A 144179-nucleotide genomic window follows, 5' to 3' on the forward strand; every position below is an offset into this window, starting at 1 on the left:
GTTTCGCATTAAACATGCTTCCACGAGTCCAGATCTGGACCCGTGGAAGCGTGTTTACTGCGAAACGGCCGCAGTCCTGTTTCTTGTCTGCATGCCAGATCTGGACCCATGGAATCGTGTTTAACGCGAAACGGCCATAGTCCTGTTTCTTGCCTGCATGCATGCACTTATCCTGCCCTCACAAACCTTGTCCATGTATGCTTTTCTGAAATAAAGGACTTAGGTTTTTTCATGATACAGTAAATGGAGTGTGGTGCTTTTTTCCCTTATTTTTTTGGATTATTAAAAAGTAGCCCAAGCTCTGAAAATCTCATGGAGCACTGTCCAATCCATCATCTAAAAATGGAAGAAGTATCGAACAACTTCAAACCTATCAAGACATAGCTGGCCACCTAAAGAAACATCCCGTGGAGAGAGAGCACTAATTAGAGAAGTAGCCAAAAGGCCCATGGTCACTCTGGAGGAGCAGCAGAGATCAAGAGGTCAGGTAGGAGAATCTGTCTACAGGACAATTATTAATTGTATACTCCACAAACCTGGCCTTTATGGGAGAGTGGCAAGAAAAAGTCATTTTTGTAAGCAAGCCAACAATAATTTAATAATAATTTTATTTATATAGCACCAACATATTCTGCAGCACTTTACAATGAAGCAGGGACATTTACAGATGTGAGGGAGCGCCAAGGCCGTAGTCGAGGCTGAGAATATTGGGTCTTGCGCGCCCTGGTTTCCCATCACATACAAAGAAGGTCCTTTTGTCAGTGTACTTGCCTCTCTGCACCTTCTGGGTCTCCTCTGGGTTGCTGATGGCCCTCTCTATACGATTGTGCACAGAGACACAGTCCAGTTGTAACTTAAAAGATAGAACCTTACTTCTTTCTCTTCGCAGTACATCCTTATTAGATACAGCATCAGCATAGGGTTCCATACAGTCCACACTCTCCACTTTCCCTGCACTTCTTTCTATGTCCTTCAGTACATGCCCGGGTTGTACCATCACATCTGGTACCGCAGCATCCTCCCTGTTCAGGCTCACTACACTCAGGAGTTCCCTCATCCGTTTCACCCCAGACATGAGGGCATCTGCCCTCGCAGTAAGCTGCCACATTTTAGAGTGACCTGCGCCCCCGAACTGTTGTGACCTCTGCTGTAGCTTCTGTTCCACCACCGCTGTCACCACTGTTGCCTCGACTGCACTTCTGGCCCGCTGGGTCCTGAATAGCTGGGTTCCTTGCTTGAAACATTGCGGAGCTGTCTGCCCTATATGGGCTCCACGGCCCTACTCACTAGGTTTAGTAAAACCCTCTATCTTAACCTTGGTTGGTTCCTTCTAGATAAAACTATCTACAGGGCTACTGCTAATGAACTAGAGTGTGCCCCCTCTAGTGGCTTAACTAAGGCACTGCGCTTTCCCTATGTTAACATTTTTATATTCCTATACACATAGCAGAAATAGATAAATATAATAGATATATACACAACTTTACACACAATATCTACATCAAGGAAGAGAGTGGAGTATCACATGGTCCCAGTACACCCCTTACACAGACAATAAAACAAACTTGTAGCTGGCCATCTGGCTTGTAGCCCAATGTTGTGCAAACACCTTCCATTGGTTAGTGTAGACACCTACCAAGCTTTAAGAGTTGTTAAGAGGAGATGCTATCATAAGCACACATACCACTCTCTTCCAAAAAGCAGTTCTGACGTGAGACGGATTAAATCTTTTCACTGAGCACAAGGGAAGGGTTTCTCCAGCTACAGTTTCACTAAAACTTGTAGTTTATTAATTGAAATCTGTTTGTATTTATGAGTCCAGTGAGTAGTCTAACTTTAGGGAGTCATCCCGCTTTGTCCATGCAGAGATAGCTGTCAGTCACTGAGTGGAACTGCTCACTGGACTCCTATACATACAAACACCAGGGATTTCAATGACGGCCGTGAAGGTAGAACCTCCCGTGAGTGCAGGCCGACGTGACGGTTTACCTGCATACAGGTCGGCTGCAAGTAGTCGACGGACAGCCTGTTCCCCGCTATCCTCCGTGTCGGGAGGTGACTCACAGACAAGACCAGAGATTGTAACGCTCTCGCTCCACTCTAAGCCACAGGTGACAAGGCCAGAGCCCTTCAGCCAAGTTCCCAATACACCGCGGAGTGAAGCCTCACTCCGGTGGTTAATTGTACTGGAATAGCACAGTGTTTGGAGTTCCTGGGTACGGGAGCTTTCCGCTCCCCTCAGAGACTCTTCTTCTGCTCCATGGATTGGAACCTGATCCTCTACAGACACATCCAAGACGTCACGTGCAGCTGTTGCCGGAGCCACCGTTGGATAACCGAGACGCTGCAATCAAGAAGACTGCAGACTGATAAGATTTTTCCCTTTTCCTTCTGAACTATCATTCGTCCCTATCCAACCCCATTCAAACGCCCTGTCCCGTCCTTTGTCCTATCATACCCCTCTGTATCCTGCCACTCCCTGCGTGGAGTGTATTTGTTGTTAATAAAACCCTGTTAACTGTTGATCTGTCTCCTGTCCGTGACGACATCTCAAGTTCCTGCAGTTTCTAAATTATTATGAATATTTTCCAACAAACCTAAAATTTATTCTGCTCAGCTTCTCCTTCTTTATCCCATGCTGTCCACAGATCTGAGTGCATGTCCAACATGACAGGTTCCCTTTAATCCCCATCTGCACTCAGAAAGCAACTAAAACTATTGTAAATTTATTGCAACAGTCTTTGGAAAAAAAAAGATTCTGAAATTCATGGCTGAACCTGTTTTTATGTTCTGTCTAATTAATGCTGCCCAGATCCACATAATTTAGAGGAAAGGAGTGAGTGATTACCTCTGATAGGAAACCAGATGCAAGTGTCCTGGCTAATGCAAGGAATAATTATGTCATTAGGATTCAATTCAGACTGTAGATATATTTGTATATAGATATTTCTTTTTTACCTGATTAGAGTAGGCGAAGCACTCATAATACTTTCTCACAAATGTGACTACTCTACTCTAATTTCTCTTTTGTGCTAAAAGAAAAAGTAATAAGTAAAAATAATGTACTTTGAATATATCACATGAATATTTTTCTGCATGAATTTTCATTTTTTTCCCCAAAAATCTGACAGCAAACTGACATGTTTTCCATTTTATTATTTTCAGTGCTTAGAAAGGTTGTCTCATGTTCTTATCTTTGCAGCCAACAGCAGATAACAGGAAGAAAAACCACAGGACTCCAGTGGATATAAAAAATTCTTCTTTATTCCATCAAATAAAGATTAGTCACGGTTTTGACTATGAGTTTTATCAAGCTTGATAAAAGAACCGACGATTGCTTCATGGCTTAGGGTACCGTTACACCTAGCGATGCACCAGCGATCCCGACTAGCGATATGACGCGGTCAGGATCGCTGGTGCATCGCTAGGTGGTCGCTAGTGAGCTGCCACACAGGCAGATCTCACCAGCGACATCGCAGGGGACGGGGATCACTAATTACCTGTCAGACGCGGCGATACAGCGTCCTCCCGCCCGGCTCCACGCGTCGCTCGTCGTCACAGCAGGAAGCGCCGCAGGAAGTGACCGACGAGGAATGGTCCAGCAGCTTCTCGCGCGATCAGCGATAACCAGCGGGGGAGCCGGTCGGAGGTAAGTATCACATGCAGCGATATCGCTAGCAATATCGCTGCTACGTCACAAAATCGGTGACTTTACAGCGATATTGCTAGCGATATCGCAGTGTGTAACGGGGGCTTTACACAGATGAAAGAGATTTTTCTGATGAAGATCAGACACCTGTATTGTCCTGCGATTTTTTTAAAGCTCATGAAAGAGACTTCCAAAGAGACAATATATCGCTGGTTTTTGTTCAATGGCACAAAGAATTGTGTTTTATACATCCACTGCAGTTCTGTGTTTTTTCTTGGATCGATTGTTGACTACCCGCAGGGCCGAACTGGCCCTCTGGGAATTCTAGCAAAAGCCAGTTTGGCCTGGCTGGTGGTGGGCCACCTTGTCTGCAAAGCTGTTAACAGAATCGGTGTTCTCAAGACACCCATACTGTTAAGAGTTGTGATGGAGGTATCTTTAAAAATATTGGTCTTGTAGTAAGTCTTCCTTTCCTCTACGCAGGGTAACATTAGTAATATATCCCATCTGGTGCTTGGGGACGAGGACAGCATCGGCCTGTGTGATTTCAAATGTCAGGGCTCAATTTCATCCCCTGTCCGTACCTGACTACCTGCGTACCTCTTAGAAGTGATCTGCAGAGCTGCTGACTTTTCAATTTGTTTATATGCCAGTCTTAAAGAGCACTCTGCTCCTCTGCCTCCTGGCTTCTTGCTTGCAAGAGGGTGGTGCCCTCCTGAAGTCTGACAGTTCAGGCCGACGGCATTACCCTCTGTGCACCATGCTGTGTGCTCTTCCATGCTGTGCACTCTCCTATGTATATCATACAGTTTTATATCATAGAGTATTTTTGAGGAGGACAAGAATGACGAGTTTTCTAATCAAAACCACAACAGGAAAAATGTCCTTTTTTTTGTATGAGCACACGGCATCTTTTAGATGCTGGCGAAGCTGCCAGGTTGTTGAAGCCACTTCATGAAAATCCCAACGGTTATTTTTCTGAAGCAGCTTCGCCGGCAACTTTGACTCCACAATTTCAACTAGAGAGAATGAGGGCCTTCGGTAGGAAGTCGCTTGAAGACTGAAAATGTTACTTTTTTTAACCACTTCCAGATTTCCGAACCATGAGGCACCTAAAAGAGATAATATAAGAGGGAACACGTCCACAACAATGTCATTTTGATCATTAGGTTCATTTTATCGGGCACGTTTGTGATGCTCTTTCAGGCAAATTCTGGGTGAAATCCATTTAAAAATGTAATTATCTGCAAATACCCTTGAAATTTTTGGATGTTTTTTGTTTCCTGAAGTACGTTGGAAGAGTTTTATTTCCTGAATAATTTTTTTGCAGCTCCCTGGACCGTGTAGAGGTTGGAGCAGATTCCATCAAGAGATGCTTCACAGAAGTGAGAGTAACTTTTTTTCCAACCAGATGTTTTCCAAAACTTGATGTGGAAAAAAACACACAAAAGTTATGTGCATAATGAGTTTTTCAAGGAGTTTTTGGAGCCGAAATTGAGCAGAAACTCTCGAAATCTTCCTCAAAATCTCAAAACATCTCAGCAAAATGGTTTTACAATAGAAATTAATTTGAAAAGTCTTTCAGTCATCTTTTTGAGCAACTTACCATGCTTTTTTTCTAGGTTGTTGCGAACTTGCTCAAGTAACCTCTCTGTGTGCGCATACTTTATGCTGATCAGACTATGATAGTATACGGACATTCCTATAAGAGTATATTTATCATTGGCTTATATTCTCTAATGCCTTCCCTATTTTCTTTTGCATGCAGTGTGCCGGGCCCGTCCTGCCTGTAGTCAGGTTTACAGTTTTTTCCATTCCGCTGATCCATCTGCCTCAAGATTGGAACCTTTGCTGGAGAAAACCTTCCACATACTTCCACCATTCAATGTTCCCAGATATCAGAAAGATCCTCTGGGAGATGGAAAGTCCTACTTATTAGGTAAGCCATATTGATATGGTAATGTGTATGAATTACCGTATATTTACGGTATTATCGAGAAATCCACCTACCTATGTTTTCTGGCAGCCCATTTGTTTTATGTCCATTGCTACCAGCATTTCTTGTATTGATGGCCATGCGCTGAAAAAAGCACACAAACCTCTTTGACTATAATGTTCTATTATTGAAACACCTACACACATTATGTGCTATATGTAAGGGGCCAAAATACACAATAATACATATATGCAATGCTCAACATTAACAGAAAATGTAATTATTTTATTACACAATGATTAAAAAAGCAATAAGGTGAACATACACAGTCAGACATATACAGTGGGTACAGAAAGTATTCAGACCCCTTTAAATTTTTCACTCTTTGTTTCATTGCAGTCATTTGGTAAATTCAAAAAAGTTCATTTTTTTTCAATAATGTACACTCTGCACCCTATCTTAACTGAAAACACAAGAAACAAAGACATTTTTGCAAATTTATTACAAAAGAAAAATCGAAATATCACATGGTCATAAGTATTCAGACCCTTTGCTCAGACACTCATATTTAAATGACAAAAAAAACTTACTGAAACACCAAGAACTAGTCTGAACAGGTGCGTACCAAAAAACAACTAACATATCAAAATAGGAAAATGGTTGAACTCAATCGTGTTAAAGCATGTCAATGTGAAATACGTGAAATGTGAATAGCAAAATGGCTTTTGAAATTTAGGAAAAATACACGAGACGTTCTCACAAAATTTGGACAAATAATGTGAGCCCTTCCACCATCGTCAAGGTAATCTCATGAATTGGATGGGTCCCTGACCTCCCTGTCCAGCGTCAACACTTATCTAAGGCTAGTTTCACACTAGCGTTAGGAGGCGCAGCGGACGCTTGCCGTGAAGCTCCTCCCCCTGCCGCGCCTCCTCCGGTCAGCTCCGCCTATGGGCGCGTGACGCTGCATGCGACCTGCGTACCCTATCTTTAGCATTGGGTACGCAGGCCGTTCGCAGGTATACTTTTGCCGCCGCATGCGTCCTTTTGACGGTGCGGCGATCGCACCAAAATGCAACACGTGGTGTTTGGCGCAAGTCGTCGCACCGTCAAAAGGACGCATGTGGCGGCAAAAGCATACCTGCGCACGGCATGCATACCCAATGCTAAAGATAGGGTACGCAGGTCGCATGCAGCGTCATGCGCTCATAGGCGGAGCTGACCGGTGGAGGCGTGGCAGGGGGCGGAGCTTCACGGCGAGCATCCGCTGCGCCTCCAAATGCTAGTGTGAAACTAGTCTAAGGGCAGAGACACGCTGGCGTATTTCTCCTGCGATAATCGCATCGCACTGAACGGACTGGCCGGCACCTCTCCTGACCTGAGCATGACAGCATGATGGATTACTATGCAGCTGTCAAGCTCAGGTCAGGAGAGCAGACATCCAGTGCGAGTTTTACAATGCGATTCTCGGATGAAAAATACGGCAGTGTGTCTCTGCCCTTAGGCTAATATCTGCATGTATGGGTGAATGTGAACTCCTCTCTCAGTAAGGCCTACATATATGGGTTGGTCGGACCTAGATGTGAAGAGATTTAATTAAAATCACCACATGGTGAAGGGCGGAGTGCTACGTTAGAAAGCTTAGCCATTTTGCTATTCACATTTCACTTGGATTGGGGTTCCGATCCTCCTGCTTCTATTTTGGCCGCCGCAGTGGCATCAGAAGTGCAGTGGTAAGTCCAAAACCACCATTCCTGCATTTCCTATCACACAGGACAGGAAAAGCAAGGGAGATGTGGTCACCTTAAAACAGGAAGAATGGACCGCCAATCTGAGAGGAAAGAGGAGGAGGATGGCAAACGGAGGGAATCAGGGGCAATGACTCCATATGAGAGATGTATAGTCACTTTTAAATCCCAGGGTGGAGGGCCGCTCTAAGGCCTCTTTTTGACAAACATTTTGTGATATGCCTGCACCTATAAAATTGACCAATAATATGGATGCATATTTAAACAGTATTCTATCATTTTTGGATCAGTACAACAGCAGCGCACAGTTCCTTCTGGAATATGCACACAAGGCAGAGTATGGATTTAATAGAAAACATATGTTTAGTAGTAGTGATGAGCGAATGTGCTCAGATAAGGAGTTTTCAGAGCATGCTCAGGTGCTAACCGAGTGACTTTGGCATGGTTGAATAATATCTTTGAGTCCCCACGCCTGCATGTCTTGTGGCTGTTCAACAACCGCAACACATGCACAGATTGCCTAACAAACAGGCATTCCCTGCATGTGTTGCAGATGTTGAACAGCCATGACACATGCAGCTCCGGGGACTCGAACATATTTTTCAAGCACACTGAAGTCACTCGGTTAGCATCCGAGCATGCTCAGATAACACCTTATCCCAGCACGCTCGCTCATCATTATTTAGTAGCCAATGATTTCTATTCAATCCGTACATTACCTTATGTGCGTGATCAGGAAGGAGATGTGGGTTCCTTTCGCCTAAGCAACGTATCTCTAGGGGAGGCTTTTTGAGCAACCTGCTTGCAATAAATAGGGCATTCGATCATACAAAAAATAAGGTGATAACGGTTTAGTTATTTTTTAAAAAATTAATGAAAGTGTCTTCCTATTAAATCTATAGTAAAAACGGTCTGTTGCTCATAAATTCAGCCTATTGAGCAATTTCTTCTGCCTCAAGCTATAAAAACGCCTAGTGGAAAAAGAAATTTCATGTCACTTCTTTGAAGAAACTCCTGGTGGAATTTGTTCCAAACTAGGTACTGTCAGATCAAAGGGCTGCAAAAACACTTTAAGAATAAAACTCTTGCAAAAGGCTAAAAAATACTCTTGAAAACTGCTTCAGGAAACAAAATCTCCTCCAAAATAATTCTCCAGGGTATGTGCACATGACGTCTTTAAGTGCCCTCCTGAGATTTTCCTAGTCAGTCATTTCAGGAAAAAGGCTGGTGGTCTTTTTTCTGAAGCAGCTTCGTTGGCGGATTGTCTAAATCTATGCAGTGGCTCTGCTGCTGGCGTCTTTTTTCTGTAATTGAAACTATTACTAGGGAGAGGCTTCCTGCTTTTTTTTTTTAACTGCTTCACGGTTTCCAGACCTTGACGAGGTTAAAAGAAGTGACAAAAGGCTGAACATGTGCACAACAATGTCATTTTTGGAGTGTGATGAGTGATATAAATTTTTTTTGTCAGCAATTCTGCAATGCTTTTTCAGGTGGATCTAGGCGGAATGCGCCTGAAAAAGACATTGTGTGCACATACACCAAAGTTTCCTACAGTGATTTTCATTTGAAAAATTCTTTGTTTTCTACCACCTTAAAAACCTTCTTTTGTATGTAGCCTTAATAGTCTTTAATTGTTACTAAATCGACCTTTACCTGCATAAAACCTCTATGGCTGCAGGTAATACCTTTTGGATGACATGTTCCTTTTAAAGCACCACTCTAGCGGTTTGGTGTTTCAGTGCTGGAGTGGTGCTTGTAATCTAAGGTCCCTGACCATAGTATAATATTTATCCACTGCTGTATTCACCTATTTTCGGGGCTGCCCCAGTTTTGCGGTGCCATCTTGTGGTCATAAAGCCTGACTGGCCGGAAGTCAGAAGTAACACTTACTGGCTCTCAATGCAAGTATATGAGAGCAAGAACAAGGCTTGCATAGACTTGCTTTGAAAAATGACATCTGGCTCGCTCCAGCAAACACTTAAGCGATCTGGCAGGTCACCATCTACTGGAGACTGATGGGAGAGGTGGCGATAAAAGGGGAAGACAGTGAAGGCGGCGGCCGGTAAGTATAAGACCTTAGATTAGAAGCACCACTCCAGTATTGCAATAAAATAAAAATGCTGGAGCAGTACTATAATGATTGGGATCAAACAGCGGAACACATAATTGATATACACAAAGCAGAAGATAGGATTATAGCAATGTTCAGATTATGGTTGTAATAAAAGCTGAACATACAGTAATCCTGCTGGAGATCATGTTCACAATTAAATGTCAAATGACAATACAAGATAATTTCTTTTGTGTTGTTGTTTTCATTTAAACAAGTATAGAGAGACGTGGTGTGTAAGTGTCTTATGTTATGTAATCACTGTCTATTGTCATTGCTGTAAATTATGTAAAGTTTAGAGTATTTTTTTGTTGTTTTGCTATCGGCCCACATGCAAATAAGGATAAATAAACAGTAAGGTGCTCCTATATCTGAAAAAGGGCTTCTAAAATTCACAAAGTATTACAGTATTGTGAACACTGACAGATGGAGAGAAGATTTATTACCTTATGATAACGGCACCTGTTAAAGGGACTCTGTCAGCACAGAATAACTGTTCAAACCAAGTATGGGCGCCCGGTGCTTTGCGGCGGGGCCAGTCATTTATATACACCTTCCCACCTGCTTGGTTCCTATCTATTACTACCATTCTCTGCACTATGAAGTCAGAGCTGTCAATCAAGGAAGAGGGGGAGGGTGGTGGAGATAAAGGGACAACAAGCAGGTGGGAAGGAGAACTTAAAGGGACTCTGTCACCAGAGAATGACTGTTCAAACCAAGTACAGCTGCTCGGTCCCCCCTCGGAATAGTGTAACATTAAAATACACCTTCCCACCTTCTTTGATCAACATCTATGGTTTCATAGAGCTATAGGAGGGTGGAGATGTAAGGGGGTACAAAAGCGGTACTATTCCCCCCACTCATCCCGGTATGTCTTATTGTAAATATAAGGTTTTACTGTTGGATTGTATATTTTATGGTGTATTTATCTATTGCTCCTGTACAATGTATGTTTTACTATAGGGAAAGTGTAGTGCCCATTTCTGGCCACTAGATGGGGCATTAAAGTGTGCATTAAAGTGTACGTAGTACTAGATAGGAATTCAGTTTAGTAAATAGTTAACCATAGGAGGAATTAGCTGGGGAGTAAGACAGGAACAGTTTCCTGGTTAGTTCAGAAAAGGCAGGGCGCCCAAACAGCTTGGGTGGGCTTAGGGCCCGGGCAGCTTAGTAACCCTGCAACGTTAGAAGCAAAGGACCAAGCCATCTAGGGCCCAGTGAACAGCAGCATAGACAGTAGTAGTAGGAACCAGAGTTGCAGGAGAAGTCACGGCAGTACAGATGGGTAGGTCACTCACCATATGGCAGATCATTGCATGGGCTGATGCCCTCAGATATGGGGCAAAACAGCTGAGGGAACCCCCAAGCACAGAAAGTCAGGACAGGGCGGACGCTGAGGACACGTATGATACGGTGTGACTCGGGCACATGCTGTGTGACAAGGAGAGGAGTACAGGGAAAGAGGAAGAAATGTGCAGTGTGGAATCTGTTGTTGATGTTGTATCAAATATGGATATGCTGCGAAAACAAGAGAGTAAAGCTTTGCATTTGAAACGGACTGTGTCTTTGTGTGCAACGGTAGCAGTGGATAATCAGCCAGCCCAATGGGACCCAGATGGTGCAGAAGGTGAAGCGGAAGGTATGCTGAAAAGGGGACACTATTTTCATGTGATGGGATACCAGGGCGTGTTACTCAGCCATGACTGTGGCTCTGTCTCTCCCTCACAGAGATAGAAACCAAGGAGGCGGGAAGTTGGATTTGTTTGGCCACGCTGAGGAGGCACCGAGTGCCTGTACTTGATCCGAACAGTCTTTCTGTGCTGACAGAGTCCCTTTATGTGAAGGATAACGTAGACAGTAAATGCATGTGAACATCAAAGGTTAGCCTGTCTTGTCTGATACCTAGAAGATCTACTGTAGCAGAAATCACTGGAAGCTTTAGTATCGTCTATAACGGGATGTAAGATATGAGCGTTACAATGGAATCTTGAAGTAATAGAAGGTGATCTGGTCTGATATATCACAAGGACATTCCTTGCTTCTGGAGGAGATGGAAGCAGAAAGCACTATGGGAAGAAGGATGCCATATCTGGTGAATGAGATTTTGTAATGGCTTCATTTGGACAGCAAGGATCATTTACGTTTGGAGAAGATGGCACCAGGATGCACTATGGGAAGAAGGCGAGCCGGCAGAGGCAGTGTAATGATCTGGGCAACGTTCTGCTATCAAACCTTGGGTCCTGGCATTTCTGCGGATGTTACCTTAACACACTACAGGCTTAAACATTATACAGACCATGTACAAACCTTCATAGCAACAATAATTCCTAATGGAAGTGGCCTTTTGTAGCAGGAATACGTGAAATGTGACCTGCCACGATGCAAAATTGTTCAAGGTGTTCATTTGACATCAACATTTTTGAGATTTTTGATGGAGTATTGTTGGGTTATCATCTAAAAATAAATTTGATCTATGGAGTAAATTTTAGATTTTGGGGTTTAAGAAAATAAAAACACTGGATCCCTTTGATTGTCAGCAGATCGATCATTTAATTGGTCAACGTTCATTTTCCACCAATCTTGGTAATGTTGTAGGGCAGATTTATCAATTTATGGTTTTCTGGCATAAACTCACTGAAAAATGTGAAAACGAGGCCAAACACCATATTTATAAAACTTCACTTAAATGAGGTAAGGCTATAAGAAGAATGCTCAGTCATCCCATTCTGTATGAATAATATATCTGGTTGCAAAAAAATGCAACAACACTCTATTGAGGAACATACTGAATGTCAGGGGTGGGGTACCCCCTCCACTATGGCATAGTGGTTGTCAGATTGGCAGTCATTTCTAGATTTGACCCCTGTCCACTCTTCTCTATCAACTTCCTCTCACTTCCAAACATGAACAGCTTTCTGCAAATTCAGCACAATGACTGCTGTTTAGCTTCTATGTTGTTGAATTGTAGAGGTCTGAAAAAAAATACTCACCTCAGCGCTCATCTGTTCCGTCACCGCAGTTCTCAGTCAGGTCCTCTACGGCTCTTTTACCATGCCTATTCAGTGCTGGCAGCCAGGGTATGATTGACGATGATGGAAGAGCTGAAGAGGGAGGGCGGAGGACCGGATGGGGTGCTACAGTCATAGGACAGGTGAGCTTTGAGGTTTCTTTTTTTAAGCAAGTTTATTCTGGGGTTTAGAGAGAACACATAGCTTAATAATAAACATTAAATTTGAATCAAATAATTTTCATGCAAATCCATTTTTTCTCTAGGCAACTTCGAGCAAACTGAAGAATTAAAACTTTTGGCTTATTTGCTCATCACTACCTACAATATATTCAGCAACTCAAAACAGACTAATATTAGTTGTACAAATAAATTTAAAGGTGTAACATTACTATTTTTCATCATTGAATTTTGATTTACAGTCCCAAGCTCATGTGCTCCATAGGTAAAGCAGCGCCATTCAAGGGGTTTTCTGGCTTTAGGTCACTCTTTGTGACTGCAGATTTGTGAATCCTCACATTGTATGCACTGCGCACTGTGTGGATTCTCCGATGCTGGCTCAGTGAGCGGGCGGTCGTGTATCTACATACTTCAGGCCACATTCCGACTAGACATGTCTGGTCACACTCAGTACATTTGAAAACCACAGACTTGTGGTCACGACCCCGCCATCAGAGAATCCTCACAGTGAGCGTGATGTGATGATTCACAAGACTTATAGCCTAAGGGTACCGTCACACTTGGTGATGCACCAGCGATCCCGACAACGATGCGACCTGGTAGGGATTGCTGGTGCGTTGCTACGAGGTTGTTGGTGAGATGTCAAACAGTCAGATCTCAACAGCGATGCAGCAACAATACTGAACGATACGACGGTCGTTGGGACCCTGTCTCTCAGACCTGTAGTATTGAGGTTGTTCGTCGTTGTCCCTGTCAAACACAGCGATGCATGCTGGCCAGCGGGACACCAGTGATCAAAAAATGGCCCAGGACATTCAAGCACGATCTGCGACATCGCAGCAGGGGCCCGATCACCGCTATGTGCCACACGTAGCGAGATCGCTGTTGCGTCACAAAATCGGTGATGCAACAGCGATCTCGCTATGTGAGACGGGGGCTTAAGGCCAGACAACCCCTTTAAGAAACATCCCCTATAGGCCTAAAGTGTTAAAAACAGTCAAAAGAATGGGAGCATTGCCAATGGCATGTGAAAAGTGGAAAGCTGAGCGCTGATTGGTTGTAGCAGCAGACTCTTCTAGTTTTTCCTCCTCTAGTTTTATACATGAGGTTATTTATGGATAGCATTCATATAAAGAATAAATTCACGGGAAGAGTAAATTGGCTGCGCCGGTACAGATGTGTCAATGTTGTAAAGTGAATAATTGATAGTATTACTGCTCGTGTATCATGGCTCCCAAGAGAGGAGCAGTAAGATCCAGTGTGTAAAAAGCTGTTCCAATTGTACGTCTGCCCTCCTACCTCTGAAGAAGAGCACAAAATAGCTCCAGGCTTAGGAAGGTGCATAGGAAGGCAAAGATATGAAGAAGAAGCGCCTCGTGATGAAAAGAACTTTCATTTTTTTCCATTCTGGGCATTTTGAAAGGGGATATGAATAATCGAATATAAATTGGAATTCCTTTGTGTGCGTATGGAAACATTACATAAAGTGTCTGGTTATCCGTGACCCTCGCTCATGTATCATAATGAATTTACTATAGTTGACTCTAGTAATAGAAAATGTCAGCACATTCTGCTCTGGTTTTCTTTATCACACCATCACATATCTGATGCTTTGATAGTATGTTCATTGGTTCTGTTCCATTTTTTTTAAAGAGTAAATTATGATTTATTCCTCCTATGCATCATGCTACAAGCAGTTTTGCAGAGAGTAAAAGGGTTACATTAGTTTGCATCTACTTCATTATTTCCTATTGCAGACAGGAAAGGGGGGAGGCTCCTGCTGCAGTCTACCACTGGCTCACTGTATATCTTCTAAGCTCTATCATTTTATTGACTCAGAAAATCCTTTACACTTTATTTGAAGCACAACATTTTTGTTTGCAGATTTGCACAAGAAATGTAATAATGTTCTGTATATTTTTCTCCAGTGGATGCTATTCAGGCTTGTAGCGCAGCATTTGTGGAGACGACTACCAACAACAACTCTTCAACAGAGGCTCCAGCATGCTCCAACTTATCAACCCCTACACAGGGTAAAGCCAGGCGGTCTAGCCTTGTAAGCATGAGTAGTGAGATGTCAAGTTCTTCAGAAAGCCTACCGTCTGCAAAAATGGCTAACAGTAAGTCAGCCCTACCTTGCCGTTATCTAAAGAAGCCCTTCCATCTATATTTTTTCTGCTTAAATTTGTGTATATGTGCATGTAATGTAGTGTGAGTGTAGTAAAATACTCACCTATCTTCGCTATCTCCGGTGTCGAGCTTCTTTCTTCTCCTCTTCTCAGTGACATCACCCCTCTGCTCCTCTTCTCAGTGATGTCACCGCAATTGCGACTATCTGACTCACTCTATCCATGAGCCAAAATTGGCATTTACAATGAGTCTATGGAGCGGCAGAACAAGGCTCCATGGGCTTTCACTGTAAAAGAGACTTCCTTCTCACACATGGTTAGTCGCAATTGCAGGGACATCACTGAGAAGAGGGGTGATGACACTGAGAAGAGAAGTAGAATGGTGCTGGACACTGGAGAGAGCAGCAGTGAGAATATTAATACATTCACAGTATATTAAATGCAAAAGGAAAAATATAGTTGGGAGTGATTCTTTAACTTAAATACAGTTTTGTTGAATGTTGAATAAAAACATTTTCTAAGATCGTAACATTAATCGGGCTGTTTAATCTTTTACAATTAATGACTTATTCCTAGGATAGTCCACTAATGTTACTGTAGATTGATGGGGTTACGGCACACTCTCCAATCAGAAGTTTGAAGAGGCTGTGGCGCTCATGTCTTTTTGATTTTATTTGGCTAAAATGTACTTTTCCTAGCTGCCGTGTAAATATTGATTGCATTATATTGTTCCATTGACGTGAGTAGGACAGCAGTGCAATACCTCGTGGAACTGCAGTAAAAAGAACAGAGCAGGCAAATATGAACCAGCCCGCATGATGCTTTCAATATTGATGATCATACGCACCGCAGCCTGTTTAATGACCTGGTAGTGTGTGGGGTGTAAGGCAATAGTCAAATGATCTAATATTAATGGCCTTTCCTTAGAGTAAGCCATCAATTTTAAAGGACTGGATAGACCACTTTAACTTGGGAATTGCAAAGGTATCATTATAGGTAAAAAAAAACGATATTGTTCAGTGGATTACATGTCTTATAAAGAAAAAATCAAATATGTGAGAATTGATTTAGGGTGTATGCTTTCAAAGTATGGTCAATAAACCCTCAATTATATATACGTGTTTTACCCAACCAAGATTTCCTATAATTTGATTAGGGATCAAACATGAGCCGTTCCCCTTAAAGAAGGAAGAAAGTCACAGGTCAAAGACTCAATGGTTACACTGTATGGAAATCAAGTGAGGCTGTAGTGGCACACAATACATTTTGGTCACTGTCACTAGTTACGACAAGTTCAACATGGGATTATTCTTTAATGTTGCAAAATAAAAAGGACCATACAAATAAAATAGCTTCTACTTATTAATTTCACAGACACCAATTGCTTCTTCACAGTCTTAGGCCTCTTTCACACTTCAGTTTTTTACAATCAGTCACAATCCGCCAGGTTTTGAAAAAAACGGATCCTCAATTTTCTTTTGAGGATCTGTTTTTTTCCCCCATTGACTTCCATTAATGGCGGATTGTGACGGATTGCCGTCCGTTGCATCTGTTTTTTTTGAGGATCCGCCAAAAGTTGCTGTCCGTCACCATCCTCAAAGATTTCAAAACGGAGCTTGCAACGTTTTTTTTCTCTGGCGGATCCTCCAGACACTCATTTAACCCGAAATTCTTTCCGGGTGCCGGACAAAAAAAAAATTCATTCTCTCTCTCTCTCTCGCCAGCGGTTCCTTTAAATTTCCTCATTTTCAGGATCCGTCTGAAAACGGATCCTGTGCCATCCGTTCACATCAGTTGAGAACGGATCCGCTTGTCTGACTTTTTGGCGGATTTGAACTGATGCAAAAAACTGAAGTGTGAAAGAGGCCTTAGAGCTTACTCTCTGTTACTTACTACAGTCCTTCCACTTATCTTTTCCTGTCTCTGTATCCAATGGGTTCAGTCTAAAATGTTTTTGTCTAAGCATCCTTTCGGTCTCATGGTCTCCATCTCCACATCATTGTTCCCAGTCCATTGTCTATCAATCTGTAATTTCAAGGGTTAAGTTTCCAAAGTCTATTATACACTCTCAGACCACCACTCTTCAGGTCCTCTCATCACCCACTAGCACTGATAATTAAGCAGCCTACAATCAGTCCATGACTCTCCCAAGAGGTCTAACTAGACCATCTCCTTAACGTCCTCTCCCTCCTGTCCAAATGCAATCAAGTACTATCCCTTAAGGCCATGTTTCAAGCCCATAGGACAACCAACCCTTTACTGTAGTTCAACTACATACACCCAAATATATTTATCCAAATATTCTGAGCTCAGCACGCTGGCTTTCTTCCCACAACCCCCATTAAAGCTGAAGAATTTACCACTGAAGATGTCATTACATTTTGGGCATTAACCATAAAGTGGCAATCCACCAAAACTTGTAGACTAACCCACTTATTGAGTATAAATCCATCATCCTCATACAACCGGTCAATACCACATTGTCCACCTCATAATTCAGCCACCAGGCAAGACAGCCAAAGCATCTTCCAGTCCAAGGTCAGTACTCGCTTCATCAGGCGACTTTTTGCTGCAGCTCTTGACATTCTTTTTTATAACATCACAAACTATGGGTCACCTATCACTCCCAAGTTCTCATTAAGACAATGGTCTAGCACCTCATGCGTTTTACTGTTCATTCCCTCAGATGGAGAGTAGAGCTATAGACCACAAATCTGACCCTTTTACAAAGAATACCTTATGCATGTTCAACCTTAAAATGATCTTATGCTGACTTGAACTCCTGAGTAGTGACCTGATATGGACATTTAGATGTTTGGAGCACTACACCACAGACACTACATATGCTGTGTTAGATCCTGGTGAAAGTAAGAAAATGTATTTCTTTACAACTCCTATGGTGAGTCTTGATGATAAAAAGCCTATACTGCATATTTCATACATGAGATGACAGTGTACCACCAGCCACAGAGAATTCTCCAGGCATCGCCACTAAATTATTTATACTTTGAAAAAGGTTTATTGCATTCAGGCATGTCTTTGGAAATGTAACACATTTTTTTCTCTAAATCTGATGAAACTAGAAACCTCAGATTACATTTTAACAAGACTTTTGATAGAACAAAATATTAAATGTGTTGAGTGAGAAAAATTGGTTTGAAGAATTCGAGAGGATCACACTAGTGATTATTTCCATTAATGCACAATGCTAAGAAACGCTCAACGTTTTTTTCTCTCCAAAATGACTAAAGAAGGGTATAACAGGTAAACTTGGACAAAAATCATTGTATGTTGCTGCTATATTGCAGTATCATGGAAGTATTGTGACTCTGACAAGCAAGTCACAAAAAGTAGGAACCAGTTGAGTTTTTTGCAACTTGATTGTTCTAGTTGTGGTACCTTAAAGGGAATCTGTCAGCAAGTGTTTGATACTTCATCTGAGAGCAGTATAACTTAGAGAAAAAGACCCTGATTCCAGCAATGTATCACTTAGTTTACTGGGTACAGAAGTTGTGACACAATCAATTTTTAGAATAACATATAGCAGAGCTGAGAAAGCTAATCCCGCCCACACTCCTGATTAGCAGCTTTCTGTGTACACTGTATGTTGACAGTAAGCTGGTAATCATTGGTGGGGGCGGGGTTGGACCACCAGGCATGGGAGCTGTAATCCTTTAGGTAATGTTAATCTGCTGCTGATAAACTACTCATTGCATTTAACCAACAGCACACAGCCTAGTAAGTGACACATCGCTGAAATCTGAGTCTCAACCCCTACCTCATGCTGCCCTCAGATTATATAGCAAATATCTGCTGCTAGATTCCCTTTAAAAGGTGAAATGTGACTCCATTCACTTGCATTACGCTGAAATTTAGCAGTGGCATATTTCCATCGTTGTCCATCTGACCTGTATTGCAGCCAAAGTCGCCATATATCTCTACCGTAGTCTTAGGCTGCATTCACACATCCGTGTGAAGTGTCGATGTGCTGATTGATTTTTTATTGCAGAGCACACAGACCCATTGACTATGTCCTATTCTGAATACATCAATTTAACGCAATGGGTCCATGTGGTGTCCAATAAAACAATCGTCCAGCACTCAGACATTTCACACGTACAGTGGAGAAAATAAGCATTTGATACACTGCTGATTTTGCAAGTTTTCTCACCTACAAAGAATGGAGAGGTCTGTAATTTTTATTGTAGGTACACCTCAACTGTCAGAGACAGAATCTAAAAAAAATCCATAAAGTCACATTGTATTATTTTACATATTTGATCATATACCAACCAGCAAGAATTCTGGAGGCTCTCGCATACCTGTTAGTTTTTCTTTAAGAAGCCCTCCTACTCTGCACTCATTACCTGTATAAAAGACACCTGTCCACACACTCAATCAATTACACTCTAACCTATCCAAAATGGCCAAGACCAAAGACTTGTCTAAGGACACCAGGGACAAATTATAGACCTGCACAAGGCTGGGATGGGCTACAGGACATTAGGCAGGCAACTTGGTGAGAAGGCAACAACTGTTGGTGCAATTATTAGTAAATGGAAGAAACAAAAGGTGACTGTCAATCCTTCTCAGTCTGGGGCTCCATGCAAGATCTCGCCTCGTGGGGTATCGATGATTCTGAGAAAGATCATGAATCAGCCCAGAACTACATGGGAGAATCTCGTCAATGACCTGCAGAGAGCTGGACCACAGTGTCAAACATCACCATTAGTAACACACTACACCGTCATGAATTAAAATCCTGTGGGCATGCAAGGTCCCCTTGCCCACGCCAGCAAGTGTCCAGGCCCGTTTGAAGTTTGCCAATGGCCATCTGGATGATCCAGAGGAGGCATGGAAGATCACGTGGTCAGATAAGACCACAATAGTCCTTTTTGGCATCAACTCCACTTGCTGTTTTTGGAGGAAGAAGGATGAGTACAACCCCAAGAACACCATCCCAACCGTGAAGCTTGGTGGGGGAAACAAAATAATTTGGGGGTGCTTTTTTGGAAAGGGGACAGGACAACTGCACTGTATTGAAGGGAGGATGGAAAGGGTTATGTATTGCAAGATTTTGGCCAACAACCTCCTTCCCTCAGTAAGAGGATTGAAGATGGATTGTGGCTAGGACTTCCAGCATGATAATGACTCAAATCACACAGCCAGTGCAACTAAGGAGTGGCTCTGTAAGAAGCATTTCATGGTGCTGGAATGGCCTAGCCAGTCTCCAGACCTGAACCCAATAGAAAATCTTTGGAGGGAGCTGGAACTCAATGTTGCCTAGCGACAGCCCAGAAATCTGAAAGATCTGGAGATCTGTATGGAGAAGTGGGCCAAAATCCCTGCTGCAGTGTGTGCAAACTTGGTCAAGAACTACAGGAAACATCTGACCTCTGTAATTGCAAACAAAGGTTTCTGTACCAAATATTAAGTTCTGTTTTTCAATTGTATGAAATACAGTGCCTTGCGAAAGTATTTGGCCCCCTGGAATTTCCAACCTTTCCAACATATCATGCTTCAAACATAAAGATACCAAATGTTAATTTTTGGTGAAGAATCAACAAAAAGTGGAACATAATTGTGAAGTTGAACGAAATTTATTGGTTATTTTTTAATTTTTGTGGAAATTCAAAAACTGAAAAGTGGAGCAGGAAATATTATTCGTCCCCTTTAACTTAATACTTTGCTGCGCCACCTTTTGCTGCGATTACAGCTGCAAGTCGCTTGGGGTATGTCTCTACCAGTTTTGTACATCGAGACTGAAATTCTTGCCCATTCTTCCTTGGCAAACAGCTCGAGCTCAGTGTGGTTGGATGGAGATCGTTTGTGAACAGCAGTTTTCAGCTCTTTCCACAGATTCCTGATTGGATTAAGGTCTGGACTTTGACTTGGCCATTCTAACACCTGGATATGTTTATTTGTGAACCATTCCATTGTAGATTTTGCTTTATGTTTGGGATCATAGTCTTGTTGGAAGACAAATCTCAGTCCCAGTCTCAGGTCTTTTGCAGACTCCAACAGGTTTTCTTCAAGAATGGTCCTGTACTTGCCTCCATCCATCTTCCCATCAATTTTAGCCATCTTCCCTGTCCCTACTGAAGAAAAGCAGGCCCAAAAATGATGCTGCCACCACCATGTTTGACAGTGGGGATGGTGTGTTCAGGGTGATGAGCTGTGTTGCCTTTACGCCAAACTTATCGCTTGGCATTGTTGCCAAAAAGTTCAATTTTGGTTTCATCTGACCAGAGCACCGTCTTCCACATGTTTGGAGTGTTTCCCAGGTGGCTTGTTGCAAACTGCAAATGACACTTTTTATGGATCACTTTGAGAAATGGCTTTCTTCTTGCCACTCTTCCATAAAGGCCAGATTTGTGCAGTGTACAACTGATTGTTTGTCCTATGGACAGACTGTCCTATCTCGGTGTAGATCTCTGCAGTTCATCCAGAGTGATCATGGGCCTCTTGGTTGCATACAAAAAGATAGCTGACAGCACTTCCAGGATCGAGGAGATGCATGCTCAAAGTCCAAAGACCCAATTGGACATCAAAAATCCAAAGAAAATGAAGAGGAGCAGCATCCAATCCGTGTGAAAAAATGTGCAGAAGCTTATTTCGCCATGAAAATATACAACGTTTCGACCATCACATGGTCTTCTTCAAGTATAATACATAGCAAATATGGCGGTCTTAAATAGGCCAAAGTAGCCAATCAACATCAAGAATCCGCCCATTACTAGATAAATAGCAGTAGTATACAAAGAAAATATATATAAAAATACACAACATATGAGTAACAATATAGTGTTAACATAATCTTAAAACATATTGGTTGCATCTCCTTGTTTGAGATGAAAGTTTAGAGGGACGACCGGGTCTTGGTAGATTTGCAGTGGTAGAATACTCCTTCCATTTCAATATGATCGCTTGCACAGTGCTCCTTGGGATGTTTAAAGTTTTGGAAATCATTTTGTATCCAAATCCAGCTTTAAACTTCTCCACAACAGTATCACAGACTTGCCTGCTGTGTTACTTGGTCTTCATGATGCTTTCTGTGCTTCAAACAGAACCCAGAGACTATCACAGAGCAGGTGCATTTATACGGAGACTTGATTACACACAGGTGGATTATATTTATCATCATTAGTCATTTAGGACAACATTGGATCATTCAGAGATCCACAAGGAACTTCTGGAGTGAGTTTGCTGCACTGAAAGTAAAAGGGACGAATAATATTGCACGCCCCACATTTCAGTTTTTGAATTTCCACAAAAATTTAAAATAACCAATAAATTTCATTCAACTTCATAATTGTGTTCCACTTATTGTTGATTCTTCACCAAAAATTTACATTTGGAATCTTTATGTTTGAAGCATGATATGTGGGAAAAGGTTGAAAAGTTTCAGGGACCCGAATACTTTCGCAAGGCATACTTATTTCATTCAATAAAATGCAAATTAATTATGTAAAAATTATACAATGTGATTTTCTGGATATTTTTTCAGATTCTGTCTCTCACAGTTGACATGTATGTGCAATAAAAATTACAGACATCCCTATTCTTTGCTGGTGGGAAAACTTGTAAAATTGGCAGTGAATCAAATACTTATTTTCCCCACTGTATGTGTGAATACAGGATTATACTCATGCCCATTAGCTGTGTCTGGTGCTACAAGTGAATGGAGTTGCACTGTAATGCCAGACACATGCTACGGACAGGAGTTGCAGTGTTTTGGGAAAAAAAAAATCCTTTTTGGGAACAATTCTTTGATGTCTTGGAATGTTTAACAAATTATATAGTCATACAGTCTGAATTGGTATTTTGCTTATGCAGTTACAGCTAATTGGTGGGGAACAAAGCGTATTGATTATGCCTTATACTGCCCAGATGTACTCACAGCCTTTCCAACTGTAGCCCTACCACATCTTTTCCATGCCAGTTACTGGGAATCCACAGATGTGGTGGCCTTCATTCTGAGACAGGTAAGATTTAATGTTACTTCTTAGTTCAAATATAAAACTTGAGATAATATTTATGTCAGGAACCTCTATCCCTGATCCACTATCCTCGCTCCTTGTCCCATTTACATCATGGTTGTGCTTTACATTAAATTGTGTATGTCAGAGTTGGTGCAAATCAAGTTGTTGGAACCAGTCTATCTACAATGTCGGTAATCTGTGGCCAATGGATAGCAGCCTAAGAAGCACCTCCTACCTCCCAGCTCTTCTTTTGATTAACGGGCCTGATACATCATCACATGTACATCATGCCACAAAGATGACATAACACCAGGCTGACTAATCAAAAGAGACAAAAGGTTGTTCTCAGGACTCCCATCCAGTGACCACAGATTATTGACATGGCCAGTGGACCGGATCCTGCACATCGATTCACACCAACTCTAGCTAACGGGGTAAAATGAGCCTGATAAAAGTAAAAAGATTGTCCTTTCCATTTTGTCTGACTGGGTTATTGGCATCCAAAGCTTTTTTTAGCATATCCTATGGATAAGTTAGAAACGGTTCATACATACACTGGGGTCTCCACCTTTTGAGACCACCCGTGTACTGATTCATGGGTGCCACATTCTCCATAGGGTCCAATAGAGGTGGATATGATACCATTTCATAGGGAGAAAATAACTTATGGGCCTTTGAATGATCCCATTATTTCTTTGGTTTTTCGTTTTATTGATTGCTGAAAAGGTTTGTTGGTACCATACAGAGTCATCTAATTTTTGTTCCCTTTTTCCTTATAGATTGTAAGCTTGCGAGCAGGGCCCTCATTGCTCTCGGTATCTGTTTTGATCTATGTGATTATTGGTATGCTGTAATGTCTATCGTCTGTAGAAGTCCCCTCTATAATGTAAAGTGCTGCGGAATATGTTGGCGCTATAGAAATAAAATTATTATTTATTGTTATTATGAAGGCGACCCTGTAAGAACGACTCTTTGTTAGCATCTTAGACTCAAAGTGAAGGCCTACTCTGTGACGTCCATGTTCCCCAATAATTTTACTTAAGTGTTGGCTAGGATCTCCTACAAGAATAATGTGTACAGTTGACTCTCACAAAATTAAAATATCACCAAAAAGTTAATTTATTTCATTTCTTCAATACAAAATGTGAAACTCATTATATAGAATCATTACAAACGGAGTGATCTAATTCAAGTGTTTATTTCTGTTAATGTTGATGTTTATGGCTTACAGCCAATGAAATTCCAAAAGTCATTATCTCAGTAAATTAGAATAATTAACAAACACCGGCAAAGGATGCCTAAGCGTTTAAAAAGGTCCCTTAGTCTGCTTCAGTAGGCTCCACAATCATGGGGAAGACTGCTGACTTGACAGATGTCCAGAAGGCAGTCATTGACACACTCCACAAGGAGGGTAAGCCACAAAAGGTCATTGCTAAAGGAGCTGGCTGTTCACAGAGTGCTGTATCCAAACATATTACTGGAAAGCTGAGTTTAAGGGAAAAGTGTGGTGGAAAAAGGTGCTCAAGCAACCTGGATAACTACAGCCTTGAAAGGATTAGGTCAGCACGGTGGCTCAATGGTTAGCACTGCAGCCTTGCAAGCTCTGGAGCACTGGGCTCAAATCCCACCAAGGACAACATCTGCAAGGAGTTTGTATGTTCTCCCCGTGTTTGTGTGGGTTTCCTCCCTCATTCCAAAGACATACTGATAGGGAAGCTAGATTGTGAGCCCCATCTGGGACAGCGATGATAATGTGTGCAGACTATAAAATGCTGTGGAATATGTTGGTGCTATATAAAAATAAAGATTATTATTATTAAGGATTGTTAAGAAAAGGCGATTCACAAGTAATGGACTGCTGCTGGAGTGATTGCTTCAAGAGCCTCCACACACAGACGTATCCAGGACATGGGCTACAAGTGTCGCATTCCTTGTGTCAAGCCAATCATGGGCAATAGAAAACGCCAGAAGCATCTTACCTGGGCCAAGGAGAAAAAAAAACTGGACTGTTGCTCAGTGGTCCAAGGTGTTTTCAGATGAAAGTAAATTTTGCATTTCATTTGGAAATCAAGGTCCCAGAGTCTGGAGGAAGAGTGGAGAGGCCACAATCTAATCTGCTTGAGGTCTAGTGTGAAGTTTCCACAATCAGTGATGGTTTGGGGAGCCATGTCATCTGCTTTTGTAGGTTCACTGTGTTTTATCAGGACAAAAGTCAGCGCAGCCGTCTACCAGGAAATTTTAGAGCTCTTCATTAGTGATGAGCAAGTGTGCTCGTTACTCGAGTTTTCAGAGCATGCTTGGGTGTTCTCCGAGTATCTTGATCATGCTCGTAAATTATGTCTGAGTCCACATAGCTGCATGATTTGCGGCTGCTAGACAGCCTGAATACATGGGGAATTGCCTAACAAACAGGCAATCCCTGCATGTATTCAGGCTGTCTAGCAGCAACAAATCATGCAGCTGCGGGGACTCAGACATAATTTACGAGCACACCCAATCGGAAAACAGCCGAGCATGCTCGGAAAACTCGAGTAATGAGGACACGCGCTCATCGCTACTCTTCATGTTTCCCTCTGCCAACAAGCCTGGAAATTTCATTCTCCAACAGGAATTGGCACCTGTCCACACTGCCAAAAGGAATACCTGGTTTAAAAACAATGGTATCACTGTGCTTGACTGGCCAGCAAACTCGCCTGACCTTAACCCCATAATCTATGGGGCAATGTCAAGAGGAAGATGAGACACACCAGACCCAGACAAGCTGAAGGCTGCTATCAAAGCAACCTGGATCCATAAGGGTGTGTGCACACACTGCGGATTTTGCTGCGGATCCGCAGCGGATTTGGCCCTGCGGGTTCACAGCAGAATCTGCTGCATTGTACAGTACCATTATATCCTATGGAAAATGGAAACCGCAGTGCACTTGATGCGGAATTTTCCGCGCGGATTTGCTGCGGTTTCTAATCCACAGAAATGACATGTCATTCTTTTCTGCGGATTCCGCTGCAGTTTGCCATCTCCTCCATTGTAGAGGTGATAAACCGCAGGGCAAAATCGCAGCCTAATCCGCAGATAAACCGCAGGTCTTTTGAACTGCGGATTTACCTTCGGATTTTGCAAAATCTGCGCTGAAAAATCCGCAGACCAATCCGCAGCGTGTGCACATAGCCTAACACCTCAGCAGTGCCACAGGCTGATCATCTCCATGCCACGCCGCATTGATGCAGTAATTAATGCAAATGGAGCTCGACCAAGTACTGAGTGCACTTACTTAACATACAATTCAGTAGGCCAACATTTCGGATTTTAATATCATTTTTCAAGCTGGTGTTATAAAGTATTCTAATTTACTGAGATGACTTTTGGGTTTTCATTGGCTGTAAGCCATAATCATCAACATTAACAGAAATAAACACGTGAAATAGATCACTATGTAATGATTCTATATAATATGAGTTTCAATTTTTGTATTGAAGAACTGAAATAAATTAACTCTTTGATATTCTAATTTTGTGAGAGGTGCCTGTATATCTTTCATGTATACAAATAAACTTGCTGGAATCCATACTGTGCTTTCTAAACATATTGCCAATTTCTCACATCACTGAGCTCGATATACAGCTTGCCATTTATCAATTTCTTATGGAAATTAGCATTATACAGCACAATTTTGCAGTTATGTATTCAAACTTTAACATCTTCCTATATGTCTGCCTTTACCATTTAATTATTTATCGTCTTTGATCTAAGACTCGTTAAGGAACAGCTCAGACATTTTGTACTGTGACTCCGTCACTCCCTTTAATCAGGACTCATTGTCTTTCAGCTTATGAGGTACGAGAGCGTGCAGATAAAGCAAAAGGAAGGAATCGACACTATGAACATGAGCCCCTCGAGTCGCCAGGAGAAATGGCTGCGAAAGAGGAATCACGTCAAACTGCGCGTATGTCATAAAGTCAAACTAAGAAGCACTCTGCATAATATAGGATAGGCCATACACTGTACATAGAACTTTACACTCAGCTCTTGGGACTGATAGCCATGTTTCCGTCTCAGATGGTGTTGCCTATCTCTAGTGTTGTATATCCTCCGGCCATCAACCTTTCTCCTGCACATTGAGTGACACTACTGTATCTCACCTAATGACGTCTTTCCCTAAGCAACAGCCTTAAAATATTAGGGCTTGGGCTTTGCAAACAGCAAATGTGATCTGTAAAATAGTCTATATCCTGTCTACGGGCAAATGACATTGAATTTTATTTTATAAAACCTTTCCTTTTCTGGGTGTAGACTGTTGTTTACACCGTCAGCAAATTGGACAATAAAGTTTGTTAATGGAGTTGTCCGGGACTAAATCAGTTTGTACTATGAGCCAACAAATTATCAAGTAGTTGCTAGTTCTATGTGCTGGCTCAGAGCGGTCACTGGCCTCTCCTGCCTGTGATTCTGATGCTGTATGTCAACAGAGCTGCTCTTCTTCTGGGCTGCTCTGTTGACGAGGCGTGACTGCCGGCATCATGCTGATCGACATCTGGCTCCCCACAGTTAGGCAGCAGGGACCAAACTGTCAATCAGCATGAAATCGGCAGTCACACCCCATCAACAGCAGAAAGGAAGAGAAGCTGATGCTCTATCGACACGACGTCAGCAGAAGACGGTGAGTAGAATGATCTGTGCTGGTAGAGATTGCCGCTGGGCAGAACAGGCAGCTAGTTAGCAACTTCCTACCTGTTAATTCTTAGGCCCATAGTAAAAAATATAATATACAGTAGTCCTGGATAACCCATTTAAGCAGTTTCTTGTACAGTAATGGGGTACCAATTTGCAATAGTTACTGTATAATGTAAATTATTGGGAACAAAATATTTAAGAATAAATATAAAGAAAATGATGTTGTCACCCAGCCCTGACAAAAAGTTGGGTAGTTTATAAACGTATTGTCCACCCTGTTTGAAGTAGTGCCATTTATGTAACTTTATTACTTTGGTTGAAAAATGAAAAAGGTCCATCAAATTCAACATTTCTCCACCAGTTTATGTGTTGTGCACTATATGAACATTAAAGTTCAGTGCAAACGTAGTATTAAATGGGGTTGTCCACCCTTTGGAACATTTTATACTTCTTACTTATATGCATGTACTTTAGGCTAAAATATTTTTGCAATTGGTAATCATTAAAACTTTTGCACCGTTTGCCTTCTGTAACCTCTGTGTTGTTCTAGCTATTGCTGGCTACAGAATGCGTTAACTGTGATTTCGTCAATCAGCACACATTAGGCCGGGTTCACGCTTGCGTTTGGGTAGTGCAAAGGGCCGCATACTTCCTCCCATAAGCTTTGCCTACTTACGCACTTCTTCCCTTAAGATCTGCCTACTTACGCATGCATCCTGCGTACCTATCTTTAACATTGGGTGCGTAGGGACATGCGCTGTGCCCGCTGAACACATGTTGCATTTCTGTGCAGTTGGTGGGCATGTTAAAACGACGCATGCTGATGCATCCGCATACAACACATGTCCCTGTGTACCCAATGTTAACGATAGGTACACAGAATGCATGCGGAAGTAGGCGGAGCTTAAGGGAAGAAGTGTGTAAGTCGACGGTGCTTAAGGGAGGAAGTACGCAGCCCTACGCACTATACCCAAATGCAAATGTGAATTTAGCCTTATCTTTTTTCTGAGCTCCTTTCATATGACTTCACAGACCACTTAATAGTTGAATGTGTAGGGACAAAAAAAGCCAGTAAGTGCAAAATTGTGAAAAAACTTTAATGAAACTCACAAGTCATTTTTTTCTCCCACAAATACCGTACATGAATTTAAGTAAAAAAAAAAGGCCCCTAAAGTTTCATTCAAACCATATTTAAGTGTATAAACCAGTTGTTTGGTAGCAATATATATATATTTGAATCAATCACCTATAACATTGATGCACTTGCTTTGTTCAATTTTCTTGGCTCTTTAAAGCAAATTATTACCTTTATAAAGTGATGTAATGGAACTGTAAAAAAAAAAAAAGTAAGTTGTGTGAAAGAGTAAAGTTTCCTATATCGGATCTTTACCTGGGTGTAACGATTGGGAGTATTTTGGGAATGTCACTTGAATGTTAGATGACCAAAAGCCACTGTGCCTTAGATAGGGCATATAGATACAGGACCGAAGCACCAAACTGAGTCTATGCTCCTGCCTAGCTGCCATTCTGAGTCTCTATCACATCTACTTAGCAGTTACAGTGTGAAAATTGGTAATAAAACCTCTGGGTATTGATGTTTTTTCTACATTTAAATAATATATTCTCTTTTTCCTTTTATTCCAGAATGTTACAGCCAATCACCGAGTCAATGATGTGATTGCAGTGGAAGGAGGATCTCAAATCTTAGTTGGTCGATTCATGTATGGTCCTCTAGACATGGTAGCTCTGACGGGTGAAAAGGTATTAGAGACCAAATATTCTAAGGCATAATAATCTTATAGTAATGACTGTAATCAATATCACAATTACATTCATTACTATACTTACGTACACTCGATTGCATTTATTGCGTTCTAGAAACCAACTTTCTAAGTTATAAACTCATATTCCAGGTAGACATCCTCATCATGATAGAGCCCTCCAGTGGCAGATGGGTCTACTTTGACACTGAGATATCCAATAGCAGTGGACGAGTGTCCTATACTGTACCAGAGGATAAAAGATTGGGAGTTGGAGTATACCCCATCAAGATAGTTGTAAGGTAAGCTTGTACTCAAGAGTAACTATTCCACATAGCAATTATGTAGGTTTCATTCATATATACTTAGGGAGCTTTGGGACAATGACCATCGATGCTTGAATATACACAAAATGTAATAAAGATTTTAACTTTTTTTTTACAAACAGCATTTGTCCCTGGATGTACAATAAAACTATTACAATAGCTATTTATTTGCTAAAAATGACATTCCTTTTTTTTGTGCAGCAGAGTATCAGGCTAGAATGGTTTCTGCCAAAACCTAATAAGGAGAAGTTGACTTCTTCCTCCCTCTCTGATGTCACTGTAAGGTCATGTGCACACAATGTCTTTTCCAGGTCGACAAGATTTTCAACGGGAAACGGCTTGAGAAAATGCCAGCACTTTTTTTTCTTTCCTGAAGTGACCTTTCTTGCATTTTATTAGGTTGATTCCTGAGAACATTTTCAATATTTTTTTGTCCCCCACCTTTGTTTTTTTTAGCATTATTCAAGTGTTATTAGAGCATCTTTTTTTTGTTTTTTTACTGTCGTTTGCCATACATTTTCTATTTACCTCCAGTGAAGAAACCGCTAGTGGTTTTCCAAGCAGGAACGCTGACACAATGCTCAAAAAGGCGCCCTGGCGTCCTTTGAGGCTTCAAATTGACTTGTATATTAAAGTATATAGTGTCCTTAAAGCAGAAAATGTCTGAAGATTGGTCAGCTCACTACTTTTAAAATATTGATCCTTTTGGAGACTTGATAAAACATATTCAAAATCCTGAACAAATGAATAGCAAGTAATTTCTACATAGAAATCCATAGTGTGTCCATTCTGTTGAGCATTTAGGTAGCGCTTTTTTTCAAGAGGGTTTCGGGGCAGACCCACCTGAAATAAACATTGAGTGCTCATACCCTAAAGATGTTTTCTCCTTATAACTAATTCTTCATGGCAGTGTTAAAAATAATGGAATGGAACGTGTTTCCATTATTGTAATTATTCAGAGGCTACACAATCAACAGCACTGCAGCCAGTCACTTGGCTTGGTGCCTCTGCAAGAGCCTCTGGGTTCAGTGATTAGCTGCAGTGCTGTAGTTGTGAAATCACTATCACATCCTATACACCATGGGTTCCCAATCTGCGGCTCAGGAGCTACAGGTGGCTCGTGGGCTTAAAAATAAATAAATCTTTATTTTTATATAGCGCTGTCATATTCTGCAGCTCTTTAGTTTGCACTCATTATCATCACTGTCCCCACCGATGGGGCTCACAATCTAAATTCCCTATCAGTATGTCTTTGGAATGTGGGAGGAAACCCGAGTACCCAGAGGAAACCCACGCAAACACAGGGAGAACATACAAACTGCTTGCAGATGTTGTCCATGGTGGGATTCGAACCCAAGACTCCAGCGCTGCAAGGCTGCAGTTCTAGACACTGAGCCATCCGTGCTATGATGTTTGGCTCGAGACTGTCAGCCAGCTGGGTGCATTAGCACCAGGTCTAGTAGTCAGGTGACTTTTGTGAGTACTCCTGCACAGAAGAGAAGATCTGGATATGCATATATTGGCTATGAATGGAAGATGAATATGGCAACCTGAAGATGGGATGATACTGTCAGGTAGAGGGAACTTGTAGCTGTAAGCAGTAGCATTGTGTGAGCCCTGGATACAAGAATTATCGATCGGGGTAAAGTGCGATACAAGAATACTTTTTATAAGAGAGTGTGGCACAAGGTCTCGGTTTGCCCTCTGTGCAGTAAGCTTTGCTGTTATACCGATAATAGGGGACTCTGGGTGTCGCCCCTCTGGATGGGGGATGGGTGACGTTGGATATTGCTCACGACCATCTCTCAGAGATTAATGTGACTCTCAAGGTAAGAAATGTGGGGGACCACTGCTGCACACAATCATCAGAGGATCAACGTATACACAGCACAGGTCCTGGGGAGGGTGAGTACTAGATGATTTCATTATTATTTTTAACACTGCCATAAAGAATTAAAGAAGTTGAAACTTTTAATGAAGAAAGCACAACAAATGTATTAAAAGCATTGCCTGCTCAACCCATTTCTCACATATTTGCCTCTCTGTGTGCCACAAATGGAAATCTATGCTGGATATGAGCTTTTTGGTGTATATTATAGTTAATTTTTTAGGCTGTGATAGGCAAACCCTCTCCACCTCCAGTGCAGTACACGAAGAAAGTCACAAAATTCACAAAACACGCGTCAAAATTTTTAACTTTTTTTCAGACAGAAATCTAATACAAGATGCCTAATAAATCACGTTCAAGTAGGTTTCGGTCTTTACTCTGATTTGCTCCCAAAGTCTTATCTACAGGGTAGTCCTAGAAGTAGTATCTAAGAGGCAACACTTTGTGTTTAGGATTGTAGAATTTGTTGGCCAAAGGTTGCCATATAAATGAACGACCTTTAGACCTTCATGTTTGTTTCATGGATTGTTTTCTTATTGGTCTACAGAGGAGATCAGAGCAGCGCGCAGAGTTACTTGACTGTTCTTCCTCGAGGGATGGAGTGTGTTGTTTTCAGCATAGACGGCTCTTTTGCAGCAAGTGTGTCCATTATGGGCAGCGACCCTAAAGTCAGGGCTGGAGCAGTGGATGTTGTTAGGTAAAGTATCTTTCACCTACATATATGACCTACAATCCTGATTTGGCTTTTATTCTGTCATATTGCAAGACTCGTTAAAGGGTCGATTGTGACTTGTAGGATCTCTGCTTCCAACAGGTGGCGCTATAGAGTTCAAGTCCTCTTCTTCTCTGAAGAGGCAATTTGCATACGGGATATTATAGAAACTCAGATCATTTTAGATGCAGATTTCCAATCCAAATTCTAATGCCATCATTCTTATTTTATGTTGGCTTTGTGATTGATGTTATTTTCTCTGTGTCATTCAATTACAGGCACTGGCAAGATCTCGGGTATCTAATAATTTACATCACAGGACGTCCAGACATGCAGAAGCAAAGAGTAGTCTCCTGGTTGTCACAGCATAATTTTCCTCAAGGGATGATCTTTTTTTCTGACGGACTTGTACACGACCCCCTGCGTCAGAAGACGATATTCCTCCGGAACCTCATGCAAGAGGTGGGAAATTCTGATTGTCAATAATGCATCTGTAATAAGGTCATTGATGGCCCAAATGAACATTCATGATCAATTCACAGTGTAAAGAGGTTATCTACCTGAAAATCAATTATGATTTGCTATAATGTATATCACGTTACTGGGCTATTCTCTCCTAAATATTTGTTTCTGGAGAGAACATGTATGGCACCTGGTGAGAATCATATAGTCAAATAGAATCAAATAGTCACACCATATCCACAATTCCTTACCATGAAATATACTGAAAACCTGTTGGACATCATCATTAGGACACATCAGTACAGGTTGAGATCTAAAGATGGAACTATCATGTCTCCAAATTGAGTTGTAGCCATGATAATGTGAACAGAGGCTGATCTGTGGGTATACTTATTCTACAACACTCACTATTTCCCAAATTGTAACAATCAAGGCACCGATTTCTATTTTCCCCACCAGTCCTTATGAAGAGGTGGCCATTGAGGTGAGCCTCTAAATGAATTTGGATTATCTTTCATCTGGTGTGCGCCATAGCAAGAAATGTACGCAAGTCGACGACTGAATAATATTTTGGTGATGAATTTGTTGAGTCTGCTCGACAAATCTATTTATTTTTAAAAATTTGCCAAAGCTTGTAGGCACTGGGTAAACAAACTCGAAAAGTTGCCAAACTTTTGCACAACAAGTTTTTCAATCAGCTTTATGCCAGAAATCTGGTGAAAATATTTAATCAGTACCCGAGTCTTTATCAACATAGTAAGAAATATTCATTCACAATGTGAACCTAGGTATCCACTGTGATGATTGTATCCTTCAGCTCATCCAGCGATCTCAGGAAAGTGAAACTGAAAATAAGGTCCTAACAAAAGGGTTGTCCGGCCTTGGGGTACAAGTCTATAATCACTCTTTGACTGCAGACTTGTGAATATTTACAGCGGTGCCGGGAGTGGGGGTCATGTGGCCGCAAGAATGTGATTTGCATAACTTCTGGCCACACTGCAACTAGACATGTCTGGCTTTGCTCAGTACATTTGCATTGAGCGAGGCCACGCACGTCTAGTTGGCATGGAACTGCATGTATGTAAATCATATACTTAGCTATACGCCCGCTGCCGGCTCCGGAGAATACACATAATATGACTGAAGACTTGTACCTCAAGGCCGGACAACCCCTTGAATTATTGGAAATTCACTTGAACGGAATTGTCTGAGACTTAACTTTCTGTATGCATTATTAAGAGTGGACATCTAGATTATGAGCTCCACTGGGGTCAAATAGATATTATAGATGGTGTTTTTTTCAAATTAGTTATTTCTCCAGAGTGGTTCTAGAAATTCAAATAACTTGTATAATAAAACATTTGGGAAGAGGGGATAGGTCACTTCTCATACAGTAGTTCTGAAATCTAAGGAAACATATGAAATATATCTAATATATGCATTTATGTCTATTGTATCTTCTGTCTTATCTAGTGTCACATTAAAATCAGTTCAGCTTATGGTTCCATGAAAGATATTTCTGTGTACAATGTTCTTGGGTTATCGTCCTCTCAAATCTATATAGTCGGACGTCCAGCTAAGAAGTATCAGAATCAATGCCAGGTAACTATTATATCCATTTTTCATCCTTAATCAAGACTTTCGAAATGAAGGGCAGTAAAGATTTGGTGCTTCTAATACCAATCCAATAAGTGTTTTCTTATTACTTTTATTTATGCTAAAAAAGAATGCCTGCTCCCCCAACCCCACATTTTGAAGGTGTCCCAATAGTTTGATGGTCCCCATGTCATTCCTATGTGCAGGATTCTCAAGGATTGGTATACCTTGTTCCATTTTCTCTGTGTCCATATGAAATACCGATTATTTTACACTAGCACAAAGACTGCCCATGTAAGATATTGCAATGCAAACTTATGGTATCACTCGGAAGTATAGAAAGCTTCATAAAATGATATGAAAACCATATTAAAGCACCACAACATTTTTATTTTCCTGCTGGAGTGGTGCTACTAATCTGTTTCCTACCCCTAGTATTATACTTACCAGCTGCCGTCTTCATCTGTTCTCGTCGCTGCTGCGGTCGTCTTCTGCAATGTGACCTACCGGATCGCTCCAGTGTTTTATGGGCGAGTTGTTAGTCATTTCTCAATGTACGTCCACGAGAGCCAGAATGAAGCACATGCAGACTTACAGTGAGAGGCTGTAGGCGTTAGCTGTGACCTCTGATCAGTAAGACGTTAAATAAAAAAAACCACCGAGGTGGTGCTTTATGAATTCATAAAATATGAAAATTGTACAGATCTGCAGTAAAGCAGTTTTTTGTGAGGTCAAACATGTGGCCTTATTTTACTTTATTTTGACACTTATTGAGGTAGGATGACATTGTATCCATATGACAGTAAGGATCCGGAGTATACTAATTACCCAGTAATGTGCACGGTTGTGTTCTGTACTTTTATACTAACATTTCTAAAATTGGAAAATTGTAACGCCATTGAATAACGTGTATAATATCTCTGGTATGATCATAATCACATTTATGTTCTGTTGTAGTTTATTAGTGATGGGTATGCTGCTCACTTGGCTACTCTGGAATTTAGTCACCATTCCCGTCCCAAAAAGAACAACTCCCGGATGATCCTGAGGAAGGGCAGCTTTGGTTTACACACACAACCCGAATTTCTAAGAAAGAGGAACCACCTACGAAGGACTATGTCTGTTCAACAGCCTGAACCACCCTCTGCAAACCCCAAACCAGAGAGAGCACAGAGCCAACCAGAGTCTGACAAAGATCACGATCGACATTTAAACCCTCTCTCTTGGGTGAGGAATGCGAGTCACAAATTTGAGCCTTCACCATAACAAAGGTTTTGTGGTGTTCTTGGGTTAAAGTGCACATGGGCCCTGGAGAATTTCAAAGAAGCTGTGCAGAGTGAAACAGCAATATGATGGATCTGTGGTGGCTTCCAAAAAGATCCTTCTCTTCACTTAACCACTTGAGTGTGGGCCAAAATTTTTTGGGACAATTTCTAGAAATATATTGGAGTCATGGAACTCAGTTCTTCATCACCTTCTAACACTTATCAGAAATTATTTTTAGGACAGCAACGAATATAACAAGCAGCACATTTTGGATCACAAAAATTGTATTACTCTCTCACGAATACAGAATTGGGAAAATTTGCATAACAGAATTTGCTCAGTAGCACTAACATTACTTTACTTTGTTTTTCACTGCTCACGAACCAAAAACAAGTCACGTGTATGCACAGAACACCAACACACATACATCCCACGAAAAAAAGTCAGCAGAAGACTGAAGAATGCCAATGACATGAGCTCTTCTAAAGAAGGTATTTTTCTGTCTTTGGGTGTACTTAAATACATGTATTTTGAGTTAAAAGCCATTTTTGCTATTGGGTTCTAGCAGTCTGACAAAAGAGTTTGGGACTAATCTCTCTTTTTCTGCGTTCCTTTCAGCTGATTTATTACCACACACCGTCGAAATTGAATGTATAGGGAAAAAAAGAGCCTGTAAAAGCCAAAGGATGTAAGATTTTTATTAAAGCCCAATTGTAAAAGTAACTTTTAGCCCGGAATACATGTATTTAAGTAAAAAAAAAAAATTAAATAAAAATAAATATATATATATATATATATATATATCAAAAGGTGGCAATCCAACCTTTAAGTACTTCATATGGTAATAAACAGCAACATCCATGCAAAACAAAAAATAGCGATGACTTGTTACAGTCAGGCCTCTGTTACTCAAGATTTTTTGCACAAAAACCTTTAATGTGAATTCTTGTAGTTGGGGAAATAGAAGAAATTACTATAAGGCTAGGGATATACGGCAACGTTGGCTGCAACATTTGTTGTGCAACCAAGGGGTCACCTTGCGACCGAGGGTACTGCAACTGCAAAAAATCCAACTAAGTTGTACTTACTTCTCAAAGTCAATGTACCCTCAGGGTGGCAATGTGACCCTATTCACTTATATTGGTCGCGAATCAGGTGCCATAGCCAAAGTTGCCTTGTAGCCCCAGCCTAAAAACTCAAGGTTTTCCATATGGAGAGTAATATTTTCCATTTTCTGCATAGTATTTCATATAAAAAGGGAAGAAGCTACTTGTAAACTGGTTTTCGTTAACAATTGGTTAGTCTGTGCCTAGATAGTACAGGTATTTTATGTTGCAAATTGGTTTGCGTTAACAATTGGTTAGTCTGTGCCTAGAAAGTACAGATAATTTATGTTTAAGATGTCTATATATTCATTATTTCTTACAGGATGTTATTTTTACTTGTGGACCAAACTTTGTTTATAGTCATTTTATGACTATACTTTACCATCTCCAGCTCAAAAATGCCTACATTTATCTTCATGGAGTCATTCCATTAATGGAAGTCAAAATGTCTACAAACATCAGGGTTCCTCAGTTTTGGTCATATTATGCCGTAAATCAGCCAGTCTGAAATGTTCCGTTTTAAGGGGGAATTTCAGCATTGACCTTTCCTATTCATATTTTTGGCTGAATTGTATTATACAGAGCATATTTGTGGACTAAAATCCTTAGAAGAAAACCGAAGTCTAGTCGGGACAGGTGGTAAAGTTTATTACGATTTTCTATTTGATTGAATAGGAGAATATACTGTATTGTTGATTGGGGTCGAAAAACTTGATGTCCAGCAAAACAGGTGAATGGAGTGAAAACATTGCCTAAACAAACAAAGTTCAAACAAGCGTATAGAAAAAGTGACGGATTTTCATCCAGGAAAAAATACAAAAACAGATGTTTTTTCATCTGTAATTTCATACGTATGGCATTTGTTTTTATATATCTGCAGTGAATAAAAACTAATATTATAACATAGTTTTCTATGTAAATAATGGCAAAAATCGGATTGTATATGGATGATCTGTGTGGAATTCAGTTTTTTTTACGCGCCCATAGATTTGAATAGGGAGACACATCCGTAATACATAAGAGATTTGGGCATGCTGAGATATTTTCTCATGCGCATGTGCACATTTAGGTCATCTGAACAGCCCTATTGAATAACAGTTGTGTTGTCAGTTTTTTTTTCCTTGGACAGCACTCAGCCCGAAAATGCATTGGTGTGAACGCAGCCTTAGACAAATGCACCCGTGTTCCAAAATTTGTGCTTCATGAAAATGAGTCTATTACAACATGCTGCATCATAAATGTCTAAGTGTAAGGGGAGCAACATTGTCAGGTGTGTCTACAGAACCAGGTTCATATATCCATCCTGTAACATGGAAATGGGGGTGAACAAATTGAGTTTTACCTCGTGAATTCATTTGTATTTCAATCGGCACTTAATTTCAATAGGCAAATTATTTGGCTATGTTTGAGGATTGTAGTTGCTGAATTTTTGAGACAAAGGCAAATCTTTTTATACCTTTTATATAAATATAATACAAAAAAAAATACTTAAAAAAATATCTGCTGTCAAATCCCAACCCACAAGAGGAAGAAAAAATGTAAAAAGCACATTGGGGACAATTTACTAATACGGTCTAATTTTACACAGTAAGGGCTTATTCATATTTTTGCGATTTTTATGCATTTTTCCGTGCAGAAAAAAACCCGCAGTTTTACAGTAATGGTGAATGAATTAGAGTTATAAAATTCACATGAATCTTGGTTCATTAAAAAAAAAAAAAAAATGCAGCAGGTCTATCCATTCAAAGTTTAAGTGCGTAGTCAGACAGCTGTATAAATTGGCACAAGATCGGAAAGCAGTGCACGGTCAGGCTGGCGGCTCTCCCTACCCATAGAAATACATAAAGCTGTCACGCTAGGGAGAGCAGCCAGCCACTCCTTGCGCTGTGTTCCGATCTTGCTCCAAGTTATACACCTGTCTGACTGCACCCTTACTGCATGTAATTTCCATTGTGGTTTACTGACCATAGTCTGCATTTTTCATGTAGAAAAAAATGCTAGGATAAAAAAAAAGCTATGTGTGAACATACTCAAACAAAAATGAGGCAAATATATCAGTGGCTCATATTCCTAATGACGTTTGTAGATCTGTGGTCTAGTTTAGCCTATTTACTCCACTTATTGGTTGACTTACAAATTTGTTGAAATCCAACAAAGAACAGAAGGATCGCACTCATCGGGCTGGTAAAGAATGCTACTGCTTTATTGGCACATTTGATTCATGTTGGCCGGGGGAGTGAGAGCAGGAGTGAACAGAAAGCTGACAACGGCCGTTTCGCGCTGAACCAGCGCTTCAACGGGACCCTTTGTTGGATTTGGATATTGCTGTGACTTTCCAGGACGAGCACCCGTGGCTGCAAGCTAGCCAGCATTCCGACTACTGCATACAACTTGGTCCTATAACGGTAAGGCTGAGTTCACACGTGGCGGTTTTTTCGCGTTTCTGCGGCAGTTTTAACCACGCGATTTTGCCGTGAAAACGCGAAAAATAAGCATCCCATGCATTCCTATGGAATTACGCAATGCTGGGCTAATGCTGCGGCCTTTACCGCGGCGGAATCGCTTCACGGTAAAAAACGCAGCATGCTCATTAATTTTGCGGAATCGCGGCGATCCCGCACCCATAGGAATGCATTGTTCTGTTTACTTTCCGCATGTGGCTGTGCACACCATGCGAAAAGTAAGCAGAACATTTGCGGATGGTACCCACTGTCCGGAGGAGAGGAGACTGTCCTCCGGGCTTTCGGTACCATATCCCTGTAAAAAATAGAATTTTTAAAATAAAAAATATTGTTATTCTCACCTTCCGACGTCCCGCGCAGCCTTCCCGCCTCTCTCCACACTGCCGGTCCCAGTAAGCCTTTGCGAGCGATGACGTCCGTTCTCGCGGGATCGCGAAGTCTCGCGGTCATTCGCGTGACGTCGCGATCCCGCGAGAATGGACGTCATCGCGGTAATTGTCGCAAAGGATTACTGGGACCGGGAGCGTGGAGAGAGGCGGGAAGGCTGCGCGGGACGTCGGAAGGTGAGAATAATATATATTTTTTTATTATTATTTTTTACATTCTATCTTTTATTATTGAGGCCGCATAGGCAGCCTCAATAGTAAAAAGTTATTAATAAGTCATTATGCACTGCTGCGATAATAACAGGTTTGTTTCATGTTCTTTTAAGTGCAATTTCAAATCATTCCTCTGCTGTCCAGGTCATTGTATAACTATAATCACCAGGAACTTTAAATCATTAAAGGTGTTTTCCAATCTAAAACTACAAGTCTGCAGTCACTCTACTTGGTTGCAGACTTGCATATCCATACATTGCGGCCGGAAATATGCATACTGTGGTGTGCACAATCAGACTAGACTGTGTCCTGCTCGCTCAATACACTTGCATTGAGTGAAGCCGCACCCATCTAGTTGGAATATGGCTGGGAGTATGCAAATTGCATACTTACGGTCACATGACTGCCGTTCCTGCCACCAGAGAATCCTCACAATGCGCAATGTAAGGATATACAAGTCTGTAGTCAGAGTAACTGCATACTTGTAGTGTTAGACCGGACAACGCTTTATTATTTTGCTACTCAATGTCATAGTCAACCACTCATTGGGGCTGAGGTTCTTAAATTTGCACTGTAGATAAATTAAAGGGTGGCTCACTGTGCACTTTACACTTCATAGTAAATAGTGCCACCATCTGGTAAAAGAAAGTTTCTCACTCCATATCACAACTTAAATAAAAATCTTGGTAGTATAGCAGTCTTATGCCCTATAAAATCATACCTGTAGTGCAGTTCTCACTGTCTTTGCACTTCAGAAAATGATCTTTATTCTATATGGACATTAGAGTGCCCAGTGCACCTTTGGCATGGCACTCAGCGCCTCATTCCTCCCTTCAAATAGCATAGAATTTGATTGACAGCACTCACTTGACCAGAGTAAGCGCTGTCAAAAAGAAACCTGTGGCGTGAGCACATTGAATGTGACTGAAATAAGCAAGCGCATGCACACAGCCCTCTCTTTACTCTGCAGTGGCCGCTCACTACAATGATGGATGCATCAGTGTAGCAAGCGGCCACAGGAGAGAGGAAAGGGCTGGATACAAGTCCCCTTGCTCCTGCAGTCACACTGTATGTGCTCACGTCAAAGATTTGTTTTTAGGCAAGGCTTACTCTGGCCAAGTGAGAGCTATGTAACAAGTTGCAGGTAGGCAGCAAAGCAAGTTCAATGAGGGGGAGGAATGGCGCACTAAGCGCCTGGCAACATTGGGCCGAGCACCCTAATAGAGATTATTTTCGAAGTATTAAGATAGTGAGAACTAAGTCCCCTATATGACTAGGTACTTAGCTTACGTTGTGCTTTAGGGGTGACCGAATTCCTTGGATAACAACCACAGTAGTAAACAATCTGCTATAGAGGTAGCAGATGGACAAAAGCCCAAAAGTCCCACTACCTCATAAGAAGCTGCTATTATTATACATAGTAAATGGTAGGTTTGGAGAGGTTGCAGATTTTTCATTGGGGACCTGATGAATTAGTAATTAAGGGCACCTCAACCTGTTGAAGTTTTAAAAAAGTTCTGAACAATTTTTCCTTATCCTCTGGTGATAAGGTTTTAAATATTATTATTAATGTTGCATTACAAGAGCTTATCCCCATATCCTTTAGTAAGACTTTAATGGGGGTCTTCTTGAAGAAAGCGTATAGTGTCCTGCTTTGCCTTGTTATATATAGCCAATACTGAGTCATTTTATTAAAGTGCACTGGAATCTGTCAGGTTTCCCTTTGTACACTATGAAAACAGTATTTAATGTCATGATTCACATCAGTGGTGTAGTACTAATGGTAGGTTAGCCGTAGATATCACTCTAAATACCCAGCGTTACCTCTTCTGAGAATTGGTGTGGATCATTCATTAACCACTAAACCTACTAGTGCCTCTTGTACGGAGTGAGAAAGTGCAGGGCAGCAATTACTCAAAGACTAAAGGTTAATGCCTACTGATGCTTGGTAGACAAAACTGACCTTCCCCCGATAGAAGGTCATTACTCTAAAGGGACCAGGAAACCTTTTTTTTGTAATGTTGGGAATCTGCAGTGGGCAAACAAGCGATCCCACTCGACAGAGGCAGCGTGTATATAATTACCAGCTTCGTTAACACTTCCGTGATATTTTTAGTCAAAGTTATGACAACAGTTGGTAGTCTGTATATGCTTTCTCTTTACTAGTTGTTTGGTTGGCTATGTCCTGTTAGATATGTTCTCTATATAAAAAGGTATAGTTGTTAAACATTTACTATAGAGCATGGCTGATGCCACAACTTGAATTACGCACCTTTATTAATCTGCAATAATCCACTAACAGTTTGCTGGGTTACCAACAGGAGACGGTTCAACATTGGGGCTGTGACTAAATGTAATGCATTTATTTAGGACTCTATGGTGCATCCATATAGGCAAGAATTTATTTGGAAGCCATACCATAATTCATGAGCATGCAGGTTACTCCTTTATATCATATTCATTACTAATAGTGTTTATATATATCAGTGATATGCAGATTTTTGTGCTATTTCCAACTGTGCAAGTTATCACCCAATCTACTGGAAATGTGATAATTTACTAACTAGGGGTCAACTGCTGAAATTCCTATCCATCCAAAGAGTGGGGATCTAAGATGCTCTAACTGTCTATGGGACTGCTGGAGATAGCCGACCATAGTGTGCAGCTATCAATGGAAGTCCCATCAAAATGAATGGCATTTCAGATATATGTTCCTGGGCTTAGTGGGGGCCCCAACTACCAGACCCCCAGTGAGGAGCAAGTTATCTCCATAGGACTTGTTTAGATGGAAATTTATTTTACTCACTTATATAGCGCCATTAATTCCACGGCGCTCCACAGATATCATCACAGTCCCCACTGGGGCTCATAATGTAAACTCCCTACTTTTCCAGTGTGGAAGGAAACTGGAATACCTGGAGGAAGCCCACGCAAACACGGGGAGGACAAGGGAGAATAATAGTGATGAGGGAGCATCAGGGCTGTGGAGTCAGAGCCCATTTTGGTGGAGTCGGAGTCATGGAAATTGAGTCGTCGCAGGTTTGGCTTACCGAATCCACAGCCCTGGTGAGCATGCTCGTGTGCGAATACAGTATCTTTGGCATGCTTGAATGTTCAAAGTCCCCGCAGCTGCACGTCTCGTGGCTGTTTGACAGGTGCAACACATGCATTGATTGCCTAACAATCAATCAATCAATCCATCCCTGCATGTGTTGAAGCTGTTGAAGAGCCTCGAGTCATGCAGCCGCGGGGACTCGAACATAGTATCCTAGCACACCGATGACACTCTTAGCACACGAGCATGCTTAGATAACCCTTATCCGAGCACACTCGCTTATCACTAGAAAATAACCCTTGAATGCTACTAATGAATAACAGGGCACATATTCAAGATCTGTTATTAAACTTTTATAACACTAGTCTGCCTAGACATCTAATTAACTTCTAAGAAAACAAAACTGCCAGAAGAACTGGGAAAAAAACCAAAATCCTTGCAGATTGAAGCACCGCTTCTTCAGACTCTACACCAAGCATAAAACAGAATGTTCTCTTAATTTTGTGCCTAGTTTTTTGACTGGTGAATAACTGTAATGATTTCTATAATATTCTCACACCTCTAATTATTTCCTGAAGAGTCGTAACAATACGAGCACTAGACCTTTGCTATACTGACATGTGCGTACAGCTTAGCATATGGCTGTCTGGTGAAAAGAGGCTCGTTTCACTTCAACACACCAACACTGCCATCTACCGGATATTCTTACTAAATACTATATGAATCAGTATGCACAGTGGACGGTTATCTCTGCATTTATTTTTTAGCCTAAAATATTTAAATTTACCAGAAGTTAGTTTTTCCAATCCTTTTTCTTTAATTAGTGCCTACAAAATAAGTTCCAGGATTTTCTTTTTTACTTCACTGTCAATTAAAAAATGAATTAAAGTCTAATTGATATGAAATACATTCAACCCATCATTCCACATAAAAGTGAAAACCAAAAGAAAATATTATAGCAAATGTCCAAAATTACTATTTAGCCATCAGTTCATATCCAATTGAATCTCAATTTCTAGTTTTTACAAAACAAAAAAGGCCGCTTTTAAAAGGGTATTCTCAAGTTATTAAGTGACTCTAAATGGAGCTTGTCAGGTTTCCCGTGCCCTCAGCAGCATTAACATTGATATGACTATATTCCCTGCCTAATCAGCCCTGTATAATGCAATTCACTGAAATCTATGTTAAGAAGTAGTTTCAACCTCCGCTTCTCGAATGGTAATTATGGCTTTGACAAAGTCAATGGGGCGTTAGTTTCCCCAGACTAGTCGGCCCTCTTTTCAGGTTATCATGCCCCTGCTGCACCGCCCTGGCTGTTTAACAACCTATTTTCATAAACGCAAATCACGTCAACCAAAACTTCTGACTAATATGAGGTACAATGTGTCACGAAAAAAAATCTCAGAATCACTGAGATCTGTTGAAACATTTAAATTCTTTATAGATGGCTAGAAAAGTCAAATCTGCTACCTACCCCTCTTCACTTCCAACCAATTAAAGACTCATCTACATTATTTTCCTGCATAAAGCCGGTACAGAATAAACAGCTGAAAGACTCATAGACAAGGAAAGGTTCAAAAACCAATGTAAATCCCTTTTAAATACAGTGGGGGGAAAAAGTATTTAGTCAGCCACCAATTGTGCAAGTTCTCCCACTTAAAAAGATGAGAGAGGCCTGTAAATGACATCATAGGTAGACCTCAACTATGAGAGTCAAAATGAGAAAACAAATCCAGAAAATAACCTTGTCTGATTTTGCAAGATTTATTTTTCAAATTATGATGGAAAATAAGTATTTGATCATTAACAAAAGTTCATGTCAATATTTTGTTATATATCCTTTGTGGGCAATGACAGAGATCAAACGTTTTCTGTAAGTCTTTACAAGGTTGGCACACACTGTTGGTGGTATGTTGACCCATTCCTCCATGCAGATCTCCTCTAGAGCAGTGATGTTTTGGGCCTGTCGCTGGGCAACACGGACTTTCAAATCCCTCCAAAGGTTTTTATGGGGTTGAGATCTGGAGACGGGCTAGACCACTCCAGGTCCTTCATATGCTTCTTACGAAGCCACTCCTTCGTTTGCCCGTTCTTGGAATCATTATCATGCTGAAAGACCTATCCACGTTTCATCTTCAATGCCCTTGCTGATGGAAGGAGGTTTGCACTCAAAATCTCACAATACATGGCCCCATGTATTCTTTCATTTACACGGATCAGTCCTCCTGGTCCCTTTGCAGAGAAACAGCCCCAAAGCATGATGTTGCCACCCCCATGCTTCACAGTAGGTATGGTGTTCTTTGGATACAACTCAGCATTCTGTCTCCTCCAAACACGACGAGTTTTTTTTTCTAATCAAACAGTTCTACTTTGGTTTCATCAGACCATATGACATTCTCCCAATACTCTTCTGGATAAACCAAGTGCTCTCTAGCAAACTTCAGACGGGCCTGAACATGTACTGGCTTAAGCAGGGGGATACGTCTGGAACTGCAGGATCGGAGTCTCTGGCAGCGTAGTGTTACTGATGGTAGCCTTTGTTACGGTGGTACCAGCTCTATGCAGGTCATTCACTAGGTCCCCCCGTGTGGTTCTGGGATTTTTGCTCACCTTTCTTGTGATCATTTTGACCCCACAGGGTGAGATCTTGCCTGGAGCCCCAGATCGAGGGAGATTATCAGTGGTCTTGTATGTCTTCCAATTTCTTAATATTGCTCCCACAGTTGATTTCATCACACCAAGCTGCTTGCCTATTGCAGATTCAGTCTTACCAGCCTAGTGCAGGGCTACAATTTTGTTTCTGGTGTCCTTCGACAGCTCTTTGGTCTTCACCATAGTGGAGTTTGGAGTGTGACTGTTTGAGGTTATGGACAGGTGTCTTTTATACTGATAACAAGTTCAAACCAGTGCCATTACTACAGGTAATGAGTGGAGGACAGAGAAGCCTCTTACAGAAGTTACAGGTCTGTGATTGCCCGAAATATTGCATGTTTTTAGGTGACCAAATACTTATTTTTCACCATAATTTTAAAAATAAATCTTGCCAAATAAGACAAGGTGATTTTCTTGATTTAGTTTCTCATTTTAACTCTCATAGTTGTGGTCTACCTATGATATCAATTATAGGCCTCTCTCATCTTTTTAAGCGCGAGAACTTGCACAATTGGTGGCTGACTAAATACTTTTTCTCCACTGTAAATTAGTCTAATCTCCTACAGAAACCTAGAACAAAATACACGCCAAGTCAAAACTTTAAGGCTCGCCTGATGGTAACCCAGCACCCTTCATACAACTTTACTCTTACACAGGATCTTCGAAAATCAGTTTTGTATACTGTATGTAAGGGACTTCTCTGCCATACTATTACCCACATGGCATGTTCTAAGCAAAGTGATCTAAATAAAACAGCTACTTCAATCTACAGTGTTGATATGTCCGCCTACGTGTTTGGTACTGGAAAAGATATCTTATTGCTTGACCAAAGTATTCTTGTTTTAGTGTGTGGCATGTTATATCTCTATATTTCCAGGTGATTGGCGTCAAGATTTATATACCCACTATTTGGTGTTTTGACATGGGGAGTCATGAGTCTGAGCGACGGAATACAATGCGCTGCTCAGGATGAATACTATGAAACGGTTCGAGAAGTGGTACATTGTGTTATGTGGTCAAAATGACAGCTTGATTAACAGGTTCTTATTCATTAGCCTGGTCCCCAAAGTAAATCATATCTCAAAATAATGTTAGAGAAGGGTTCAGCAAATTCAGGACAACCATCGATCCCATTACTTATTTCATGAGAATTTAGGTGCCGATCCCTAAACTTTCAGCAAACATTTACATTCCATTCACATGCTCTTGGAAATACCTGTGCAACTTTTATCTGCACTCAAGTAAAAGATATAATTGAGGATTGACTCTAGTAAGGGCTTGGATATAAGGCAGAGCAAAATTGTGAATTAAGCCACCAGCATTCATATGCGCTTGGTATCAATGTGATGATGCCAATATTCTCTTAGAGGGCACTTGGGTCCACCAACATGTTTTAAGAATGACTGCATCCCAATTTAAAGAATGTATCAATTTAATTTATTCTACTCACTGATCTAGCACCTTTAATTCCACAGCACTTTACATATATTATCATCACTGTCCCCATTGGGGCTCACAATCTAAATTCCCTTTCAGTATGTCTTTGGAGTGTGAGAGGAAACCGGAGAACCCAGAGGAAACCCACGAAACATACAAATCCCTTGCAGATGTTGTCCTTGGTAGGATTTGAACCCAGGACCCCAGCTCTACAAAGCTGCAGCGCTATCCACTGTTCTGCTATATCTATATATATTTTTTTCAATAACTACTACGAGATAGAGGAACTTTTTTTTCTAATTGTCATTTTCTGATTTCAGAATTTTTGTCCATGATTATAGAGAATCTTGAGGTTCTGTAAAAGGTGTCTCTCACTACGGTTAAAATCGTTAAGAGAGCAGTTACCCTTTGCTGCTCCAGCATCGCCTGTCCGGTCTTTGTGTACAGGCTGCGGCGGTGATGTAAAGACTATAGTATATATGACTACTGCAGGCGATCACCAAACTGAAGTATGAATTATATTAAAAGGGGTTCTCCAGGCAAAAGGTATCTGCAGCAGTGGCAGCCATTGGATTAAATCAATAATAGGCTACATACACACCCAAGTCCTTGGCTCCTTGCTCTGGAGGGCTCAGCTGGGCTAGGATCAGTGACCTCCCTCATCACGTGACCTGACCACTGAGGCGGCTGATTAACCGCTCCTTACCCTGAAGCCAATCTTCTGCTTCGGTAGTAAGATCCCTGATGGCCAGAGACATTACCACTCCAGGCCTGGGAGACACAGCAACTGCAGCATTCCGAAAGCAGCGATGAGTGTGCAATCTTGGCTGCCCACTGCCCAGGTTACCATTGATTAGAGAACCTCTAAATTTAGTGGCCAGAATGAAAATTGCTAAAGATTAGGAATAATGTAGCCTTTCTTTCAATTTTACTTGTTCTAATATGAGATTCAGACAGTATTACTTAACAAGTGCTCAAGGAGCTAGTTACTTGCAGTTTACTAATGAGTGCATGGTCTTCATTCGAAGCTTCTCGCTTTCTCAGACTGAATCTCTCAAGAGAATTATTTTGCATTATGCCCCAATACAAAACATATCCAACTGACACTATTAAAAATACATGACCATGGTGCCTAAGGAGCATGAGAAGTTCAGTGAATGGGAGCATACGATGCATGGTGAATGATAAATAGATTAAGGTCTCTTATCTTTTAGTATCCAGATGAACTGTTTTATGATCTATGTGACACATGTAGAGAGCAGGGGCCCATGATGAATAGTCATAAAGGTAAATATATATATATCTCGCATAGTACAAACTATATCATACTACAACAATTTTTAATGATGGCTCTCAAGCTCTCAGCCTGCAGTCATAGAATAAAATTGTGAGAGCAGTGCCACCCCACCTCACCTGCTTGAAAACAAAGTCACCAGAGTTAGCGCCAGTGTCACTCACACTGGTTTCATCACTGCCCCATGAGGTCATGTTTCAAAGAAACAAGCTGTGGGCTAGTGGTGAGCCAGCGCTGCGCTCACCTCTCCCACAGCTTCCATCACTGCTATTGATTCTGGATTTTATCAGACGGGGTCAGTGAAAAAAAAGCTTTCATAAGTGACCTCAACAACCCCTACAAAGGGGCCCTGTTCTAGTCAATGTGATGGATAAAGCAAATGCAAGGACATCTTCCTAACGATATTAGACAAAACAAAGCACAAATAAGGATTGGCTTTATAGGGAAAAGAGTTGTAATTTCACTTTATTTTAAAAACACTCTAAATTTAGGGGTTAGATACATATTTATAAAAGGGCACTCCAGGTATCGGACAAGCCCTTTCAAAAATATTGTCCCGTCTAAACAAATCTTTTGAATATGATGTATTCAGGGAGTTGTCTAGGAGAAATGTCCACACTCAAAGTGCTTGCTCAACTAGTCACTGACTGTAAGCCACCTTAGCTAGTGTTTGGCTGATGGGAATAAAAGCTACCGAACACTTGTTTCATTTCTACATGCCGAAAACGCCCAGAATTTACTGGATCCCAATACTGATCTTAATAGAAGCAAGATGGTATCCCAGATCATTTTTGCATGGCTTTGCAAAAAGTACATGCTCTGCATTTAAGCCACAAAAAGCAATTATTGACCACAACATTCCTGTGTTTAGCAAATACAAAGAAAAACAATGAAAGTGCTACCGTACCTGAATGCACATCATATTCCTTCAGACTCATGACCTTCCCACCACCGAAATGAACATTTTATTTTTATATATTTGTGAGAAGATGTTTACTTGGTCTGTGAACTCCAGTGGAAAAATAGAAGACTGGTTTCTGGGTCTAAAGTTTTAACTATGCGTCTAGTTTTAAAAATTAAAATAAAATGTGTCTGTTAATAAAAAGTTATTCCTGGTGACAAATGGTTTATATTTCTTATGGATGCCTTGTAAAATACAGATTGAAAATGTAAAATTTAGTATGTATTTCTAAAATGAAACTGTACAATTTTTACAACCAGTATACTTTTTGATGTCTATTTGTTTTTAAGCAAATACAAATAAAAGTATCTCACAAATTTTGTGGTCATTGATTGTATATGTATATTTTTTTTAAAAAAAGTATGGACACCTTCCTGAACAATTGATGGTATCTAATGCATTTTTGTCTAAATATAATTTTTACAGCGGAGTTTCATTGATAATTTTGCATCATTTCCCTTCTATAGCGTTTGCTTTGTCCAATCCTGGCTGATGATCATTTTCACAGAGATTCTATCAGGGAGTATGATCTAATGGGAGAGTCTATAAATTTTAACTTTATTTTCCCTGCTGAAAAATTTATGAAAAAAGTCAATTTAAAGAGAACCTGCCTTTTCAGGTAACTTTTTAAAATATCTTTTCATGTGTGCATGAGTAGACAATGAATCGCAAAAGGAAAAAACACACATATAGTAGCCAGATACTAGCCAACAGTGGAAGAGATAAGGGGTGAAAGTAGAACCAAAATCATCACAACATGTGTGTGTATAGGATAAAAACGCATCAAATAAATATTAAGAAAACACAGACCAAATACAGGAGTCTATAATTTAAAAAGGTATTGCTTTATTAAGTACATAACTAAAATTTGGGGCAAATGAAAATACCGAAAAGAAAATATACTACACAATATAAGATAAAGCTCATTTTCTGGTCGGTATTTTCATTTGTCTCATTATTGTATTTGTATTTCTATCAGTTTTATGCATATTTTAATTTCAATATATAGTTGTCCCTGTTTATTGCGTCCGCCTTTCATTTGGCGATTCATTCCCACCCTTTCCAAATTTTAATTATTATGTACTTAATGGAAAAATTATCATTTGGTTCAGCGATATATTTAAACACGCATGTTCCCCAACCCCCCCGAAACCACGTCCCCCCCCGATGAAGCAGGGAGAAAGCGCGCGTCGAGGGTAGGAGGCTTAAAGTCCCAAGCGCACCTTTTATAAAAAGCAGCAAGATTGGTATACGATACCTCAATCTTATCACAATATCTATATGTTCACACTGGAGGCAGCTCATAAGTTAGGGCATCAATGTCTATAAATATATGGTGTGTATGTGTTCAGTAGACTTTTGCTGGTTACTTCTAATGTCTTGCACTGGCACCTTGTTAAGCATGAACATAATCGCACCACCTTGTGGTTATTTATGCAAGAGCATGCTGGATATTAAGAATGACTTCTTCAGGTATTATAGATTTCCCTTATTCATATATATTAGTTTAACTTTTTTTATACCCATTTGAATAATTAACACTGTATATGGTCAAAGTGCTTCAATGATATTGAGATATTAGTAAGTGTATATCTGCTGCTATATTTATATATTTAGACTTTAGTAAAAGCCTCTACATTCCAGTAACCCCATTTTTCCTGATAACAATTTTGTTTTTTAATTTAATTATTTAATAAATATGTTTTAAACCTATAGTGCAGACACTTCAAATGTTTTGTTCCCCAAACTCGGGAACAAACTGTGATCGCTTTTTATATTACAGACTCCAGTATTCGGTATGTGTTCTTCATATTCATGTGTACATGAGGAATAATACTTTTTCACCAATGAATTTCCTCTGCAGCTTCTGTAATTTTCAGTTCTCTCTGCTGTAGTGGGTGCAGATTAGCTATTTTGTTTCCTGTTAACAGAAGGATTCTGTGGAGCATATGTTCAGACGCAGGAAGAGTATGAAGGACAATATACATCAGCATGAAAGATACTATACAATCAGTACTGAGCTATGTGGCTGTGAATCCAGCACTATACTGAGGTATAACTGTCGCTTAAAGCTGTAGCACAAGTCTGTATGTGTCTCACTAAGGAGACCGCTTCTCGCTCCTTCCATGTTTATAAAGTAAAATAGTATTTGTAAACGGACACCTCATTGTGCTGGCAGTCCCTTGCCTTCAGTAAGACATATTTTAGCCTTTTTATTTTCCCCAGAAAGGATGGGGAGTAGAGTTGAGCGAAACATGTTGGCCAGATTCATAAGTCGCCGACTCATGCCAAAGTCGGGTTTCGCCGACCGAAACCCGACCATAGCGTGAAGTCGGCCATGCGGTCGGCAAAACGAGCGCCAAAGTTGGATTTCCCAGAATGCTTGAAGGTGCCTTTTTTCAGCCAATGAGTAAGGACGTACAATGTGGGCAACGAGATGACATATGCAGCATCCACCACCATCGTAGAGAAGGGCACTGCAGTGATTGGCTTGCTTAGGGGGGCGTCATAGTGTCTATAAAATCCCTGAGCGCCGACCTCCATTTTACTTCTGACGATCTTAACAATAGGGAGAGAGTTAGGGCTGTGAAGATAGAAGTTCTTATGCTGATAGCAATTGTGCTGTACAGTTAGTGTGCAGTGACAGGGGAGGATTTTCTTGGGTGCAGTAGCGCTGGTTATTAGACTGCCTGATAGCTGCATTGCTGTGTGTACACTGCCGTGCAGACTGCTTTTTACACCGCACTAATACTTTTATTCTTTTTTTCTGCAGTTACCGACCGTTCATTTTTTCCCACACCGTATAGAGCTGTACGCTCCTCACACACTACCATGTACCGGCTGGTATCACGGACAAATACATGCTGACTATCGGTGTGTTACTCCGGAAATAAATAGAGATTTAAATTTTCCTGTACACCGTATACAGCTGTACGCTCCTCACACACTGTGTACCGGCTGGTATCACGGACAAATACATGCTGTGTGTAACTCTGGAAATATATACAGCGATATAAATTTTTCCCTACATCGTATACAGCTGTACGCTCCTCATACAGTACCATATATCTGCTGGTATTTTTGGTTCATTTTCCCAAACATGAGGAAGTATGGTGGAAGAGTCCGGGGATGGGGGGGGCAGCTGGTACTGATGGTGGTGGTGTATCTGCTGGTAGTGCCAAAAGCATAATAGCACCTAAGGCAGGAGGTGTTGAGCCTGCGTCATCGTCTGGCTCCAGAAGGCCTGGAATGCTCCCTTTTCTGAGAGTAGGTAAACCGCTTTTAAAGCTGGAGCATCAGAAACAGGTTTTGGCTTACATTGCCGAAACCGCCTCCAGCTCTATTGCCGCCTCTTCTGAAGTTTCAAAAACTGCAAGCACTGAGTCGTCAGTGCAGTCTCCTGGTCAGGAACAACACCTTTCCTTGTGTCCTTCACCCCCACCAAAAGTAAAGGATGCGGCAAGCCACACTTCAGATTACTCCCTGGAGCTCTTTTCACATACCATGCCTAAGTTTATCAAGTGAAATCTTGAATTCCCCAGTCCTAGATCAATATGACATGGTGTGCACTGATGCACAGCCAGTGCTATATGATTCTGCTAGTACATTCACCAAGAGTACTGCATTGTCCTCGCAGTCTACTGAGCCAGATTCTGACCCTGATGAAACTCAGGCGCCCCTTCCCGCATACTACACCACCTTACACGGTGACACAGAGGAAGGTGCAGATGAAATTGAAGAGGAGGTGATTGATGATGACCCAGTTGTTGACCCGGATTGGCATCCATTGGGGGAAGAGGGTGCCGCTGGCAATAGCTTAGAAGGAGGAGGATCCGCAGCAGGCATCGCAGCTGCGGTTATCTGGCAGGCCCGAAGCAGTCCAAAATCGTGTTAAAAAAACAAATAGAGTTACAGGACAGCTTGGCCAGATGGTCAAATTAGCACTGCATGCAAGCCCTGAAAATTTTTCCCATAGTAGGAAGAGTGCAGTGTGGCACTTTTTTGACCAAACTCCTATTGATGAGGCAAAGGTTATCTGTAAGAAGTGCGGAAGGACCTTTAGCCGAGGAAAAATCTACGAAATTTGAATACCAGTTGCATGCTTACACATGTAAACACCATGCACGTGCAAGCGTGGACGGACTACAAAACCTCAGGTAGCACACGTGCACCTGCTCCGACTGAAGGTAGCCAGCAACGCTACATAGTTTCCCCCACTGTAAGCCCACCGGTTAGCACACCACCAGAAAGAAATGCTGAGGTGTCGTCGCAAGGCCAAAGCAGTCAGGGAATCACAATGCTTTTCCAACGAAAGACTGCATCTAAGCCATCACCACCACCATCCCCCTCTCAGTCCGCCATGGCCACCGCTAGTTCCACCATATGCAGCTCTCAAGTCCAGCTCACCCTAGCAGAGACTCTGAGTAGGACAAGAAAGTACTCATCCACTCATCCGCGTACACTGGCTTTGAACGTCTACATTGCCAAACTGATCTCATTACTGTAGAGATGATGCCCTTCCGTTTGGTTGAAAGCGCAGCGTTCCGAGAGCTCATGGCCTATGCTGTCTCACGCTATGACCTACCCAGTCGGCACTTCTTTTCTAGAAAATCTATCCCTGCCCTCCACCTGCATGTGAAAGACCGCATTGTCCATGCACTCAAACAATCAGTGAGTAGAAAGGTGCAACTCACAACAGATGCATGGGCCAGTACATGTCCACCACTGCGCACTAGGTGATTGTGGTGGATGCAGGGTCCACTGGGGACAGCGGCGGTGGGACAGTGCTGCCTAGCCCACAGTATAGGCAACAGATGGTTGTAGGAGTTCGACCCTCCGCCTCCTCCAGAAGCGAAAGCTCATCAACAGAGCGTAGTCGCACGAGCACTCCATCCACAGCTGCCAGTGTTGCACATGAGGTGTCCCACTGTCGAAAAGCTAGTGGTAAGCGTCAGCAGGCTGTGTTAAAGATGATGTTTTTGGGCGACAACAGACACACCGCGGAGGTAGTGGCCGACTACTTGCAGCGAGAAACTGAGTCACGGCTGGGCAGTCTACATCTTGAGCCAGGCAAGGTAATCAGTGATAACGGCCGTAATTTTGTGGCAGCCATAGCCCTGGCAAAACTCAGACACATACCTTGCCTAGCTCACACCTTGAACCTGGTGGTGCAGTGCTTCATAAATAATTATCCGGAGTTACCAGCCTTGCTCTATAAGGTGCGAAGACTGTGCTCGCACATCCGTCGCTCGCCTGTAGACTACAGTCGCATGCAGAGGCTGCAGCGATCACTCCACCTCCCCAAGCACTGCCTAATCATAGACGTTGCAACAAGGTGGAACTCCACCATGCACATCGTTGAGAGGCTGTGCGAACAGAGGCAGGCTGTAATGCATTTGTGGGAGGATACACGGGCAGGCAGTTTGAGGGCAGATATCGAGTTGTCGGGTGTGCAGTGGTCAAAGCTGAAAGACCTCTGTAAAGTCCTTCAGTGTTTTGAGGAATGCACACGGCTAAGTGCAGACGACGCCATCATAAGCATCCCACTTATGAGTCTGCTCATGCAAACTTTGACGCACATTAAGGATCAGGCGTCTGCAGCGGAGTGAAGCCTTGATGACAGTCAGGCATTGTCTGCTCAGGGAACTGTCCTGGATGAGGTGGAGGAGGAAGAGGATGAGGGGGATGATTATTTTAAGGAGGATGCTTCTCAGGGGGCAAGAGAAAATGTTGGCTTGCCAAGGTCAGGTACAGGGTTTGTGCGTGACTGGAGGGATGTGGATTTGGCAAAAAGTACTCCTCCACCCACCACTGGCAGTGCATCGACACCTGGAACATTGGCCCACATGTGTGATCATCTCTTGCAGATCCTAAAAAGGGACCACCGCATTGCCAAAATTATGAAGGATGATGACTACTGGTTGGCCAGCATCCTCGATCCATGCAATAAAGGCAAATTACAGAACATCATGCCACAGAAGAACCTAGAGCTAATATTAGCGAACAAGCAACTCTGGTAAACCGTTTGTTTGAGGCATTCCCAGCACACAGCAGCGGTGCTGGTTCTACCACGAGCGGTACTGGGCAACATGGAAGTGGTGTTCGTGGTGCACACAGCCGAAGTGGCGTTGGAGACAGGGGTTTCATGACCATGTTGTGGACTGATTTCTCGAGTACCGCTCACACGGCTGGTAATACTGATTCGATTGCAACAGACAGGAGACAGCAGTTGTCAACTATGGTTCAAAATTACCTCTCCTCCCCTCTCGATGTTCTCTCTCACAGTTCATTCCCCTTTGACTACTGGGCCGGCAAACTGGACACCTGACCTGAATTGGCACAATATACCTTACAGGAGCTTGCTTGCCCTGCTGGTAGTGCAGGACGAGTCTTCAGTGCTGCTGGATCAATCCTGACAGAAAGAAGGACCCGGCTGTCGACCTAAAATGTAGGTGCTCTCACCTTCATTAAAATGAACCATGCCTGGGTTTCAAAGGATTTTGTACCACCTTCCCCTGATGACACATAGGTTGCCAGCAAAATGGCTCGCTTTGTCCTCCTCTTCCGCCGACTTCTCCAATTCCTCCATTTGCAGCTGCTGAACGTCCACCCTACACCTCAACATATACCAGTTTTTCCACCTCCCTAACTGGGTTGTACCCCCCAACTTAAGCCAAATAATCCCCAGTTTTCAATGCGTTACTATTATAAAGTAAATTAAGGCTGACAAGCTTAAGTAATAAGAATTGATGTCGTTGCCATTGAAATGGGTACTGTGGGTGTGTTTACTGTCCTCCACTCACTGCCGACTTTTATTCCCCATTTACTTGCATTGGGGGTCGGGGTTCGGTTGGAACTCCGACTTTTGCCGATAGTCGGCCGATTTCGTTCAACTCGATTTTTGGTAAAGTCGGGTGGTCCAAAACCCGACTCGACCCTCCCGGAGGCAAAGTCGCTCATCTCTAATGGGGAGTTCTTGAAGCAGAAGAAGAAATAGCTCATAAGTGGAGAAGTTGATTTCTCTGATAAGATAAAAGACATACAGTATATGACAAAAGTGAGTACACCCCTCACATTTTTGTAAATATTTTACTATATCTATCCATGGAACAACACTGAAGATGCCACTTTGATACAATGTAAAGTAGTCAGTGTACAGCTTCTATAACTGTGCAAATTGGATGTGCCATCTAAATAACTCACAGAAATTAATGTCTAAACCACTATCAACAAGCAAGTACAGCACTAAGCAAAAACAGCCAAATTGTGCCCAGAGTTAATATTTTTTGTGGCCATCACTATTTTCCAGCACTGCCTTAACTTGCTTGGGCATGGAGTTCACTAGTGCGCCACAGGTTGCCACTGGAATCCTCTTCCACGACATCAAAGATCTGGTGGATGTTAGAGACCTTGGGTCTTCCACCTTCCATTTGAAAATGTCCTATAGATGCACAATAGGGTTACTTACTGGAGACAAACTTGGCCAGTACAGCACTCTGCCTCATGGATTGACCTAGTGTTTCTCTCTAATTTCAGCAAGTCCATCTACTGTATGTCACATCACACCAAGCAGAAAACAGCTGTGGAAAACACACGAGTACCTGGACCCTATTTATTTAAATGGGGGCCCGAACATCCAGTGTTTACAATGATGACAACGCGACAAACACCGCCTCTGATCAGTGGTAAAATCATTACCACAAATGACAGCGAAAGCCCACAACGTGATCAGTGATAAAAAGTTTACCTCTGATCACTGGTGTAGGCTGATGGGACTACTACTCCCATCAACCTACATCTGCTGCCGCTAATAACAGCGAGAGCAGGCACGGCTGAAGGGAGCATTCATCAGCTGCCACCTGCCCTTTAAATAAAAAAAAAAAAAAAAAAGGAGTGGCTCCCCCCTCATTTCTGACAACCAGCAAAGCAGAAGCAGACAGCTGATATTCTCAGGTTGATAAGGGACCATGGATATTGGCCCCCACCCCCAGTCTAAAAATAGAAGCCCGCAGGTGCCCAAAAAAGCCGTATCTATTGGTGCCAATTCTGGAGCTTTGCCCAGCTCTTCCCACATGCCCTGTGGGTGATGTCACCTTTGCATTGTCTGGTGACATCAAGCCCACAGTAATGGCGAGGCTTCCATAAGACACTAATCCATTAAAAATCCTATAGTTATATTGCAAATACCAAACATAGCCACAGCCTCGCCTGTCCGTCGTTCTGTCCCACACCCTAATCCACATCTGGGGAATTAAAAGTTTTCAACCTGGACGGTGCCAAGATGCGATCATCCAGGCTGAGAGCCACAGAGGAATGAGATGATGCAAGCTCAGCCTCAGCGACTAGCAATGAGGTCATGAAGGTTACATCAACACTGAGGCTGCGTTCCCAACTGAGCCCCTAAATTGCAGGGACCTCTGCGAGATCACCACTAGCACCATGAGAAAAAGTCTCAGTGCAGCGGTGAGTTCACAGGGAGACATTTCTAATTTCTTCCGGTGAACTGTGAGCTCAGCACTGCATAGTGAGACTTGTTCTCACTGTGGTAGTAGTGACCCCACAGAGGTCACCGAAGTGCATTGGCCCGGCTGGGAACGCAACCTCAGTGACCTGTGGTAACCTTGTTGACATCATCACTAGTCACTGAGGCTGAGCTTGCAGCAGCTCATTCCTCAGTGACTCTCAGCCTGGTTGATCACATCTTGGCACCGTCCAGGTTGAAAACCATTAATTCCCCAGACATGGATTACGGTGTGGGACAGAACGACGGACAGGTGAGGGATATGGTTGTTTTTATTTTGTTTGTTCAGTAGAATGGGCATTGAGTGTATAACTATTTTATTTTAAATAAAGGACTTTATTCTTGCTGTGTGGTTACTTACAATACAACTATAGGATTGTAATGGATAGGTGTCTTATAGATGCCTCCCCATTATTAAGAAGTGGGCCTGATGTCACCGGAAAATACAAAGGTGACCTCAACCCCATTTGCCACCACAAGGAAAGTGGGTAGAGCCATCGAACAGATGCGATTTTTCTGGGAAGCTGTGGGCAGCTATGTTTAGGTTGGAGGTGGGGAGGTCAATATCCAAGTCCCCTTACCAGCCTGAGAATACCAGGCAGCAGCTATCTGCTTTAGTTTGGCTGATTGTCAAAGGGGGTTGAACCCAAGCAGTTTTCTCTTTTTTTAATAAAGACATAGGCAACCCTCTATTCCTGATAAACTACCTTGCCAACGCTGACAGCTGAGGGTTGCAGCCCACAGCTATCCGTTTCGCCTGGCTGGTTAGCAACAATATAGGTGAACCCATGCTTTTTTATTTTTTTTAAATTAACAGTGCAGATGCTAGATGATAAATTCTCCCTTCAGCCACTGCCTGCTCTTGCTGTTATTAGCGGCAGCAGGATAATGGGAGTAGTAGTCCCATCAGACAAAGGCAGACAGACTGGAGGTAAACTTTTTAACGGATTACAGCTGCAAGCTCACAATGTCATCTGACAGTGTGGGAACTATGGCTGTCTGACAAGCCGTAATGATTTTACCGCCGATCAGAGGTAGTGTTTGCTGCGCTGTCATGCACATGTCAGTGTGAGAAACACCCTGTGTTCGGCGTGCCGAAACGAACAGTTACACGGACTTCCTGGTGAAGTCAGTGTTCGGGGTCTGAACGAACAGTAGGTGTTTGGTACGGATGCGGAACTTGGCTGTTCGGGTTTACCCATCTCTAGTCTGCGGTCCTTTGTGGAGACAGACTCCCTTTAAAAAGCTGGAGGTTGCTTAGAGCAACACAAAATACAATGCAGATGAGTAACATCACATTATTTCTCTCTATTTCAAGAACTGATTGGACAGGTAGATGCATAGTATGATCCCTTCTCTTTTGCTACTGCCCTAAGTAACGAAATTAATCAAATTATAGCTCTATTTAAAAAAAAAAGTTATTTAAAAAGAAACCCACACATGCATTTTTTCAGAAATTATTATTATGATACAAAAGATATACATGCTGCCAATAATATCGCAAAGTACAAAAGTGTTCCTTCATTTCAAGCATTATAAAAATAGGTAGACAAGCCGATTGCGTTGCATATTGGATATTGCTTTAAAAAAACATAATGCTTTAGTTTAAAACCTTCTTAGCAATTCATTAGCTGATAATAAATTTTAGTAAGATCAAGAAAAGTGGCTCCAGCTCTGCAGTGAATACATCACTTTGTTCAACATACTCAGGATTACGGGACATCTTGCCAGTTTATTCGTACATAATTTTATATGTGTAGACAGGGGTCAATAATTTGGAGGATATATATATTTGTCCTGACTCCATTTAAGGAGACAAGGCTAATCTGAATTATGGACGATTGCTCCAAAAAGGGAGTGTCAGAACCTGTTGAACGTAACACCATACACCAGCAGGTTTCAATAATAACCGTATATTAAACACTATCCATTACATGCTCAGTCTGTCTTCAAATAAACAGTTAAGTGAATATTAGTGTTGTGAATAAATGTCCTTTGTTGCAGAAAGATACAGTCTGAGCGCGCAGGACACACGTCTCGCACAGTGCTGCGGTTAGTAATGGTCATTCGGACACAAAAAAGACAAAGCTGGTTACGCATTGCGTATCGTTAACGTGCGCCAATATTGCCAATACTGGTTAACGCCACCTCAGTCCAGCCTTCAAGTGTACGCTGAAGTTTCCTTGTAGTTCTCCAGGATAGCCGAGAATGGCGAGTACAACGCAGGTTTTTGGTCATTACACTGTGGTAATTTAAAATGGCTTCTTTCCTGAGGACAAAACACAGATAAACACATGGGAAAAAAGAAAAAAATTCTTACCACAACCATTCATCCAAGACCCAAAAGAAGAAAAGAAAGAACCATTTCCTCAGTAGAACGTGTGATGATCATATGCTTACATTGTTTGTTTTTTTTCCTTACACATTGAACAGTTACCCATTACACATGGGTGATTGGGAAAGAACACACACAGTAAACATTTAGTCAGTATCAGCCAGGAGTTAGAAGAGCAGAGTTGGGACGTTGAACTCATCTGAAGCAGGAGTAGAGGTTGTGTGTGGGAAGGAGGGAGCTTACAGCCTAGTACGGTCAGATGTATCCCTGGACAGCCTCAAGTGACCCCCCCCCAGGGAGGGGACTAAACATTACTAATTTTTTTAAAATAAGTTAAAAAAAAAAGTAAAAGAAAAAAAAAAAACAAAACTAAACTGATCTGATTTATAGGTGATACAAAGGGGAAGTGTCAGGTGATCATGTGAATTTTTTTCCCCCTTCTAGAAAAAAAAAAAAAAAAAAAGGAATGGATGTAAAAACGCATAACGCACTTGCATCTTCCTTAAACTGCCATGTCCAAAAGCAACGCACTAAAAACTAATCAGTCTTCGTGAACGTGCAAAATCACTGCAGACTGCATTTTGTTTGTTTTTTTTCAATAAAGGATGCAGATTAGTAATAATGGATACATATAAATTAAACCAATTTGTCTTTACATAAAATGTGTCAAACATATCCGTTTATTTTTTTTACAGTACAAACGGATATGTCAAGTGCACCACTAAAACGTAGCATGACAGTACAAAGGGGGGGTACGAGTATGTGCACTCTGAGGGTACGTGCACACGCTGTGGAATGCTCTGCGGATTTGGCCGCGCGGATTTTGTAAAATCCGCAGGTAAATCTGCAGGTCAAAAGACCTGCGGTTTTACCTGCGGATTAGCCATGAGCTTTTTCATCTCCACAATGGAGGAGATGGCAAACCACAGAACAAAGTGACATGTCAATTCTTTCGGTGGTTTAGAAACCGCAGGAAAACCGCGCGGAAAAATCAGCACCGTCTGCACTGCGGTTTTTAATATCCATAGGATATTATGGTACTGTACACCGCAGCAAAAACTGCTGCAGATCCGCAGCGGCCAAATCCGCTGCGAAACCGCAGCAGAATCCGCAGCGTGTGCACACACCCTCAGGATCTGCTTACATGGACTGATCGGTGGCATAATACGATCGCCGATAAGTAAACTTTTACGTGAATGTTTATACAGGCAGTCGAAAGTAAACGTTACACACCAAATAATCTATACTAAAATTGCTCAGTGAGCAAAAGCTGCGCTGGGTCTCGACAGTGCATCATCCCGTGTACATGTGATTTATACTTTTGCTCTATAGTATAGATCAGTGGTCCCCAACCTTTTTTGCACCAGGGACCGGTTTCAAGCAAGACCATTCTTCCATGGCCCGGCAGGGCGGGGATGGAGGTGTGGCAGGGGTGGGGCTATGGACACGTTTGTAGTGTAGCAGTGCATACTTATAATTAAATAACATTTATAATGTGACTCAACTCACCATAGGTTTTGAATAAGTGCTCCATCACCCCCTTCTCCCCATCATTGCCTTCACCCCATCACTCCCTTCTCCCCATCATTGCCTTCACCCCATCACTGCTGTCTCCCCATCATTGCCTTCACCCCATCACTCCCCTCTCCCCATCATTGCCTTCACCCCATCACTCCCTTCTCCCCATCATTGCCTTCACCCCATCACTGCCATCTCTTCATCATTGCCTTCACCCCATCACTGCCATCTCTCCATCATTGCCTTCACCCCATCACTGCCATCTCTCCATCATTGCCTTCACCCCATCACTGCCATCTCTCCATCATTGCCTTCACCCCATCACTCCCCTCTCCCCATCATTGCCTTCACCCCATCACTCCCCTCTCCCCATCATTGCCTTCACCCCATCACTGCCGTCTCTCCATCACTCCCCTCATGGCCTTCTCCTCATGTCCCCATCTCCTCCAGGGCCAGGCTACACAAACACAGACCAACACACACACACACACATACATGTACACACACAGACAGACATACATACACACACACACACACACACACACAGACAGACATACACACACACAGACACCACCTCTCTCCTCTCACCTGCCCGCCGCCCGCGCTTCCTCGCTGACACAGCAGCGGCCGCGCTCTCCTCTCTGTGTCAGTCAGAGACAGGAAGCGCGGGCGGCGGGCAGGAAGCTGGACGGGTCCTTGCAGCTCCGCTCCTGCTATTACCTCTTGCAGGCAGCGGAGCTGCTTGGATCGCTCCCTGGCCGCCGCTAAGAACTGCTGCGCGCCGCCCCATCCCCCGCTATGCCACTGACCGCCCCTGGCTCCCCTTGTGTCCGCGGACCGGCAAAGGCACTGCAGCGGCCCGGTGCTGGGCCGCGGACCGGCGGTTGGGGACCCCTGGTATAGATCACTCGGTGCAAATGATGATTTTAATTGCGATGCATTTACAGGGAACCTGTCAGCAGGTTTGTCTGATACAAGATACTAGATTAAGGCCCGATGCTATCGCATCGGGAGGATAGTGATGTAGCGCTGACCATGTGTTGTGCGGCACTGTGAGTAGCACACCTTGAGAAGGAGATGTGGTGAACAGCCATCCCGCCCATCTCTTTAGCTGTTCAGAAAAACTCGGCCCTGTTAAAAGAGGAAATAACATATCTCAGCAGCAAATATGATGCTGGACCTTGACATCTGGGTTTATATCACCAAATGAAAGAATTTTCATGATACACATCTCCCCTTTTATACTTAATGTGTGTTACAGTAATATTGAGAATTATGTGTAAATGTATCACACCTATGTTTTTATGTGGATAGGATATTTACATAGTGAGCCTAAAGAGGGACAGTATTACTGACGTATGTAAAGTGCTATTGAAATAATAGTACTCTATAAATAAATAAAAAATTAATTATTATTACCTACGCTATGTAGGTATGTGTTAGCTATGTACTGTAGTTGAAATCTACGTATGTGTGCCTAAATTTTTTTTGTTTTTGTATTTTTATTTTTAATCTATATATACCTATACGTATGTATGTTTTTATGGATTTAGATATGTATATGACATATATGTGAAAGAGATAATTAGTGTATGATATATCTGCTTAGAATATCTCTATATATAACATATATCAAGCTATGTATAGAAGTCTTAGAAGTCTATTATCTATATCTATTTAGAATGTAACTATCATTTATATATCTATATACCGTATTTTTCGTATCGTAAAACGCACTTTTGTTTCCCCAAAATTGTGGGGGAAATAGGGGTGCGTCTTACAATTGTATAGTGCAAAAAACTGGGGGAGAAAACTTACTTTGGCGGTGGCAGAGGCGGCTGCAGTAGCAATGGCGGCGGCTGCTGAGCAGCCTGGTACAAGGTGGGGCAATGCAGCAGGCCTGGAGCTCGGGGTATCGATGCGGTTAACCGGCGGTGCGCGGGCGGCATAGTGCAGGGCGGCGCCATGACACTTCCGGGAACAGGCTGTGAGTTTCCGGTTTCCGATGGAATACCGGTATCACAGCCTGTGTCTGCAGGACTACAAGAAAATGGCCGCCGAATCGGCACATGCGCAGATGGAGCTCTGTCACTGCAGCAACAGGAGGCTCCGCTGCACATGGAGACCAAAAGCAGAGGAGGGAGAGAAACATGTTTCTCCTCCTCCTTGTTTGCAGTGATGGATATTGATTGGTGGAGGGAACTGTTGCTGAGCTGCCTCCACCAATCAGGTATCTATCCCTGCAAAATGTATAGTAGCAATTTCTTTTACCACAGTGCACACATTATTCCGAGATCCTTGGGAGAGGTGAGGCAGTGCACACAATGAAGGGAAGTGCAACCCCCATCAACCTTCAGAATACCGTATACTCTATCAATGGATGTATTCTGGATGATGGGGGTTGTAGCCATATTTTGGTGTAAATAGGGATAGTGCCCAAAGTGTTTATTGCAACTGTGACTACCACCTCCCTCATCTTTCAGAATACACCCATGTATACAGTACATAGGTGTATTCCTATTGATGAGGGGGGTGGTATTCCCAATATATGGTACTACACACACCACACACTGTACTGTGATTCACAGATCCCTATAATAGTGCGTCATCCACAGATCCCCATAACAGTGCGTCATCCACAGATCCCCATAACAGTGCGTCATCCACAGATCCTCATAACAGTGCGTCATCCACAGATCCCCATAACAGTGCGTCATCCACAGATCCCCATAACACTGCGTCATCCACAGATCCCCATAACACTGCGTCATCCACAGATCCACATAACAGTGCGTCATCCACAGATCCCCATAACACTGCGTCATCCACAGATCCCCATAACACTGCGTCATCCACAGATCCCCATAACACTGCGTCATCCACAGATCCCCATAACACTGCGTCATCCACAGATCCCCATAACACTGCGTCATCCACAGATCCCCATAACACTGCGTCATCCACAGATCCCCATAACACTGCGTCATCCACAGATCCCCATAACACTGCGTCATCCACAGATCCCCATAACACTGCGTCATCCACAGATCCCCATAACACTGCGTCATCCACAGATCCCCATAACACTGCGTCATCCACAGATCCCCATAACACTGCGTCATCCACAGATCCCCATAACAGTGCGTCATCACAGATCTCCCATAACAGTGCGTCACAGATCCCTCATAGGAGTGCATCGCCACAGATCCCCATAACAGTGTGTCACCACAGATCCCCATAACAGTGCGTCACCACAGATCCCCATAACACTGCGTCATCCACAGATCCTCATAACACTGCGTCATCCACAGCTCCCCCATAGCAGTGCGTCACCACAGATCCCCCATAGTATTGCATCACCACAGATCCCCATAACAGTGCGTCACCACAGATCACCCATAGCAGTGCGTCACCACAGATCACCCATAGGTTTTTGCACATTATTTGACTCAAAATATTTTTTTTCTTATTTTCCTCCTCTAAAACCTAGGTGCGTCTTATAATCAGGTGCGTCTTATAAAGCGAAAAATACGGTATCTATCCATTCCAGGACCAACTTAAATAGTTTAAAGTAAGACATTTTTGTAAACGACATTTCTAGTGAAGATTTTTGGGCTATTAGGTAGCAATTGTCCTTGAAGTGGTGTATCCACCACTTTAACCCTAACGTTGCTGCGTTGCTTTACTCGGGAGAATGCAACATACAATTGTCCATGGGCAAAAACAGGTTTGGGCAAAAAAATGCCAACTCGATTGAGTGTCTGTCCTTGGGATTTGTTAATGGTCATAGCAAAATCAGGTTTTAGAGGAAACTGTCGACGTTTTAATTTAAAAGGTAACCCAGTTTCTGAAGGACACAAATCGATGCGTGGAATAAATACAATGTCTCCTTCAGCTGAGCCAGTAATCACTTTAGCCTGTATGATGTTGCGGAGTAAGGCAGTGACAATGAGGCGAGTGCCATTGCAGAGACCATTCTTGGTGATTAGGTTTCTTAATAGCATCACAATGGTGCCAATTTTAAGTTTTAAGAGATGTGATGGCATTCCTGATGGTGTCAGAGAGTTTAAAAATTCAACTGGGTAGTTTTCACATTCCTCTGCCTCATCAGCATCGACAGAATCATCGCTTGTATATACAGTATAATCACCACTGATGCGATCCATTACTTTACAGTTCAGAAAATCTACGTCATCATTTTTTGGACATAGTATAGCATGTGATGCAGCAGTGTTGAGGCTTTGTTTGTCATTAACATCAATGCAAATATGGTCTCCAAAGATCTCGGTTACTATAGAGCCAGTGCAAAGCATGTCTGGAGGAATTTCAATGACATCCTCTCCAAGGTTATGTTCATTAGACAGCTCACCATTTCCAAGTTTAAGCAACCAAGTGCTGTATTCAGGATCAGTGGAGCGCATGTTGTTGATTAGCAGTAGTCTGGTAAAATGTTGCCAATGTTGTGAATATTTAATGCAGGAATCTACAATGTCTATTCTTGTTCCATGAGCGATGACGGGAAGACATTGTCTGAAGTCTCCTCCAAGACCAATAACGTTACCTCCAAACGGTGTTTTATTTTTTTCAGCAACATTTGTTGTCGTGATGTCATGTATAAGTCTATCACATTCAATGCATGTTTTTGGACCATAGTGCACTCATCAATAATAAAAAGTTTTGTACTCTGTAAATGTTTTCCTGCATTTGTATTGTTTTTAATCCTGGAAACAGATGTTTCGTTGATCGGAATAGGTATGCTATATAGAGAGTGGATTGTTCGGCCTCCTTGTATGAAGTTAGCTGCTATTCCTGTAGTCGCTGCAGGTGAGACAATTTCTCCTTGTCCTCTTAAATGATGTGTAAGTAGATGGTATAGGTAGGTCTTTCCACTGCCACCAGGTCCGTCGAGAAAAAAGCACTTTGGTGTTAAACTGCTATTTTGTAAAGCTTCAGTAATGACATCGTAGGCAAAAAGTTGCTCCTGATTAAGAGTTTCTTTCATCTCTGCAGCTTTTTTTAACTTATAATCCTTATTATATTGTTTAAGGAGGTGTTTAATATTTTTTGCTGGGCGTGGTAAGTTGAAATCAGCAAAAGTTTTTCCATGGACTATGAGGACATCTTTCATAGCATATCCTTCACAATCGATACACTCTTCAGTGTTGCTGTGGTATGTATGACAGTAGTCTTGTAAAAAATGGTCCTTAAATTCATTCCACAATTCAAGTGGATTACTGGGGGGGGGCCCAAAAATACAGATATAAGCAAACATGTCTCTAAGTTGGGAAGGCATGTTAAGAATGCAAGCTTCTCTTAAAGTATGTCTCCAGATGCTATCTTCGAATAATAATCCGAGTGCTAACGCAGCATCCTTAAAGGTTTCATGCATAACTCCATTGACGGTTTTAATGCTGTCAAAACTGGTAGCAGCTTTTACATGCAGTAGCAAACGTAAATAATAGCGTTCTTGGTCTTTCACACTAACAGTATACATTCTTCCAATAACTGAGACCCCCTCGTTTTCTTTGTTCCCATGTGCCTTGTTTCCAAACGCAGTGTTCTGGAATTTCGCGGTAGAAATAGTTATGTGCATTGTGGTCGATCTTATTAAGGTTGAAATACGCCATAAGTGTAGAATTGGAATTGAACTTTTGATGGATGTTGTCTGCAGAGTCATTCTCATGAAAATAGAGTGGTTGAGAATTAGGCAGATGTACGGCTAGGCGAATGATGGCATGAGATAGTTTATGCATAGGAAAAGCAAATATCCGCCACGCAGCCTCAGGTGCACTAACATATCTGGTATCCGTAAATTGGTGTGTTTCATCATGTTGGATGTTATTTTGGGAAATTTCAAGGTTGGCTTTGTCATGTCCTTTGTAAACGTATTTAAATAAATATTTTACACTGTGAATGGAAGCACATATTTCTATATTAATATGGCACTTGTATTTGGTGAGTAAAAATGGGTTATAGGGAACTACCCATGAATTGTCAATCGTCTTAGAATGGTGTTCATGTTTTGCCAATGGGTCTGCGGTAAGTGGGATAACCGTCCTTTTCTTTGATGGCATATGGTTGATATTGTTTAGGGAAACCTTTGCTACACTTTCCAAGATCCATACAGGGAGAATTAGGATTGTGTTCTCCACAGGGACCATGAATCATGTGTTGAAGAACAATGTTATGGAGCTGAGGGTAGATTGTTTCATCAGGTATTTCAGCCCAGACTATATTGTCTATGTCCGCCTCAGTCCGTAATTTAGACAGGCTGTCAAGAATAATTAAAATATGAGCGTGTAGGAGACCACGCTTCTGAAATTCAATGACATGGACCATTGCAGTGACGTTTCCAAATAATCTACTGCTAATGTCTTTTAAGAGGGATTCCAGTTTAATTTTAAAGACGAGTGCAACCAAGTCTGGTCTGTGTTCAACACGCTGCCACGGTTCTAAATGTGTAGTAATCTCACTCCACTTAGGATTACTTGTCATGGTGATAAATAGATCTGGTCGACCATACTTCGTAACAATAGCCATAGCATCCTGGTAGCGCTGCTGCATGTTTCTTGGACTGCCTTCAAAAGATGGTAAAATGACGGTTTTTCCAATAGGGATGTCCTTTTGAACCGATTTTTTGAGTAGATGTTCTTGAAGGAGGCAGTAATCCTCCACTTTTAAATCTTTTTGGTGGTTGCGGATGTAATGTAGGCGATTAGCTTCGATTTTGACATAAGCATCTACTAAATATTGCTGTGTTAGCTTACCACCATTGAGGAGTGGATTAAAGTAATTTCTGACAGATAACATATAGCAATAGTATTGGAGTTGTGTGATCCTCCTCGGACTTTTGCCTTGTTGAGTCCATCATGCCATCCTTGGCCTCCATAAGGGAAAAATATTGGATAGAGGAAGGCATCCAAATTGCTATGGAGAATGCTAATTTGTTGTGTTTTTGGAGCTAAAGGGTTGTGGGAATCAGGTTTAAAATTAATTCATATGTCTCTATTGAAAGGTGGCTCACCATTGTCATTTTGACACACGACTGCTACTTCACTGACAGTGGGATTATTGTAGCGTCGAGGGTCTTGAGTACAATCTTGTTTAATAGCCATAGTGATGTTTGGCATGACAGTTCTGTTTTGTAGAGATTTAATTTTTTCTTGTTCTTCCACATCACGTAACATTTGATAAGCTGCCACAAAAGGATTAATAGTTTGGATTTGAAGGGCAATAATGTTCATCAATGTAGGATGACATTTTTGATTTTCTTTACATCGTAAGCGTTGTTCGTTTGCGGTAGCGAGAATGTAAAGTTGGGCAAATGCGCGTTGTTGGTCATCTGAGGGATGTAGTGTTCCAGTTCTATGATAGATCTGCCCATGTATGCGGAAACAGTATGGGCCATATCAAGGAGGTGGTGAAATATTTGCACCCATGGAGGCAAAAGCAAAGGAACTGTTAATACTTCGAATATTATCCATGAAATTTTTGCTAAATTCACTTTGCCCTTTCAGCAAACGTGTAAAGACATCAGGATATTGTATTATGGGTACATGGACTTAACTTTACGCTCTGCTGTCAGAAGGGTAATCAGAAGGTATCTCTGCTACAAAATGCAAAGCTTGGCAATGCTTACATACATGGGTCATGTCACCACAGCTGTGTTCGGTAATACTATTTTCATCATTAGTGAAAATGTGAGGTTGTAGTAGAAGTACATGTCCAAACGGGGGGGTGCGCCTAGTTTTGAGACCAACGTATATTTGTCTTGGTTGCACTTTCTGTGGGCTAACTGTTGCAGCTTGTACGTATGTGAAGAAACTGTGCGTCGGTATTGACTAATGGTGGTATTGATAGGGCAGAAACAGATTGCTGATTAGTTATGTCAGTGAACGGCATATAGGATGAAGTGTGGTAGTAACTTGTTCCACATGCTGATGTGGAAGCATCCTGTTGTGAGTCTAATAATAATGATGAGGAAGAAGCAGTCTGTTGTCGGCGGTGATGGCGTGCAAAGGCTTCTTCAGCCAATCTAATGGATTTAGAGTTAGGGGATTCGTGTGTGAGGCGACGGCGTTCATAAGCCTTAATCTTGTCAAGGCGATGGTGTTTTTCCTCAGGAATCTCATTAGCACGGCGTTGTTTTTGTCGTAGTGCTAAAGCCGCTTTCCTTTCACTGGCATTGGCATACTTTTTGTTATGACTCATGTTGGCACAGGTAAAGGAGTCTATTTGGCAGTTATCTGGCAGTGAAGAAGGCGTCCGGGAGTATTTTAGTGTAAACAGATACTAATTGGCCCTGTAATTGCCCAGCAGTAGTTATGAAGTGGTAGCGGCAAATTGGCCCTGTAATTGCCCAGCAGTAGTTATGAAGTGGTAGCGGCAAATTGGCCCTGTAATTGCCCAGCAGTAGTTATGAAGTGGTAGAGGCAAATTGGCCCTGTAATTGCCCAGCAGTAGTTATGAAGTGATAGCGGCAAATTGGCCCTGTAATGGCCCAGCAGTAGTTATGAAGTGGTAGAGGCAAATTGGCCCTGTAATTAGACACCGGCAGTGAACAGGCAGAGGAGCAAGGCAGAAGTAGTTATGAAGTGGTAGAGGCAAATTGGCCCAGTAATTAGACACCGGCAGTGAACAGGCAGAGGAGCAAGGCAACACGTCCGCACAGCAAGTCGGCGTGAGGTAAAGACGAAATTCCGCGGGGTCCAAGATGGCGTCAGCAAAATCTCACGAGCCGACGTGGACAATGTCTGGATCCAGGATGGCGAGATTTCGCCGATGCCATCTTGGATCCCGATGTCGTCCATGCCGGCGACATGTTCTTGCGGCGACGCCATCTTGAGTATCGCGGGATTTCGCCGATCCAAGATGGCGTCGCCGCAAGAACATGTCGCCGGCGTGGACGACATCGGGATCCAAGATGGCGCCGGCGGAAGATGATGTCGGGGATCGTGGAGCAGAGGCGATGACGGCGTGAGTATGAGAGACGGAGTGAGAGAAAGGGTTGTATGTGGAGTGAAAGGGGGGGACGTGAGTGAAGATGGTGAAAGGTGAGAGGAGTGTGTTGAGGAGGTGTGTGTGTTGAGGACGAGTGTGTGTTGAGGGTTAACATGGCAAGAGGTGTGTGGTGGATGTGACGTCACCAAGTTACAACCGGACGGAAGCTGAATTACAACCGGACGGAAGCTGCTTAGCGCATTTATTATTATAGATGGCCACCACCTTTCAGGGCTGATATACAGCATTCTATAATGCTGTGTATAAACCCCCAAATCGACCTGGAAGAACTGAAAAATAAGTTTCATTATACTCATCTGCAGGGCAGTCTGGTCGAAGGGGTGTCGCTGGTCTAGGTCTGGCGCCTCCCATCTTAAGATCGCCGCCCTCCTGCTTGCTTCTTGTGGATGTTGCTTCCCTGCATCATCCACACAGTCTGCTCAGCATTGCGCTTCTGCGCAGGCGTACTTCTATGCCCTGTTGTGGGAAGAGCAAAGTACTGCAGAACGCAGGTGCCGGGGGTCTTTGACCTTTTCCAGCACCTGTGCACTGCAGTACTTTGCTCTGCTCAACAGGACATAGAAGTACGCCTGCGCAGAAGCGCAATGCCGAGCAGACTGTGTGGATGATGCAGGGTCGCGTCAGCCACACGAAGGAAGCAGAAGGACGCAGATCATACAGAGATGGGAGGCGCCAGTCCAAGACCAGCGTCACCCCTCGGACCGGACTGCCCCCGCAGGCGAGTATAATAAAAGTTACTTTTCAGTTCTTCCAGGTTGGGTTGGGGGCAGAAATACAGAATTATAAAGGGTGGGCAATTTAAATGGATACACCTAAATAAAATGGGAATGGTTGGTGATATTAACTTCCGGTTTGTGGCCATTTTGAAGTCAGCCATTTTGGATCCATCTTTATTTTTCCAATGGGAAGAGGGTCATGTAACACATCAAGCTTATAGAGAATTTCACAAGAAAAACAATGGTATGCTTGGTTTTAACATAACTTTATCCTTTCATGAGTTATTTACAAGTTTATAACCACTTATAAAATGTGCTCAAAGTGCTGCCCATTGTGTTGGATTGTTCAATGCAACCCTCTTCTCCCACTCTTGACACACTGATAGCAACGTCCTTCAGATTCATCAGAACCTGATTACACGTTAAGATAATCGTGAAATTAGCATTTATGTACCGTATATACTCGAATATAAGCCGAGATTTTCAGCCCTTTTTTTGGGCTGAAAGTCCTCCTCGTGGCTTATATTCGAGTCATATACACCGGGGGTCGGAGGGGTCGGGGGTGTCAGGTCATACTTACCCGTCCTGACGCTGTCTCTTGAGCCCCCAGCTTCTCCGCGCTCTCTCTTCCTGCCTTCAGGAATATTCATGAGTTTTAATGAGCGGTATCACATGACCGCTGAACGCAGGAAGAGAGAGCGCGGAGAAGCTGGGGGCTCAAGTGACAGCGTCAGGACGGGTAAGTATAGCGATACTCACCTGTCCTGCGTCCATGGCTGCTTGCTGCTGTCTGTCATCGGTCAGTGACTTCAGACAGCAGAGAGCGCGGTGACGTGATTAGTGCGCGCCGCGCCCCCTGCAGTCTGAACGTCACTGACCGATGACGTGGCAGATAGCGGTGAGCAGCCATGGACGCAGGACAGGTGAGTATCTGACACCCAGCGACGGAGAGGGGAGTATGTCTTTTATTTTTACATGCAGCGGCAGCACATGGGGGAATAATCTAAGGAGCTTCTTATGGGGGCAGTATATGGGGGAACAATCTATGGAGCTTCTTATGGGGGCAGCATATGGGGGAACAATATGGAGCTTCTTATGGGAGCAGCATATGGGGGAACAATCTATGGAGCTTCTTATGGGGGAAAATCTATGGAGCTTCTTATGGGGGCAGTATATGGGGGAATAATCTATGGAGTTTCTTATGGGGGCAGCATATGGGGGAATAATCTATGGAGCTTCTTCTGGGGACACCATATGGGGGAATAATCTATGGAGCATTTCCCACCCTAGGCTTATACTCGAGTCAATAAGTTTTCCCAGTTTTTTTGTGGCAAAATTAGGGGAAGGTGTCGGCTTATACTCGGGTCGGCTTATACTCGAGTATATACGGTAAATAAAATTATCTGCAGCTCTTCTTGGTGAAGGTACTATGAGAGTAAACAGTGCCCTACCAACTCAATGTCCAATGTGTCCGGTAAACAATACTCTACACAATTGCAAGTGTATAAACAGTGGGGGGTTGGGGAGAGTGGAATTGGTATTTTTTCATGAACTCATAACCCTAGTTCACAGCTACGCCTCATACAATAATCCAGTTATTTTGTTTGGAATAGTCACTTTTTTTAGACAAGTTTTTTCCCTTAAATAATTTGATCAAGTTGCCCTTTTTTCCCCAAAACAGTTTTATGGTTTCACATACGTCTGACAGTGGTGGCCTAACATCTTGTATTGTTCGTGTTTGCAAGGTGGAAGCAAAGCTTTTTATTATGGGATCCTGAAAACCCAGCAAACAAAAAGCAGCAAGAAAGTACCATAAAAGGCAGCAAAAATTGTTTTGGCTGCAGCAAAAAAACGCAACATGGGAAATCACCTGAAAACTTGATTTATACAATTTTCAAATTCTTACCAAAGGAAAAGAAAATATCACTTTTGAAGAAATTAGAACACTTTGATGTCCACACTACCAATAAAACAGCATTTATGAGAAGCACTTAGTGTCACACTAAACTCAACAGCTCATTTATTGCCTGTTAGAAAGGATAAAAAAGGCTAATCCTGGAAGCAGGTCAGAGACACGGATCCTACCAGAGATCAGAAATAAGCTTTTATTCTCAGGCGTCTATATAAGAAATAATATGAATCACAGTATAGACAAGGCCTTCTGGTTTCTGAAAGGAGTTGAGCAGCAGCCTGGTGCAACATTTTGGGAAAAAAGAACTTTAAGACGCACGGACAAAGTGGAGCAAAATGCCACCTGCACTATAGAGGACTTTTCACCAAATTTGTCATGTTGAACTGGACAAATGATGTAATGGTGGGTGCAGAGTTGTTTAATTTACTTTTTAAATATTATTTTGCATATCCACTGCGGAGATACTATCAATAAAAAAAATTTGGGGCACCTAAAAAGTTAAAATATTTTTAAATTATTTATCATAATATATTTTAAAAGTGGGTGTTAGACATATTTCACAAGGGCATGTACTTCTCCCTGTAGGACATTGACCAATTATAAGCAGGCAGCAACACTGAAATGAAAGAACATCCTCCCCCACACCATAGCTTGGGGCAGATTTCTCAGTATGTGAGACCGATGACAGACAGCCCATCTTCTGGTCTAACCTGCTGCACGATTAGAAAGCACAGATGATAACGTTCAGATAAAATCCCTCGGGGGGGGGGGGGACAGCACAGCTGAGTTTAGCTGTGTCACATTACAAACGCCCTCTATCAGCTTTCCTTTTCTTAGAACACTGTCAGCTCTGATATACTGTCCCTCCCCCACACTGCATGTCCAGAGATGAACACTAAAATGAGTAATCACACTGATGTCTTAAAAGGGAATCTGTCACCCTTTTTTTCTACTAGGAGCTGCCAGCACCACCATCAGGGGTTTATCTACAGCATTCTGTAATGCTGTAGATAAGCCCCCGATGTAAACTGAAAGAGAAGAAAAAGGAGTTAGATTATTTATAGATGGGTGTTGCGGTCCAGCGCCTCCCATCTTCATACGATGCCGTCCTCTTCTTTCCTGACGTGGCTCCGGCGCACTGCTCTGCAGAATACTGCAGTGCGCAGGACCTCTTCCAGCACCGGTGCACTGCAGGACTCTGCTCTGCCCTCAACAGTGCGCCTGCGCAGGATCCACAACAGGAAGGAAAGAAGAGGACGGCATCGTATGAAGATGGGAGGTGCTGGACCGGACGGCGACACCCATCGACCAGACGCCGAGGTGAGTATCAATAACTCTATTTTCTTACCTTTCAGGTTACATCAGGGGCTTATCTATAGCATTACAGAATGCCCCGACAGATAGACGCAGGAGGTTAGACTAGCAGATCAAGGCTGTATCATTACATCTCATGCACCAAGAAACCTGCTAAAAGCTATGGTGGGGACGTTTTCTTTTCCTGCTGTGTTGTTCCCTGCATATGATTGGTCAGTATCACACAGGAAGAAGTACATGCCCCCCACTGAAAACTGTCTGTCTAACACCCACTTGGCTTTAACTTTATTTTTTCTTAACTCATTAGCAATCAAAGTATTTGGCACCTAATATCTCCGCAAAGATCCTCTTTAATACATTTAAGATAAATCTAAATGACAGAAACATATACCAAACCTTTATAGATTACTTGACATATGATACAATGTTATCCCAGTGTCTGCAAATAAGTGTTAAAGGAATACCAGTGCTCTTAGCGATAAAGGTCAGTGGTTTAAAGGAAAAACGTAGATATCCAGGTGGGTTAGTAAATAGATCCACGTCATGCAAAGCTTTATAGGACACAATGAATAAAACGCTGGAACTTTACCTGCCAAACTCATTCTTCAGTTATCAATGAGAGAAACGGTCATGTCGCTGATAATAGATGGAAGAACAATACATGTCAGCAGATTGTTTGGTGCACATAAGGCGAGGTTACTGGGCTTCTTCTAAAGTCATTGCAGGAGATTTTCAGCATAGTGTAGATGGTGTCAGTGTATAGTACACCAGGCCGTAGCATTTACTACATGTCAGCACAATGCTTTAGTTTGATTTTTAAGGCCCCCCACTACACATTACACTAATGTCAGATAAACTCGCTGATATCAATGAGCTCTACGGACAAGCTAATGTGTATGAGCCATCAGAGATGTCTGCCGGTAGCATTCTCATAGAGAACAAAAGGGTGCTCCCGTGTATGGGAGAGAGGGACGAGATGGCTGGCACTGAAGGGCTGGCCGAAGCATCATTCGTTCACGCACGTCTGACTTTAGAAGTTCTGGTTGCCACAAACCAGCAAATATTGGTTGAGATTCATCTCCAACAGCACATAAGCTATAAGGACAATTCAGGTTTCTATACACATTTGCATGCAGGAATCTGTGCAGAAGAACAATTACCAATGAGGAATCTATTGGTTTCAGATCTGTTCTGAATAGACAAATATTCAGCATTTATAGCAATCAAAGGGGGTTACCCAAGAAAGGAAGTAACTTATTGATCATTTGGTATCTGACTACTGAGGACCCAGCAATCCAGAGAACAGGACTTCACAAGGCTCCATCCGAATAGAGGGGAGGCCTTATGCCAACCTCTGCTCATTCATGGTAAATGGGCCTGCTGGAGAAAGTCTACAGAGTTGAGGCATTTCTACTAGCCTCAGACAATGCAAGGAGAAGTATTGCACGACTGCTTCATTCTGCAGAGCCCCATTCTTGAGATTGTTGGGGACCCTAGGGATCGGACTGCCAGGGATCAGCAAGTCATCTCAAGCTTCAATGCTGGAAAAAACTCTTAAAGGAGTGCTTCTACCTTAGACATATTGCACATGGCCTATTCACAGAAGCATTGGTACTAACAGCAAAATGTGCATGAATGCCATGTCTGGCTGTTGACTCACCAGGCAGAAGGGGGTACACTAGTTGTGGAGATTGAGGTAAATTCCAGAATTGTTATCAGTAGTGTTGAGCATTCCGATACTGCTAATATCGGGTATCGGCCGATATTCGCTGTATCGGAATGCCGATACCGAGTACCGATATTTTTTCAATATCGGATACCGGAATCAGAAGTCCCCATAATGCAATGAGCCACTGTTGTGGCTGTGATTGGCTGCTGAAATGATGTCATCATGATGCGTGGTCTGTGCGCATCATGATGCGCGGTCTGTGCCGACTGCTGGGGGCCTGTACGGGCCTGCCGGGGGCTTGTGCCGGCTGCCGGGGGTCTGTACGGGCCTGCCGGGGGCCTGTGCGGGCCTGCCGGGGGTCTGTACAGGCCTGCCGGGTGCCTGTGCCGGCGGTCTGTGCGGGCCTGCCGGGGGTCTTGTATGTGTGCAGGCATCGTCCGATAGGACTACAAGTCCCATCGGGCGATGCCTGCTACAATGACAGTGATTGACACATTAGCCAATGATGGGACAGTAGTAGTCCCATCAACCGGCTAATGTGTTGAATGTAAAACAAAAAAAATATATATACTACATACATACATACTACATTCATACAACATACATACTACATATATACTACATACATACATACTACATACTTACTACAGACATACAACATACATACTACATACATACTACATATATACTACATTCATGCAACATACATACTTACTACATACATACAACATACATACAACAGGCTACAGACATACAACATACATACATATATACTACATACTTACTACATACATACATACAACATGCTACAGACATACAACATAACATACATACTACATTCATACTGCATATATACTACATTCATACAATATACATACTACATACATGCAACAGACATGCTACAGACATGCTACAGACATGCTACAGACATGCTACAGACATGCTACAGACATTCATACAATACATACATTCATACAATACATACATACTACATTCATACAATACATACATACATACAATACATACATACATTCATACAATACATACATACATACTACATTCATACAATACATACATACTACATTCATACAACATGCATGCTACAGACATACAACATACATACTACATATATACTACATACATACATACTACATACTTACTACAGACATACAACATACATACTACATATATACTACATTCATGCAACATACATACTTACTACATACATACAACATACATACAACAGGCTACAGACATACAACATACATACATATATACTACATACTTACTACATACATACATACAACATGCTACAGACATACAACATAACATACATACTACATTCATACTGCATATATACTACATTCATACAATATACATACTACATACATGCAACAGACATGCAACAGACATGCAACAGACATGCTACAGACATGCTACAGACATGCTACAGACATGCTACAGACATGCTACAGACATTCATACAATACATACATTCATACAATACATACATACTACATTCATACAATACATACATACATTCATACAATACATACATACTACATTCATACAATACATACATACTACATTCATACAACATGCATGCTACAGACATACAACATACATACTACATACAACATACATACATTCATACAATACATACTACATACAATACATTCATACAATTCATACATATAGACATACAATACATATAACAGAGTACATACTCACCAATACTTGTCACGTTGTTCTCCGAAGCCAGTGTCATCTATGAAAAAATATGAAAATAACAAACAAGCCATATACTCCCTGATCTGAAGAAATCCACGAGTGTCCCAGACCCCAGAGTGTACAGACCCCCGGCAGCCGGCACAAGCCCCCGGCAGGCCCGTAAAGACCCCCGGCAGCCGGCACAAGCCCCCAGCAGGCCCGCACAGACCCTGCCCGCACACACAGAGTCCGCCCACACTCTTCCCCCCTCCCGAACTGTATGTGCAAGTAAAGAAAGGGGTTTTTTTTTCATTCCAATATTTCTGTCCCATTGACTTGAATGGGACTTCCGGTATAGGAATCGGCGATACCCGATACTTTTTTGTATCTGACCGATCCAATCCGATCCGATATTTCTCTATATCGGATGGTATCGCTCAACACTAGTTATGAGACATAAATGGCACATGCCATAATGTCAAAAGGTAGGCGACAATCGGGGACCCTCATAGTAAAAAAAAAAAAAAAAAAAAATTAATGCTGAAAATATTAGACAACAATAAAGTGCTTCCACTTGGAAATTATAGATGTATTACATGTGCAAAAAAGTTTTAACTAGTCCTGTATACGCAATTTTTACATCCACCAACCAAGGCCTACACAGGGTAATTCAGTGCGGCTGTTGGTGGCCCAGATATCATTTGTGCCACTTTTATTTATGATTATCTCCTGTAAGGTCAGTGGCCATCAAGTACCATGCCATTTATTACATTAATATGTCATTAATTAGCCACTTTATAAATCCCATGATATGGAATAAGCCAAACTGTATCTTCTCTGGTGGATGAGCAGATCAAAGCAAATCTAGCTTCAATAAATGGCCCCTTTCAGCACAGATAATGCTGTACTGGTATCAGATCTAGGTTTCAGGCAGGATACAGATAAAGCCACTTTACCTTTCTTCCTGTAAGATGACATCATCAAATACCCTAGAGAGGCGTTTCAGCTGCCGGATTCCTGCTGAAACAGATTCCAGGTCTCTTTCAAATTCCCTGTAATTAAAAGGTAATAAAACATCAGTGTGGGAATAGCCCAAAATACATAGAAATGCATAGAAAAGACATCTTACTAAATAGTTATGCCTAGAAATTTATTTAGATATAAGTGATTTAAATGAGCAATTCTGCGTACAGTTACATTGTACGATTACAGAGAATGAGCATTCCAAGGAACCCTAGTTTCCCAATAATAGTGCAGTGTAAATTGCTTGTTCGTCGGGTGAAATGATCTTTTGGTATGCACAAAACACTATTGTTGTTGGTAGCACATTCTGTGTAAACAGGGGATAAATATGGCAGCCTGAATGCTATCTGCCTGTGTACACAGGACCCCTTTCTGACATTAGGCGTAAAGGTATGCCGATGTCGGATATCCTCCCTTTGATGTGGGCCCTGGTGGTGAGCCCACATCTTTCACGGCACATGTCAGCAGTTTTGAACAGCAAAGGCTGGTTTCACATTAGCGTTTTTTAGCGCAGCGCATCGTGCGTTATCGGTCGCATGCGCCGTGTTTAACATGGGGGGGCACATGGTCTTGCTTTTGCATGCATTCGTATGCGTTTTCGTGCGCACGCTTTTTTTGGCGTGTGTGCCTAGGCGCGCGCATTTTTGGGTCCGCCGAAAGGCGTCAAAAAACGCATGTGCACGCAATGCGACAAAATAACACATTACAGTCTAAGGGATCACAGACGTGCGCATGGACATGCGATCATCTGCGTTTTAGTGCGCATGCGTTTTTGGCGTAAATATGTGTAGACACTGGTTTTAACCCCCCTAGAGAACGAATGCGTATAAAAAACGCAAATGCATGCAAAAACGCATAAGCTTTTTGCATGCGTTTCTATTGCGCACAATGCGCTGCGCAAAAAAAACGCTAATGTGAAAGTAGCCTTACATGTGCCCGGAACAGCCGCTGGTGGAATCGTGCTCCACCCACGGCTACTAAGCCGTTAAATGCCGCTGTCAAACTCTGACAGCGGCATTTAACATGCAATTCCAGCAATCGCGACAGAAATTTGCCCATCAGTGACCCCCGTCAAGTGATCGCATGTCACCGATGGGTTGACATGACAACTAGAATTTGATTGCCTGACCTATGCTTGAAGCCAGGCTGCCAATAGTACCACAGACTTAGTGGAGTTTAGCTTGACAAACCCAACCCCTCCACGTACCGTCTTCTGTTCACGCTTACAGGTGACGCGTATGGGCTGTTCAGGGATGCCGCCCTCACAGATCTTCTCAGGTTTAGCCCTTCATTCCCCACTATATTTGAGAAGCTTTTCCACTGGGAGCTGCTGGCTCTTCTGGTATAGGGGGAAGCCCTCTTGCTGGACTTTGGTGTGACCCTACTATTTGGACTTGATTCTTCCATGAATTGTCGACATCTAGGAGTTCTAGGTGTAGAAGATTTTCTACTGTTTTTTGGTGTACGGCTTTGCTTTGTGGCACATTGAGCCTGGTTTGGAGAATCCAACAGATACTGATTGGCGTTTCTGCCATTTTTCTTTAATTTCTGCAAAATATAATACAGTTAAAATATCCATTCAGTACAGATTTAGTGCATACAAATGTTCTTTTACAATAGATGAGAGTTGAGCAAAAAGATTTGCAAGACACTGATCTGGCAGTGCAAACATCTTCAGCAGGCACTACAAGCATCCTGGGCGCCTTTTGTAATTAGCAGGTTCCTGTGACGTCATGACGTCTCATAATTAACACACGTTAGATACACATACAAATGGGGAAAAATGCTGCACAGTAAGAATACTTTAAAATAAAATGAAACTATTATCTCTTCCATCAATTAACAAAACTAGAGTGAATGAAAAGAAAAATCTGCGGTAAATCAATTTGCTGTAAATGCTGAAGATATTACTTAAATTACCGTACATTGGCTCAATTTTGCGTTGTTGTCCTGCTACAGAATACATTTGGAGCCAGACATCTTCCTGAGCATCTGCCTTTATTTCTCAGAAATCAGGACACCAATAAGTCTTACCAAATCTCCATCTCCAGTTGTTGAAATTAATGTACAACTCTTCAGCCCATTGATGAACAAAATGTCGTTACAGCCAAATATGTCACATTAGCTCATCAGTCCAGAACACCTGCTGCCATTTTTCTACACCCCAGTTCCAATGTTTCCTTGCATGCTTGACTCTTTGCATTGTTTTCACGTGAAAGGTATTTTTTTGGGCCACAATGCTTCCATAAAGACCACTTCTGGACCAATTTCTCTCAACAATGGAGGGGCGTTGCCAAGTTTTACGGGTTACTGCCATATCTGAACTGATGGCACTGCTGGACATCTTCCAATTTCATGTGGAAATAATCATGAGGTTTTTCATTTGCTGCACTAAGTTTCCTTAGCTGATCAGTGATCCTATGGTCCTCGGTGTTGTGAAAAAATGCAAATAATTATCCATCATGCAATGCCATCAATGAGGCATTTGATTTGTCTTGATAGGACTTAAATTTATGTGTACAACGACCCCAATAACATTCAGCAAATGGTATTAGAACTATCTTCAGCATTCACAGCAAATATTGATGCAATTTAGATTTCTCTTTTTTTCACATGTCCTGGTGATTCCTGTACAGGAAAAAGCAGTACTGGTGAGGATCCACAGTCCATGTGCCATCCGTATGTGACATTGGTGTGTCCGCTTGCTGTCTGTGTGCCATAATTGCGACACGTACTGGCTTTTGGGATAAGGAGTACAGTTCGAGCTGATCCCAGAAACAGACGGCTGAAGACAGCTCTCATCATTGTCTCTGGTCACGCTGAGATCAGGCGACAATGATGCAAGTTGTATTCAGCAGCAACGATCCGTGTGAAAAACCTAACATGCGCACCACCATTTAATACAGTGGGTGTGTGAGTATCTGTATATGCGGTCCTAAAAAAAAAAAAAAAAAACACGCGTGAAGGGGCCTTACACTTGCATTTTTAAATTTGTAGCATGTTTCCCACACCTGCTAAAACTTTTCTTGAACCAACTTTATAACACTTCTTTCCATAAAACTTTTTTTTTTTTTTTTTTAAATAAAAGTGAGAAAGAAAGATATTTTACTCATTTTGTACACAAAATTTTGTATCCCATAATCCCACCACTGGGATTTGCTTAGCTGCATTTGGTTTGGATAGTAACTTGTGCTGCTCTTATTTTCTTTTATGGTTAAAGCGATGCTAGCTGGAACATCTTAGGCTATGTGCACACACTGCGGTTTTTGCTGCGGTTCCGCTGCGGTTTTGACCGCAGCAGAACTGCAGCAGTTCTGCAGACAGTGTACAGTAGCATGTTATCCCATGGGATTTACAATCCGCAGTGCACATGCTGCGGATTTTTAACTGCGGAAAAGCTGCGGTTTTGAATCCGCAGAAACAATTGACATGTCAATTGTTTCTGCGGATTCTGCTGTGGTTTGCCACCTATTCCATTGTCCAGGTGGCAAACCGCAGGTCATTTTACCTGCGGTTCTGCAGATAAAAATCTGCAGACTAATCCGCAGTGTGTGCACATAGCCTTAAGGGATTACATCTTCACCCTGCCCTTTGCAGCAGACATTTCAATATATACAATTGGATGCATGAGAACATGAAGGACTCCATGAAATACCTGAAGGTTAAAACGAAGGTAATGGGCTCACCCAAAACAACAATAATATCATAAGTGATCTGTATTCGAGAGGTAGCAAATCACTACATCAAAGACGTCACTACCATGGTTTTACAGTATATTACCCATGTAAGTAAAGGAGTTTTATAAACTCTAAAATAAATAAACCACTGGTGAAACTCAGATGGAAAGATCCCAACTGCATAACTACACCCCACAGACCAGGAATGTGTCAGTGTATATCGCAGAACCGTTACCGCTGGTGCCCTACACACAATAATGAGGTCCGTTATGTGGTCCGTTCAACTATCAAGTCTGCGGAGACTGAAAGAGGCTCAGAAGGCTGGTTCTGTCATCACTTTGAAGATAATTTAAAACAGAAAAAGTACAAAAAAGTGTATAATATATATATATATACACACACACACACACACATCATTTTCAGGTAGAATCAGCGCCACAAAAGGTGCCCATAAAATGATCATAATGCCTAGCAGTGTCAAAATAACATTACTGTGCACATGGTCCGTCTTATGTCACCTTTTTAACAACTGAGGATTTGAAAACCCTGAAGCAGTAAAATAAATGTAAAAAAAAGTGCCATGCTCATTCTTCGTGCGGCTTCTGCTGGGAGGCCACCCAACTCTCTATACTCCAAAGCACAGAATAAAAGACATTGGCGGAGTCAACGCAATAACGACGTCAAAGCCGCCTCAGGAAAGCGACCAACGGCATTTTCCTTTTACTTCGGAAAACTCGCACATAGGTTAGCACTTAGAGGATGCCTAGATGTCTCAATTATTTTAATAATCTTATAAATTAATAACTAACTGACAGTATCCAGGTCCAAGAGAAGTGCCCCAATTCAAATATCAATAGATGTGCTCCCTTACAGTAACCATGTACTTCCATCTGCCTATGTCTGAAGTCCTTTACTTTAAATAGCTCTTGGCATAAGGCAATAATGCACCAAGTTCTTCTTTTACAGTAACGGCTTTGGGGAAGATGCCGTCCTCTACCATTCTCTGTATCGCTGGGACGGTGACAACAGACATTGCTTCCTAGATATATAAAGCCCTCCGGCACTTGAGACACCAGAGCAGACAGCCTTATCAATTCGCTTCACTTTGCAGAAATATCTCCCTCTTCTACATACTGTTATCAAAATAACGGATACATTCCACAAATGCTTCACATTTTCCCGCCCAAGGTCTCATAGGGAACGATCCACGCTGAAAGGCCTTTCAGTGCCAGAAAATATTTTACTTTAGAAAAAACAGAACATTAGTCTGAATAGCCGGTGACACTGCTTCCGATAGGAAAGCTCTGTAAATGCAAAATATTTGCCTTGTAATCTTATACGGATTTGCATGCAGTTAAAATTAACCATGTGGCCCCTGTCGGTGACTCCTCAGAGTGGAGCAGATTACAAGCACACAGTACAGAGCCTACAACAATGGAAGCTATAGGAAGGTGACAGTATGAGGCTTAAAAAGGTTTTTACTTTCAAAATGTGCAAGAAGATACCCCCAGTCCGGTCTGTCTCTCTTGCGCCGGGTCCGGAACTGTCGGGGCTGTCACCATTGTTGCCCAGGGGAAAGCTTTCCGACCCGGACCGACCTTTGCACTTAACAGCAGGGAGCGGGTCTTAATAAAATGGGCTGTGGAAAGGGAGAGGAGACTTTGCGGGAAGACAGCGCGCTCAGCAGGGGAAGGTTGGTGCTCTGTCCCGTGAGCATCGCGATAGCGCAGGCCCGCGCTGTAGATTCCCCACGTCCAGTGACACTGACTGTGCACAGCAATCTGCCGTGTGCCTGTTGCCTCCCGTGACCGAAAGTTGCAGACTCTCCGGGCCGTTGGTTGCTGCGCGTGTGCCGCCTAAGACTGACCTGGTGACTCAGTTAGAACTGTGTATTTCCTCACCCGCCTGCTACGTCTGAGCTGAGTCATGCTCTGAAGTTAACAGATTGCTCTGCATCCCTTACGATGAATCGTGGATCAGGCACCCCGCTTAGGACAATGAGGACCCACCGCCAACACCGGGAAGCTGCACCGACAGGTACACACAAGGACACAGGACAGAGGTTGAGTCAACTTTAATCCATGTCAACTGGCTGCAAGTGTGATTTAGTTATTGCCAACACCTGTTAGGTGCCACAGGTAAGTTACAGGTGCTGTTAATTACACAAATTAGAGAAGCATCACATGATTTTTCGAACAGTGCCAATACTTTTGTCCACCCTCTTTTTTATGTTTGGTGTGGAATTATATCCAATTTGGCTTTAGGACAATTCTTTGTGTTTTTTCAATTAAGACAAATTAAATGAAGATAATAATACCAAAGAATTTGTGTTAGCAATCATTTTCAGGAAGAAACTGAGTATTATCTGACAGAATTGCAGGGGTGTCAATACTTTTGGCCACAACTGTATGTGGCGAGGTTGGTGTATGTGTGGTGAAATGTGTGCTGAGGGTGGTATATGTGTTGACGCACGTGGTAGTGTGTGTCGCATTTTATGTGTGTGTTCATATCCCCGTGTGTGGTGAGTATCCCATGTCAGGGCCCCACCTTAGCAACTGTACGGTATATACTCTTTGGCACCATCGCTCTCATTCTTTAAGTCCCCCTTGTTCACATCTGGCAGCTGTCAATTTGCCTCCAACACTTTTCCTTTCACTTTTTCCTCATTATGTAGATAGGAGCAAAATTGTTTGGTGAATTGGAACGCGCGGGGTTAAAATTTCACCTCACAACATAGCCTATGATGCTCTCGGGGTCCAGACGTGTGACTGTGCCAAATTTTATGGCTGTAGCTGCGACGGTGCGGATGCCAATCCCGGACATACACACACACACACATTGAGCTTTATATATTTGATGAATCTGTGCTGCACTTTATGCACATGCTCAGTAGTGACAAGTGTTGTGGGGTCATAGATGAGATGAATCTGTGCTGCACTTTATGCACATGCTCAGTAGTGATCAGTGCTGTGGGGTCATAGATGAGATGAATCTGTGCTGCACTTTATGCACATGCTCAGTAATGACCAGTGCTGTGGGGTCATAGATGAGATGCATCTGTGCTGCACTTTATGCACATGCTCAGTAATGACCAGTGCTGTGGGGTCATAGATGAGATGAATCTGTGCTGCACTTTATGTACATGCTCAGTAGTGACCAATGCTGTGGAGTCATAGATGAGATGCATCTGTGCTGCACTTTATGTACTTGCTCAGTGACCAGTGCTGTGGAGCCGGAGTCATAGAGTCAGGGAAAGTCGTAGTTACTCACCGGTTAACGGTATTTTTCGGAGTCCATGACAGCACCACCTGAGAGAGGGGATCCGCCCTCTAGGAACAGGAAATCCTACAGATACATAAGGGCGGCACCTCTCCCACGCATCAGTTGGTTTACAGAGCACAAGAGGACCACAACGGTTAAGAGCATAATTTATATACAATACTCTTACACGACTATTAATTACCCGTGTACATATAAGCAGAAGTGCACACCCAAATTAAACTAAAGGGAGGGAATATACAGGTGCTGTTATTGACGCCGACAAATACCGTTAACCGGTGAGTAACTACGACTTTATTCAGTCGTCCATGACAGCACCACCTGAGAGAATTACAGAGAGTAATAATTACTTTAGGGAGGGACTACAGCCTGCAGAACCCTGACAACAAAGGAGAGGTCTGATGAAGCACCCAGGTCTAGTCTATAATGGTTGTAGAAGGTGCTCGGAGAGGACCAAGTAGCTGCCTTACATATCTGGTCGATCAAGACCTCCGATCTCTCTGCCGAAGAGGTTGCCATGGCCCTGGTGGAATGCGCCCTCAGCTTGCCAGGGGCCGGTTTGCCTTATCGTCCATGGGATTAGGGAGGAAGGATGGAAGAACTATCTCCTGAGTTCTAAGGAAACTGGAGGCTACTTTAGGCAGGTATGCTGGATCAGGTGTAAGAATTACCCTGTCGTCCCTCAATTGTATGTAAGGAGGAAGTCTAGACAGCGCCTAGATGTCACTAACTCTCCGGGCTGATGTCAACGCTACAAGAAGAGCCACTTTAAGGGCCAGGTTTTTTGTGGAAGCTGATGAGATAGGCTCAAACGGGGCCTCTGTCATGGCCGTAAGGACTAGGTTTAGATCCCATGGCATAAATTTATTTCTCACTACCGGTCTAGACCTGCCTGTTGCTTTAATAAACCTATTGATCCAATAGTTACTGGTGATGCTGCAGTTGAAAAGCGCCCCTAGAGCCGACACCTGTACCTTAAGGGTGCTGATGGAGAGTCCCATGTCCAGACCTCTTTGTAAGAACGCTAAGATCTGTGCTATGGAAGTGGACTGCCCATCTACTACCCCTGAGCCCTGAAGGAATCTTTTCCAGATCCTAACGTAGATTTTGGTTGTCATCGGTTTTCTGCTTTTGAGCAGGGTGTAAATTAGGGCCGGGGAGAAACCTTTCTCCTTTAGTAGTGCCCGTTCAAAATCCACGCCGTCAGATGTAGGCCAGCTACCTGAGGATGGTAAACTGGGCCCTGGGATAGGAGGTCTGGGATGTTTGGTAGGACCCAAGGGTCAGACACCAACATGGTCCTGAGGCATGAGAACCATGCCCTCCTTGGCCAAAACGGGGCGTTCACTATAATCCTTGCTTTGTCCTTCCTGACCTTCCTCATCACCAGGGGTAGTAGAGCCAGGGGAAGGAAGGCGTATGCTAGCCCGAAGTCCCATTTGATCAGAAGGGCATCTACTGCCAGAGGGTTCTCCCTGGGATTTAGAGAGCAGAACTGAGACACCTTCTCTCTGGTGGCGAAGAGGTCCATTTCTGGCTGCCCCCATTTTTGTACGATTTGGTCGAAGATGGACGTTTTTAAGGACCATTCCCTCTGCTTCAGAAGGTTGCAACTTAAGAAGTCTGCTGTGGTATTTTCTTTCCCTTTTATGTGCAGAGCTGTTAAAGACAGGAGACGTTGCTCTGCCCATTGGAACAGCCGTTCTGCTACCTCCATCAGGGGCCTGGAACGAGTCCCACCTTGGTGGTTGATGTAAGCCACAGTGACCTGATTGTCGGAGAATATTCGAACGTGGTGACCCTGTAGATACACAAAGGTTTTTGACTGCCTGCTCTACGGCTGTTAGCTCTTTCAGGTTGGAGGACATTTCCAACTGATGGCATTCCCACAGGTCCTGGATCAAGATTTCCCCCATGTGGGCCCCCCAACCCGTAGGGCTTGCATCTGTGGTAACTACTCGGGTTACGTTATATTCCCAGGGCACCCCTCTGGCTAGACTGTTCTAGTCTAGCCACCACTCAAGGGATCTCAAGGTATGTTAGGACAGAGTCAACTGGCCTTCTAGATAACCGCCCAGGATATTTTGATGGCGTAAAACCTCGCCCTGTAGCACCCTTGTATGGAACTGGGCTCATCGGACCGTGGGGATGCAGGATGAGAGAGAACCCAGGAGGGACATTGCTTTCCTGAGACATGGTAGGGCTATTGGAGGCGTTCAAGACCTGCTGACGTAGGCGACCTAATTTTTCGGGTGGAAGACGACACTCCTGATTCTGTGAATCTAGGGTTAAGCCCAAGAACTGCTGGACTTTCATGGGCTGTAGGCGGGACTTCTTAATGTTTAGTAGCCACCCTAACCGCTCCAGAGCTGATTTTGCTTTTTGCAATTGATCCAGACAATGGACTGCTGTTTTGCATATAATAAGGAAGTCATCCAGGTAAGGGATTACTAGGATGTTTGCTTCCCGCAGATGGGCCATAACCTCCGCTATAACTTTAGTGAACACCCGGGGGGAGACTGCTATACCAAAGGGAAGTGCGACATATTGAAAATGCTGTAACGACCCCTGTAAATGAACTGCCACTCTAAGGAAACGCTGATGAGACGCATAAATGGGTATATGGTAATAAGCGTCTTTTAAAACCAACACCACCATAAAACAATTTTCAAACAGTAATTTTATTGTGGAACTGATCGTTTCCATTTTGAAAGGTCGAATAACCAGGTATCTGCTGAGTGCCTTAAGATTGATTATGGTCCTGTAAGAATTATCTGGTTTACGGACCAAAAATAGGGGGGGGAGTAAAAGCCTTCGCCCTTCTCCGCCTCTGGTATTTTTATCAGTACTACTTTCTGACATAGGTCAACAACTTCGGTCTCTAGGGAAGTCTGTTCCGCCAGGGAAGACCTGAGCGGGGTGACCCTAAAACTGTTCTGGGGGACACAGGCAAATTCTAGCTTTAGACCTGAGGCTACCAACCCCAGGATCCAGTTACTGTTTGAGATCCGCGACCAGGCTTGGCAGAAGGCCGATAGTCTACCTCCCACCGGGGCCTCTCGTCATTGGGGAGGTTTCTTGGTCTCACGGGATGCTTCCTGGCGTCCACCTCCAAACATAAACCCGGTACCTTTTTTCTTTTTATCTTCCCATCTGCCCCGGTCCCTGGAAGACCTCCTCCGAAAAAATCTCTTCCTAGCAAAGGGACGTCTATAGGAAGGGGTGGGCAGGGAAGGGAATTTCTTTTTATCGTCGCCAGCCTTCTCCAGGAGTTCATCTAGGACTGGTCCGAAGATATTCCCCCTCACACGGGATGGAGCAAAGCCGGGATCTGGCCTGGATATCCCCGGGGCCAGCATTTCAGCCATATAGCCCGTCGGGCTGCATTTGATAAGCCCTGCGGCCTTGGCCGCCATTCTTGCGGAATCTGCCGAAGCGTCGGCTAAAAAGGCTGCCGCATCCTGGATGGTAGGTAGGGTTTTCAAGATAGATTCCCTCGAGGCTCTGTCCTCTAACTGTGCTTCCAGCTGGTCCAGCCAGACCATCATAGATATGGATGCAGGTAGCTGCTACTGCCGGTCTCAGGGCGCCAGCTGACATTTCCCATGTGCCTTTCAAGTAGGAGTCCGCCTTTTTATCCAGCGGATCCTTTAAAGAGACCATGTCATCAAAGGGGATAGCGGATTTTTTGGACGCCTTAGTCACGGCTGCATCCAATTTCGGGGCTTTGTCCCATTTATTTACCACAGGGTCTTCAAAGGGATATCGCCGTTTAAAAGCTGGTGGTAGGGAGCCTTTCCTTTCTGGTTTCCTCCATTCCCTATTAATCAAATTTTGGACCTTGCCATTTAACGGGAACGACTTGCGTTTCCTGGGGTCTAAACCCCCGAACATTAGGTCCTGTGCTGACCGTTCTGGTTTTGTGTCCGCTACCCCCATGGTAGCCCTGACTGCCTTGACTAGTTTGTCCACTTGTTCCAGACCTAGGCAGAAACAACTGGCGTCTTCCTCTGAAGAGGACGCAGACGTGGAGGTGGAGGGCTCTGAGGAGTCTTCATTTCCTCTAGGGTCAGCTGAAGAGCCTGACCCTGAGAAACTTGCTCTCTTTCTCTTCCTAGACGACTCCCCCTGGGGTACGGATTTTAGGGCTTTAACCTCCATCCTGATAATTTCCCTTAGACTTGTAGCGAAGTCAGGGGTTTCTTCCGCCACCGTCTGCATGACTGGCACAGCCTTTTAGAGCAGGCATCCGGCAAGGGGCATTTGCAAAGGGCGCATTCCCTGTTTTTTGCCTTGTCAGCGCATTTGTTCCCCTATAGGAGGAAAACATAAGGGGAACACTGCATCAGGGCACATTCACGAAGATCTCTTACCCTGAGCAGAAGGCGCAGGGGGGGGGGGCAAGCTGGATCCTTCGGCCTGGAGTAACTTCTATGGCCGGATGATCCAGTTCGTTTTTTCTTTTGCTGGGAGCTGGTTTGGGACCTCTCTGAGATACGTTCCTGCTCTCGGTCCAGCTGGGCCACGGGAGCTTCCGGCTCGTCCATTCCTGCACCTGAGCTGAAGCCGCTCTGCAGTGCTTCTGTGCCCTTTTCTTCCCCCCGGCATTCCGGGTTCACAGGTGTCATGGTCAGGGGCTGATTCTCGCCCCCCCTTCTCCCCGACGTCCATGGGTACTTCCCACCCCGTGCGCCGCCCCCCCACCCCTGCCGCTCTGTCGGCGCCCGCGCCGCTGCGCCCGGCGATGCACGGGGAGAAAAAGCCGGCATCCGACTTCCGGTCCGGCGCCACTGGCCCCGCCCCCGCGACACTTCCGGTCTGAGCGAACGCGCGGGGACACGCAGGCCACCAGCGCCATGGTGGCGCCCGACCACGCACAGCGCCTCCCCGCACACCACCGAGGCACAGCAGCACGCACCCGACCGCGGCCTGGACGAAGGGAGACCGCACCAGCAGGACCAAGGACCGGGGGGAGGATCCATACTTACCCGCCGGCGCAGGAGACGAGCATCCACCGGACCCCGCTCCCACCTGCCCCACACACTGACGGGCCACCGTGGCGCTTCCAGGGGACTCCGCACTGCCCAAGGTAGGAGAGCCCCCCCCCCCCGCTACCCGAGTCGGACAGCCGGCCTGGGGATTCCTTCATCCATGATGGCATAATCTGTAGGGAATACTGTCCTCCAGGAACAGGAAACCAACTGATGCGTGGGAGAGGTGCCGCCCTTATGTATCTGTAGGATTTCCTGTTCCTGGAGGGCGGATCCCCTCTCTCAGGTGGTGCGGTCATGGACGACCGAATAAAATGGGAATTGGGATGTTTGGCTTAAAGATTCCACAGTCCTGTCCTCAGATTTTGGAGTGAAGGACAAACCTCCACTGTAACTCATCTCTATAGCAGGAAGTATCCTGCTAATGAGACCTTGCATTTTTATGTTCATGTCCTTTTTGAATCATTCTGGTTATTTATCCACGTTTGGCTGATAGTTCTGATCAGACAATGACTTGCATGATATCCACTTGTCACTATGCAGACAGCCCATTTCTAACTGCTGAGGGATATCAAACAAACATGTGCACTGAATAAGTTTTTTGCAATAATTTTTGGTTTGTTTTGTTTGGGGTATTTTTTCAATTTTAAATATCTTCAAATAAGAGTATAATTTTAGGGGATTTTTTTCTTAACCCATTCTGATTGTTCCTCTACTGACATTGAGTGTCAGTCTGTTTTAAACCTTCTAACAACCTCATGGGGTATTTGCCTTCCTCTGGGTCAATCAACATGTAAGGTCACAGATTGAAGTCCATTGAGTTCAGTCTACATATAACCTTAAAAACTACGAACCTAACAAAATAAAAAGACATTGGAGACTGATGCTGATGTAAGGTACACATATGGAAAATATTCTTAACTTTTTGTGTGTGATATGACAATTTGGTTTAAATTGTAAAAGTATTTAAAGTTTGAAATTTTTGATTTTTCAAAATTTTCATCAAATTTCAGGTATTTGTACAAATAAATGCAAAACATTGCCTTAAAATTACTAATGTCATAAAGTACAATGTGTCAAAAAAGGTCAATGGGATATGCTGCAAGATTCCAAAGCTGTTACCACATAAAGTGAGAGATTTGGAAAGTTCTCCTCAGTCAAAGGGTTAAGGGCCTGTCACACTAAGCGATATCGCTAGCAATATCGCTATAACGTCACCGATTTTGTAATGTAGCAGCGATATTGCTACCGATATCGCTACATGTGATAGTTGCCTCCGACCGGCTCCCCCGCTGGCTATCGCTGATCGCGCGAGAACATCCTGGACCGTTTCTCGTCGTCAGCTTCCTGCTTGGCTTCCTGTGGCGCCGACGAGCGATGCGTGGACGCGGGCGGGAGGACGTCAGGATCGCCTCGTCTGACAGGTAGGTAACGACCCCCGACCGCTGTTATGTCGCTGGTGAGATCTGCCTGTTTGGCAGCTCACTAGCGACCACTTAGCGATGCACCAGTGATCCTGACCACGTCATATCGCTGGTCGGGATCGCTGGTGCATCGCTAAGTGTGACAGTACCTTTAGAAAACTTCCTACAATATTTACCTTTGACATGGCTTCAAACATGTTCATAGCTGTAACTGTCATGGACTGTAGGGGGCGCTGCTTCTCCTTCACTCCCACTCTGCTCCAGTCAGGGACAGCATTTATGTTGATTTCCACCGGCTTTAGCGGCATCCTCTTCCGCAGGGACATGCGCACTGTGTTAAGAGAGCTGGACGACGGCCTTTTTCTGAACTTGTCAGGCTGAGGACTGTCCTGTTCATCAATGTTTTCCAATACATCGTGATTCCTCCAACCAACACTTTGAAAGATCGAAGACATCTTCTTGGATAGACACTGGAAAACATAGTGAATAAAATAAAGGTGAAAGTCTCATGGGCAGGAAACTATTAGCATTTTACTTGTATGCCTGAGTGAGATGAATTGTCTCGCCCAGCTAGTGATGGGGATTGATCAATATCCACATTTACATTACAGACAGCTGTTTATGGTGCTCAGATCAGTCAACAGACCCAAGCTTATGGACTACTACATTTATGCTGGACAATATATGACCGAGAGTGACCATTTACCATACCTTTAGGCAGGTTAGCAGATTTGCTACAAAAGTTAAATTAAACCATATACATTAAATTGATCTCCCTGATGAGACTGGTGTATTTACATTGAAAATCCATGTCAGAATGCCTGCATAATTCGGATATTAATAGGACTCCAGCTAAAGAGTGAGAGCTCATAAGTCCACATGTTCAGTCTCCTTTTGGACAACCATTCTTTTGCAAACTGCTCCAGGTCTCTCATATTTGAGTGGTGCCATCGCCCAACAAGAATTTTAAAGGGTATGTCCACAACTAGGACAACCCCGTATTGATCTAAAAGTTTGGCCTAGATGAACTAAAGCTTATACTGCCCTCCCGTGCCGGCACTAATACAGTGGTGTTGACACTCATGGTCCCACGGTTCTTGTGACACGTGAGCCCGGCGCCCCATCAGCGCTGGCATCACTGTCCCCACCTTTTGTTGAATTGCATATGAAGAGGAAGTCCAGACTGCAGCTCATCCCCGTCTTCCTCTTCTTGTTCAATTTGCCAGGGACTGTGACGACAGCGCCGAATGGTTCACGTGTCACAAAACCACAGTCCCGGGGAGACCGAGTGCTGACACGGAAGAGGAGTGTAAGCTTTTTCATTTTATTGGGGTCAAGTGTGTGATATGACAAGGAATTTTCCAACTTTTTCAAGATTTCTGCACAGGTGTTCAATGGGATTTAGATCCAAACTCATTGTTGTCCACTTCAGAACTCTCCAGTGGTTTGATTTGAGCTTGATGTACATTTTGGGTCATTGTTCTGCTGGAAGACCTAGGACGCAAACCCAGCTTTCTTACACTTGGCACTATATTGTGACCCAAAATACTTTTGGCAATCTTCAGATTTCATGATGCCTTGCACACAGTCAAAACACCCAGAGAGAGACGCAGCAAAACAACCCCAAGATAGGGACTCTCTGACCTTTCCCAGCGCCTGTGCACTGCAGTACTTTACTCTGCTCTCAACAGGGCAGATAAGTGCGCCTGCGCAGGAGCACAATGCCGGGGAAGCTATGAAGCAAGCAGGAGGGAGGCAGCACAAGAAGATGAGAGGCGCTGGTCCAATACCTGTGACACCCATCGGACTGGACCGCCCCGCAGGCGAGTATAATAAAACATTTTTCTTCTCTTGCAGGTCGGATTGGGGGCTTATCTACAGCATTATAGATAAGCCCTGAAAGCCTGTGGCTGTAACTCAAATGATGACAGGTTCCCTTTAAAGGGAATCGGTCACCCTATTTTAGCTCTATCAGATGCCGGCACTGCCATCAGGGGCTTATCTACAACATTCTGTAATGATGTAGATAAGCCCCCCCCCCCCCCCCCAGATGTAACCTGAAAGATAAGAAAAACAAGTTAGATTATGATTATGTAGAAAAGATAAGAAAGGATGGCATTCTCCGTTCTATCGTGGAAATTCTTTATTGGTTAGAAGGCATTGGCCCGGGAGGAATGTACAGAGGGTGGACAACGGCCGTTTCACGCACTTGCGCTTCAACGGGTCCTGAGACTGGAATGCAGGCAAGTGAGAATTAAGGCATACACACGTGAACACACCTCCTGGCTTCAGACTCACACTCCCACAGTAGTGTGAAACAGGTGAACAAATTAATCAAGAAAAGCAAATTAAAAACAAAGATTAAAAATCTATCAAGACAAGACATGTAAATACAAAACAGAACAGAAGGGGAAGCCAGTTTTGGGAAGGAGATTAGGGTTCAACCGTCTATGGGAGGGTGTAAATCCACCTACATGCCACCAATTTCCCCAGGTAATATAATGGATGTCTTTGAGTCACAAGTAGAGTTGAGCGATACCAGCCGATACTTGAAAATATCGGATCGGAATGGATCGGCCGATCTTAAAAAAAAATATCGGTATCGCCGATTCCGATACCGGGAACCAATGCAAGTCAATGGGGCCAAAATATCGGAATTAAAAAAAACCCTTTCTTTCCTTGTAGTTTAATTCTACATGAAGAAAAACAACTAAGAATAATGTAGAATGTATTGTGGGAGGTGGAGGAGACATTAAAGCCATAGAGTTTTAGCCCAATCAAAAGGAATAGCAGGAATTAAACTTTTTTTTTAAAGACGTTAGGAGTTACAAAGATATTGACTATGTTAGCCTCATTTATATTTTGCCAGACATGTATGTCTTCTTCTTCTTCTTTCTTATTCTTCTTCCCTTTTTTACCTTCTTCTTCTTCTTCTTATTCCTTTTTTTACATTCTTCTTCTTCTTATTCCTTTTTTTACATTCTTCTTCTTCCTTTTTTTACATTCTTCTACTTCCTTTTTTTACATTCTTCTTCTTATTCCTTTTTTTACATTCTTCTTCTTATTCCTTTTTTTACATTCTTCTTCTTCCTTTTTTTTACATTCTTCTTCTTCTTCCTTTTCTTACATTCTTCTTCTTCCTTTTTTTACATTCTTCTTCTTCTTCTTCCTTTTCTTACATTCTTCATATTCTTCTTATTCAACAATTATTATTCTACATATTCAACTTCTTCATCTTCTTCCTATTCTTCTTCATCATATTCTTGTTTGTGTCAGGCATTCCTGTAGTTGTTATCTAGAAAAGTTAGAAGTTTACACCTTCCGTTCTGCCTGTCACAAAAGATTTACAACAGGATTTGTCCGCGTTCAGTTTGGCCTGCAGCAGCAGGCCTTTTCCAGGGGCACCACGAGGAGGAACGGACTCACCCCCATACACTGCTTAGTCTTCTTCTGCTTATAAATAAGATAATATCATTTGCTCAGAGTATTAGTCTTATGCTTAATGTTCTTCTGCTTTGTTTTTTTTATGCTTCTTTGTCTTCTCTCTCTTGTTGTTCTGCATCTTGGTGGTTGTCTTCCTGTTCTTTGTCCTCTTGAACCAGCTGACGGTACTGGCACCCGGAGGGGCAGCAGAAGGAACAAGAGCCAATGGCACTACCGAGGACCAGCTGACGGTGCTGGAACCCGGTTACTAAGCAGGAGGTACCTGTGCTACAAAGCACTACCAAGGACCAGCAGACGTTGCCGGAACTCGGATACCGAGATGGAGGCACCTAGGCCAAAGGCTCTGACGAGAACCAGCTGACGGTGCTGGAACCCGGAGGGGTAGCATAAGCTGCAAGAGCAAATGTAAATAGCGAGGACCAGCTGACAGTGCTGGCACCCGGAGGGGCAGCAGAAGGAATAAGAGCCAATGGCACAACCGAGGACCAGCTGACGGTGCTGGAACCCGGTTACTAAGCAGGAGGTACCTGTGCTACAAAGCACTACCAAGGACCAGCAGACGTTGCCGAAACTCGGATACCGAGATGGAGGCACCTAGGCCAAAGGCTCTGACGAGAACCAGCTGACGGTGCTGGAACCCGGAGGGGTAGCATAAGCTGCAAGAGCAAATGGAAATAGCGAGGACCAGCTGACAGTGCTGGCACCCGGAGGGGCAGCAGAAGGAATAAGAGCCAATGGCACAACCGAGGACCAGCTGACGGTGCTGGAACCCGGTTACTAAGCAGGAGGTACCTGTGCTACAAAGCACTACCAAGGACCAGCAGACGTTGCCGGAACTCGGATACCGAGATGGAGGCACCTAGGCCAAAGGCTCTGACGAGAACCAGCTGACGGTGCTGGAACCCGGAGGGGTATCAGAAGTTACCCCTGAAAAGCAAAGTTGGCATGCGGCAAGCTGGCCGCAGTTACCGAATCACACAGTCCTACAGGGGGTGCTTGTCCTACTGGCACTATGGAACAAGCCTTTCTTACCAGAACCCGCAGTCCACATAGGAAGCACCTAAACTGCTGGCACCCTAGCCTCGGCTAACCCAACCGCAACACGACATGGCAACTTGGGGTGGCAAACTGACATTGACACTTCCCGGAAACAGCAGGCAGGGCTGGAACCAAGCTGGGCAGGAGGGAGTACCCGTGCCAAAGTCAGTTATGAGCAGCAACTGGCGATGTTGGAGCCCAGGACAAGCACTTAGCAGGCTGAGGCCTGATGTGCTGTCAATTGGGAGGCAGCAGGACAGATTGCCATCAAAACAGCAGGGGAACAGCTGACGTTACTGAACCCCACAAACACAGGAGCTAGTGTTTTACTCTGTGAAGACGGCACTTCCGAGCAACAACTGGCTGTGTTGAAGCCCAGGGACAAGCACGGAGCAGGCTGAGGCTGCATTGAAGAAATTTTAAGATCGGTTGTAGACTACTAATTTTAACCAAGCTCCACTTAGGCCTGTGGCTTCACTGATTTTCGTATTTCCCCTGTCCTCCAACCCCGCCAGTTACAGCTCCGAAGTGGCGTCTGCACAATCCACACTTGTTCCTGTGTTACAGGTGTTCAGTCCGGTCAGTTAATCCCCTGATGTGTGTCCGGCAATGTCGCCTGCTCTGTACACATTCCCATTATGGAATCAGGGGATTAACTGACCGGACTGAACACCTGTAACACAGGAACAAGTGTGGATTGTGCAGACGCCACTTCGGAGCTGTAACTGGCAGGGTTGGAGGACAGGGGAAATACGAGAGACAGTGGAGCCACAGGCCTAATTGGAGCACGGTTAAAAATCAGTAGTGGTACGACTGTGTAGGCAGCAGGAGACTTTGCCATCTACACAGCAGGGGATCAGCTGACGTTACTGAACCCCACTGAGACACGGGAGCAAGTGTCTCTTTCCGTGTGGGCGGCACTTCCGAACTACAACTGGCTGTGTTGAAGCCCAGGAAATTGGAGGGTGTAGGCAGAGGTCTACTGTATTTTGAATGAGGTGACAGCAGGAGAGACTGCCATCCACACAGCAGGGGATCAGCTGACGTTACTGAACCCCACTGAGACACGGGAGCAAGTATCTCTTTCCGTGTGGACGGCACTTCCGAACTACAACTGGCTGTGTTGAAGCCCACGAAATAGGAGGGTGTAGGCAGAGGCCTACTGTATTTTGAATGAGGTGACAGCAGGAGAGACTGCCATCCACACAGCAGGGGATCAGCTGACGTTACTGAACCCCACTGAGACACGGGAGCAAGTGTCTCTTTCCGTGTGGACGGCACTTCCGAACTACAACTGGCTGTGTTGAAGCCCAGGAAATAGGAGGGTGTAGGCAGAGGCCTACTGTATTTTGAATGAGGTGACAGCAGGAGAGACTGCCATCCACACAGCAGGGGATCAGCTGACGTTACTGAACCCCACTGAGACACGGGAGCAAGTGTCTCTTTCCGTGTGGACGGCACTTCCGAACTACAACTGGCTGTGTTGAAGCCCAGGAAATTGGAGGGTGTAGGCAGAGGCCTACTGTATTTTGAATGAGGTGACAGCAGGAGAGACTGCCATCCACACAGCAGGGGATCAGCTGACGTTACTGAACCCCACTGAGACACGGGAGCAAGTGTCTCTTTCTGTGTGGACGGCACTTCCGAACTACAACTTGCTGTGTTGAAGCCCAGGAAATAGGAGGGTGTAGGCAGAGGCCTACTGTATTTTGAATGAGGTGACAGCAGGAGAGACTGCCATCCACACAGCAGGGGATCAGCTGACGTTACTGAACCCCACTGAGACACGGGAGCAAGTGTCTCTTTCCGTGTGGACGGCACTTCCGAACTACAACTGGCTGTGTTGAAGCCCAGGAAATAGGAGGGTGTAGGCAGAGGCCTACTGTATTTTGAATGAGGTGACAGCAGGAGAGACTGCCATCCACACAGCAGGGGATCAGCTGACGTTACTGAACCCCACTGAGACACGGGAGCAAGTGTCTCTTTCCGTGTGGACGGCACTTCCGAACTACAACTGGCTGTGTTGAAGCCCAGGAAATAGGAGGGTGTAGGCAGAGGCCTACTGTATTTTGAATGAGGTGACAGCAGGAGAGACTGCCATCCACACAGCAGGGGATCAGCTGACGTTACTGAACCCCACTGAGACACGGGAGCAAGTGTCTCTTTCCGTGTGGACGGCACTTCCGAACTACAACTGGCTGTGTTGAAGCCCAGGAAATTGGAGGGTGTAGGCAGAGGCCTACTGTATTTTGAATGAGGTGACAGCAGGAGAGACTGCCATCCACACAGCAGGGGATCAGCTGACGTTACTGAACCCCACTGAGACACGGGAGCAAGTGTCTCTTTCTGTGTGGACGGCACTTCCGAACTACAACTGGCTGTGTTGAAGCCCAGGAAATAGGAGGGTGTAGGCAGAGGCCTACTGTATTTTGAATGAGGTGACAGCAGGAGAGACTGCCATCCACACAGCAGGGGATCAGCTGACGTTACTGAACCCCACTGAGACACGGGAGCAAGTGTCTCTTTCCGTGTGGACGGCACTTCCGAACTACAACTGGCTGTGTTGAAGCCCAGGAAATAGGAGGGTGTAGGCAGAGGCCTACTGTATTTTGAATGAGGTGACAGCAGGAGAGACTGCCATCCACACAGCAGGGGATCAGCTGACGTTACTGAACCCCACTGAGACACGGGAGCAAGTGTCTCTTTCCGTGTGGACGGCACTTCCGAACTACAACTGGCTGTGTTGAAGCCCAGGAAATAGGAGGGTGTAGGCAGAGGCCTACTGTATTTTGAATGAGGTGACAGCAGGAGAGACTGCCATCCACACAGCAGGGGATCAGCTGACGTTACTGAACCCCACTGAGACACGGGAGCAAGTGTCTCTTTCCGTGTGGACGGCACTTCCGAACTACAACTGGCTGTGTTGAAGTCCAGGAAATAGGAGGGTGTAGGCAGAGGCCTACTGTATTTTGAATGAGGTGACAGCAGGAGAGACTGCCATCCACACAGCAGGGGATCAGCTGACGTTACTGAACCCCACTGAGACACGGGACCAAGTGTCTCTTTCCGTGTGGACGGCACTTCCGAACTACAACTGGCTGTGTTGAAGCCCAGGAAATAGGAGGGTGTAGGCAGAGGCCTACTGTATTTTGAATGAGGTGACAGCAGGAGAGACTGCCATCCACACAGCAGGGGATCAGCTGACGTTACTGAACCCCACTGAGACACGGGAGCAAGTGTCTCTTTCCGTGTGGACGGCACTTCCGAACTACAACTGGCTGTGTTGAAGCCCAGGAAATTGGAGGGTGTAGGCAGAGGCCTACTGTATTTTGAATGAGGTGACAGCAGGAGAGACTGCCATCCACACAGCAGGGGATCAGCTGACGTTACTGAACCCCACTGAGACACGGGAGCAAGTGTCTCTTTCCGTGTGGACGGCACTTCCGAACTACAACTGGCTGTGTTGAAGCCCAGGAAATAGGAGGGTGTAGGCAGAGGCCTACTGTATTTTGAATGAGGTGACAGCAGGAGAGACTGCCATCCACACAGCAGGGGATCAGCTGACGTTACTGAACCCCACTGAGACACGGGAGCAAGTGTCTCTTTCTGTGTGGACGGCACTTCCGAACTACAACTGGCTGTGTTGAAGCCCAGGAAATAGGAGGGTGTAGGCAGAGGCCTACTGTATTTTGAATGAGGTGACAGCAGGAGAGACTGCCATCCACACAGCAGGGGATCAGCTGACGTTACTGAATCCCACTGAGACACGGGAGCAAGTGTCTCTTTCCGTGTGGACGGCACTTCCGAACTACAACTGGCTGTGTTGAAGCCCAGGAAATTGGAGGGTGTAGGCAGAGGCCTACTGTATTTTGAATGAGGTGACAGCAGGAGAGACTGCCATCCACACAGCAGGGGATCAGCTGACGTTACTGAACCCCACTGAGACACGGGAGCAAGTATCTCTTTCCGTGTGGACGGCACTTCCGAACTACAACTGGCTGTGTTGAAGCCCAGGAAATAGGAGGGTGTAGGCAGAGGCCTACTGTATTTTGAATGAGGTGACAGCAGGAGAGACTGCCATCCACACAGCAGGGGATCAGCTGACGTTACTGAACCCCACTGAGACACGGGAGCAAGTATCTCTTTCCGTGTGGACGGCACTTCCGAACTACAACTGGCTGTGTTGAAGCCCAGGAAATAGGAGGGTGTAGGCAGAGGCCTACTGTATTTTGAATGAGGTGACAGCAGGAGAGACTGCCATCCACACAGCAGGGGATCAGCTGACGTTACTGAACCCCACTGAGACACGGGAGCAAGTATCTCTTTCCATGTGGACGGCACTTCCGAGCTACAACTGGCTGAGTTGAAGCCCAGGAAATAGGAGGGTGTAGGCAGAGGCCTACTGTCTTTGGAATGCGGAGACAGCAGGAGAGACTGCCATCTCCACAGCAGGGGAACAGCTGGCATTGCTGAACCCCACTAACACTTGAACGAATGTGTTTGGCTCTGTGGAGACGACACTTCTGAACACCAACTGACGCTGTTGGAGCCCAGGATTAGGCGAGGAGCAGGCTGGGGCCTACTGGATTTTGAATGAGGTGACAGCAGGAGAGACTGCCATCCACACAGCAGGGGATCAGCTGACGTTACTGAACCCCACTGAGACACGGGAGCAAGTATCTCTTTCCATGTGGACGGCACTTCCGAGCTACAACTGGCTGAGTTGAAGCCCAGGAAATAGGAGGGTGTAGGCAGAGGCCTACTGTCTTTGGAATGCGGAGACAGCAGGAGAGACTGCCATCTCCACAGCAGGGGAACAGCTGGCATTGCTGAACCCCACTAACACTTGAACGAATGTGTTTGGCTCTGTGGAGACGACACTTCTGAACACCAACTGACGCTGTTGGAGCCCAGGATTAGGCGAGGAGCAGGCTGGGGCCTACTGGATTTTGAATGAGGTGACAGCAGGAGAGACTGCCATCCACACAGCAGGGGATCAGCTGACGTTACTGAACCCCACTGAGACACGGGAGCAAGTATCTCTTTCCATGTGGACGGCACTTCCGAGCTACAACTGGCTGAGTTGAAGCCCAGGAAATAGGAGGGTGTAGGCAGAGGCCTACTGTCTTTGGAATGCGGAGACAGCAGGAGAGACTGCCATCTCCACAGCAGGGGAACAGCTGGCAGTGCTGAACCCCACTAACACTTGAACGAATGTGTTTGGCTCTGTGGAGACGACACTTCTGAACACCAACTGACGCTGTTGGAGCCCAGGATTAGGCGTGGAGCAGGCTGGGGCCTACTGGATTTTGGCAGGTGAAGGCAGCAGGAGACTTGCCATCTCCACAGCAGGGGAACAGCTGGCAGTGCTGAACCCCACTAACACTTGAACGAATGTGTTTGGCTCTGTGGAGACGACACTTCTGAACACCAACTGACGCTGTTGGAGCCCAGGATTAGGCGTGGAGCAGGCTGGGGCCTACTGGATTTTGGCAGGTGAAGGCAGCAGGAGACTTGCCATCTCCACAGCAGGGGAACAGCTGGCAGTGCTGAAACCCACTAACACTCGAACGAATGTGTTTGGCTCTGTGGAGATGACACTTCTGAACACCAACTGACGCTGTTGGAGCCCAGGATTAGGCGAGGAGCAGGCTGGGGCCTACTGGATTTTGGCAGGTGAAGGCAGGAGACTTGCCATCTCCACAGCAGGGGAACAGCTGGCAGTGCTGAACCCCACTAACACTTGAACGAATGTGTTTGGCTCTGTGGAGACGACACTTCTGAACACCAACTGACGCTGTTGGAGCCCAGGATTAGGCGAGGAGCAGGCTGGGGCCTACTGGATTTTGGCAGGTGAAGGCAGCAGGAGACTTGCCATCTCCACAGCAGGGGAACAGCTGGCAGTGCTGAACCCCACTAACACTTGAACGAATGTGTTTGGCTCTGTGGAGACGACACTTCTGAACACCAACTGACGCTGTTGGAGCCCAGGATTAGGCGAGGAGCAGGCTGGGGCCTACTGGATTTTGGCAGGTGAAGGCAGCAGGAGACTTGCCATCTCCACAGCAGGGGAACAGCTGGCAGTGCTGAAACCCACTAACACTCGAACGAATGTGTTTGGCTCTGTGGAGACGACACTTCTGAACACCAACTGACGCTGTTGGAGCCCAGGATTAGGCGTGGAGCAGGCTGGGGCCTACTGGATTTTGGCAGGTGAAGGCAGCAGGAGACTTGCCATCTCCACAGCAGGGGAACAGCTGGCAGTGCTGAACCCCACTAACACTTGAACGAATGTGTTTGGCTCTGTGGAGACGACACTTCTGAACACCAACTGACGCTGTTGGAGCCCAGGATTAGGCGAGGAGCAGGCTGGGGCCTACTGGATTTTGGCAGGTGAAGGCAGCAGGAGACTTGCCATCTCCACAGCAGGGGAACAGCTGGCAGTGCTGAAACCCACTAACACTCGAACGAATGTGTTTGGCTCTGTGGAGACGACACTTCTGAACACCAACTGACACTGTTGGAGCCCAGGATTACGCATGCCGCATGCAGAGGCCAATGGGCAGCGGTTTTTATGGAGGTTGTGGACTACTACTGATTCTAACCATGCTCCACTTAGGCCTCTGGCTCCACTGTCTCTACTATTTACCCTGGCCTCCAACCCCGCCAGCTACATCTCTGAAGTGGCGTCAGCACAATCTACACTTGTTCCTGTGTTACTGGTGCTCAGTCCCGTCAGTTGATCCCCTGATGTTTGTCCAGCAAGTTCGCCAGCTCTGTCCTCATTCCCACTACTGGTTATGGGAATGTGGACAGAGCAGGAGACCTTGCCGGACACACATCAGGGGATAAACTGATGGGACTGAGCCACAGGAACACAGGAACAAGTGTAGATTGTGCTGACGCCACTTCAGAGATGTAGATGGCGGGGTTGGAGGTCAGGGGAAATAGTAGAGACAGTGGAGCCAGAGACCTAAGTTGGGCACGGTTAAAAATCAGTAGTGGTTTGAATGTTGATGGAGCTGGTGACTTTGCCGTCCACACAGCAGGGGATCAGCTGGCATTACTGAACCCCACTAACACAGGAGCTAGTGTGTTTCTCTGTGCAGACGACACATCTGAGCGACAACTGGCTGTGTTGAAGCACAGGGATTATAGTTCAGGTGGTAGAAAAATGAACACACCAGCAGACCTGGATACAGTTGCCAACCACTAATTTAGTCTGTAAGAGGAATGGCAAAGTCTTTTGAGATCCAGGCCTTGTTCATTTTCAGAAAAGTCAGCCGGTCAACATTATCGGAAGATAGTCGCGTGCGACGGTCTGTTAGTACACCACCTGCGGCACTAAAGACACGTTCCGATAATACACTGGCAGCAGGGCAAGCCAGCACCTCCAATGCATACTGGCTAAGCTCTGGCCATGTATCCAGCTTAGAGACCCAAAACTTGAAGGGGGAAGAGCCATCTGGGAGTACAGCGACAGGGCAAGACATGTAGTCTGACACCATCTGACGGAAGCGTTGCCTCCTGCTGACTCGAGGCGTCGCTGATGGTGTAGACAATTGTGGTGGACACACAAAACTTTGCCACATTTGGGCCATAGTGGTCTTGCCTTGTGCTGCGGCGCTGCCTCTGCTCCCTCTTTGTGCAGAGTTTCCTCCACTGCCTCGACGCACAGAGCTGCTTTTTAAAGCAATAGCAACAATGCTGTCGGGTGGAATGGAAAACATTATGGACTGCACCAGTGACTCTTCGTACTCCCGCATTTTACGCTCCCGGTTCAACGTTGGTATGAGCCTTTGTACGCTGTCCCGGTAGCGAGGATCTAGGAGGGTGTACACCCAATAATCAGCCGAGACGAGAATGTGGGCGATGCGGCGGTCGTTTCTCAGGCACTGCAGCATGAAATCAACCATGTGCTGCAGACTCCCAACTGCCAAAGAACCGCTGTCCCCTGTTTGAGGCGTGACCTCGGCCTGCTCTGCATCACCCCACCCTCGCTGTACATACTGAGTAGAGGTTTGTGTACCTCCCTCCTCTGGAGAGATGTCTTCCTCCTCCATCGACTCCTCCTCACAAAGTGTCCCCTGCCTAGGCCTTTGTGAGGAAACACGTAGCGCAGACTGTCCAGAAGCAGATGGCATTTGGGACTCCTCATCCTCCACCTCTTCCGAAACCTCATCCCTTAGTGCTTGCAGTGTTTGTTGAAGCAGGCAGATAAGGGGGACAGTCATGCTGACTAGTGCATCATCTGCACTCGCCATCCGCGTGGATTCATCGAAGGCACGCAAAACGAGGCAGATGTCCTTCATAGAGGCCCACTCAATGGTGCTGAAGTGTGAACGGCGCACAGTGCGACTTGTTTGCGCCTGATGCAGCTGGTACTCCATGACTGCTGCCTGCTGCTCACACAACCGCTCCAACATATGTAACGTTGAATTCCACCGGGTGGGTAGGTCACATATGATGCGATGTTCCGGAAGGCCAAATCGTCGCTGCAGAGCAGCGAGGCGCGATCTTGCCGTGCTGGAACGTCGCAAGTGAGCGCACTCTATGCGGACCTTGTGCAACAGTGCATCAAGATCCGGATAGTCCCTCAGAAAGCTCTGCACGACCAAGTTAAGAACATGTGCCAGACATGGGATGTGTGTGAGGTTGCCTAGGCCAAGAGCTGCCACCAGATTTCAGCCATTGTCACACACTACCAAGCCCGGCTGGAGATTCGCTGGCCCAAACCACACATCGCTCTCCAGCTTGATAGCATTCCAGAGCTCCTGCGCTGTGTGGCTTCGATTCCCCAAAGAAATTAATTTGAGTACAGCCTGTTGACGTTTGGCCACGGCTGTGCTCATATCGGTCGTAACAGGCTCCTGCTCTGCTGTTTCTGAGGAACTTGAGTAGGAGGAGGAGTCTATGTGTACAGACTGGAGTCCTGCAATCCGTGGCATTGGAAGAACACGTACAGCGCCACTCTCCAAATCCGTACCCGGCTCCACAACATTGACCCAGTGGGCAGTGAGGGAAAGGTATCGTCCCTGTCCATGGTTACTGGTCCACGCATCGGTGGTCAGGTGGACCTTGCTACTAACGGCGTTTAGTAGCGCATGTTTTATTTTGCCCTCAACATGTTTCTGCAGGGCAGGGACGGCTCGCCTGCTGAAATAAAAGCGGCTGGGCACGTTGTATTGGGGGACTGCCAATGCCATTAAGTCCCGGAAGGTGTCAGTGTCCACCAGCCTGAATGACAGCATTTCAACTGCCAGAAGTTTGGCAATGCCAGCATTCAGAGACTGTGCTCGGGGATGGTTTGCCGAGTAAGGGCGCCTTTTATCCCATGCCTGTGCTACCGATGGCTGTGATGGATGGGAACGTGCTGCTATGGGTGTAATCTGACAGGGTCTCCGGACAACAGTGGCAGAGGTTCTTCCTTGGCGATCCTGTGAGGAAGCCGAACCAGCAGTGTGTGAGCTGGAGGAAGAGGCCCCAACACGAACTGAAGAGGTGGTAGGTGGTGCTGTACGTTGGCCTACGTCTTCAGGGTGTCTCTGCAACTCCAACTCGTGCTTGGTGCGCACATGTTTCCACATATTTGTGGTATTGAGGTTGCTGACATTTCTCCCTCTTTTGACTCTCTGATGACACAGCTTGCATTTGACAAAGCAAATGTCATCTGCAACTGTGTCAAAAAAGGACCACGCACTGCAACTCTTGGGAGCGCCCGGTTTGCCTTTGGAATGAGGAATGCTCCTAACGGGTGCCGAAGTGGAGGGTACAGGCAACCAAGTCTTCCCCCTCCCTCTGCCTCCTGTTTTGGCCGGTAGGGGAATCTCTTCCTCCGAGCTGCTCCCACCACCTTCCTGTTCCTCACGCCATGATGGGTCAAGGACCTCATCATCTTCCCTCCCCTCTTCAAACAGCTGCTTCTCCGGGGTTGTCTCGCCAGCACCGTACGCACCAGAAAGTGGCAACTGAGTCTCGTCATCATCTGATGCGTACTGAGGTGTGCTGACCATAGGCACTGGCCCACTCGCCTCTTCAGATTCAGAGGGACAAAGAAGTTGCGCATCACTGCATACTCCCTCTTCTTCACATTCAGGAATGCTGCTTGGCTGGCCCCCTCTTTCCAAGCCAACAGATTCCGAGAACAGAAGTAGAGACTGTGATGGCTCCTGTCCATGTCTCTCTGACTGCCTGGGCACTTTGGCAGGTGGTGAAGAGACAGATGGTTGCTCTTCGGTGCTCTGACCCTGAGAGGATGCGGAAGTAATTGAAGTCGATGCGTTAGCTGCCATTCATCCGACAACGGCTTCAATTTGTTCCTCCCGCAGCAGTGGGGTACGTTGAGGTCCTACAAAGCTGCGCATAAAGGACTGTTGCCTGCTAAAACTGGGGGATGCTGATCCACTGGTGCCCGCAGCAGGCCCAGAATCCCCACGTCCTCTACCTGTAGAATCCCCACGTCCTCTCCCTGCAGAATCCCCACGTCCTCTCCCTGCAGAATCCCCACGTCCTCTCCCTGCTGAAACTCCACGCCCACGCGCCTTACTCCCTGCCTTCTTCATCTTGCAAGACTGCTTAAGATAGGCAGAAAAGTACAAAGGGGGGCCTTAGTGTGCTTATTCCTGAACAGCTGGTTACAGGTACAAGAAACACTAATTTTATGAAGTGTGTGTGTGTGGACTACACTTTAATAGGAGCTGATGTGGCCTACACAAGTTCCAAATGTAGTGTTTGGTGAACTTTTTTTGTGGTTTCTTTGTTGGAAACAAACTCAAAGTATGTGAACAAAGAATTGAAACTGATAGTATCACCAACTTTTTGGAGCTATTACAATGCAGGCAGGTAACCTACAATGCAAAAGATGAGGCTCCAAAAAAATTGGGTAATACTAATCTGGCTGCGCCGGCAGGGCACAAGCCAGAAAAAAAGGCTCCTCTATCTACTCCTATATAGTGTTTGCAACCAACCAATGTTGATGGATACGGATGGATGCACACTAATAGGAGAAGAAAAAATGAGCTGCACTCAAAGACAAATATGTGTGAGGCAGTGACGCACGTTGAGCGTCCTACAACCAGACGTAGCTGCAGGACACTCTACTCAGCGTGAGCTGCACTCACACACAGTCAGAGACCTCTCAGACAGCCGTCAACAGTGCAGCTAAGTGGGCACTGGCACTGACAGGCTGCAGAAAGGCTCCGCTGTGTACTCCTATATAGTGTTTGCAACCACCGTAGATGGAGACGGATGGATGCACACTAATAGAAGAAAAAATGAGCTGCACTCAAATAAAAATATGTGTGAGGCACTGACGCACGCTGAGCGTCCTACAGCCAGACGTAGCTGCAGGACACACTACTCAGCGTGAGCTGCACTCACACACAGTCAGAGACCTCTCAGACAGCCGTGAACAGTGCAGCAAAGTGGACACTAGCACTGAAAGGCTGCAGAAAGGCTCCGCTGTCTACTACTAGTGTTTGCAACCAACGTATATGGATACGGATGGAAGCACACTAGATTGAAATTATGTAAAAAATGCAGCTCAAAAAATAAAAGATGTATGAGGCAGCAGTGATCACACTGGGTGGCCTACAGCCTGACGTGGCTGCAGGACCCACTCCACAGCGTGAGCTGCACTCACACAGCCCTTGCAGACAGCTGTGAACACTGCTGCTAGGGCAAAGAAGGCTACAGTGGTGGTTTATGTAGCCTGGGTAAAGCACTAGATGTTTGGTGGAATCGCTATTTCTAACTGTCCCTCACAGTCTTCTACAGCAGCCTGTCCCTAACTGAATTCACAGCAGAGTGACCAGAAATGGCGGCTGCGGTGGCTTTTATAGTGCATCATGACATCATTTCGGCAGCCAATTACAGCCATGCCAATAGTTAACATGCCTACATGCCTAACAGGATGTGCCCACACTTCGGAGGATTCCCATTGGCTTAATCAAAGCAAGCAGGCTCATAGCATGATGGGAACTTCCGATTCCGATTCCGGAATCCGATATGACAAAAGTATCGGAAGTCCGCATCGGAATTCCGATACCGCTAATATCGGCCGATACCCGATACTTGCGGTATCGGAATGCTCAACACTAGTCACAAGTGATCAAGGACATGGAAGCAATAATCTATCAACATTCCACTCAAAAATTTGTCTGTAAAAGAGAAAAAAGCGATTAAAGAAATTCAAAGTTGGTCTGATGTCATAGTTCTTTCAGCCGATAAGGGAGGTAACGTTGTCCTCCTTACTAAAGAGTTTTATGTGGCAGAAGTGAAGAGACAGTTATTTAATAGTCAAACGTATCTGGCATTGAAATCAGACCCTAGTAATAAATTTAAGGATAATCTGCGGTCACTTTTGCGCAAATATGTAGAGAGGAATGTTTTATCGAAATAAAAAGCGGAAAAATTGATACCCGACTTTCCCCGCAAACCTCACATCCCAAAGGTACATAAATCTGTCATGTCCGGGATAGGGTCACTCACAGAGCCCCTATCCCAGTACGTAGATTGGTTGCTACGCCCTTTACTCCAAGAAATCCCTTCATACGTCAAAGATTCTAGGGACTTTATCAGTATTATAAAAGGTTTTGATTGGCAGGACAATTTCTGCATGGCCTCGATTGTTATTGAGAGCCTTTATACTAGAATTCCACAATTTCAGGGGGTCGAATCTATTAGACACATTGATAATAGCACAGGGAAATACCCAGAGACAGTGAATTTCATTTGTGAGGGTTTAATGTTCATTCTCACTCACAATGCGTTTCAATTAGATGATACTTGGTATAAACAAATAGAGAGTACAGCAATGGGGAAGCCCGTCGCATGCACATTTGCAAATTTGTTCCTCGCGGACTTTGAAGAAAAATATATTTATTCAATCCACAATCCCTTTTTGAAGTATATCCGATTATTCATTCGTTATGTGGACGATGTGTTCATAGTCTGGGAGGGAACGGAGTTAAATTTTTCATCATTTGTGGAATGGTTAAATGGTAACAATCATATGAATATGAAGTTTACATCTAAGTTCGGAGGCACATGTCTTGAGTTTTTAGACATTAATTTATGGGTAGAAGATGAGTTTCTGCACACAGAAATTTACCGCAAGCCATTTGCGTCTAATGGCCTTTTGCACTTTGATAGTGCAAACATCTGTATTATGTGATAAACTCCCTTCCTTATGGACAATTCCTAAGATTAAAAAGATTTAATAGCACAGGCTGGCTATCAAAGACAAGCGCAAGCTTTGAAAAACCGCTTTGAAAATAGAGGCTACCCTAGCACAGCTCTTGATAACGCCATGTCCCGGGTTGACAACTTGAATGCCCTTCAAACAATATCAGAAAAAAACTCTGCTGCAAATAAAAATAAAAAACGCTTCACCTTTTCGTTTACAATTAGTCCAATGGACAATAACATCAGAAGTGTTATTGGCAGTTATTGGAGAGGGATAAAGATCTGACAGATATTGTTAAAAGAGGTCCTCTTTTTGCGAGCCGTCGGAGTAAAAATTTAAAAGATCTATTGGTTCGCAATAGATATAAAAGTGATAATAAAAACTGGCTATGTCTGAACAGTCCTGTAGGCAACTATAAGTGTAAGAACTGCCCTTTCTGCCCCTTTAAGTTGACAGGAAAATCCCTCAAAATTGGAGTAATTCAGCATGAGGTCCAGAATTTTATTTCATGTAAAACAACCCATGTTGTGTATGTCATATCCTGTCCTTGTGGTTTTTGTTATTTAGGAAAAACTATCCGTCCATTGTATGTTAGATTCAGAGAGCACTTTCAGTCCATTGCTACCAGAAAAGGGGTCCCTCGCCTGATTGAGCATGTTAGAAAGATACATGGGGGCAATGCAGTCGCTGCAGTTCGCAGGTGTAGAAAAAGTATTCCTGCTGTCTCAAGGGGGAACCACCATAGAATTCTCTTACAAAGGGAATCTAAGTTGATTCTATGAACAAATGCCACAGAACCCTTAGGGTTAAATAAGAAAATAGATATGGCGGTTTTTCTGTAGGAATTATTAAGTATTTGTATTTCCATGTCATAGGCTACTTTCAGATTTGCGTTCGGAGGCGCAGCGCCCCAGCTAAGCTCCGTCCCCTGCCACGCCTCCTCCGGTCAGCTCCTCCTCTGATCGCATGACACGGCATGCGATCAGCGTACCCTATAGTTAGCGTTGGGTACGCTGGTCGTGCGCAGGTACACTTTTGCCGGCGCTGCACAAAAATGCAACACGGTGCAGCGCCAAAAGGGCACAAGCGTGCCCAACGCTAACTATAGGGTACGCTGATAGCATACAGTGTCATGCGATCAGAGGAGGCAAGGCCAGGGGCGGAGCTTAGCGGCAGCCCTGCGCCTCCGAACGCAAATCTGAAAGTAGCCTTATCTTGATAGAGATTTTTAATCTTTGTTTTTAATTTTCTTTTCTTGATTAATTTGTTCTCCTGTTTCACACTACTGTGGGAGTGTTAGTCGGAAACCAGGAGGTGTGTTCACATGTGTGTGCACCTTATTTCTCACCTGCCTGCCTTCCAGTCTCAGGACCCGTTGAAGCGCAAGTGCGTGAAACGGCCATTGTCCACCCTCTGTACATTTCTCCCGGGCCAATGCCTTCTAACCAATAAAGAACTTCCACGATAGAATGGTGAGTGCCATCTTTTCTACATAATCCGATTTCATGTTTTTTCATTAGATTGAGCACCCGTTCTCATGGTATTATGGCGTTTGGTCCAGGTATGTGATTTGGATTGCAGTCACGGAACTGCTTTGGGGTTAAGGAGCAGTGCCGAGTCCTCTCTTTCACTTGGAACAAGTTAGATTATACTCACCGGTGGGGCGGGGGCGGTGAGTGTAGCGGTCCGGGTCCTCCCATCTTCATACGACGCCGTCCTCCTTCTTACTTCTTCCGCGGCTCCTGCGCAGGTGTACTTTATCTGCCCTGTTGTGGGCAGGGCAGAGTACTGCAGTGCGCAGGCGCCGGGAAAGGTCAGAGAGGTCCGGCGCCTACGCACTGCAGTACTTTACTCTGCCCTCAACAGGGCAGAGAAAGTACGCCTGAGCAGGAGCCGCAGCAGAAGTAAGAAGGAGGATGGCATCATATGAAGATGGGAGGCGCTGGACTGGAACGCGACACCCATCGGACCGGACCCACGGGTGAGTATAATCTAACTTGTTTTACTTCTCTTTCAGGTTACATTGGGGGCTATCTACAGCATTACAGAATGCTGTAGATAAGCCCCTGATGGCGGTGCCGGCAGCTGATAAGGCTCAAATGGGGCGACAGATTCCCTTTAAGGAAATTTAGCTACAGTGCCATGGGTTATAAATTTCTTCATTATATTGCATACCGTAGACAAGGGAACGTCAAGATCTCTGGAGATGGACTTGTAACCTTGAGATTGTTGAACAATATTGGTTCTCAAGTTCTCAGACAGCTCTTCTCTTTCTGTTCTCCATGCATAGTGTGACACACACACAGACACACAATGCAAACATTGAATCAACTTCTCCCTTTTTTATCTGGCATCAGGTGTGATTTTATTGCCCACACCTGTTAGTTGCCACAGGTTAGTTTGGACAAGTGCATCGCCCTCGCACCCACGGCGGCAGGGTACTCGGAGCCGGGCCCATGGTTTTCAATGGGAGATGTCATGATAGCTGTGACCCGGTCCGTGGCCCTGGGCGTCCATTGTAAAAGGGGAAGATGTTGAACGTGTGGATGATGATTAAAGTTTATTAGTGAATGATTCGTGACGCCACCTGTGGTGTTCGGCAATGAAGGTGTTAAGCCGACGCTGCAGACAGATCCTCTGGGACAGATGGTGTGGTGCAGCAATGATGTTGTGGCCCTTCACAGGTAGGGCAATAGTCACAGGGCAGTGTAGGTGAGGAGATAGGGAGGAGACGTAGATGGTGCAGTGACAGGCACAGCGATGTAGCATTGCTGAGTGTGTTGGCGCAGGAATAAGTGAAGGACACCAGGGCATGTAGTTCCAAAGCTTTACTCTCAGTCTGTTGTGCATACAGGTGCCCGCCTCAGTGCCGTGTCCTCCAGGTCAGGGGCTTAGCCAACTTCCAGGCAAGATGAAGGACTTTGTTCCAACACTCCACCAACATAAGTGCCTTTCCTGAACGTCTCCCTTCTAGCGCCTATTTGAAGTACTCACAGTACTGAATTACACTGGAGTTCCTCCTTTCAGATGTTCTTAGAACTCTACTTGTACGGCAGACAGCTGTAACCTGCTTCGGGGACTCCTTGCTACTAAGTCCCGGCTCACTCTCGTTGCTGTTGTGCCCCCAAGTCTTGTGTGGGAATAAAGTAGTGACAACTTCTATTCCTCCGGTGTCATTAGTATCCATACAACCTCGGGGACCGGACCCCGGCCTTGCGCTTAGAACTTGAGGAAGGGCTCTGCTCTAACCCTAATCCTTAGTTCTCTTCTTCTCCTTACGTTCTGTACAAAACTATCTTTCTTATGGAGAATTAGGCTTTCTGAATATCTCTTTCCTGTGCCAGCAGACTCAGGTCACTGAAGTCTGCTGCAGCACTTCCTTCCTTCCATCCCACTCAGGGGATCTTCTCTCCCAGACTGACCTAGTCCTAATGATCTCCCGCTCTCTTGTGCAGACTAAGCTTCACCCACCTCCCAGCACTCTTCGTGTTCCAAGCAGGGAGCCACCAAAGGTGCTTTGCTACACTACTATGTTGTGTGGGATGCAGGTGTTGGAGTGTGGTCAGGTGTCTCCACCTTACCTGAATGGTGGGGCACCACACCTCAGGAGGAGGTGCAGTGCCTCTGTGGCAACTGAACCCTCAGGGGCGCCACACAAGCATCACATGCTTGAAACAAAACTGTGTTGTCACGTTTTTTGGGAAAGGTGTAGTTTAAAGATTGGCCCCAACATGGTTCAGTCTCCGCAAGGTAAATAACCCGGTCTAGGTATGCGATGCGGTGATACCGCATGTGTTCAATGAACATATCCGGAATCACCGCGTGTACAGAAGGGGGCGGGGCTTTGGGCAGAGCGGGCTTTCTGTTCCGTCCAAAGCGCAGGCAATGCGCTTAGTGTAAAGATACCCTTAAGAGTTGGAATGGACCTCCATGGTCATCATGTCCAACCCCCATCTAAACCATCTCAGACAGATGTCTGTCCAGCTTCTGTTTCAAGACTTCCATTGAAGTGGAACTCACCACCACTCGAGACAGCCTGTTCTACTCATTGATTACCCTGACTGTCAATTTTTATAGGGGCATCTTAGTCTATATTGTTAGTTTGAGCTGTGTTCATAAAGCTTATGTAAAAGTTTTTCATAGAGAAAAAAAACAACGATCATTTTCATCCTTATTGTTGTGTGTCCTTTTTTATTACGTTGCTGCAGTATTTCCCATGTTAATTGTGATGCATCTGTAAATAATGGATGAAATACGGATAATCCACATGCTTTTTTTTTTTTTTTAAAAAGCAACTGCAGAATTGAATGGGGTAGTTTTTTTTTCCAAAAAAAACAGGGGGAGACTAGAAAATGCTTGATCAGTATGAAAAAAATAAAACTCATCTGAACAGACCTACTCAATAACACTGGTCTGTGTACTTTAACACAGACAGCAGATGGTCTTCTAAACTTGGCCTTAGCAGCTAACCAAGCGCCACCAAAAAAAAATGCACGAGATTAGAACTAAAAATGCCCATATAACATACGTCCTTATTCAGAAATATTTTTTTTTTTTTTTTGCACATGGAGAAACTGACCGCAGTTCATTAGAGCTTTGTATCAGATGATCATCAGTTTGTTCATTTAAGAAAAAAATTAAAAATTGTGCCTTCTCAAACTAATCAAAAATGAACAGCAGTAGGATGCAACTAGAATGGCCTCTGTGTGCAGTCCTACATTTTTAATTTGTTTTAATGGACTTATGAACATGAATGAGTAAATTTGATCAGTGACAAGAATTAAGAATGGACATAATGGGGTATGTGCAGACTATCCTGAAGTGGCAGCGCTTTGGACGCAGCGCATGTTGGCTGCGTCCATAGTGCTGCTGTCTATTCAACGCAGGTGAATCTGTTAAGTGAACCATGTGAATTCACCACGTCCAATACATTCTATGGGTGAAACTTATCTTGCGGAGACTAGAGTGTCCACAAAATAAATTGACATGCTGCGTTCTGGAGAGACACACTGCATATTCTTCTCCACAGGTGATCTGCAGACATCTCTGGACGCATAGTGGGGATGGGATTTCTTGAAATTCCATCCACTATGCTGTTAGGCTATGTGCCCACGTAGATTGTAGGTGCTGCGGATTTTGTAAAATCCGCAGGTCAAAAGACCTGCGGATTAGCCTGCGGTTTCACACCTCATAATGGATAAGGTGTGAAACCGCAACGGAATCCGCACAAAGAATTGACATACTGTGGATTGTAACCCGCAGCAAATCTGTGCGGAAAAATCCGCAGCATGTGCACTGCGTTTTCCAGTTTACTGCTGCGAACCCGCAGGGCCAAAACCGCTGCGGATCCGCAGCAGAATCCACACCGTGTGCACATAGCCTAAAGGGGGTTTTACACTAAGCGATATCGCTAGCAATATCGCTAAAACGTCACTGGTTTTGTGACGTTATAGCGATATTGCTAGCGATATCGCTATGTGTGATACTTACCAGCGACCGGCTCCCCCGCTGTCCATCGCTGATCGCGCGAGAATGTCCGGCTCCATTTCTCGTCGGGCGCTTCCTGCTGAGACTTCCTGCTGTGACGACGAGCGACGCGTGGAGGCGGGCGGGAGGACGTCAGGATCGCTGTGTGTGAATGGTAAGTATCATGCGCTGCGTCGCTGCTGCATCGCTGTGAGGTCTTTCTGTATGAAAGCTCACTAGCGATCATTTAGCGATGCACCAGCGATCCTGACCGGGTCAGATCGCTGGTCGGATCGCTGGTGCATCGCTAAATGTAAAAGGGCCTTTACATCTGGACGCTGCACAAGTACACAGCGTCCAACCCGCAGCTTTTACTGATCGTGCGCACATACCTTCAGTTTTTTTGTGAACTACTTTGCAAAAAAAAAAAACAAGTGAATGGCCACACAGAATATGTACCAATCACAGGCTGTGAAAAACACGGATATAATATGTATGTGAAAGATGAATGTCCGAATGAGACTTTATATACTTGTCTGTCCCGATCCAGAACTCGGGTACGCTGGGATCAGTATTAAGAGGACCAGTCACCTGGTTCAAGGCTTTTGTTATTATTTTTTTACATTTCCACTTCTAAGTTTTTTTTTTTAATCCGCCATATGGTTCCAGAGTTATGGGCCTTTTTATTTATTGCTAATTTTTATGATTTTTGCCTAGGAGGTGGTGTTCACAAGTAATAATGCAGAGGTGCCTAAAGACATGTCCCCAGAGACCCCTCTGAGCACCACTCCCTTTGTAAAGAAAATATAATTCAGCAATAGAACAAAAAGCACAGCAACATCTCTCTGGAACTGAATGGGGAATTTTAAGGAGAATAAATGAAAACTCGTGGGAGAAGTAGGAATAAAACAGAAAAAACTGCCCACTTTCAACCTGATGTTAGGGCCTATTTAGCCAACATGGAACGCAAAATTCCATTTTTTCAAGATCTGATATTGAGGAAAAGACAAGACGTCCCCAAACACTTTACTGCCGCTGTACAAGTCACACAATAAGGGAGTATTGTGGGGCTGATAAATGCCATGTGAGAGGAGGGACAGAGAGAAAGGAATTTAGAGAAAGGGAAGATCACAGCCCATGATCTGCGGCCAAGTGTAGAGGAAGAAGAAAACAGACGAGAAATGAGAATCTTGTGCTGTCCTCACGGGAAAGATCAGTGCTGTGTGGCCGATTCAGTTAAGAAGGCGTATAAAAGGACAAGAGGCCAAAAATAAAATCTATTAAATATATAACAAATTATTCAATATAATCAGCCAGTAGGAAAGAAGGATTTCTGCTTTGAAGATTCCAGTTTAAACTTCCATTGCTCCAGAAGCTCGAAGACATACAACAAACTGAGCTCTTAGGCCTGTTTCACACTTCCGTTTTTGACCATCAGTCAAAACCCGCCGTTTTTGCAAAAAAACGGATCCGCCATTTTTTTGGGCGGATCCGTTTTTTCCCCCATTGATTTGCATTACCGGCGGATCTTGACGGATGGCCAAAAAAACTGATGTGTGAAACAGGCCTTACTCACCCTCCCAGGGTTCGGCGCTGCCCTTCCGTTGCTGCTCTCATCTGTTTATCAGATGCAGCAGCGACGTCATATCTAGAGTGTTTGTAAGCGCTGCAGCCAATCATTTAGCTCAGTGGCTCTGAATGTAGACAGCTCAGTCATTGGTTGCAGCGTTTCAGAGTCAGACAAAGCTGGCTTAGGCCTGTTTCACACTTCAGTTTTTTGTGTCAGATAAAATCCGTCAAAAAGGCGGAAAGCAGATCCGTTCCTAACTTATGTGAACGGATGCCACCGGATCCGTTTTTGGACGGATCCGCCGAATGAAGAATTTTAAAGGAACCGCTGCCGAGAGAGAGAATTTTTTTTTCTCTGTCCGCCAGAAATGATTTCAGGGTTAAATTTCCTCCTGACTTCATTCCTCCGGGCATGCGCTCTATAAAAATGCGAATCCTGCAGCACAAAAAACGTTACATGGTCCGTCCAGGCATCTCGGCGGACGCAAAAAAATTGACAGATCCGCAAAAAAACTGATCCAACGGATGGCCATACGTCAAGATCCGCCGGTAATGCAAGTCAATGGGGAAAAAAAACGGATCCGCAAAAAAATGGCGGATCCGTTGTTTTGCAAAAATGGCGGATTTTGACTGATGGTCAAAAACGGAAGTGTGAAACAGGCCTTAGGCCTCTTCCACACCTCAGTTTTTTGTGTCAGTTAAAATCCGCCAAAAAGGCGGACAAGCGGATCCGTTCCTACTGATGGCACAGGATCCGATTTTTGATGGATCCGCAGAATGAGGAAATTTAAAGGAACTGCTGGCGAGAGAGAGCATTTTTTATACGCCGCCAGAAAGGATTTCAGGGTTAATTTTCTCTTTGACTTCCTTTCTCCGGGCATGCGCACTGGAAAATGCGGCTCCAACCACAAAAAAAAGTTGCAGGGTCCGTCCAGGCATGCCGGCGGATGAAAAAATTTGGCGGATCCTCACAAAAACGGATCTAACGGATGACCATCAGTCAAGATCCGCCAGTAATGCAACTGGGGAAAAAAACGGATCCACAAAAAAAAAAAAAAATTGCGGATCCGTTTTTTTTTCAATACCTGGCGGATTTTGACTGATTATCAAAAACGGAAGTGTGAAAGGCCTTAGAGAACACGTGGACTGCACAGCACGTGTCCGCTGTCAGGTTACCTTTAAAGGGCGTCTTGTCAATCCTAAGATGTTGACCCTCTTATACCGGCATGTATGGCACTCCATCACTATAACAATTATAACTGTAGTATACCTCTTAGAGGATTTAATTGCCATAAAAAAAAAATATTTACTTTGTGTGTAAATGGAGGGGCTTTGGTGCACCCCTGGTGTGGCCAAGAGCTCAGTGCACCATTATCCTCCTCAGTGTGCACCATCAGATCTGGAATAACGCGGCTCTGACCCCAGGCTCCTGTCTACAGCGCAGCAGCGAGCGGCGGTGACACGAGGCGACAATCACCGAGGGGGTCAATAGATGACAGTTCTCACTATGCAAACTGGGGGGCGTTACAGGCTACTGAGCTCTCGGCCACACCAGGGGTGCACTTATTTACATACAAAACATGTTTTTGTTTTTATTTATATGGAAACTAAGCCATGAATTCCACTACAATAGATACAGATATATATATACATATATATGGTGCAGCTCAGGTCTGTGTGAGAGTGTATAGTGAGGCGGGAATGACTATGGTCCCCACTCCTGCAGTGGTGACGGTACAGACAGTGCGGCTTTCACACTATCCCTTGATGTCACTATCCCCCTGCACACACGATGGCGGCGGACGATACAGCCCTCCTCTCAGCAAATCATCCTGCACCATATGATAAAGGAGGCAGCAGCCGCGCTCCGTCCCCACCGGACACACGACACTACACTGACTGTGCGCCCTGATGAGCCCCGGGGAAGGCCCTACTCACCCGCTCACTGTCCGCTCCGCTCCCTGTGTGACGATTGTGAACTTCGAATCCGGCGCCGCTCCCGCCCGCTCCCCTCTCCTCCGCTCTCATTGGCTGGCGCGCAGTGCTGCTGGAGCTGTAGGAATTAACTATGGCGCTGCTGTATGTCTCTGTGGCCGAGGCAGTGGGAGCGGCGGGGAGGCCGGGAGTTGTAGGGTTACACAGGACGAGGATTGGGCGGGAGATTGTTCCCTGTTATGGGAGCGTCCGGCACTGACAGAGCGCCACGGAGTTCAGCGGCGGCCATACATGGCGGCGTGCAGGGGCGAGAGCTCGGCGCCGAGCATGTCCTCTGTAGTTTTCTCTCCAGGTAGACATATAGGAGTCAGGCCAGTTGTCCTTGGGAATGGCGCCGTTCATTTTACCACACAGTGTACTTGAAAACAGAAAACATTCCAAGTTCAGTGAAATTGTGAAACAACCCCGCAATTCTGTTTTTTGGGGGACTTTGTGGTAAGTGTGACCGTGCAGTACGAGTCTCCTCCTCTGTACGGTTACAGCCCAATATCTCTGGTTTTCACCTGTGAAATAAAAAGATCAGAAGTTTAGAAAAGAAATGACGGTTGTGTTTTCGGAGACTCGTAAGGGTATGTGCACACGATGCGGATTCCGCTGCGTTTCCGCAGCGGTTTTGGCCGCTGCGGACCCGCAGCAGTTTTAGCTGCGGTGTACAGTACCATTCAAATGAATGGGAAAAAAAAACCGCTGTGCCGACGCTGCTGAAAAATCCGCGCGGATTTGCTGCAGTTTTGAATCCACAGAAAGAATTGACATGCAATTCTTTCTGTGGAAACCGCTGCGGGTTCCTATCTCCACCATTGTGGAGATAGGAATCCGCAGGACAAAACCGCAGATAATCCGCAGGTCTTTTGACCTGCGGATTATCTGCGGTTTTTGCAAAATCCGTGCGGATTAATCCGCAGCGGAATCCGCAGCGTGTGCACGTACCCTAAGGCTGTGTGCACACGCTGCGGATTCAGTAAAATCCGCAGGTCAAAATCCCTGCGGTTTTACCTGCGGATTGCTCTGCGGTTTTGCCCTGCGGTTTTTCATCTCAATAGAGGAGATGGCAAACCGCAGAAGAATCCGCAGAAAGAATTGACATGTCAATTCTTTCTGCGGATTGAAAACCGCAGATAATCCGCGCGGAAAATTCCGCACCGTCTGCATTGCGGTTTTTGATTCCCATAGGGAATCATTGTACTGTACACCGCGGCCAAAACCGCTGCGGATCCACAGCAAAATCCGCAGCGTGTGCACACAGCCTTACTTCTCTTACTTCTTACAGCCTTTTTTGGATCGCACTCGGCCCAATGTTATACTGTGGGGGAGTTCAGATCTGCAACTTTTTTTCTCATGCCAATTCAGCATGAGTAAACAGTCGCAGCACGCTGTGAGTGGCTCCGGTGATCGGATCACGTGCACCCGTGCAAGTCTGTAGGTGAATGTGAAACATCGGACTGCACTCAGATGTCATCCCAGTGCAGTCCGATATATGCTCACACAGAAGATACAGAAATAAAGTTGTCCATCTGCTCTACAACTGTGATGCCATTCTCTCATTCGACCTTACCTGACGAAGGACACCGTCTGAAATGTGCGCCGCACCTGAACCACCTCTCACCCAGGTAACTTTTCTTTCCTTCATTATATCCTAGGCCTTTCTTTTCTTTACTTCCCAGGTCTCACAGAAACTGTGCTCTACCTTATTACCTCCCTGGTAATTGTTCTCTACCTTATTTATTTAGTTCTCACTGCCTCCAATATCCTGGGCATAATATGGCTGATCTTCCCACATAGTTATTCATTGTATTTAAGGAGCACTTACAACCTGACCCTCACATATCAATATATCTCCCCCTCTTTTGTTCCTTCTAATCCTGAATTGCTTGTGGGGCACAGAACTTCCTGTATGTACCTGGGATATAATTGTTATGCACACTGTAACACATAATATACTGTCATATTTACTCAAATTGATATTCATAATCTATTTACTGCCTTGTGGTTTGGTTTTTATAATAGTTGTTTTACTTTATGATTGTCCTCTTTTTATTAACCCCTTCACGGCCTTTGACGCAACATAGGCATCATGAAAAGTCGTGCCAAAACGACCCATGACGCCTATGTGGCATCATGACTTTAAAGCCCCCCTGTGGGTCAGGTGACCGGGGTTACTGAAAGGTCACCCGACCCGCAGATACAGGGGGCTTTGTTCTTCACAGGCAGCGTGGCTTCATCCCCACATGGCTACAATCGCTCTGATTGGCTGTTTCACTTTTAACAGCCAATCAGAGCGATAGTAATATTTCATCAATGAAAATTGACGAAATATTACAATCCAGCCATGGCAGATGCTCAAATAGCATCGGGCATGGCTGGAGACACTAAGTTAACGACTGACGGCGCCGATCGGGCGCCGCCACCGACAGACGGCAGCGATTGGCCGCCGCTGTCACAATCTGCCCCCTTCCCTTCCCCCCCCCACCATACTCACTAACCCCCCCTGGCCGTCCCGGTGTCCCGCCGTCCCGGTCTATGGGCGCCACCATCTTGGAAAATGGTGGGAACATGCATGCGCAGTGCGGCCGCCGGCAGATTCATTTTTTTTTTTCTTTTATTTTGATCACTGTGATAAACTCTCACAGTGATCAAAATAAAAAAAAAAGTAAATCACCGCCCCCCTTATCACCCCCCCATAGGGACAAATAATAAAATATTTTTTTTTTTCAATTAGGGTTAGAAATAGGGTTAGGGGTGGGTTGGGGTTGGGATTAGGGTTAGAGTTGGTATTAGAGTTAGGGGTGTGTTGGGGTTATGATTAGGGTTGGGATTAGGGTTGGAGATAGAATTGAGTGGTTTCCACTGTTTAGGCACATCAGGGGGTCTCCAAACACGACATGGCGCCACCATTTATTCCAGACAATTTTGCGTTCAAAAAGTCGAACAGTGCTGCCTCCATTCCGAGCCCCGACGTGTGCCCAAACAGTGGTTTACCTCCACATATGGGGTATCAGTGTACTCAGGAAAAATTACACAAGAATTTTGGGGGTCTAATTTCTCCTGTTACCCTTGGGAAAATTAAAAATTGGGGGCTAAAAAAATAATTTTTGTGGAGAAAAAATTTTCACGGTTCTGCGTTATACACTTCTGTGAAGCACTTGGGGGTTCAACGTACTCACCACACATCTAGATAAGCTCCTTAGGGGGTCTAGTTTCCAAAATGGGGTCATTTGTGGGGGGTTTCCACTGTTTCAGTACATCAGGGGCTCTGCAAACATAGCATGATGCCCGCAGACCATTCCATCAAGTCGACATTTCAAAACGTTACTACTTCCCTTCCGAGTCCCAACGTGTGCCCAAACAGTGGTCCCGCCCACTTATGGGGTACCAGCGTACTCAGGACAAACTGGACAACAACTTTTGGGGTCCAATTTATCTTATTACCCTTGTGAAAATAAAAAAATAGTGGGCTAAAAATCATTTTTTGAGGGAAAAAAAAATCTTTTATTTTCACGGTTCTGCGTTATAAACTTCTGTAAAGCACTTGGGGGTTCAGAGTGCTCACCACACATCTAGATAAGCTCCTTAGGGGGTCTAGTTTCCAAAATGGGGTCACTTGTGGGGGAGCTCCAATGTTTAGGCGCACAGCGGCTCTCCAAACGTGACATGGCAAACGCTAAATATTCCAGCTTATTTTCTATTCAAAAAGTCAAATGGCGCTCCTTCCCTTCTGAGCCCTGCCGTGCGCCCAAACAGTGGTTTATGACCACATATGAGGTATCGATGTACTCAGGAGAAATTGCCCAAGAAATTTTATGATCCATTTTATCCTGTTACCCATGTGAAAATGAAACAATTGATGCTAAAAGAAAATTTTTGTTGGAGAAATTAAAACGTCCATTTTTTCCTTCCACGTTGCTTTAGTTCCTGTGAAGCACCTGAAGGGTTAATAATCTTCTTGAATGTAGTTTTGAGTAGCTTGAGGGGCGCAGTTTTTAGAATGGTGTCACTTTTGGGTATTTTCTGCCATATAGACCCCTCAAGGTGACTTCAAATGTGAGGTGGTCCCTAAAAAAAAAATGGTTTTGTAAATTTTGTTGTAAAAATGAGAAATCGCTGGTCAACTTTAACTCTCTAACAAAAAAAAATGTTTCCAAAATTGTGCTGATGTAAAGTAGACATGTGGGAAATGTTATTTAGTAACTATTTTGTGTCACATACCTCTCTGGTTTAACAGAATAAAATTTCAAAATTTGAAAATTGCGAAATTTTCCAAATTTTCGCCAAATTTCCTTTTTTTTCACAAACGCAAAAATTATCGACCTAAATTTACCATTAACATGAAGCCCAATATGTCACGAAAAAACATTCTCAGAATCGCTAGGATCCGTTGAAGCGTTCCTGAGTTATTACCTCATAAAGGGACACTGGTCAGAATTGCAAAAAATGGCCAGGTCATTAAGGTATTTTATCTTTATACACTATCAACTACCCCGATTGCCAACGAGCCAGGCAAAGCTCCAGAATTGGCGCACCTAATGGCATGTTCCATTTCTGGGGCGGCTGCTGGGTTGGTATTTTTAAGTTCTGAAGGGGCCAATGACCAGGGACCTTTTCAGCATGAAACTATGAGTCTGCAGCTGTCTGCTTTACCTTTTCTGGTAATCAAAAATGGGGGGAACTCACTTTTTTCCCATTAAAGGGAATCTGTCACCCCTTTTTTTGGCCTATGAGCTGCCGGCATCGACATCATGGGCTTATCTACAGCATTTTGTAGTGCTGTAGATAAGCCCCCGATGTAACCTGAAAGATAAGAAAAAAGTTAGAATATACTCACCCGGGGGGGCGGTCTGGTCCGATGGATGTTGCGGTCCAGCTCCTCCCATCTTCCTACTATGCCATCCTCTTCTTCCCTTCGTGGCCCAGGCGTACTGCTCTGTTGAGGGCAGAGCAGAGTCCTGCAGTGCGCAGGTGCCGGGAGAGGTCAGACGTCCGGCGCCTGCGCACTGCAGTATCCTGCTCTGCCCTCAACAGAGCAGAGCAGTGCGCCAGAGCCACGCCAGGAAGGGAAGAAGAGGATGGCATCGTATGAAGATGGGAGGCACCGGACCGAAAGCCTGGGTGAGTATAATCTAATTCTTTTTTTATTCAGTCGTCCATGACAGCACCACCTGAGAGAGGGGATCTGCCCTTCAGGAACAGGAAACCTACAGATACAAAAGGGAGCGGCACCTCTCCCACGCATCAGTTGGTTTCCAGTTCCCAGAGGACAGGACTTCCTACAGATCGTCCATCATGGATTGTCAAGGAAATTCCCAGGCTGGCTGACCGACCCAGGTAGCGGGGGGGTCTCCTACCTCGGTCAGTGCCAGGGTCCCTGGAAGCGGCACGGAGGGGCCGGGCAGGTCTCCACGGCAGAGTGCGGAGCAGGTGGAGCAAGGGGTCTGGAGGACAGCTGTCTCCAGAGTGCCAGCACCGGAGGTATGTATACCCCGGGCCCTTCCTGGTGCGTACCCCCGGGGTCCGGTCTTCTCAACCTGGTCCTGCGTTAGCGCCCAGTCAGCAGGTGCATGTCGGCGCACGGGGGGCTGGAGGCATACCGGGCCAGGGGCGCCATGCTAGCTCCTTGCGCGTTCCCACGGTCTCAGTTTCAACGGCGGAAGTGACGCGGCGGAAGGGGTGGGGCCGGGAACACCGGAACTGGAAGTCAGGTGCCGGCCGGCTTCTTTGTGTGCGCCGCAGGAGCGTGGCGTGGGTCGCGTGCAGCGGCCGGAGCACGGGGCGGGGAGGTCACGGGAGGGTCCCAGGTGGGAGGTACCCTCGGCCAGAACCCTGCTGACCTGGATATTCGGAGGCAATATAAGGCAAGCTGGGACGCTGCTGGGGTGCTTCTGAAGGCCCATTGCAGCAATGGATACGACGGAAGCCCCCATAGACCAACAGGATGATGTGCAGGAGCACCAGCAGAGGGCGGCTACTTGGTCCTCTCCGAGCACCTTTTATAGTCATTATAGGCTAGACCTGGGTGCTTCCGCAGACCTCTCCTTTGGTGTAAGGGTGCTGCAGGCTGTAGTCCATCCCTGAAGTAGTTATTACTCTCTGTAATTCTCTCAGGTGGTGCTGTCATGGACGACCGAATAAAGTCTTAGTTACTCACCGGTTAATGGTATTTTTCAGAGTAGATGACAGCACCCGTATATTCCCTTCCCGTAGTTAATTTGGGTGTGCACTTCTTTCTCTTGTATATGTCCACTGGTGATAAATAATTAATAGTATTGTACATAAATCATGCCATTAATCTTGGAGGTCCTCTTGTGCTCTGTAATCCAACTGATGCGTGGGAGAGGTGCCGCCCTTTTGTATCTGTATGTTTCCTGTTCCTGAAGGGCGGATCCCCTCTCTCAGGTGGTGCTGTCATGGACTCCGAAAAATACCGTTAACCGGTGGGTAACTAAGACTTTCTTATCTTTCAGGTTACATCGGGGGCTTATCTACAGCATTACAGAATGCTGTAGATAAGCCCCTGATGGCGGTGCAGGCAGCTCATAGGCCAAAAAAAGGGTGACAGATTACTTTTAATTAGCTTAATACATTTACAATAAGCAACACGCTAATTATATACCTCATGAATATCTATCTAGCTATCCATCTACCCCATATCTATATTCTTGCATATTTTTAACTTTTAAACATCTTTCTCTATTGTGCATTCTATTCCAGTACGTGCCACATGTAAGTAACAAGGACACGCGATCCATGTGAACACGGACAGACATGCACAGCCCCTAAAGGCCCCGTCTCACATAGCGAGATCACTGAAACGGCACAGATTTTGTGACGCAACAGCGACCTTATTACGTGTGACACATAGCGAAGACCGCCCCCCCCCGCTGGATATCACTGATCGTGCTCTACTGTCCTGGGCCATTTTTTGATTGTTGGTGTCACGCTGGCCAGCATGCATCGCTGTGTTTGACTCCGACGAGCGACCTCGTTGGCGACGCAGAACTCAGGCACACAGGCGTGAGTCTCCAGAATAGCTGCTGTGTGACAAGGTACCGACGACCGCAGAGGTTGTTATACGGATTGCCGTATCGGTGCTGCATCGTTGAGTAGATCTGCCTGTTTGACAGCTTACTAGCGACCATGTAGTGATGCACCAGCTGTCCTTACCAGGTCATATCGTTGTCGGGATCGCTGGAGCGTCGCTATGTGAAACGGGACCCTTAGATTATAATGGATGTGGGTGTGTATCTGTCTCCGGTATGTGTGAAAAATGACACCATGCATACTTCAGGCACTCATGTCAAGGAGGCTTAACACACCTTAATCAGGCCCTGGCCTAATGCCATCAAGCAAGGCTACTAAACCTACATCTAGCAACTTCCTGCAGTTTCCTAACAGTTTTATTCGGGTGTGGTGCTGTGCCATTAGCCAAAGCAGAGAGCTGATTGCTTCAGATGGACAGCACTCATACTGCCAAAGTCGACACTATAGGTCACAGGCACCCTAGTGCCAGTGGCTGAACACAGCCTGTGTCGTCCAGAGGTTCTGATGTTTCCCCTAGCGCTGCACACAGAATGACTATTTTGGCAACTGGGGACAGGAGCAGGTACTATAGGGAGATGTGACACTTGTAAGACTGAGTTCACACGAGCATTTAAAAAATTGTCCAATATTCATCCAGGAAAAACCATGATGTACCATCCGTGTTGTCATCTGAATATTTGTTTTTTTACACCTGCATGTCATCTGTTTTTATTGATAAAGAAAATAATACAGCTGTTATAGACTGCTCAAAAAAAAATAAAAGGAACACTTAAACAACAGAATGTAACTCCAAGTCAATCACACTTATGTGAAATCAACCTGTACAGTTATGAAGTTGTGTAAATGTAACAGACAACAGGTAGAAATGATAGGCAATTAGCAAGTGTCACGACTGTGGCCTGGCGAGGGCAATATGGACCCTCTATACCACAGAGGGGGACCCGGGCCTACCCGAACTAGGGAAGAGCAGCGACCGGGATTCTGTGACAGGTGAGCATGTGGACAAAGAAGACATGTAGGACTAGATAACACTGCACAACTTCTGGTGTCAAGAACGTAAAGTTTACTTAAAGTCACAGTACATAGACAAAACAGGGCTAAGCCAGGCTCCCGATTCCACACCTCCCAGAAGGTTACCACCCTGTGGACCCCAAGGCACCAACGGATCACCGAGGCACACATAGGCAGGACATAAGGGTACATCAGGACACAGGCTGGATATCAGGACATCCGGCTGGGCATAAGGACATCAGGACATCGACAAGACATCGGTACACGAGGTCAACAGGGTACACGAGGACATCAGGACAATCAGGATCACCCACAGGACAACAGAGTCACCGGCAGACATCAGACAGGAGTCGTTTGGTTCTGGACATCCAACACGACCTACAGGCACCTTTGCGGTCACCAAACTCCAGGCAGCGGTCACCAGGTGCCAGACTGCGGTCGTCAGGCTCCAGGCATCGCACCTAGGAAGGAACTCAAGTGTGATGGTGCTAGAACTGCAGGATTGCTGGGGCTGCATGGAGCTAGCACCGCATGGTAGTCAGAGCACAGTGTAGTAGATGCTCAGCAGGAACACCGGTTACAAGAGACTCCGAGTCACTTGGTGCGAGTCTGCAAACACAGAGGGATTCCAGGAACATAACACTGCAGACAGTTCAGACATGGTCAGGTACAGGATAGGTACAGGATCAAGGATTCAAGCCTGGATACACCGCCTCCAGGGCAGGGTGAATTTAGACAGGGTCAGGTACAGGATCAAGGATTCAGGCCCGAATATACTGCCCCCGGCAGGGTTGCCACTAGGAATTTCGGGGCCCCATACTGGCAAAATTTTTGGGGCCCCCTTGAGACTCCACCCAGGCTCCACCCCAGCCCTGCCCTCCACCCCTTGAACTGTCCACAGTCCCACTGCTCTCTCTTGGAAAAACTCCACTTCTCACCTATCACACATTAACAGTTCCCATCACCAGATCACACATATAGCCGGCAGCTTTTGTTTTGGCCAAAAGATTTTTTAAGCCACCACCATAACAGGGTAGACACTTTTTTGGCCGAGCTCTACTCTACTGTATTAAATATTTGTTAAAATATGCAATACAATTTAGAAATATTTTTATTTTATTTTTCAATATTTAAAATGACCAATAATATCACATACAAGGAACAAATACTGCTACACCATGTCCACACCACATATTACCACCACATGGTGACTGAATACTACAATACTGATCAGTAGAGTTGAGCAACTTTTGTTTTTTTAGGGTCGAGTTTCGTTTCGTGAAACCCGACTTTTCCAAAAGTCGGGTCGAGCAAGATCGGCCGATTATAGGGAAAAGTCGGGGTCGTCCCGAAACACGAAACCCAATGTAAGTCAATGGGGAATAAAAGTCGGCAGTGAGAGGAGGACAGGAAACACACCTACAGTGCCCATTTGAATGCCAAAAGCATCAATTCTTCTTACTTAAGCTTGTCAACCTTAATTAACTTCATAATACAAGTTACGCACTGAAAAATGGGGGTTATTTGGCTAAAGTTGTGGGGGGGTAGGGCTGGCTCCAGGTTTTCATGTGCCCTGGGCGAAAGAGCGCCCCTTTAACACATACCACAACTCATCATGCTCCGATACGGCTGAGAAATAGCGGTATAGTACAATGAAAAATACTTCTCTTTTTACATCTCATGACAAGGCCCATCTATTTCTCCATACAGAATCATTGGTCCCGTATAATGCTTGAAACAGTATATGATGAGCTCCACATAATGCTACAGTATATGTTGGTCCCCATGGGTGAAGCTCCACTGTCTTATGGGCCCAAATAATGCTCCAAACATAATAGGACCCATTTCTAATGCTCTAGTGTATAATGGGCCCTGTAAATGCTGCTCCAGTGTCTGATGTCCACCTTTGGAATGTTCCAGTGTATGGTGGGCCCCATCTATCATTCTCCAGAGTATAGTGCTCCCCAAAAATTGCTGTCCCAACATTGAAAACAATCAAATAAGTCTCCTCGCTAGGGAATCCCTGTACTAGTCTGGACTCCTCGTCGTCCCCATCTTCCATCTCACTGCACAGTATTTCAACCTTGCAAGTGCTGTGATCCTGAGCAAGCAGGGGGGGCCCACTCGTTGGCGACGGCACTGGCACAGGGTCCCTGATAGTACGGTGGTGTGTCTGATGGCGGGTGGGCCGAACCTGCACTTTCATCTGCAGCTTCCTCTTTGTCACCGTGTAAGATGGAACTGTATATGGGAAGGGTAACCTGAGTTTCATCAGGGTCAGATTCAGGCCGTGTAGCGTGCGAGGGGAATGTAGTGGTCTGGGTCAATGTACCAGCAGATTCATCGAGCAGTGGCTGGGCATCAGTGCACTTGTGTCGCCCCCAGGAGTACGGTCGCCACAGTGGCATTACCTTCCTCCTAGGGAGTGTGATGTCATGCTTGGGAGCAACGAAGGATCTCTCTAGCAGGTTAACTGATTGGGCGGCGTTATTCCCACGAGTCATGACCCTCCAAACAGCGTTCATGAAGGCAAAGTGTTTGTTTTACGTGGGCAGTATGGTTGCAAAGCTGAACCTTAAAGGAATGTCCAGAAGGGCACCACCAGGAGTGGAGCCTACGGTTAATTTCGACTCCACCTGGGAAACCTCAACCATGCCAGCTACAGAACAGATGCACACATTGCAAGCTTAATTCCGTTAACGAACGAGACTCCGTCATGGACCGCGGTCCGAGTCCGGCTTACTAGAGGGACACGTGAGGCTCTGGCACATGAGATTGGCCAATAACTGGTGTGTCATGCCCTTACATGTCCGTGGCTGCATGTGCGCTACACTGAAAAGGCCAGCGTTTGTCGCTTACAGGTGCAGATAACCCACTGAACAACGTTAGTGATGGGGATCACTGATTACAATTATTACCCGCGAACGATGATTTCCCAGTAAGTGCAGGTCAACCGCAGTTCCGGAATTAGGCCTAACCGTCATTCCTGAAAAAATGAAAAACTTATGTGTGCAAACCACAGGTGCTGTAGCTTGCTTAACAGCTCGCCAGCCGTTCTCACGCCCAGTATGGATTACACGTGATTGCACAAAGGTGAGAAAGGGTACCGTATCCCAGGATAACATGTATGGATAGCGTACACATTCAAAATATATGTCTATACATCAGGAGGCAGGCTCAGACGGTGTTAGGCCCAGTATGGCTTGCACGTGATTGCACAAAGGTGAGAAAGGGTACCGTATCCCCGGATAACATGTATGGATAGTGTACACATTCAAAATATATGTCTATACATCAGGAGGCAGGCTCAGACGGTGTTAGGCCCAGTATGGCTTGCACGTGATTGCACAAAGGTGAGAAAGGGTACCGTATCCCCGGATAACATGTATGGATAGCGTACACATTCAAAATATATGTCTATACATCAGGAGGCAGGCTCAGACGGTGTTAGGCCCAGTATGGCTTGCACGTGATTGCACAAAGGTGAGAAAGGGTACCGTATCCCCGGATAACATGTATGGATAGCGTACACATTCAAAATATATGTCTATACATCAGGAGGCAGGCTCAGACGGTGTTAGGCCCAGTATGGCTTGCACGTGATTGCACAAAAGTGAGAAAGGGTATCGTATCCCCGGATAACATGTATGGATAGCGTACACATTCAAAATATATGTCTATACATCAGGAGGCAGGCTCAGACGGTGTTAGGCCCAGTATGGCTTGCACGTGATTGCACAAAGGTGAGAAAGGGTACCGTATCCCCGGATAACATGTATGGATAGCGTACACATTCAAAATATATGTCTATACATCAGGAGGCAGGCTCAGACGGTGTTAGGCCCAGTATGGCTTGCACGTGATTGCACAAAGGTGAGAAAGGGTACCGTATCCCTGGATAACATGTATAGATAGCGTACACATTCAAAATATATGTCTATACATCAGGAGGCAGGCTCAGACGGTGTTAGGCCCAGTATGGATTGCACGTGATTGCACAAAGGTGAGAAAGGGTACCGTATCCCCGGATAACATGTATGGATAGCGTACACATTCAAAATATATGTCTATACATCAGGAGGCAAGCTCAGACGGTGTCAGGCACAGTATGGATTTGACGGCCCAGACTACACAGCGGAGGAGCAGGGAAAGGTAAAGGTTGCAAATGCTGGGGCCCTGCCCAAGCAAGGGGGGCCCACTCGTGGGCGTCGGTACTGGCACTGGGCCCCTCATAGTACGGCGGTGTGTCTGACGGCGGGTGTGCACCACCACCGTCAGAGACACTTGATTGCACTATGAGGGACCCTGTGCCAGTGCCCGCGCCCAAGAGTCGGCCTGCCCACCTGTCCAGGGCAACGGCACTCGCACGGTGTCGTGCGCTAGGTGGTGACCCCGGCCATGGGGGGGGGAGGCAGCACAGTTAGGGAGTTTTAGAAAGTGGCATATGTTGATGTTGGACATTCAGCTGATGCAAAAGGCGAAATAGGTCAAGTCCCAGGAAGAGGTGGACCAAAGCAAGCCATTTTTCTGTCACCCTATGTGTCATCAGGGGAAGGTGGGACAAAATCCTTGGAAACCCATGCATGGTTCATTTTAATGAAGGTTAGATCATCCACATTTTGGGTTGACAGACGGGTCCTTTTTTCTGTCAGGATTGATCCAGCTGCACTGAAGACTCTATCCGATAGCACACTTGCAGCTGAGCAAGCGAGCTCCTGTAAGACATATTGTGCCAATTCAGGCCAGGTGTCCAGTTTAGCGGCCCAATAGTCAAAGGGGAATGACCTGTGTGGGAGAACATCGATATGGGAGGAAAAGTAGTTTGTAACCATAGTTGACAACTGCTGTCTCCTGTCACTTTCCATCGATGCAGTATTACCAGTTGTGTGAGCGGTCCGTGAAAAATCAGTCCACAACATTGTCATGAAACCCCTGTCTCCAACGCCACTTCTGCTGTGTGCACCATGAACACCTCTGCCAAGCTGCCCCCGGCCCGTACGGCTCGTGTGAGAACCATCACCGCTGCTGTGTGCTGGGAATGCCTCAAGCAACCGATTTACCAGAGTTGCTTGTTTATTAGCCAATATTAGGTCAAGGTTCTCCTGTGGCATGATGTTTTGTAATTTGCCTTTATAGCGTGGATCCAGGATGCTGGCCAACCAGTAGTCGTCATCGTTCATCATTTTGGCAATGCGGGGGTCCCTTTTTAGGATCTGCAAGGCATAATCTGACATGTGGGCCAATGTTCCCGGTGTCAATGATGCACTGCGAGTGCTGGGTGGAGGAGCACTTTCTGGCAAATCCACATCCCTCCAGTCACGCACAAACCCTGTACCAGACCTTGCCACGCCAACATTTTCACTTGCCCCACGAGATGCATCCTCCTCCCCTAAGTAATCATCCCCATCATCATCCTCCTCCTCCTCTTCTTCCTCCACCTCATCCAGGAGAGGTCCCTGAGCAGACAATGGCTGAATGTCATCAAGGATTCCCTCCTCCTCTTCCTCCTCATCAACATTGGCTGCAGACGCCTGCTCCTTAAGGTACGTCAAAGTTTGCATGAGCAGACGCATAAGTGGGATGTTCATGCTTAGGATGGCGTCGTCTGCGCTTACCAGCCGTGTGCATTCCTCAAAACACTGAAGGACTTTACAGAGGTCTTTCAGCTTCGACCACTGCACACCTGTCAACTCCATGTCTGCTCTCAAAGTGCCTGGCCGTGTATCCTCCCACAAATGCATTATGGCCTGCCTCTGCTCGCACAGCCGCTCCACCATGTGCAGGGTGGAGTTCCACCTTGTTGCAATGTCGATAATGAGGTGGTGGTTGGGAAAGTGGAGCAATCGCTGCAGCTTCTGCATACGAACGGAATGTACAGGCGACCGGCGGATGTGCGCGCACAGTCTTCGCACCTTCTGGAGCAGGGTGTTAACTCCGGATAATTTTTGAGGAAGCACTGCACCACCAGGTTCAAGGTGTGAGCCAAGCAAGGTATGTGGCTGAGTTTTGAAAGGGCTATGGCTGCCACAAAATTATGGCCGTTATCACTAACTACCTTGCCTGCCTCAAGATGTACACTGCCCAGCCATGACTCAGTTTGTCGCTTCAAGTACTCAGCCAGCACCTCGGCGGTGTGTCTGTCGCCCAAACACATCATCTGCAACAGCCTGCTGATGCTTTCCACTAGCTGCTCTATAGGGGGACACCTCGTGTGCAACAGTGGCAGCTGCAGATGGAGTGCTCGTACGACTGCGCTCTGTGGACGAGCTTTCGCTTCTGGAGGAGGAGGAGGGTCGAACGCCTACAGCCAACTGTTTCCTATACCGTGGGCTAGGCAGCACTGTCCCACCACTGCTGTCCCCTGTGGACCCTGCATCCACCACATTAACCCAGTGCGCAGTGATGGACACGTAACGGCCCTGGCCATGCCGACTGGACCATGCATCAGTTGTGAGGTGCACCTTTCCACTCACTGACTGCTTGAGTGCATGGACAATGCGGTCTTTTACATGATGGTGGAGGGCTGGGATGGCTTTGCGAGAGAAGTGGCGACTGGGTAGGTCATAGCGTGGTACTGCATAGGCCATGAGTTCGCGGAAAGCTGCGCTTTCCACCAACCGATAGGGCATCATCTCAAATGAGATTAGTTTGGCAATGTGGGCGTTCAAACCCAGTGTACGCGGATGAGAGACTGAGTACTTTCTTGACCTACTCATAGTGTCTGGGAGGGTGAGCTGGACTTGAGAGCTGCATATGGTGGAAGTAGCGGTGGACAGGGCGGACTGAGAGAGGGTTGATGATGGTGATGGAGTTGGTGTTCTTTCTGATGGCCTAGATTCAGTATTTCGTTGATATAACAGTGGGATTCCCTGACTGCTGTGGCCTTGCAACGACACCTCAACATTTGCTGCTGTGCTAACCGGTGGGCTTACAGTGGGGGAAACAATGTAGCGTTGCTGACTACCTTCTTTGTGATCAGTTGCACATGTGGTACTTGAGGTTTGGTGTTGTGTCCACGCTTGCAAGTGCATGGTGGTTAAATGTCTAAGCATGCAACTGGTATTCAAATTTTTCAGATTTTTCCCTCGGCTAAAGGTCTTTGCGCACTTCTTACAGATAACCTTGGCCTGATCATGAGGATTTTGTTCAAAAAAGTGCCACACTGCACTCTTCCTACTTTGGCAGACATTTTGCGGCCTAGCACGCTGTGATCTTTTGACCCTCTGGACAAGCTGTCCAGCAACTCTTTTGATTTTTGGAACCTGTCTTTGGAGTGCTCCGGGCCTGCCAGATAACAGCTGTTGCGATGTCGATGTCTGCTGTGGATGCTCCTCATCTGAGCTATTGGAAGCAGCACCCTCTTCCCCCAATGGATGCCAATCTGGGTCAACAACTGGGTCATCCATCACCTCCTCTTCAATGTCATGTGCACCTTCCTCTGTGTCACCATGTATGGTGGTATAGTGTGCGGGAAGGGGCACCTGAGTCTCATCAGGGTCAGAATCTGGCTCTGTACACTGCGAGGACAATGTAGTGCTCTGAGTGAATGTACCAGCAGAATCATCTATTAGCGGCTGTGCATTAGTGCACTCCATGTCAGATTCATCTTGGCCTGGGTAATTCACCATTTCACTTGATAATCCAGGCATGGTATGTGAAAACAGCTCCATGGAGTAATCAGTAGTATGGCCTGCGTCATCCTTCAATCTTGGTTGGGGTGAAGGACACAAGGAAACGTGTGGTTCATGAACATGAGCCTCCAATGACGACTCAGTGCTTTTACTTTTTACAACTTCAGAAGAGGAGGCGATAGAGCTGGAGGCTGAGTCAGCAATGTAAGACAAAACTTTTTCCTGATGCTCTGGCTTTAAAAGTGGTTTGCCAACTCCTAGAAAACTAAGCCTTCGAAGCCTTATGGAGCCAGACGATGACGCAGGCTCAACACCTCCTGCATTCGGTCCTATTTTGCTCTTGCCACTACCATCAGATCCACCACCAACACCATCATTACCAGCTGCCAACCCCCGCCCAATTCCATGGCCTCTTCCACCAGCCTTCCTCATTTTTTGTAGAAATGTAGACAAAATCCAACAAACTATATAGTAATGTAAAACAAGGTACAAGGTGTCTATAGGACAGGGGAGATTTTGAATTTCTGCACACACTTGTGGACACTGGACACTTATGGATTGTGTGAGGCCCACTGAATATCACAGCGCTATGTCACAGGCTCAATGGCACAGGTGTGAAAAAAGTGACTACAGGATAAGGGAGATTTTGAATTTCTGCACACACTAGTGGACACTGGACACTTTTGGATTGTGTGAGGCCCACTGAATATCAGAGCGCTATGTCACAGGCTCGATGGCACAGGTGTGAAAAAAGTGACTAGAGGATAAGGGACATTTTGAATTTCTGCACACACTAGTGGACACTGGACACTTTTGGATTGTGTGAGGCCCACTGAATATCAGAGCGCTATGTCACAGGCTCGATGGCACAGGTGTGAAAAAGTGACTACAGGATAAGGGAGATTTTGAATTTCTGCACACACTAGTGGACACTGGACACTTTTGGATTGTGTGAGGCCCACTGAATATCAGAGCGCTATGTCACAAGCTCGATGGCACAGGTGTGAAAAAAGTGACTACAGGATCACAGAGATTTTGAATTTCTGCACACACTTGTGGACACTGGACACTTATGGATTGTGTGAGGACCACTGAATATCAGAGTGCTATGTCACAGGCTCGATGGCACAGGTGTGAAAAAAGTGACTACAGGATAAGGGAGATTTTGAATTTCTGCACACACTAGTGGACACTGGACACTTTTGGATTGTGTGAGGCCCACTGAATGTCAGAGCGCTATGTCACAGGCTCGATGGCACAGGTGTGAAAAAAGTGACTACAGGATCACAGAGATTTTGAATTTCTGCACACACTAGTGGACACTGGACACTTATGGATTGAGTGAGGCCCACTGAATATCAGAGCGCTATGTCACAGGCTCGATGGCACAGGTGTGAAAAAAGTGACTACAGGATAAGGGAGATTTTGAATTTCTGCACACACTAGTGGACACTGGACACTTTTGGATTGTGTGAGGCCCACTGAATATCAGAGCGCTATGTCACAGGCTCGATGGCACAGGTGTGAAAAAAGTGACTACAGGATAAGGGAGATTTTGAATTTCTGCAGACACTAGTGGACACTGGACACTTTTGGATTGTGTGAGGCCCACTGAATATCAGAGCGCTATGTCACAGGCTCGATGGCACAGGTGTGAAAAAAGTGACTACAGGATAAGGGAGATTTTGAATTTCTGCAGACACTAGTGGACACTGGACACTTTTGGATTGTGTGAGGCCCACTGAATATCAGAGCGCTATGTCACAGGCTCAATGGCACAGGTGTGAAAAAAGTGACTACAGGATAACGGAGATTTTGAATTTCTGCAGACACTAGTGGACACTGGACACTTTTGGATTGTGTGAGGCCCACTGAATATCAGAGCGCTATGTCACAGGCTCGATGGCACAGGTGTGAAAAAAGTGACTACAGGATCACAGAGATTTTGAATTTCTGCACACACTTGTGGACACTGTACACTTATGGATTGTGTGAGGCCCACTGAATATCAGAGTGCTATGTCACAGGCTCGATGGCACAGGTGTGAAAAAAGTGACTACAGGATAAGGGAGATTTTGAATTTCTGCACACGCTAGTGGACACTGGACACTTTTGGATTGTGTGAGGCCCACTGAATATCAGAGCGCTATGTCACAGGCTCGATGGCACAGGTGTGAAAAAAGTGACTACAGGATAAGGGAGATTTTGAATTTCTGCAGACACTAGTGGACACTGGACACTTTTGGATTGTGTGAGGCCCACTGAATATCAGAGCGCTATGTCACAGGCTCGATGGCACAGGTGTGAAAAAAGTGACTACAGGATAAGGGAGATTTTGAATTTCTGCAGACACTAGTGGACACTGGACACTTTTGGATTGTGTGAGGCCCACTGAATATCAGAGCGCTATGTCACAGGCTCGATGGCACAGGTGTGAAAAAAGTGACTACAGGATAAGGGAGATTTTGAATTTCTGCACACACTAGTGGACACTGGACACTTTTGGATTGTGTGAGGCCCACTGAATATCAGAGCGCTATGTCACAGGCTCGATGGCACAGGTGTGAAAAAAGTGACTACAGGATAAGGGAGATTTTGAATTTCTGCAGACACTAGTGGACACTGGACACTTTTGGATTGTGTGAGGCCCACTGAATATCAGAGCGCTATGTCACAGGCTCGATGGCACAGGTGTGAAAAAAGTGACTACAGGATAAGGGAGATTTTGAATTTCTGCAGACACTAGTGGACACTGGACACTTTTGGATTGTGTGAGGCCCACTGAATATCAGAGCACTATGTCACAGGCTCGATGGCACAGGTGTGAAGAAAGTGACTACAGGATAAGGGAGATTTTGAATTTCTGCAGACACTAGTGGACACTGGACACTTTTGGATTGTGTGAGGCCCACTGAATATCAGAGCGCTATGTCACAGGCTCGATGGCACAGGTGTGAAAAAAGTGACTACAGGATAAGGGAGATTTTGAATTTCTGCAGACACTAGTGGACACTGGGCACTTTTCGATTGTATGAGGCCCACTGAATATCAGAGCGCTATGTCACAGGCTCGATGGCACAGGTGTGAAAAAAGTGACTACAGGATAAGGGAGATTTTGAATTTCTGCAGACACACACTAGTGGACACTGGACACTTCTGGATTGTGTGAGGCCCACTGAATATCAGAGCGCTATGTCACAAGCTCGATGGCACAGGTGTGAAAAAAGTGACTACAGGATAAGGGAGATTTTGAATTTCTGCAGACACTAGTGGACACTGGACACTTTTGGATTGTGTGAGGCCCACTGATGCTGTATGGTGTGAAAAAATGCACGCTCACTACCTCAGCAGGACAAAAAAAAAATTGGGATTGCTTTTAAAAAAGCAGTTTGCAGAGCAGTGGGTAAACAGCAATGCAGCTGTCAGGAAGCCTTTGAAGGCAGCCTAACAACCAACACCGCTGATCCACCACAATATAGCCTCCCCTTGCACTGTACACACAGTGACTGGTGTGTTGTACAGGCAAAATCGCTAGCAGCAGAAGCAGTTTTTTTTTTCTTCTTCCCTGCCTAACGCTCTGCCTACAGAATCAGCAACCTCTCCCTATGCTAAGATCGGCAGAAGTAAGATGGCGGTCGGCGTGCACGCCCTTTTATAACCCCTGTGACGCCCACCAAAGCAAGCCAATCACTTGCATGCCCTTCTGAAAGATGGTGGTGACCCCTGTCTATGTCATCACGTTGCCCACAGTGTCCGTGGATCCTGGTTGGCTGAAAAAGAGCGCAAAAAAACTTTTGAAACGCGACTTTGGCGCGTAAGTCGCCGACCTCGTGGCCGACCTCATCCTAGGGTCGGGTTTCGTTTCATGAAACCCGACTTTGCCAAAAGTCGGCGACTTTTGAAATGTTTCGACCCGTTTCGCTCAACTCTACTGATCAGTAATAAAATAACACAATACTTTCACCATAAGTGCCATTATACACAGGAGACCTGTACTTAGTATGCAGTGTCTGTGTACAGGTAATACAGGTCTAAGGGGTAAGGTTTCTTCTTGTGGAGAGTGACATGCCAGCTCTGGCTTGTCAAGGTAAGGAGGCTTATTCGCCGTGCAGTGCTCCTCTGGGAAATTAATATGCAAATTGCCTCTTCAGCAAAAAAGAGGACTTGAACTCTATAGCGCCACCTGTTAGTAGTGGCGATCCTACAAGTCACAATCAACCCTTTAACGAGTCTTGTAATATGACTTGGGATAAGTCATATGACATCCTAAGTCATATTACAAGGCTTGTTAAAGGGTTGATTGTGACTTGTAGGATCGCTACTACCAACAACTGGCGCAATAGAGTTCAAGTCCTCTTTTTTGCTGGAGGCAATTTGCATACAGGTAATGCAGTGATCCATGACATTATACACAGGAGCTCTGTATATAGTATATAGGTAACACACTTACTCACCAATGACGTCTCTAGGTGAAGTCCTTCATCTTCGCTTTTCATGATTAATCCAGCACAGACCGCCATCACATCTTCCAGCCAGGGCTCGACTCTGCAGGAAATAACACAGTTTTCTAGAGCTCCGCTTGCAGAACACATTACTTATTTTTTTTCCCAACTTCTACATTACACCACATGAAGAAAAAAAGGTGACATAGTATCACTCTGCACAGTAACAGGAAAGCCCCCCCATTTAAAACAGTATACTCAAAAAATAAAATAAATACATCACTGCAGTAATAATATTCTTTAATTAGCCCCTATGGTAATAATATCCCCCATCCTGACCCCCGTGTGTCTCATTCCTGGCTTCAGCCATATGTTCTCTCATCCTGCCCTCAAGAGTATCCATTCTGCCCCATATGATCTCCCCATCTTGCCCCATCGTATCCATCCTGCCCCATCTGTCTCCAACCCTTCCCCATCTGTCTCCAGTCCTGCCCCATCTGTCTCCAATCCTGCCCCCAGTGTATTCAATCCTGCCCCGTATCTCCATTCTTCTGCCCCGTATCTCCAGTCATGCTCCGTATCTCCATTCTGCCCCGTGTGTCCAATCATGCCCCGTATCTCCATTCTGCCCTGCATCTCCATTTTGCCCCGTGTCTCCATTTTGCCCCGTGTCTCCATTCATGCCCTGTATCTCCATTCTGCCCGATGTCTCCATTTTGCCCCGTGTCTCCAATCATGCCCTGTATCTCCATTCTGCCCCATGTCTCCATTCATGCCCTGTATCTCTATTCTGCCCTGCATCTTCATTTTGCCCCATGTCTCCAATCATGCCCTGTATCTCCATTCTGCCCCGTGTCTCCAATCATGCCCCACGTCTCCATTCTGCCCCGTGACTCCAATCATGCCCCGCATCTCCATTCTGCCCCGTGACTCCATTCATGCCCCGCATCTCCATTCTGCCCCATGTCTCCAATCATGCCCCGCATCTCCATTCTGCCCCATGTCTCCAATCATGCCCCGCATCTCCATTCTGCCCCGTGTCTCCAATCATGCCCCGCATCTCCATTCTGCCCCGTGTCTCCAATCATGCCCCGCATCTCCATTCTGCCTCGTGTCTCCAATTATGCCCCGCCTCTCCATTCTGCCCCGTGTCTCCATTCTGCCCCATGTCTCCAATCATGCCCCGCATCTCCATTCTGCCCCGTGTCTCCAATCATGCCCCGCATCTCCATTCTGCCCCGTGTCTCCAATTATGCCCCGCATCTCCATTCTGCCCCGCGTCTCCAATCATGCCCCGCATCTCCATTCTGCCCCATGTCTCCAATCATGCCCCGCGTCTCCAATCCTGCCCCGTCTCCATCCTGCCCCCAGTGTCACACTCCAATCTGCCCGTGTGCCTTCAATCTGCCCTGGCAGGATGGAGACACATGGTCCATGTGTCTCCATCCTGCCAGGGAAACATATTGGACGCTTTCAGTATTTAAATTAAAAAAAAAAAAACTTTCTACTTACCTGACCGCGCTCCTGCAGTGAAGATGCAGCTGCTGCTGTGAGCTGGAGGACATGTGGTGACATCATCGTCATGTGATCAGGGGACGTCACCACAGGTCCTTCACCTCTTTCATTTCTGCGCAGCTCTCATCTGACGTCGGCCGCTGTTGCTGCTCTTCTGATGTGTGCGCGCCGCACCGCAGGCGCGGCCACAGCGCACAGCACTTAGGGCCCGGCCGGAGCACACATTACTTGGGGCCCAATGACTAGAAGCACAGGAGTGGGGCCCCTGATATGCGGGCCCCCCTTCTGTACTGCTGTTCACCGGGCCCCTTACAGCAGTAAGGGCTGTCATGCCCTGATGGCGGCCCTGGCCCCCGGGGCAGGTCAAAGGAACAGGACAAAGCAGGAATCAAGGCAGTGACTTTGGTACCAAAACATAGACAGGAGAGGTCCAAGGGCACAGACACAAACCACCTATGGCAAGGCTTAGAAGCTTTGTAAGATGTGAGTAGCTCTGGCCCCACCCATAGGGCAGGATAAGTTTATAAAGGAGCTGCCCCTCAGCATTTAGCTGGGGACAGCATTTCACATGCACACACTAACCCTGGAAAAGCAGGGGAGGTGTGGCCGCGCATGCCCTAAGCACACACAGAAGCCATTACAGCACAGTCAGTGCAGGAACTGCGGCTTAGAGCACCTGGCATCGTCTGCAAGCCTAGACACGCGTGGAAAGTCATGCACCAGTTGCAAATGACCTCGCAACCCACGGACAGCTTACACAGCGGCAACCAGGGACCGCACATGCAGATGGTCAAGCAGCAGAGCAAAGACCTAGCAACATATGTACGGCTACACAGCAGAGCAGGGAACTGAGCAGACTCCATACAGGTAACAGCCAGCAGTATCCCAGCTCAATAAGGGTGAAAGGAGCAAAGGGTTAAAAGCAAAGACATGCTTTGTCACGCCGACAACCAAGTACAGACAGAATGGCGTGACAGCAAGACAACCCTATAAAGGAGTGGTCTTGCAGGGGGTGACCACAGACCATTTCTCTGTTCTCATCCTTTTTGCTGTGGTTTTGGTCACTTTTGACCCCTAGAGGTACAGTAGCATGAGGCGGTGTTTACAGTACAACCCACAGAAATTGCTCAGGTAGTGCAGCTTATCCAGGATGGCACAACAATGTGAGCTGTGGCAAGAAAGGTAGCTGTGTCTGCCAGCGCAGTGTGAAAAGCATGGAGAGGGACCCTAGGAGACAGGCCAGTACACCAAAAGACATAGAGGGGGTGGTAGGAGGGCAACAGCAGGACAGCTACCTCCTCCTTTGTGCAAGAAGAAGCAGTGCAAGAGTCCTTCAAATTGACATCCAGCTGGCCACTAACCTCCATGTGTCTGCTGAAACTGTCAGAAACAGACTCCATGAGGATGGTATGAGTGCCTGAAGAGCCCCAATGTGTGTTGTGCTTACAGCCCAACACAATGCAGAGCGATTAGCATTTGTCAATGAACACCAAGATTGGCAGATTCGACATTGGTGTCCTGTGCTCTACACGAATGAGAGCAGGTTCACCCTGAGCACTTATGGCAGAGTCTGGAGACTCTGTGAAGAACGTTCTGCTGCCTGCAACATCCTTCAGCATGATCGCTTTTGCAGTGGGTCAGTAATGGTGTGGAGTGGCATTTCTTTGGAGGGCTGCACAGCCTTCCATGAGCTAGCCAGATCTGCCCTGACTGCCATTAGGTATTGGGATGAGATTCTCAGACCCATAGTGAGACCTTATGCAAGTGCAGTGGGTGGGCCCTGGGTTTCTTTTGATACATGACAATGCTAGGCCTCATGTTGCTGAAGTGTGTTAGCAGTTACTGCATTATGAAGGTGTAAGGGTCGGTCAGGACCGTAGTCGTGGCCGAGGACTCCGGGGCAACAGTATCCTGGCCTCCCCTCACATAGACATGACAGCTTCCTGTCAGCATACCTGCAGCTCCATTCTTCTCAGGGATTTCTGTAATGCGCTGCATGTTCTCAGACGAATTGGAACAAACAGAGTCATAGTCCCATTCAACTTTAACAATAACAGCTTTACTCATTTTTGTACGCAGCACATCCATTTTCTTTACAGCGGTTACCTCAGATTCCACAGTGCACAATACTGTCACTTTCCCTATGCTCTCACTGTCTTCCTTCAGCATATCTCTGGGACATCCCATCCCGTTTAGCATCACAGCATCCTCTGTCCAGCTTCACCATTCTGTCTGTTTCGCCCTAGACAAAAGGGCGTCTGCCCACATAGCAAGCTGCCTCATAATGAGCGATCTGTGCTGCAGTACCGCTGCCAACTGTCTCACTACCATCTGTAGTGTAGTCATCTGCACTGCTATGTTCTGCGTGAACAATATGGCTGTGATCTGCGCTCAGGCTCTGGATGGCTGGGCCTGTGTCTTTAACGTTACGGAGCTGACTGCCTTGTCAGGGTGCTCCCGCCCAACTGATTCAAATCTCAGCTGTTCCTCAGCTTAACGGCCGTTAGCTCCTCCTACTTTAACTATTTACAGGCTGAGTATGCGCTCCACCCCCATCTAGTGGCCTAAATGGGGTACTACGCTTTCCCTACAACTATAACAGTAGCTATACTTAGCATTTACATAAATATACATTACACTTTTATCCCTTAAGGTAATACACAGAATAGTGTAGCAGTACCTATGTGACTCACATATAATGGTAATACACATGAACATGTAGCAGTAGCAGTACCAGTAAAATACAAGAAAGAGGTAAAAGAACAATAACATTTTCCATTCCCTTACAAAGGCATTGATGCTATGGTCTGGCCGGCTCGTTCCCCAGACCTAAATGCAATTAAGCACATTTGATTCATCATGCCTCGTTCCATCCACCAATGCCACATTGCACCACAGACTGTCCAGAAGTTGACTGATTCTGTAATCCAGGTCTGGGAGGAGATACCTCAGGAGAACATCTGCCATCTCATCAGGAGCATGCCCAGGCATTATATGGAGGGCCTACAGGCACATGGAAGCTATACAGGCACATGGAGGCCACATATACTACTGAGCATCATTTCTTTGTCTTGAGGCACTTCCACTGAAGTTGGATCAGCATGTAATTTGATTTTCCACTTTGATTTTGAGTATCATTCCAAATACAGACTGCCGTGGGTTATTAATTTTGATTTATATTGATCATTTTTGTGTTTTATTGTTCTAAAAGCTATGTTCCACTATGTAATGAATAAAGATTTGCAACTGGACTATTTCATTCAGTGATATCTAGGATGTGGAATTTGTGTTCCCTTTATTTTTTGAGCAGCGTAATTATAATTCATAATTTGCCAATATGTTATGTACTAGAACCACAAAATCATGTTTTGTTTCTCTAAAAGAAACCATGACAAACCTGAAGATATTATCAGAATGTTCTGTAAGAGGTTGTTCCATAGAGAAAATAATCTCACAGAAACCAGGCATCAGAAGGTCTTCTGTGCCAAAATTTTCCTTTAAAGCTTGCTCACATTCGAATATGAAAAATAGCTCTGATGTTGCTCCTGAAAAGTAGGATGATAGGGTGTAACCTGCGGAGGAAAGGGGGAAATACACGAGCACTATCTAAGGTGAGAAAAGGTTTTGCTTACCTTATGGCGTTGTGCAATAAGGCACAACTCTAGAAGGAACAAATCTACAGTAAGGCTATGTGCACGTAGTTTTTTGGTTGTGCGGATTTTGTTGGAAAATCCGCAGGACAAAAGTCC

The 144179-nt window shown here is 44.9% G+C and overlaps 2 protein-coding genes across 4 annotated transcripts in view; one reads left to right on the plus strand and one right to left on the minus strand.

The window, feature by feature from the left end:
- Positions 1-37434, plus strand: part of PITPNM3 (PITPNM family member 3) — a 793680-nt gene extending 756246 nt beyond the window's left edge. Inside the window, exons 10-19 of the mRNA XM_073565568.1 lie at positions 5418-5588; positions 14559-14750; positions 22596-22744; positions 26568-26684; positions 29057-29173; positions 29326-29474; positions 31934-32083; positions 32377-32560; positions 34034-34162; positions 35114-37434. Coding sequence (XP_073421669.1) covers positions 5418-5588; positions 14559-14750; positions 22596-22744; positions 26568-26684; positions 29057-29173; positions 29326-29474; positions 31934-32083; positions 32377-32560; positions 34034-34162; positions 35114-35422 — 1667 coding nt within the window. The 3' untranslated portion in view covers positions 35423-37434. The remainder of the gene's footprint in view (positions 1-5417; positions 5589-14558; positions 14751-22595; positions 22745-26567; positions 26685-29056; positions 29174-29325; positions 29475-31933; positions 32084-32376; positions 32561-34033; positions 34163-35113) is intronic.
- A 21518-nt stretch (positions 37435-58952) lies between these two features.
- PIMREG (PICALM interacting mitotic regulator) lies at positions 58953-118947 on the minus strand. 3 transcript variants are annotated; one of them, XR_012228896.1, is made up of 7 exons: positions 118740-118947; positions 92275-92568; positions 79935-80275; positions 78661-78756; positions 74915-74961; positions 62428-62493; positions 59643-59778 (listed from the first exon to the last, which is right to left on the minus strand). XR_012228896.1 is itself a non-coding variant. In XM_073565570.1 (6 exons), exons 1-5 carry the CDS (start codon positions 118827-118829, stop codon positions 74931-74933), a joined length of 852 nt encoding a protein of 283 aa, XP_073421671.1. In that variant the 5' UTR covers positions 118830-118944; the 3' UTR covers positions 59643-59778; positions 74915-74930. The 3 variants fall into 3 exon arrangements, 2 of the variants coding, with proteins under 2 accessions (XP_073421670.1, XP_073421671.1); XM_073565570.1 differs by lacking the exon at positions 62428-62493 and having other exon boundaries at positions 118740-118944; XM_073565569.1 differs by lacking the exons at positions 62428-62493; positions 74915-74961 and having other exon boundaries at positions 58953-59778.
- Between the last annotated feature and the right edge of the window lie 25232 nt (positions 118948-144179).

This window comes from Dendrobates tinctorius, unplaced genomic scaffold (assembly GCF_039654945.1).
Source record: "Dendrobates tinctorius isolate UK_male_01 unplaced genomic scaffold, ASM3965494v1 ptg000016l, whole genome shotgun sequence".
Taxonomy (NCBI): domain Eukaryota; kingdom Metazoa; phylum Chordata; class Amphibia; order Anura; family Dendrobatidae; genus Dendrobates; species Dendrobates tinctorius.

Excerpts from the sequence above, each read along its gene's own strand:
- PIMREG (XM_073565569.1), bottom strand. The coding sequence starts at position 118,829 with ATGAGAGCGGAGGAGAGGGGAGCGGGCGGGAGCGGCGCCGGATTCGAA. Across the intron at positions 80,276-92,274 it reads TGTTTGAAGCCATGTCAAAG|AAATTAAAGAAAAATGGCAG; the intron begins GTAAATATTGTA and ends TATATTTTGCAG. Across the intron at positions 59,779-78,660 it reads GTCATCTTACAGGAAGAAAG|GAAAGAAGCCATTTTAAATT; the intron begins GTAAAGTGGCTT and ends TTTTGTCCTCAG.